This window comes from Bos grunniens, chromosome 3 (genome assembly GCF_055505025.1).
Source record: "Bos grunniens cultivar Pamir isolate PY7600 chromosome 3, Bosgru_T2T1.0, whole genome shotgun sequence".
NCBI classification, from domain to species: Eukaryota; Metazoa; Chordata; class Mammalia; order Artiodactyla; family Bovidae; genus Bos; species Bos grunniens.
Window position 1 is genome coordinate 15,545,790 of NC_141167.1, and position 105,716 is coordinate 15,651,505.

The window sequence follows — 105,716 nt, forward strand, 5'->3', positions numbered from 1 at the left end:
ACCGGTACAAAGTGGCAAAAGAAAACAAATTTCTTACTACGGCCCACTCTCTAACATGCCTAAATTCAGAACAGCTCAATAAAGTAAAAATATTACACTTACAATGTCTACTCCCACTCTTAACTATTGCTTTAGTCTTAAAGTTTCCCCGGGATGCACACCATGGTCTGCGAAGCACCAGTTTAGAGGAATGATTTCTAGAGCCTGGGAAGCCGGCTCGTCTTCCGTTTTTCCTCAGGGCTGGAACAGCGGTCCACTCTGTTCGTTCCCACTTAGCCCCAAATACAATGGACTGGTCCTGGCCGCGGAAAGTACAGCAGAGACTGTAGCCCAACCAGGACAAGACCCGGAACAAGAAGTAATTTCCCCTCTGGAGGCTAGAAAGCGGAGATCCCGCCACATTGCCCCGGATAGACAGGAAACGGGAACCCTTAGCAGGCACCCGGCGTGAAGTGGAGGGGGGAAATGTCGGTGCAACGCAGCAACAGGGACGCTGGGGCTGGCGGAGGCCGGAAATCAGCGTCAGGATCTTCCTCAGGCCGGAAGTGAGAAAGGTGGGGCTTGTCTTGCTCCTGCAGACACTAGGCGGCCCTAGGGGGCGTCAGCATGGGGAAGAGTGTCTGTGTAACACTGCGGGCTGAGAGGAGGGAATTGGATGGGCGGGGTGTCGGTATAGGGGCGTTCGGGAGGGACGCGTATTGCTGTGACACTGCGGGGACTCTCTGAGGGGACGGGTGTCGGTGTGGCACCAGTACACGCTGAAGGAGCCGGCGGAACCGGGTGGCCATGGGGATGTGGGCATTGCTGGACGCGATGTGGGAGATGCCGGCCGAGAAGCGTATCTTCGGGGCCGTGCTGCTCTTCTCCTGGACAGTGTATCTCTGGGAGACCTTCCTAGCACAGCGGCAGGTGAGCCTAGACAGGGCCCACCTGACCCCGACACCCGGCCTGCCTAGGCCAGCCTCGTTCTCCACTCCAAGTCCCTGGATGATTGCTGCGGCCACAGCAGCAACCTTGACGTGATGGGTCCCTGTGAGCCTCCTATCTTGGCCCGATGGCAGGGTAGGCCTTGAGGGAATCTGGTGCTTCAGGATGTTTTCCGCAACGTGGTCATGGGCCCCAGGCTGATTAGGGCCTGGTGAAAGGGGAATCAGGGCTTCCGCCTTGTCAGGCCTGAGCTCTTGTACCTACCCCACAACTTCCTGAAGATTCTCGGACCCAGACTTACCTCCTTTATGTTTGGCAGCAACCCATAAGCCTTCAGAAGGAAGGTGCTAAAAGTTTAGAATCACAGCTTCCCCATGACATTTGTGTCTCGCTTAACCATAGGACGAGGAAGCCGTTTTCTGAAAATAAAGATTTCTCAGTCCTTCCAAGACCCTGAACTCTTTTCCCTTAAAAAAAGAAACACATATGTTGGTTTTTGCCCAAAGAACAGTATTTTCTTAAAAGCATATTTATTGTTTTTGTTCAAACAGTAAAGTAGAAAGTTACCTAGTAACAGTTCCCTGGAGATAATCAGAATTAACAGTTTGATGGATTACAGATCAGAACTTTTTTTTTTTTCTGGCAGCACGGTACTATTTGAGGGATCTTAGATTCTCCACTCGCCCTGGCAGTGGAAGGGCAGAAGTCCCAACCACTTAACCATCAGGGAATTCCTGAAATGTGAACTTTTAAATGAGATAGATTTTTAAGTGTAATTGACCAGTCTTTCACTGCTGGTTTTCTTCTATGTTGGCACTGAATTGTCAACTGTGATGGTTAGGAAAACCTTTCCTTTTTTAATTGCTGGAAACTTTTTCTTGAGCATTACATTTTTTTCTCCTCTGCAAATTTTTCCTCTCAGATTGCATTCTGTATGAATCTTTAAATCGAAAATTTTAATTTTTCTATGTCTGTCAATGTTTGGATTCTATCTAGATTTCTTTTTTTTAGTCCATGAGATCCAAAGAGGTGTTAAGCTGTATAGCAGTAGGTTCTCTGACTAAGCTCTTAGGATACCTTCATTAGTACAAAATCTTTAGGCCTAGAGGAATACCTTTGCAGAAAGTAAGCACACAGAATGTAGTGTCTAAATTGAAGATGGGTTATTGAACATCTACCTATCTTTAATAATAAGCCTAGTTATAGTAACTACTTTTTGGTAGTCTTCTTTATTCAATTATGCTTTAATGTAACACCAACTACCAAGGGTTTGTTAAGGTATCCAATAATAAATAGAAAAGCCATTTGTTATAAAACCATTGTAGAAAATGCTGTCCATTATATTATGTGGAATCTGTTCCCTCTATTATGTACCATGGGCTGAAATTACTTTTTAGAGTTTGGTATAATAAGAGTTTCTCTCTTGAGGACCTGATCTGTTTCTGTCATTTTTCAAATTTCCCTTAATTTGGCTTCTAGAATCAAATTTAATGACTAGTCCCTGTAGCTGTTAATACCCATGGTTAGCATATTTACTTTCTTCTATCCAGGGATTTGTTTTCTGTGTGATAGGATATATATTATTCCTGGAATGATTGGTAGCCTTTGTAATGTTACAATTTTGGTTTACCTGTGCAAACTTAAGTGTGATGACAGCTTTGATTTTATTTTCACCTGGTCACCTAGTTTCAGGTTTTCTCCTTTTACTTTCTTCACCAGTTGTTTTTAACGGTCAGTGTATTTGATCAATGCAGTATTTGTGCACGTATAGAGCAAATTCATCAGGCTTAAGTGGCAAGTTAATGTTATAAGCCAGTCAATGTTTGATTGTAAACAACTATTATAATAAGTAACAAGTTGGCTTGACTGTTTCCTTAAGGTGTTTTCTTCAAAATATTTCAGAGACGGGTATATAAAACTACAACTCATGTACCGCTGGAGTTAGGACAGATCATGGATTCAGAAACATTTGAGAAATCTCGACTGTATCAGCTGGATAAAAGTACTTTCAGCTTCTGGTCAGGACTCTATTCAGAGGTTGAAGGCACTGTGAGTACCTTACTTCTTGGAGAGACAGTCTCTCAAATTATTTAATACCTTGTAACGTTTATTTTCATTTTTGTGTTCTGTGACACAAAAGAGGGTAGGTACCACACCTACAAGTCCCAGAATACTTTCTTAACCTTTACTGTTGATAGTAATGAGTGGGAGCAAAAGAGGCAGAAACATAACTGTCTATAGACAGTTGAAAATTGTGGAATATGGTAACTGTTACCCTGAGGCCACACAGGAAAAAGGAACCTTACATTGTTAAGTTATTTTTGTAGCAGTTTCAGCTTATCTTCTTGCCTCATTCATGACTCTAACCCATCTTCCACATTGCAGCCCAAGGAATCCTGAAGCACAATTCTGATCATGTTATTCTACGTAAAACCTTTTGCTGGCTCACTGGGGCCACTCACTCATATGTTTCCTTCAGAGTAAAGTCTAAATTTCCTGGCATGATTTAAGGGGTCCTTTTGACTGGGGCATTGCTTACTTGAGCCTCATCTTTTTATTCCTTCCCCCAAATTCTTCCCACTTCTTTATTGTCCATCTCACACCCAGATTGGTTTCTTATGACCTTGAGTCTTTTCACATGCTGGTATCTCTGTCTGGGCTGGCCTTCCTGTCCCCCTTCATCTCCACTCTTACACTGGGGCCTGATTCCTACTCTTCCACTAGGATCTGAGACATCATATCTTCTAAGAAACTCTTTGAAATTTCCCCATCCCTCAAGTCTGGGTTAGGCAGCATCCCATCATTATTCCCATCAGAGTACTTACTTAGCACATTGTATTGAATTTGCCTGTTTGGATGACAGACTGGTAGTTCCTTAAAGACAGGGTACTTTAAAGTCTTGTTTATCATTTTATACCAAGTACCTGGCATATAATAAGCATATAATTCATATTTACTGAATGAAGTAATGAGTGACAGATAGTTTTTACTTAGTAAAACAGGGCCGGTCTTTCCCCATGCTAAAAGAAGAGAGGCTGTACAGTACCAAGCTGTTTCTCTGTTTTCTTCTTGTGATTTTTCCTGGCCCCTGACCCTGGTACTTTTTTAGCCAATTTTCCTAACTGCCCCTCCACAGATATCTGTGTCTGTTTCTGTACTGTCTGTGTATATAAAACTGTGCTTTACACATAAAATGAGTAAGATTTCTTCACACCTGCACCCATAAGACTGATTCTTGGTTTTCCACCCCTGAGAACCATGGACCCTGGAGAAGGAAATGGCAGCCCACTCCAGTATTCTTGCCTGGAAAATCCCATGGACAGAGGAGCCTGACAAGCTATGTCCATGGGATCACAAAGAGTTGGACATGACTGAGCAAGTAAACAGCAGGAACAATGGAAAGTGCGTACTGTTGAGGTTTAGAGCTGACTGAACTGCAGTGGCTTGAGTATGAATTTAAGCTCAATCATACTAGCTTTGTGACCTCAAGCAAGTCATTCAACATTTCTGCGCCTAAAATTTTCCATTAAAATTGTGTGGTAATAATAGTTTCTCATTGATGTGTTGTTGAGAGGATTGAAATTAGTTAATATACATAGGATGCTGAGAACAAGGTCAGATCCACTGTAAATGCTCCGTGAGTGTTGTCTATTGTGTTTTTTATCATCATAGTCATGGTTGTCACTAACCCCCAGAAGTCTTTTATTTATTTACATTTTTATTATTTTTATTTATTTATTTTTTAAAGACAGATCTGCTACTCTTTATCCATTTATAAAACTTAGTTTAAAACTCAGCACCATTCTGTTATTCTGAAATGTGACTCATTCTATGTATCTATCATATATCTAACTGAGCCAAAACACCATACTCTACTTATTTCATTAGGCACAAAATTAAGTTATATAAGTTAAATTTTGTTGAAGTTTTTAAGAGCTACTATTGATAAATAGTACAATATAGAGTGATATATACATGAATAGAATCCATAAGTTTATATTAATGAAAAATGGGTATATATTCTTTTTTTAAAAAAGACTAGACTGTTTTTTAGAGCAGTTTTAGGTTGACAGCAAAACTGAGTAAAAAGTGCAGACATCCCCGTACACCCTGAGCCCCCACATATGTGCAGAACTCTCCCACTGTCAACATCCTGAGTCACAGTGACACATTCGTTTCAATGGATTAACCTACACTGACACATCGCTATCACTCAGAGTCCATAATTACATTGCCTTGGTGTTTCCCATTCTGTAGGTTTGGACAAAAGTATAATGACAAATATCCGCCATTACTGTACCATACAGAACAGTCTCACTGGCCTGTGCTCTGCCTGTTCGTCCCTGCCTGCCCGCTCATCCTTGGCAACAGCTGATCTTTTTATTATTCCCACAGTTTTGCCTTTTCCAGAATGTCATGTAATTGGAATCTTATAGCTTATAACCTTTTTAGATTGGCTTCTTTCACTTAGTAATAGGCACTCAAGTCTCCTGTGTCTTTTCATGGCTTGATTTTATACTCTTTTTAAGAGAATATTCTGTCATAATTTCTCCAGAACTCTTAGATCCCTCAATATCACTAAGAGAAAGATTCCTAAATTGAAAATAAGGTTTTAGGTACTTTGACTGTAAGCATCTTTGCTGCAAACATTTTCTTCACATAACCAATTGACTGTAAGGCATTTTTGCCATAAAAGATAAAATAATGAAAAATAAAAGAGGGACATTAAAAAAGACATAATGAAGCATGTAAAATTGATACCAAAATTAAGACATTATTGCAAAATGTAGAACTTTGAATGCATTTAAAATGTGTGTGAATTCATGTCAATACTGTGTAATAACTAATATTATTTTGTAAATTGTACATAAGCATTTTTGTCTTCCAAGTCTTTTGTTCATGGTATTGTATACATTTTTTTCTTGTTGATTTGTCTCATTGTTTAGTATTGCACTTTTTCACTAAAACTTATTCCTTTGTTAAGAGAAGTACTGGTTTACAAATCCTAGGATGCATATTTGTAACTGAGCCCTGTATTGCTTTGTTAAAGCCTCTCTACTGTATTTTTTTCTGGTGTATTGTAATATGTCCACTGATAGATGTTCCAAAATTCTATGGGAAATATGGGTTCAACTGTGCACCTTTGAGACCCTCAGTGCCTCTTTCTCCTGTGAAGTAGTGTGTTTCAAAGTAAGAAGCCAATTCAGTAAAGCCATCAATAACATCACTAACTGAAGGTTATGCTAACTAATTTTAGGCAGTTGAAACCAAATTGTCAACCCCCAAACTGTCAACCAGTTGTTTTATCTTTCACAAGAAATTTCTTTACAGCCAGTTGGTTATGCAGTGAAAATGTTTGCAGCAACATATTTAAGGCAAAGAAGCTTATGGCAAAAATACAGACACGTGAAAGTAATTGAGATTGGCTACCATAACTGTTTCATCAGTAAAAGAAACCAGCTGTTTGTAGCTTTGTTAAATGATTATAGAATTGTCTAGTAAGTCACAAAATTTGCATTGACAAATATGTATTATTAAGACTAGTGTGGTTAGAACCAAGTTGTTAGGAAGCTCTCTAATTTCCTTAAGATTATGGAAAGTGGCAAAGATTCTGGAAGAGGCATTTTAGAAAAATTAATAAATGGTCTGAAAAATAAGATTATATTGCCTTTTGGGGTACACAGTGATTGCTAGTAATTAGTCTTTTCGGAATTGACTTTTTATTATTTTTACTAGTCCAAGCCAAGTTTATTTACTGCGATATTGAAGATTAATATTAAAACTCAGTGCCTTCCAGCCAAACCAGGAAAAATATACATGTGTGATATATGTGAATTGTATCTGGTTTTGGCTAATTTATCTGAAGCATTTCTTCTATTAGAGACATGGTCCAAGAAGGAAATCAGCCTTCAGATGCAAGTAGAGGGGTAGAATTAGACACTGTCCTTTCCCCTCATTGATGTCTGATTCTTTGAAATTCATTCACTTAACCCCTACAAGGCCATTATACAATGACAGGGAAAATATTTTCAGTCTCCTTGGCTGTCACATAAACCATTCTAGGAAAGATGGGTGGTAGCTTGTTTATTGTGCTTAGTGTCCATGGGAATGGCTCAGTTTGTTCTAGGAGATGACAGAGGTTAGGAGAATCCATATATAGAATGAGAGACCTTTGTAATGTGCTATGGCTCAAACTAGAAGCTGTACTGATGGGCTAAAGCTGGAACAGTAACAGTCATCTTCATAATAATTGTGTGAGTTGTGATTTTCACTTCATATATTGCTTTTATATTTATGGTTTTGTTTGATGTTTACAACAATGCTCTGAGGTTTTAGAAGGGCTTCCCAGGTGGCACTAGTAAAGAACTGGCCTGTTATCACAGTAGATGTAAGAGACACGGGTTCAATCCCTTGGTCAGGAAGATCCTCTGGAGGAGGGCATGGAGCAAGAATACTCCAATATTCTTGCCTGGAGAATCCCATGGACAGAGGAGCCTGGGAGTACAGTCCATAGGGTCACACAGAGTTGGACATAACTGAAGCGACTTAGCCACACACACACTGAGGTAGAAAGTATATAGGCATTATTATTCTCTTTTTATGGCTGAGAAAGCAAAGGCTCAGAGAAATTAAACAGCTTGGCCATATAATGGCCAGGTGACCCTCACTGCCAAATGAGAGAACGGAGTTTCAGACTCTGTTCTTCTGAATCTAAAAAAGAAACCATTCTTGAAACTCTCGGACTGGCAACATGGATATAGTAAATTTATCCTTGGGGAATTAGTAAACTATATTTGCCATTAGATAAGAAGTGTTTTGTGTTACTTTGAAATCCTGTTCTGTTTGAAAGCAAGTTCATTAGTTCCCATTGTGTTGATTAAAATTAATTGGTTTGTAAGCTTTGGTCACAAAGAAAAAGTACAAAAACTAAATTAGACTTTCTTGCTGTGCTACTTTCTACCCAAGGGAACATAAGAGGCCCATGTGACCAATTACAGATGCCACTGTTCACACAAATGTGACAAAGCACCTGGATATAAAATGTCCCCCCTCTCTGAGACGAGCTTTCCCACTATCTCATAGTGATAGTGAAGTCGCTTAGTCGTGTCCCACTCTTTGCGACCCCATGGACAGTAGCCAACCAAGCTCCTCCGTCCATGGGATTTTCCAGGCAAGAATACTGGAGTGGGTTGCCATTTCCTTTTCCAGGGGATCTTGCCGACCCAGGGATTGAACCTGGGTCTCCCACATTGTAGGCAGACGCTTTACCATCTGAGCCACCAGGGAGGGCCTGCTATCTCATAGTCGTCACTAAAGAGCCCTCTCAAGAAATGGAATGGTTGGGGAGTAGAGTAGGGCAGAGTGGGAAAATTTCAAACTAGCTTCTCTAATTTCTGATCAGTTCTGAGTGAGCAGTTCATCCTCTTTGAGTCTCATTTTTTCTCCTCTTTTAAGATGAGAAGCAGATAGATTAGTATTGTATTTCATATGATTTGTGACAAGGACTGAGTAAGATAATATAAATGAAGCAATTAGTACGGTACTCAACACAAAGCAATGACTTAGTCATTGGGTTTCTCTGGGCAAGTTACTTTAACATTTCTGAGTGTCAGTCGCCTTATCTATAAGATAGAGATTACTGTGCTCCCTAGCCTGGCTGCTTTTCAAGACTTTAGTGAAATAATATATGTGAAAGCAGGTGACTTGTTTTTCTTGGCATCATTAGTTCTTTTTAAAGGACACCTGTCTATACAGAGAAACTTTACGGTTGGCTGTGTTTTGTTTTTTGTTCCCCAAAGCATGCCAAACAACATTAGCATTAGCTGTTTCCAGATGCATTCAGAGTTCATATTAAAGCTACCCTTGACACTTAAAAGCTGGACTTTTAATCATAGGTGTTCCAGCCTTTTCCCCAAAGCATTATAAATCCTTAATTCTGCATTATTTATTAGTATTGAGAATAGGATGAAGGAAATGCCATTCCAAGTCAATTAGTTCAACAAGTGGAGCATATACCACACAGAGTGGTGCCAAAGCATGTCCTCTGGGAAAATAGTTTATATCCAAGATTGAGTTAGTTAAAATGGAAACGATGGATATAGAGTTAAGGGGGCCTTACTTTTAAAAAGCAGTTTATTAAAATAGTGATTTTCAGACCTTGGTTGTACACCGCATATAACTGGAGACTGACTCTTGGGCCCCTCTCCCAGTTTCTGATTCTGGTTCTAAGGTGGAGCCGGAGACGTATTTCTAGCAGATTCCCAGGCAATGCTGATGCTGTTCCAGAGACCATATTTGAAACCTGTGGTATTATATCAATCCCCTGCATACTGGTAAAACTCCAAAAGATGGGGACTTCTCTCGTGGTCCAGTGGTTAAGAATCTGCCTTGCAGTGCAGGGAATGTGAGTTCGACCCCTGGTTGGGGAACTAAGATCTCACATGCCGCTGGGCAGCTAAGCCCATACAGCATAACTACTGAGCCTGCGTGCCGCAACAAAAGATCCCACGTGCTGCAACTAAGACCTGAGGTAGCCAAATAAATATTTTTAAAAATCTGAAAGATGAATAGATCAAGTATGAGTGAGATAGTGGAAAACAGGAATGCTCTAATGGGAGTATAATTTGGTATAAACACTTTAGAGAACAGGCTGATAATGCCAAATAAAGTTAAAACTCACCACATATGGATCTAAAAAGATGTAGAGTGTAAAAAGCAAGTTGTAGAATGATAAATACAATATGATCTCATTTATATATATTCTTAAAAAGCATAGGTAAACCACTATATTAGGCTTCCCTGGTGGCTCCAGTGGTAAAGAATCCTCCTGCCAGGCAGGAGAGGCAGGTTTGATCTCTGGGTTGAGAAGATCCCCTGGCAAAGGAAATGGCAACCCACCCCAGTATTCTTGCCCAGGAAATCCCATGGACAGAGTAGCCTGGCAGACTACAGTCTATGGGGTCAGACAGAGTCAGACATGACTTAGCAATTAAACAATACCACTAGCACCAAACCACTATGTTATTTATGGATACATATATAAAAATGGAAAGTGGATTGGAAGGACACCTGTGCAATATATGATAATGCCCCAAATTCTCAAAGCCACAAGGAACCATGTCTGAATGGATGGGAATATTGTGCTTCTGACCAAGGAGTGTGATCATTGTGTTTCCAAGGTTTCATGGTGAAAAAACAAGATATTGACTCCTCTTGGACAAAATGCTTCCACAAACTTGGTATCTGTTGTGAGAAGTCATGTTTTGTAAGCATATATTCTTTTCACATTTTTGAAAACTGCTCCCTCATTCATATGTCTTGTTGGTTTGGTGAATGTCTCTGTTCACTTTATCTGCTCAAGACAAAGGGTGGTGCTGAGAAAGGGGCCTACTCCTGTGAAACCCTGATTCCCACCTCAGGATTCTCTTTTTCCTTATCCAGAGATGGCTCTGATAGCCTATTCTGTCCCCCAGTTTGGTAGGTGGACATGTTTAGTTACACCAATACTAACACTTTGTTCTAACTAAGAGAGCTGTTTCCTTTCAAGGAGAAGCCAGTTATGGAGCCATAGAGCCTGGCCTAAATCCCATTTCTGTCACTCGTAGGAGTTTTGATAAGTTGACTCAGTCATTCTAAGCTTAGTTCCTGATTCTTAAGGTCTTTTGTGGTCTTTTGACAAAAGTTTTTTCTCTCTCTCTCTCTCTCTCTCTCTCTCTCTCTAAACAGCTTTATTGAGATAAAATAACATATACAATTCATCCATATAAAATGTATAGGCGAAAAACTTTTGCTTAACAGTCTAACCTTAGTATCTCAGTTGGTTTCTATTTGTCTAAATGTGTGTTTTATCCTAAATAAGATAGGTCTCTCTCTCTCTTTTTTTTTTTAACACACTCTCATATGGTAGTTTCTGCTGCTGCTGCTAAGTCGCTTCAGTCGTGTCTGACTCTGTGCGACCCCATAGACGGCAGCCCACCAGGATCCCCGGTCCCTGGGATTCTCCAGGCAAGAACACTGGAGTGGGTTGCCATTTCCTTCTCCAATGCATGAAAGTGAAAAGTGAAAGTGAAGTCGCTCAGTCGTGTCCGACTCTTCGCGACCTCATGGACTGCAGCCTCTACCAGGCTCCTCCGTCCATGGGATTTTCCAGGCAAGAGTACTGGAGTGGGGTGCCATCGCCTTCTCCAATGGTAGTTTCTAGTACTGCTTAAATGTGACCAACATATGCTTTGTTTTACAGCTTATTCTTCTCTTTGGAGGAATTCCGTACCTTTGGAGAGTCTCTGGGCGCTTCTGTGGTTATGCTGGCTTTGGACCAGAATACGAGGTATGTCATTCATTAGCCTATATTTGTCAGTCTTTTCTTCTTCCTTGGCCAGCTTTCTACTCAAGTTAATTTTTTGGCTTCTACCTAATGAAGGGTTCTCTGTGTAGTTCTCATCCACTTACGTTAAGATAATATACATTACTGTAGTAAACTCCAGAATTTCAATGGCTTATCACAGTAGTTTATTTCTCAATGACATAATAGTCCAGTGTGAGTATTTTGGGAGTCGACAGGTGACATCCTTTTATGTGGTAAGCCAGAGACCCAGTCTCTTCTTATATGGCTCTGCCACTCCCTAAGTGCCCCTATGTTCTCTTCATCCAACAGGCAGAAGGAATGGAGGGTGGAGAAAGTGCATCCCCTTCTTAACCTCCTTGTCTCCGAAGTGATACCTGTCCTTGGCATTCACATTTCTTTGGTGAACCAGTCATTTAGTCTCAGTTGCAAGGGAGCTAGGTAATGTAGCCTCTGGGTAGGCAGCTGATTCTTAGAAACTTCTTTCTGCAATCAGTGAAAAGTAAAGCATGAATTTTGTTGAACTTATGCTAAGCAGATCCCTGTGCTACACATGTATAGCAGATACTTTCAACCGAGACAGAATGTATCTCCTAGTATCTCCACTGAGCTCCTTGAGTTGGCGGCCCACTTCTGGGAATTCTAGGTACAGTGTTGGAATCAAAGCCTTGGACCTGAGACTTTGCCTATAATGGATGCTGGGACACTGTTTTTGACTTTTTCTTGGTAATTGGTCTGTTCTCTCCTTCCTGTTTATATGAAATGATGCGTTTCTTCAACATGGCATGTATAGGTACCTTGGGCTTTAATTCAGCTCATCCTGTGTCCCTTTTTGTATACCATTTTCTAAGGAAGCCGAACTCTTTTAAGACCTCCTCTTCCTGTGATATCTCTGTATTTTTGTAGACATGTCCTGACCTGCCATTGCACTATTGCTGTTTACTTGCTTGTTCTCTGCATTGTTTTGTAAACAGTTTAAGGTGGTTTTCTGTAAACATGGCTGGTTCCTAAGAGGCCTTCTTTGACCACTTTCAGCTACAATGTCATCCTTCTGGCACTCTTCAGTGAAGCACATCGCCTTATTTTATTTTCTTTACAAATGCATTTACCACTGTCTGCATTTATCATTACTGTCTGAGCCACCAGGGAAGCCCTCCATTTATCTTATTGTTTATTTGTTTACTTTTGATCTATCACCCTGACAAAACTTTTAGGTTATAAGGGGACAGAGACCTTACATATTTTCTTCACTGCTGTGACTTGTGCCTAGAACAATGCTAGTCACAGAGTAGGTACTTCATAAATATTTGTTGAATTAATGAACCCAATCTATATACATACATATAAAAATATTCCTTACCTTAACAGGAAGTTTTTTATATAATGTTCTTAGACATTATCTTTGCATTTAACAATGTTTTAGAGCTCTCTTTCTGTGTATATAAATCTTCATTTTCTTTGATGGGTGCCTGGTACTGGCAGCAGTCCTCACTCAGCACCATTCTGATATACACACATTTCCGTTTCCTTGGTTTAGTTAATAACACCAGCCCCTCAGCAGTTTCGAATTTCACTTACCACAATATGTTATGTGTATAACTGCATAAAGTACGAGTTCCCTGCTAGCTCTTCAGTTCACAAATCACTGTGCAAATAACAGATGCTCATACAGTGACTGATCACATCACTCTTCAAATTCTGCCAGTGGCTGGTCACTGCCCAACTGCTGTTCAGTGATTCAGAGTGTGCAGTTGTGTTGTCTCCTGTCTCCCAGCTATAAACCCACATGACATTTCACAAAGATGGATCACTGAAAGAGGGAATTGGCCAACAAAGATGAAAGTATAGGGACTTCCCTGGTGGCCCAGTGGTTAAGAGTCTGCCTTCCAATGCAGGGGACTTGGGTTCCTGCTCTGGGAAGATCTCACATGTCACGAAGCAACTAAGCCTGTGTGTGACACGACTGGAGAGCCCATCTGCTCTGAAGCCCATGTGCTGCAACTGGAGAGAAGCCTGCAGGCTGCAACAAAGAGCCTGTGTACCACAGCTAAGACCTGATGCAGCCAAATGAATAAATACTTAAAAAAAAAAAAGAAAGTAAAGAAAGATTGGTATTGAAATTCACATCTAATGTACATGGTATAGAAGAAAGAGCTGATCAAATTCTTACCTAAAACAGCTCTTCTTGGTTTATGTTTTTTCACAGTGTATGAAGTATTAAAATACCTCTTTCTTGGATCCCAATAGTCCTTATTATATACATGATATTCTTACTTTTGCCAGTTGGACAGGGAGAAAACAATATTGTACTATTATTTCATATAACTTATTGTTGAATGGAAAAGTCAGTAATGAAGCAGCATATGAAAATAAAAGTATGTGAATATCCATACAGATTTTTCATATAACTAGTGTCCTAGTGATGAATATTTAAGTTGGTTCAGTTTTTCTTGATTGCGTATAGAGGTGTCCATTGTTGCAGACAGGTTTCACATCTCTAAGAAACCTGAACTAGTGCATACCAAAATTTGAAAAGTAGTTTCCTCTGGAGAGAATTTTGGCAATTTTTATTTCCTTATTTTTGCTTATCTCTTAAAATTCAGTAGTAAGCATGTACTTCTTATATAATGAAGACCAATTTCTTCACTAAAAAAAGAAGAAGAGGACTAAGTGGACCTCAACATATCCTTAGGCATAGGTAGTGTGTTTTTCGACAGGACTTTCTGCTTTCCGGGATTCCCTGATAGCTCAGTTGGTAAAGAATCTGCCTGCATTGTGGGAGACCTGGGTTCGATCCCTGGGATGGGAAGATCCCCTGGAGAAGGGAAGGGTTATCCGCTCTAGTAAACTGGCCTAGAGAATTCCATGGACTGTATGGTCCAGGGGGTTGCGAAGAGTCAGACACGACTGAGTGACTTGCACTCACTTTTCTGCTTTCAAGAATACCGACAAGTGGTCTCATAATTAGTGTCCTTACTTTTTGACAGTGAGATTTGGCCCAACCTTTTCCAGCAAGTGCTCAACTTAAAGACTCAGAACGCTCTAGAGTTCTGTTGCCACGTTATGAATATGAGCTGGAATGAGTAGGTTCATCTCAGACAAGAGGTGAAGTGTGCCATCAGGCCATTTTGTTCTGGATCACTCTACCCTCATGGCACAGGACTTTATAATATTCTGTGTCCTGGAACCTTAAGTTATTCACTTATGGCGCTAGAGCCCAGATCATGTTGCCTTTGAGAAGCTATAAGTCAAAACCCTTTCCCCTCACTGCCCAGTAGATCTTGTTTCTAAGATATTTTCTCCTTTCTGAGTTAGAATTAGGGTTCTTCTGAGAAAAGTCCTGGGTGTTTCTGTATACTCCAGTTTTCCCAGTGTGACTGTCACACCTCCTTTTTTCAACTAAAGTATTAATATCTTCCTCAACTCAATCATTTTTCTAAATGCTAGCTTACAGTTATCTGTTAGGAGTAGAAGGGTCTTAGAAAAGAGTAGTGAAAAGTAGCATTTTGGGATTGGATTATGAAAATCGTTAAAAGCATAATGAGTTTGCAGTCTTTTAGAGCCCTTACAAATTTTTTAAGTAGAGAAGTGGCATTTTAGATTCATCTGAGGTGTGTGTAGGATGGATTGGAAGGGGAGGGATTGATAATAGGCAGGGAATGGTGCCGGCTGTTTTAGTGTTTAAGGCAAAATCATTTAAAACACCCTTAGAATCTTAGTGTTTAAGGGGGAAATAAGCCCAGTGATTAGGGAATTAGACCTATATTAATTAATTATTTGGCTACATCACATGCAGGATCTTTTTTGTAGCACCCAGACTCTCTAGTTGTGGCACATGGGCTCTGGAGCTTGTGGCCTTCTGAAGTTGCAGCAAGCATATCCTGTACCAAGATTACATTATGCTCTGTTATTTAATATGGTTATATTTTTTGAAGATGGAATTCTGACTCAGTAGTTTTGAAGAAGGTCCTGGAATCTGTTTTGTTTGTTTTTAAAAAATATCTCATTTCCCATTTGGGGACAAATGCTGAAATAAATCACCTGCATGTTGTAGCCAAATCTCCTTTCTTCCTCTTCCCTTCTCCCTTTTTCTATGTTTAGAAACACAGTGGCTGCATCTTTACTAACAAATCACATATGCTTTGGTGGTATACTCCCATTTAAAAGAATTCCGTTTTAAGGGCTACCCTGGTGGCACATTGGATAAGAATCTGCCTGCCAGTGTAGGAGACACAGGTTTGATCCTAGTCCAGGAAGATCTCACATGCCTTGGGGCAACTAAGCCCAAGTACCGCAACTATTGAGCCTGTACTCTCGAGCCAGTGAGCTGCAACTACTGAGCTACCTGCAGCTGCTGAAGCCTGCAAGCCCTATAGCCTGTGCTCCATAAGAGAGGCCACTGCACTGAGAAGCCCACACACTGCAACTGGAGAGTAGCCCCTGGTCATGGCAACTAGAGAAAAACCCACGTGTCAGTGAAGACCCAGCACAGCAAAGAATTAATTAATTTTTTTTAAAAGAAAGAATTCAGTTGTCCACTGGGGAGTAAGAGGGAAAGTGCTAATGTGGTAGGAGGGAAAGAGAGGGTTCTGTTTGCTTCATTGCCCTTTCCCCTTCCCCACAAGTCCCTTTATGCTAATTAGTCCTTGTCCGCCACTATCATAGGAAAACATTTGTGAAGAGAAATGAGGCAGTTCTTAGCTTTTGATTTCCTAAGGATCTGTTGTAAAGGCAATGAAAGGAATCCTTGAGAACAATTGTCTCTCTTGGATTAGGGCTCTGTGAAAATTTCAACACATTCTGCCCCACCTGCCCTGGCCCAGCTTTTCAGATGCTCCATTATGTTTCTCCAGGCCCATCATCTTGTCATCTTTCACTTTCAGGATGCTCTTTTCTTTCTCCTTGCTTTTACAAATTCTGTGGAATTCCTCTTTGTCTCTTCTGTTCCACTAATTTATCTCTTTCTTCAGAGTAGCACTCCCAGTCTCATCAGCTTTGTAGCCTCTTGAATTCATCAGCATATGTGGCTGTCTCTCACTTTTAAGTTCTTTTAACCATTTTGTCTATATGACTTCAAGTTAACTTTCATATGCTGCCTGTGTAATTAAAGAAGTATTTTATTGCCCTCCTATCTTACAAATAAGCCCTGAGGGTGGAGGTGATGTTTTAGACCTTGTGTTACCCATAGAATCAAGCACATTGAGTTATAGTAAGTACTTAGTGTATACTCATTGATTTGTTCCCTAGTAATTTGTTTGAGGAATGAATTAATATTAAAAAACTGCCTTTTTTCCTCTTGTGTTTAGATCACTCAGTCCTTGGTGTTTCTGCTGTTGGCTACACTTTTCAGTGCATTGACTGGTTTGCCTTGGAGTCTTTATAATACTTTTGTGATAGAAGAAAAGCATGGTTTCAATCAACAGGTAAAATAGAGAATACAATGTTCTCTTTTCAGTGTGAAGCTCATTTGTACTTCTGTCCTCTGCTGGTAGTAATTAAAACATAATTTTCTGTTTTGGAGAAGGAAATGGCAACCCACTCCAGTATTCTTGCCTGGACAATCCCATGGACAGAAGAACCCTGCCAGTCCATGGGGTCACAAAGAGTAGGACACAACTGAGTGACTAACAACAACAACAGTTTGCTATTTTACAGCATGAATTAATCTAGAAAAAGGGAACTGCAGATATGGTAAAGATCATAGTTTAAGGTCTTGCCATAAACTCTTCTACTACTAACATCTAGTGTTTTTCAGCTGCTGCTGCTGCTGCTGCTGCTAAGTCGCTTCATTCGTGTCCAACTCTGTGCGACCCTAGAGACGGCAGCCCACCAGGCTCCGCCATCCCTGGAATTCTCCAGGCAAGAACACTGGAGTGGGTTGCCATTTCCTTCTCCAATGCATGAAAGTGAAAAGTGAAAGTGAAGTCGCTCAGTCATGTCCGACTAATAACATTTAAATAAGTTCATTTTAAACTGTAAAATGCAGGGCATTGACTTATTCTCTTAGGCCACCTGTTGTCATATAGTCTTTATATGACTGCCTTTTCATTTTTAAAATTGCTTTAATAATGTATCCGTTTTATTCACTCATTATTTTAAAAGCAGTTTCTCAGTTTCTTGTGATGACTTTTTATTTTTTCAGACTTTGGGGTTCTTCATGAAAGATGCGATCAAGAAATTTGTTGTGACTCAGTGCATTTTATTACCTGTATCTTCACTTCTACTTTACATTATTAAAATTGGGGGAGACTATTTTTTTATTTATGCCTGGCTGTTCACACTAGTTGTGTCTCTGGTGAGTGAAATCTTTGTTTCGATTTTCTTTTACAAAGTGTACCTTGGTGAGATAACTGTGATTTAATCTTTGTTAGCATCTATATGGTTCTTAAGAAGCAGAAGAAATATAAATAGGTGCTCATATAAATTCCCTTTTTGTTTTCTGCTTTTAGCTATGGAAATAGGAGAGCTGACTCTGACCATAGATTTTCCCCTCCTTATACTGACTCTTACAGATTCTAGAAGCTAGTTGTTAGTTACTTTTAATTATCCAGTTGTCAGGCAGTTTGGGGCTGTGCATTTGTGAGTTGCCACCAGAGTGATGACTGACAATTTTGATGACCCTTGACTGAGCTCCAGTGTCTAAAAACCGTGGATATTTTGAAGAGAGAATAGATGTAAGTGGGATAAGAAGAAGAAAGCATAACCGTATTTGCTTTCTTCTGCCCTCCTTCCCCGCATTTCCCTTCCTCCTTCTTCCCTTTTCCCTCTACTTCTCCGTCCCCTGTGCCCCTCCCTTTTCCCTGTCTCCTCCCTTTTCTTTCCCCAGCTCCCTCTTCTTCCTTCTCAGCCTCCTCCCTCTCCTTCTTCCTTTCCTCTCCCCCATTATCCCTGCCTCCCGTGTTCTTTTCCTCTTCTCTTTCCCAAATTCTAAACTGCTTCATGGCGCAAACACTATGTACAACCCAATCAAAATGCTCTAGTAATAGCCCCCAGAAAATACACCTATCAGCTCTTCAGCTGCACTCGTGATGAGGTTACCGTGATGCTCACCATTTCACTTCCAGCCAGTGGGTTATAACTGCAAAACGGGTGCTAGTTGGACTTACAAATATATGTTGTATGGCTAATTGAAACGAGAGGGGAGAGAGCACAAGAAATGCTCCCAAAATGCTTAAAGAAGTGCTGTTTCAGCCAGTGTGTACAATTGTGAACTGCAAGTCATTAGTGTTAGCAGGCAGATTAAGCTCTAGTAGTTCTTTTTTTAGCAAACACTTCAAGTCTATTATGATTACCCTGAAAGAATTCCAGGTTATGATGGGCTTATGAAGTGTCAGAAATACCCAAGATAGTTTTGAACAGACCATTTGGCTTCTTAATTATTATCATCTAGGGACTACTCATTTTGATTTATTTCATCAAACGCATATTAAGTGCTTACTGTCTGGTACCGTTTGGGGCTGGGGATACCAGAACAAATAAGATAAGGTCCCTGTTTTCAGGGCTGGGAATTACATAATTGTTTTTGTATTGAATTTGTATAGTGAGTCGTTTCTCTTTAAGGACATAATCAGGTTGTTCTAACATTTGCTTTTCAGGTGCTTGTCACCATCTATGCTGATTACATTGCCCCTTTATTTGACAAATTCACCCCTCTTCCCGAGGGAAAGCTGAAACAAGAAATCGAAGTCATGGCGAAGAGTATTGACTTCCCTTTGACTAAGGTGTATGTTGTTGAAGGTAAGGCTCCCTGGGGTAAGAAGGTTTTATTTGAGTAATTTGTTTTAGTTGAATACTTTATTCTTAAAACTTTAATAAAAGATCATGTCAGTTGGTTTTGGGCGGGGGTTGTTTGGTTTTGTTATTTAAAGATTAGGATTTTCCATTTTGGCTTTTGAAGATTTATAAGAATTGATAACATAGTCCAGGGATAGAAACTGGTGGCCTGATGCCAAATCCTGCTCTTGCCTCTAGCTGTGTTTGTTTGGCTTTACAGTATTGCTCATTCGGGGCCAAGGCCTTTTTCACTCCTTGTTATGTCATGATACTAGACTGATTTATTCACTTCTGCTGCCTACCTGGCTTCTTTAGGTAATGGAATTGGACTCTGGCTTTGGACTCAGATCCCATTGGCACTGGTTTGGGGGCTTGGAAACAAAACCAGTGTTATTGGCTTTATCTCCCCCAAGACTTCCAGTGTTCACCTGCAAATTACCCAAGGCTGGTACCACTGAGTACTTTATATTAGTTATATTCTGCTTTTCTGATGACTGCTTTTGAGAGTTAAGCCATCTACGTTAGCTTGTGTAAGACTACTAAAGTCTCAAGGAGTCTTTCATCAAGGAAAGATGAATTAACAGTAACCAGAAGAGTAAAGAAATCTTAGACATTTGGTGGCCAACTGAAGGCACAGTTGGAACGTGTCTATGGGGAAATGGTAGAAAAATAAACCAATGCATACTACTTCTTTAGCCTCTGAGATTATTATTCTTTTAATTAATATTAAACTAGTAGCACAATGATGAGTATATTAGAACAATCTCTGAGGCACTTTTACTGAGGGAGCAACCTAAGTTGCCGACCACTTAAGTTATAATCAGAAAATGTGAATGCTAATGCTATGGCAATAGAGGTAATTGAGAAGATATGTGAAATATACTATCAGTACTATATGATTTTAGCTGAAATAGAGAAGGCTTTATGGAGGGTTACATGGGACTTTACGGGAAAATCAAGATTTGAGTAGTGGGGGTAGCATTTCAGAGGTCAGGTTGTGGAGCCAACAGGCTTGGGTTTAAATTCTAGTTCTATGACACAGTCCCTTTTTGACTTTAGGGCACTTACCTCTGCTAAACAGAAGTTACTCATCTGTAATGCATATTTTTGTTGTTGTTAATAATGGTAACAATCCTCAAAAATATTTTGAGTGAATGAATGTTGTCACTAACAGTAGCAACACATATTATGGATTTGTAAACTGAAAGGAAAAACCAAGTGAAAAACCAGTAGTCTTGCTCTCAGAAAACATCAGAGAGCAGGTACTGCACAGAGAATTAAACTGGTGTGAAGTGATGAAGAATGGCTGAGTAGGTGCTTTAGATTAGGTCATTAGACAAGACTTCTCCAAGCAAATGAGTTTAAACTGAGATCTGAAGGAAGGAGCCATCCATGGGGAGACTGTCCAGAGCTTGATATTTTCAAGAAAAAAGTCCAGTGTGGCTGCCGCATGGCAGGAAAGTGTTTTGACATAAAATCTGAGACATAGGCAAGAGTCAGACCACATAGGCCTTTGTAAATCAGGGTAAGAATCTTGAATTTTCAGTCCACAGATAAAGCTATGGAAGGTTTTAGGCAGGAAAGTGACATGGCCTTGGTTTTTACTTTTTAACCTATCTTAGGTTGCTATATAGAGAAGTTGGTAGGGAGGCTAGAGTAGAAGCAGTGTGAGCAGTCAGAAGGCTGGTGCCGTTCAGGAGGAGAGAATGGTTATTAGACTAGAGTAGTCTATCCTGATGGCTCAGTGGTAAAGAATCCACCTGCCAGTGTAGGAGACCTGGGTTCGATTCCTGGATCAGAAAGATTCCCTGGAGGAAGAAATAGCAGCCCACTCCAGTATGCTTGCCTGGGAAATCCCATGGACAGAGGAGCCTGGTGGGCTACAGTCCATGGGGTTGCAAGGAATTGGACACAATTTAGCGACTGAACGTCAACAACAGTAGTACTTGATGGAGAGAAGTAGGTGTATCAGGGATGTGTTTTAGAGGTAGGGTTGATGGAACTTGATAATAGATGACATGTAAAGGAATAAGGGAGCAAGAGATCTCAAAGATAATGACTTAGATTTTTGGCCTAAATGATTGGATAAATGATAGGCTACTGAGATGGGAAAAAACTGGGAGAAGAACAAGTATATGGGAGTTGAAGTTCTGCTAGGTGGGTTATAATTTGAGATACCTATTGAATATTGTACCAGAGTTCTACAAGCAATAATTAGTTGCAAGTCAGCCATAGAAACCAACTATGGTTAATTTAACGTGAAAAATTCCTTATTGAAACAATATTTGATAAGTCACAAGATCACAGGAAAGTTAATTTGCCAAACTTGGGAAATGGGCTCTTCACTGGGAGACTAGGAACTCAGAATCACCCTGAAGAACCAGTCTGGTGAGGACACTGCTGTTGGAGTTTAGCAGTTTGCATCTCTAACACCCTCCCACTAGCACCTGCAGAATTAATTTCTCACTGCCCTGCTTCCTCGTGTAATTAGCTACTATTCAGAGTCCCCAGTGGGTGCATCTGATGGACTGAGCCAGGGCACTGGGCTAGCTGTCAGGAGTGCTGGGGAAGCAGATATCCAGCTTTTTTGGATTTCTTAAATGAGAAGCAATCTCTCACAAGGCTTGCATGATGCCAAATTCCCTAAATTCTGCAAGGGGATTCTAATACTGGTCAGGGAGAAAATGACACATGAGAATATAAACAACAAAGATGCACTATAGACATCCTTGTGGAGATGTAGGCTTGTCAAATAGGCAGCTGGATATGAGTCCAGAGTTCTAGGGAGAGGCCAGGGCTGGACATAATGGTCTGGAAAGTATCTGGCATGTAGATACTTCCATGGATGAGGGCATTCAGAGAAGAGAAGGGGGCTCAGGTCAGGGTCAGCTGAGGGGGAAGAGTGGGCAAAGGAGGCTGAGGAGGAGAGACCACTGAGGTAGGAAGAAAATGAGGAGAAGATGGTGTTTCTATTGGGATAAGAGAAGAAAGTGTTTCAAGGAGGGAATGCTCAACTGTATCAGATGCTGCTGAGAGGTTGATTAAGATAAGACATCATAAACAAAAGATAAAGAGACAGCTGGCAGTGCCGTACAATCACATAGGACATTTTGGTGTTCAGAATTCTCAGATATGTTACTTCATACCTCAAATGGTACGATAAATCTATTCAGTAAACAAGCATTATTGAATAAATGCTACATGCAAGGCACAGTGATACAAGAGCTTATGGTCTTAAACTTCAGTGAGTATAAGAATTCCCTGGAGAATCTGTTAAAAGATTCCTTGGCCCCATTCCCAGACATTTTGACTTATTGGATATTTCTACTGTTTATGTCTAACAAGTACCTGTAGGTGATTTTGGTGTAGGCATTCTTTGGGCCATACTTTGAGATCCTTGGGCCAGTGGGAGATACTAAGACATTAATTTTGTTTTGCTTATCTGCCTATTTCCATAGATAACTTCAGGTAACTTCTAAGAAATATTTTTAAATTAATTAAAAAATTAGGAAAGATAGAAATGAGATAGAAATATAAGATGCAGATACACAACTTTCCAGATGCTAAGATCCTATATCATTGATAAAATTGGACCACATGTTTGGCTCTTAACTTCCAGGCAATCAAACCAAAAAGTCCTAGCCTCATATCATAAACAGGAAAATAAAGCTTAAAGAAATTAAGAAAGTTTCTTGCATTTATACAAATAATACATGGCAGAGCCAAGATTGGAACTTAAAGTTTATTGTTAACCAATAAATTCACTGCACATGACAGAACATAAAATATAATGAAAATAAAGAAAAATATAAAGAAGAAAATAAATATCAACCATAGTTTAGCTACTGTTAGCCACTGCTAAAAATTTAGGGCTTTTTTTCTAGTTGATTTTAAGATAGTTTTAATTTTTTCTGATTAAATAAGTATACTTACTTTAAAAGCTTTGGAAGAGAAGAAAGTGTAAAGGAGGGAACAAAAATCCATGTTTCTATAAGCCAGTGATAAACACTTCAGTATTTTAATATATTTCTTAATAGGCTTGTGTTAGGCTTTTCTATTTACATGTACATTTTTTCACAACAGTAATGGAATTTTGTATACACGAAGTTTTATATCCTTTTCAGTATGTTGGTGAGCTTTTCCTATCTTGTTAAAATATTTTAAAAGTATAGTTTTTTTCTGGCTGCTTAAAATTCCAACTCATAGCTTTATCATAATTGAATCATTCCACGACCATTGGATATTTAGGCTTTATTTATTTATTGTTAGAAAGCTGCAATGAGCATAAATATTTGTTATTATGACTGAAGAGAAACAGACACTCTCCACTGCTGGTAGTGATTTATGTTGATATAATATTCTTCAGGTATTAAACAATTTGAAAATGTTAACGTCCTTTCCAGTAATTCAGTTTCTAGGCATCTCTCCAAAAGACCCCAGACTTTTTAATTATTTTCCATGCTTTGAACTGTCTTTTCCTTAGGATCTAAACGCTCTTCCCACAGCAATGCTTATTTTTATGGCTTCTTCAAGAACAAGCGAATAGTTTTGTTTGACACTCTACTAGAAGAGTATTCTGTACTAAACAAAGACATCCAGGAGGAGTCTGGCATGGAACCCCGCAATGATGGAGAAGGGGACAGTGAAGAAATAAAAGCTAAAGTTAAAGTGAGTTCTTCTTTTCCTAAGAGACCCTGGCTTAGTTTTTATAAACAGTTTCTGTGACAGCTCAAAATAACCTTAATTTCTATGTAGTGAGTGTTGAACTCAGGGAGACTATCAAATAAAAATATAACTGCCCCTTTATAATTGTGGTATTTGGGAAAGAATATCACTGTTGTTACATGTTAACTATCTTTCAAGCTTTCACAGAATGTTCACAAGTATAAGATAGGAAAATTTGTATGATTATAAACTGTTTTTAAAACAGGGACTTTATATATAATTCCTGATATGTTTATGATTGAAGAATTCCCACAGACAAGATAAAGAGGAGATAATAATCATCTCATTTTTAACTTCACTGAGAATGTAGTAATTATAGGCTTTGGTGATGGAGAGACTTAAATCTGAATCCTGTTGTCATTTAGTAGCTGTGCATTTTGGAGTATACTGTGTAACTTGGTCAGTTTTCTTTTGTTTGCTTAAACATTTATGAATTGTAAACTCTGCTGAGATACTTTCTTTGGAATTCAGAAACGAAGAGGGAAACCTTGCTGTCAAGGAGCTTATAGTCTAAAGGGGAGAAAGTCATACAAGCACAGCTCCATATGGTAGCAGCAGCAGCAAAGCTATATATACTGGATGCAGTGATAGCATAAGAGAAGAGATTTCTTTAATCTGATCTTATAGTCTGAGAAAGCTTCTTCTGAATCTTCTAGATGAGGTCAACTGATGGTAATTAGCAAAATCTAATGGCACCCCACTCCAGTACTCTTGCTTGGAAAATCCCATGGACGGAGGAGCCTGGTAGGCTGCAATCCATGGGGTCGCTAAGAGTCGGACACGACTGAGCAACTTCACTTTCATTTTCATGCATTGGAGAAGGAAATGGCAACCCACTCCAGTGTTCTTGCCTGGAGAATCCCAGGGACGGGGGAGCCTGGTGGGCTGCCGTCTATGGGGTCGCACAGAGTCGGACACGACTGAAGTGACTTAGCAAAGTATACCGAGACTAAATGGGGAAGGGGAGACAGTGATAAGAAAACAATATATGTTTAATCAGAAACAGTCTCTAGTAGTTGCATATGTGATGGGACACGTCATCAGCTTTGATGGCATTCAGAGATGATTTGAGATCTGTGTAACTGTGCAAATAAGTTAAGCTGTCTAAATCTTTGATTTCTTAACTGATAGACAATGCCAGCAGGGGCTCTCATCTTGAAACTATTGACATCTTGGACCAGATAGTTTTTCACTGTGGGAGGCTGTCTTGTGCCTCATGAGATGTTTAGCAGCATCCTTGGCCTCTCCCTACCAGGTGCCAGTATCAGTCCCTCCTTTCCCAGCAATTGTGACAATGGAAAATGTCACTAGATATTCCCAGATGTCCCCAGGGTTGGGAGAAAGGAGGCAAGATCACTGCTAGTTGAAAAACACTGAGATAAAGATGCCTACCTTTTAGGGTTGTGAAGATTAAATGAAATAGTACATGAGAAAAACCTGTGTACTCTGAGTACCAGTAGAAAAAACTGTTACCATTGAGCATCTGTTTTGATTTTAAAGAGATGGTCTAATAGAGTGCCTGGACTGTTATAAATATCTAGATGGAACAAAATGTGAAGGGGTTAAATAGCATTGGATGAGGGTTAACTCTTTGGATTGTATTTTTTTTTTAAATAGATTTATTTTATCAGGCTATTGGGATAAAAGTCATTTTGGTCTGACCAAGGATCATAGGATTTTAAGCTAGTAATAGCTCTTAAGGTCATCTTATAGATAGGAAAACTGAAGTCCAGAAAGAGTAACCAGGTAAGAACACTGGGGAATCATGCACGTTCAGCAGGTCAACTTGCTGAAGTGGTATCTACACACAGGGTAGATGACGATAGCCAGACCTGCGTGTTAGATAGTGGTCTGCTGGTTTCAAGCAATCTAATGAAATTACTGACCTTTAGTATCTATGAGGGAGAAGGCAATGGCAACCCACTCCAGTACTCTTGCCTGGAAAATCCCATGGATGGAGGGGCCTGGCGGGCTGCAGTCCGTGGTGTTGCTAGGAGTCGGACGGGACTGAGCAACTTCACTTTCACTTTTCACTTTCATGCATTGGAGAAGGAAATGGCAACCCACTCCAGTGTTCTTGCCTGGAGAATCCCAGGGACGGGGGAGCTTGGTGGGCTGCCATCTATGGGGTCGCACAGAGTCGGACACAACTGAAGCGACTTAGCAGCAGCAGTATCTATGAGACCCTGGAGGAGGAAATGACAGCCCACTTAGTATTCTTGCCTGGAGAATCCCATGGGCAGAGGAGCCTGGTGGGCTACAGTCCATGGGGTCACAAAGAGTCGGACATGACTGAAGTGACTTAACACATCTAACACAGTATCTATGAGAACAGTATTCTTTGGTTTAGCAATCTTAGAAAAGGTTTGGTTTAGATCTTAGAAAAGGTTAGTCTTTTGAACTATGTTGAGTGGAGTTTGAGTTATTTTGCTAGCTTCTTAAAGAGCCTGATTTATTTCATTGATAGCTGCAAAAATTTAATTTTTTAAAATTAAAAAAAATTATTTTGTTTGTGGTTGTGCCAGGTCTTCATTGCTGCATGCAGGCTTTCTCTGGTTGTGGTGAGTGGAGGCTGCTCTTTGTTGTGGCGTGCAGCCTTTCCATTGCTTCTCTTGTTGTGGAGCACAGGCTTCAGTAGATGTGACACGTGGGTTCAGTAGTTATGGCATACAGGCTTAATTGCTCCTCAGTATGTGGAATCTTCCCAGACCAGGGATTGAACCAGTGTCCCCTGCTTTGGCAGGCAGATTCTTATCCACTGTACCACGAGGAAGTCCAGATGCAAATATTTTAGCATGTATGTATAAATTACATAGTCTTGCCCTAGAGAACCTGTAGTAGAGGAGACTAGATGTGGCTCATAGTTTAAGGCAGGGGGTGGTAAATAAGTGGCTGAAATAGTGTGACTTTTAGAAATTAAGAAATGAATGCAGATTCTAATGGTTAGACAGATTTCTTAAAAGAGAGGAAATATTTGAACTAGGCAGAATTTTGACTTGGGGCTGGAGCTTTTCAGGATGAAGATATGTAATGAATAAAGCTATAAAAACAACTGCACAATGGCTATTCTAAGACTAATGAATAAATGGATTCTTGCAGAAGGGGATAGAAAGGTAGGCCGGGACCAGTTTGTAAAGTACTTCTTCCTGAAGACATTCTAGTGGTTGTTTTCAGTGACCTGAAAAGTTTTGATTGATTTGGGTAGAGGCCAAGGGGCTTCCCTGGTGTTTCAGATGATAAAGAATCTGCCTGCAATGCAGGAGACCCAGGTTCAATCCCTGGGTCAGGAAGATCCCTTGGGAGAAAGAGGCCAAAGCTTGTTTTAGGAAGTTTAAGATTTGATGGCAACATATATGATAGAGCAAAGATTAGAGGCAAAGGGGACTACTAGGGACTTACTGCATCAGGATCACCAAGATAGGCATGAAATAAGGGCCTACACTAGAGTGAGAGGTCAGAATAAGTGTGGAGTCATAATAAAAGATGGATTTAAAGGACTTATGGTGATTGCTATTGTGGAGACTGAAGGAGAAAGTCAAAGATTGACCCAAATCTCATGTATTGCTTTTTAGTGCATGTATACAGGTGAGGTGATTTTGGTAGGATATCAATATTTGAAATTTGAATGGCTATATGTGTATTAATGAATATTAGGAAAAAGATCAAACTAGTGTATCATGATTTCATGAAAATTGTCATTTGGGATAAGGCTAAGTTAAAAAGTGAATTTATTTTTAAAAAGATATTAAATAATCACACAGCGGATACACAAGTGTGGCAGAAGTTTAGGATATAGTGGTTTATTCAGCACCTGCTACTGTATACCTACTACACATATTAATACAACACAGTGGGGAATGCAGAAATGATTTTAAGTCTGGAGAGTGTAGAGAGGATGAAGTGTTTCAATTTGAGCAGATGTTTAAAGAAGAAAACTAAATCCCTCTTCTTAGAGATAAATATTATTAACATTTCGATGAGTATCTCTATACTGGCTATTCACATTTTAAAAGAAGTCTAGGAGACTTTCTCCCTGCAGTTTATCCTTCAGAAGACAAATTCAGTAATTAGAACAACCTGTCTCAAAAGCATTTTAAGTGAAAGGAAAAATTTAAATATATAAAAACTGTCCCTTTATAGAAGAAAACAAGTATTTCCCCAGCAAGAGCTAGGGTCATGTGAATGTCTTCCCAGTTGATAAGTATAATAGAAAGAGGACAAGATCCATAGGTGTGAATTCGGGTTTTACCCACTGCTTATTAGCATGATAATCTTAAGACATTTTAACTTTCTGCCGTCTCTAAAATGAAGATAGTACTTCCCATCTTGCCCAGCTTGCTGTTGTGAGGATCCAATGAATCAGCTTGTGAATTTTATTTTATGAAAAGGAAAGTGCTATAGAAAAGAGAAAGATACTTATTTTTTTTCTTATATGTAAAATTAGCATGGGAAGAAAAGAAAATCCAATTTTATCTTAAGAATCTATTACAAATAAACAAGTTTCATTTTTGCAAAAATGACCCTTATTTAAGCTCTTGTCATTCCATATCTTTGAACATGACTCCATGGAGTTCTGAATAGCTTCCTAAACGCAGACATCAAACCAAGATACAAGAGCCTATGTTTTCTAATAGAGACCTGCTTGTTTTATAAAAGGATTAATTCATAGTTCAGATTAAGAAGCAATGAGGCTGATGATAGCTGCCTTGTAGTAGTGGAGATTAACAAACTGTTTGTAAAATATCTAATAATACAATGTCTGGTTCATAGGTCATTTAATGAATGGAAACTGTTATCATTATTATTAAACATAGCAGCCTATTTTGCTTATTACTAAAGTAATAGATAAATTAGAAAACATGAGTAATCCAACTAACCATAAACATCTTACTATATCTATTTCTGTGTTTTTTTTTTATTAAAAATCATTTTTCCTCTTATTGGGTATATGGGTTTCCAGTTTTTTACTGTTAAAAATATTCTTGCAATGAATATTTTTGTATGAAAATCTTCAGTTACATCTCTTAATTTCCCCCTTAGAATAGATGTCTATTAATTAGTGCTTTGTTCTTCCCTCTTGATGGCCATTCCCTGAAGGCACAGGTACAAGTGTTTCTTAGCCATTTAAGAAACTAGGCTAGTTAGCTCTTTCTTTACTTTCTCTACCAAGTGTATTCTGACCTAGATTCTGATCTTTAAAAGGAAAAGAGATAGTAAATGTAAAAGCTGTCTTGCCAATCACTTTTAATCTATCCGTCTTTTTCATGCATCTACCCAGCCTTGTTTTTAAGTGGTCATTTTCCTTAAAGATGAGGAATTGGTGAAGAAATGGAAAACTGGTAGAATAGCTGGATTCCAGTATTTTGCTGCCTGTGTTCCCATTAGGTTGTGTTTTTCTAAGGTGTAGAAAACAAAATCAGTTCCATGTTCATCTGTTTGTACTTCACTCTTTTAAGTAGCTGGAGTTTATTTCAAAACTGTTAGCCTTCACTTTCTAGAATATATATTCTCTCATTGCTTGCTGCAGAACTGATAAGTCTCCCATAGATGAAGCTGTTTTTTTTAAGCTTTTTTATTATTTTGTTTAAATTTGTATATCTTTGTTGACATTTTATTTGCTTGATGTCTTAATTGATATGATGTGTTAACATTCTCTATTATGATACATTTGTCAGATTTTCTTTGTAAGTCTGATAATTTTGAATGAATATATCCTGAGGCGTTAGTATTAGGAACATATACATTTAAAATTATGTGTCCTCCAGGTAAATTGAATCTTTTATCATTCTTTTGTTACTTTCTTTAATAATCCTTTTTGCCTTTAAGTTGATTTCGTCTGGTGTTAATACAGCGACACCATATAACTATTGGTTAATATTTGCTGGATGTCATCCTTTAACTTTTTAAAAATAGTATCGAGATAGAATTTACCATTGTAACCATTTTAAAGTGTACAATTTAGTGTTTTTTAAGTATATTCTTAATGTGCAGCCATCACCATATCACTTTCATCCTTTTACTTTTAACCTTACCATGTATATTTGTCTCACACATAGATATACTTTGTGGTTATGGTTGCTTTTAAATCCAAACTGACACTAGCTTTTTTTTGACTAGCTTTGTTTGTTCACATATATTGTGATTACAGATATATTTTAAATTGTTTCTGCCATATTATTTTATGCCCTTTTTTCCCCTTTATCCTTTTCATATCCCCCCACCCCACCTCCACCCCAAACATACATCTCCTTCTGCTTTATTTTTAGAAATGATGGAAGGTTTTTAAAAAATTACATTTGAGTTTTCATTTAGGTTTGAAGGTTCATATGTGACTGTTCTTTTATGGTTGCTGTTAAAAATAAATCATGCCCACAAAGCCTAAAATCTTAAAATATACAATATCTTCACTGCTTCCTAAACAATCCAGGAACCTTAAATAAACAGTTTGATCTAATGACCCCTTTCATGTTATATTTTAGTTTTATCTTGTTCATTTTTCTTTTTTCTTTTTGGCTGCATGCAGCATGTGTGATCTTAGCTCCCCGACCAGGGATCAAACCCACGTCCCTTGCAGTGGAAGAATGGAGTCTTAACCACTGGATCACCAGGGAAGCCCCTCACACATTCCTTTTAAAAATTACTTTGCTTCTTCCAGAAGTATATGCTTTAGAAATTTCTTTTTTTTTTTTTCATTTTATTTATTTAACTTAACAATAATGTATTGGTTTTGCCATATATCAAAATGAATCCGCCACAGGTATACATGTGTTCCCCATCCTGAACCCTCCTCCCTCCTCCCTCCCCGTACCATCCCTCTGGGTCGTCCCAGTGCACCAGCCCCAAGCATCCAGTATCGTGCATCGAACCTGGACTGGCGACTCGTTTCATATGTGATATTATACATGTTTCAATGCCATTCTCCCAAATCATCTCACCTTCTCTCTCTCCCACAGAGTCCAAAAGACTGTTCTATACATCAGTGTCTCTTTTGCTGTCTCGTATACAGGGTTATTGTTACCATCTTTCTAAATTCCATATATATGCGTTAGTATACTGTATTAGTGTTTTTCTTTCTGGCTTACTTCACTCTGTATAATAGGCTCCAGTTTCATCCACCTCATTAGAACTGGTTCAAATGTATTCTTTTTAATGGCTGAGTAATACTCCATTGTATATATGTAGAAATTTCTTTGGAAAATTCTGGTTTTGTTTTTATTTTGCTCTCATTCTTGATGTCAATCCAAGATTGACAGCTGTTTCTCCTAGCACTTTAAAGATACCGTTCTCTTTTGTTCTGGTTTCCTTTGTTCCTGTTGAAAAAGTCTGCTCTGAGCTTAGTTGTCTTTTACTTATTTATTTTTTAGTTCTTTCTGGTTATTCTTAAGATTTCTCTTTGATTTTTGTGTTGTGCAAGTATGAACTTTATCCCAGTCCTGCTTGGGATGTATTGTAGCTCCTATAAGGACTCATGTCTTTTCCTGAAGTTTAAAAAATTTTTTCCATTATATCTTTTTTTGTTTTGTTTTATTTATTTATTTATTTTTAAATGTATTTATTTTAATTGGAGGCTTACTTTACAGTATTGTATTGGTTTTGCCATACATTGACATGAATCCGCCACGGGTTTTATCTTTGAGTATTGCTTCTTTCCCATTCTCCCCAGTTTATCTTTCTGGAATTCCAGTTAGATGAATGTTATACCATCTCATTCTGTCTCCCACAGATGCTGACACTTTTAAATTTGTCTCTTGGAGCTCCACATTCCAGTTCATAGATTCTTTCTTTAGCTATATTTAGTCTGTTCTTTGACCAGTCCATTGTGTTTTAAAGTTCTGTTTGGTTCTTTTTGAAATCAGTCATTTCTGGTAGCCTCTTTTTCCTTTCTCATGTTTTCAGTTCCCTTGTTTGTATGTTTGCTGTGCTAAGTCGCTTCAGTCATGTCTGACTCTTTGCGACCCCAGGGACTATAGCCTTCCAGGCTTCTCTATCCATGGAGTTCTCCAGGCAAGAATACTGGAGTGGGTAGTCATTCCCTTCTCCAGGGGATCTTCCCGACCCAGGGATTGAACCCGCATCTCTTACATCTCCTGCATTAGCAGGCAAGTTCTTTACCACTAGCGCCACCTGGGAAGCCCACCCTTCTTTGTTTATTTCATATTCTGTATCTGATGGTTCCATTATCTGAAGTCTTAAGGAACTACTGCAACCCTGTATTGTTTCTGCTTACTCTTACTTACTGTGGCTTGTTTTCTGAAGTGTTTGATAATTTTTACTGTAAATTCATAATAGTTCAGTAATCTTAACCTTCAGGAATCTTGAAGGGTCTGGGTTTAGGGTATATTCCTTAATAGAGCATTTGCATTTGCTTCTATCAGTTGCCCCTAGTGCTAGCAAGCCAGCTTGGCCTTTTCTGGTCCGTGCAGATAATGTTTTTGACTTTTTTTTCTTTCTTTTTTGCCACGCATGCCATTGGGCATGCAGAATCTTAGTTCCCCAACCAGGAATCAAATCCACACCCCCTGCATTGGAAGTGTGGAGTCTTAACCACTGGACTACCAGGGAAGTCCCATGATTTTAATTTCAATAAGAGACTTTTGTTTTTCTCCACTTTAGGTGAGCTTGACACAATTGGGTTATTTTGCCAGCATTTTTTCCCTCTAGCTCACTCTTTGACTCAGAGTATAGCCGTTCATAGTTTTATACAAGGAATGTTAATTTCAACTCCTCAGCTTTGGCTTTTCCTTACTTTAAAGTAAACTTAACTGTATGTTTAAAAGGATATTTGTTTTACCTTATTAAGCATTTTTTAGATGTTTTTCAGAGTATGTGTGTATTGGTGAGTGAATGTAGGTATGCACATGTGAGTGTGTGTATAAGAAATTGTTCATTGTGTCTTGGCACTATTTAAATTGAACCTGGAAAGTTTATAAACAATGAGAGTTTTATTTGGCTTTGTAAACATTATATTGTGTCATTCATATGACTACCTATCATTTATGTTTATTTTAAAAGCAGTACTATAACAATATACAAATGATTACATATTTGTTAACTAAAAATTATTTATTTGATAAATGTTGAATAATTTATTTTTCTATCTATACTTGTGTAAAAGTTGAAAGCACAGGTCTCTGGCATCAGACTACTTGGCTTCAAATCCCAGGTTTTCTGTTTATTGGCTTGTGGCCATAGGAAAATTAGCTAACCTCTCTGTACCTAGATTTTCTCATCTGTAAAGTGGTAATAAGTATTCTTAATTCATATCATGATTATGATGTATAAATAATACAGTATATAGCACAGAGGGCCTGGTACATAGTCAGTATTTGGTACATGTTAGCAACATTTGTTGTTATTTTTTTTTTTTTAATCTTTCCTGACCTATTCTTCATGTGTGTTGAAAGAAAAAAAAAAATATGCATGTGTGTATGTATATTTTTGTGTGTGTATATATATGTATTTACATATATGTATTTTTAATGTTGGTTTGAGGAGCTATGATAAAATTAAGGAAGTAGAAGTCCAATAAATTTTAACGTTAAATTTAACTTTATTAAAGTAATACAAACATATTGTTTAAAAGTTAAGAGTACAAAAAAGCATATGATGAAATACAGTAGTTTCCTGTTCCTCCCTTCTCTGTGCCTCTCACCCTGTCAGGCTCCTCTCCCTACGGATTTCAGCTCTGTTAGCTTCTTCTGACATTTATGCACATCATTTATATATACAATGTATGTATACTATTATCTACTGACACTGTCTTGCCTTTTAGTCATGGTAGACGAGGATTTAGCTCTTGGCCTAGTATGTGCTCTGCTCCTACCTTCCCCCAATTCTTCCAGTATAGTCCAGTTACAGTTCTTGTGTGTGTGTGTTTAATTTATTTAGTTTTAATTGAGGGATAATTGCTTTACAATATTGTGTTGGTTTCTGCCATACATCAACGTAAGTCAGCTGTAGGTGTACATATGTCCCCTTCTTTGAACCTCCCTCCCACCTCCCGCCCCATCCTGTCCCTCTAGGTTGTCACGGAGCCCCAGTTTGAGTTCCCTGAGCCATACAGCACGTTCCCACTGTCTGTCTTCTGTATAAGTGTGCTATTTCCATGCTACTCTCCATTCATCCCACTCTTTCCTTCCACCCCCCAACATGCACCCCACCCCCCACCCCATCCATAAGTCTGTTCTCTATGTCCGTCTCTCAGCCAATATCAAAACACTATTGAAAACGTTATTGTTAAACAATATTGTACCTTTTCACTGCTGAGAATATGTTACCTTTTTTTCCCTCTTGCTTAATAATTGCTTAAAAAAAAAAAAAGTGCTTAGTGTTCCTTTTTCTTTTTGCTAATTCTTCTCACAACTTCTGCCATGTCCCAATATAATTTCCTACAAGGTTAATTGCATCATTAACCTTACTAGTTTTAGTCCCCCTCATCCCTCCTACACCCTGGGAGAGAGCTCTGTTCTCTTTCTTTGGGGTATTTCTCTGAAGTCCTGCTCTCAGCTCTCATAGCAGACCTCCCTGTGGTTATTCTTTTATATTTGGCTGTGCCAGGTCTTAGTTGCGGCGTGTGGGGTGGCATGTGGGATCTAGTTCCCTTACCAGGGGTCAAACCCAGGCCGCCTGCTTTGGGAGCACTGAATCTTAGCCACAGGACCACCAGGCCATTCTTGTATTCCTTTTCCTTTTCTTTAGGTTGAAATCCGTGTTGATCTACTGTATTCTCTCAATAGTGTGCATCTTCTACACGTTTCTTCAGCTTAAAAGGATGCTATGGTGACTGAAAGAGTGCGATCATGGCAGTCCTCAACAGATTGTCTTTTGCACATTGTTCAAATCCGAATGGGTTTTCCTCTTTTATCTGGTGTACAGTTGTCATTCTGGGGTTGCCCTTTACCGTTAGAGATTCCCTTCACTTCTGTCCTTCACTGGGTCTCCTGTGTTCTGTATTCCGTGACTTTTTGTTCTTAATTTACTCCTTCATTTTAGTAAAGAACATCCTCCAGCACCTTCCTGAGAAAGGTTGTGTAGTAAAGGAAAGTTTTTGAGTTCTTGCATCAAAATGCCTTCATTTTTCTGTCACATTTTTTTCCTGTCACTTGACTGGGATTTAGATTTCTAGATTGAAAATACTTTTTCCTCAGGATTTTGAAGGCACTGTTCCATCACCATCTTGATTCCAACATTGCTGGCGAGGTGTCTGAAACCATTCAAATTACTGATCCTTAGTATGTTACCTTTGGAGAAGGCAATGGCAGCCCACTCCAGTACTCTTGCCTGGAAAATCCCATGGATGGAGGAGCCTGGTGGGCTATAGTCCATGGGGTCACTAAGAGTCAGACATGTGGAGCGACTTTACTTTCACTTGGAGATACTTTCAATACTTTCATGCATTGGAGAAGGAAATGGCATCCCACTCCAGTGCTCTTGCCTGGAGAATCCCACGGATGGGGGGGGCCTGGTGGGCTGCCATTTCTGGGGTCGCACAGAGTCGGACACGACTGAAGCGACTTAGCAGCAGCAGCAGTATGTTACCTTATTTTATTCTTCTGGAAAATTGTTGAATCCTTTCTCTGTGTTCTGAAATTTCACATACCTTGGTGTGTGTCTTTTGTTTTTTAAAATTGAAGTATAGTTGATATACAATATTACACTAGTTTCCAGTGTACAACCTTGTGAGTCTGTTTTTACCCATTGTATTGGGTATGTATTTGGCCCTTTTAATTTGGAAGTTGAAGTTCATTGGTTCTAGGAGACTTATTGGAATTGTTTTGTTGATGATTTTCTCCTCTCTATTTTTTCTATTCTTTCTTTTCAGAGTTCTATTATTTGAGTGTTGGCTTCCTTATACTGAACTTTCTTACCTTTTCTTCCCTGCTTTTCCATTTGCTTATCTCTTTCTTCTATTTTCTGGGAGATACATCATCTTCCAATCATTCTATTAAGCTTTAATTTCTAAGAATTATTTTCCCTGTCCCTTTTTTTTTTTTTTTTTGCTGCTCTAGGTCGTCGTTGCTGCATACAGGCTTTCTCTAGTTGCGACCAGCGAGGGCGGCTCTCTAGTTGTGGTGCACCGGCTTCTCACTGCAGTGGCTTCTCTCATTGCAGAGCACGAGCTTTAAAGCACAGGCTCGGTAGTTGTGGTGCACAGGCTTAGTTGCCCTGAGATATGTGGCATCTTCCTAGGACCAAACCTATGTCCTCTGCGTTGGCAGTTGGATTCTTAACCACTGGACCACCAGGGAAGTCCTGAATTTCCCATTTTTTAGAGTACCTTCAGTTTTTCCATGAAAGCAGTATCTCTCTAAATTTTCTCCTTAGGTGATTTGTTTCTTCCATATTGCATTTTTTCTGTATCTGGTCTTCCATCTTGACTCTTACCTTGTGTATCTTATAATATATATAATTGCTTGTCTACTCCTTAGTAAGAGAATGGGCTTCCCTAGTGGCTCAGTTGGGAAAGCATCTGCCCGCCATGCAGGAGACCTGGGTTCAGTCCCTGGGTTGGGAAGATTCCCTGGAGAAGGAAGTGGCAACCCACTCCAATACTCTGGCCTGGAAAATTCCATGGACAGGAGAGCCAGGCAGGCTGCGGTCCATGGATCGCAAAGAATCAGACACGACTGTGCAACTTTCACCTTCTTTGAGTTTAGTAAGAGAATGGGACTAAAAGCCTGGTTGGGTTCTCTGCGCCTGTACATAAGGTTTATCAACTTTGAGCTTCACTGTGGTATGTCCTAGGGGTGCTTGCAGTTGGGGAATTCCTGTTAGGATCTCCTGGTCTTTCCTGGTAGAGGGATCAGAGTTCCCAGGGAGTACTCTTCCAGGCTTTTGTCTGGAGGGCAGTGTTTTGAAAGCCAGGTATGAGGAGAGGGCTAGCTTGGGAGAGGGAGTGCTCAGTAGTCAGTGTACCTTACATACCGTTAGGTAAGCAAATCCACGGTCTGTTGCCGGTGTTCTCAGGCCTTCAACTATGCTGAACTTCCAGCTGAAGTGTCCTTTTCTTTGCCCTATCCAAAACGAGCTTTCAGGCTTTTGCCAGGATGAGGGACGAGCAATTGCCTTTTGCTTGAGTGTGGAGTTGGAGAGGAATCTGTACCATTTCTCAAACAGCTCTCACCCAATTCTTATATTTGCCACAACCTCTTCCTGTTCCTCCCAGTTCAGAAGTACCTGGGTCCTTTGAAGACACTGCAGTGTAAATCAGACTGGTTCTATATATTTTCTCCACTGCTGGCTTATGATTCAACTTTCTTGACCTGCCTAGTCCATTTTTATTTATCTGTCTGCTTTCCTGCTTCCAAAATCTTGTTACTATTGCCAGCTCTCCTGTTTTCCCTATCCTGTTTATGTCTTAAAACAAACAAACAAACTCTTGATTGTAGTTTTACTGGGGTTTTTGGAGGGAATAAAATTAGATGTGAATGTTCCTTCTGCCATTTTAACTTGGAGGTCTCAGTTTTTAAAATGGCAATACATGGTGTTTTTGAAGGTCACAAGTGACATGTACTTATTTGTAGATAATTTGGAAAATAGGAATCATCTGAGGTAGTTAAACATCACTGTATTTCTACCATACAGAAAAAACTGTTAACATTTTGATATGCTTTCAGTCTGTTTTCTTTATTTGGGTATTTTTACATACACATTTGTCTTTTTTCATGATTGGAATCATACTATTTATTTTTAGTTTTGTTTCCTGCTTTCTTCACCTAATGAACCATGTTCCCATGTCAGAACATACTCTTTCAAAACGTTTCTAATGGATGCATAATATGAATGTTGTTTGACACTATCATGAGCAGTTTCCCATGTTATAACATAATCTTTGAAAGCAGAATTTCTAGTGGGATTATAATATGGCTGTTACATGACTTTGTCATGATTTATTTAACTCTTGTCCTATTGATAAAGATTTATATTTTTTCTAACCTAAATTAGACTCATGCAGTCAGAATATGTGTGTCTGGTTCATGATTCTATGTTTGAGCTTAACCCAGTATCTAATGTGGAGTGGCTGGAGGAATGTTTTGTTCAGTGAATGAACAGTTTTGCACGAAAGTCTGATTGTTTCCTTAAGTTAGACTCTAAAAAGGACTCTTACTTGGTTAAAAGGGATAAACTTTTTGAAGTTTCTTGATAGTTTATTTTCAATTTGTTCTTTGATTCAGAATAAGAAACAAGGATGTAAAAACGAGGAGGTGCTTGCTGTACTAGGCCATGAGCTGGGGCACTGGAAATTGGGACACACAGTCAAAAATATCATTATTAGCCAGGTAAGTCTGGAGTAATTCTCTCTCTACCCCTTTTTTCTTGGCCACACTGCCAGCTTCTCCAACCAGGGATCAAATCCATGCCCCCTGCAGTAGAAGCACAGAATCTTAACCACCGGACAACTAGGGAAGTCCTGACAATTGTCTTTTTATGGCAGGAGAGTCAAACAATAAGCATAGCAGGCATGAGAGTTCACGTAGTAGAGAAGTGAAGACAGACTCTGTAGCCGGGCTTCACGTTACAGCTTGCTGACTTACTGCCTTTGTGACCTCAGGCGAGCTCCTGAGCCTCGCTCTGCCTCCATTCCCTTGTTGAGTGATGATACCTCATAAGACTGAAAGAATTAAATGAGTTAATACATGTAAAGAGTTTGGAGTAGTACCTGAAATGTGGTAAGTACTACATAAATATTTATTGTTGTTAGCAGTTGCTCAGCTGTAGGAGCTGTGAAGATCAAAAGGAGCGAGCCTAGATAAGTTGGACATTAAAATGCTTTTTAAAAAACATTTTTTCTCTTTTAAAAAAGTCATTGTACAAACATTGAAAAGAAATTGCAAAAAGTAGTAAATACAAAGGAGAAAATACTTTCTGTAACATTCCTCTTTTGGGTATTTATACCACTAAACCAACAGAGTGACCGTAGTTTTCAGGCTCTGAGTGAAATAGCACTCTTGTTTTTTTGACTGGTTCTGAGCATGTATGGTCTCAGATGCGTCTTTAATGGTCTTTGTAGCTTTCTAAAAGGTCAGCTGGTTCTGGGTGATGGATCGCATGGGAAGGCTTGTGTACCTGCTCCTATCGGCACTTTTCTGTTGCCTTACATCTGTAGGTATAAAAATGAGTGCCTTGGCTGGAAGCTATGTTGTATGGATACATGGCAGTGAGTAAGACATTAAGTCCAAATGCACATTTATTTAAGTACTCAGTTTAATAAGGAAAATCATTGCTCCATTCATGAAAGAAGGGGTCCAATAGCCTACTGTGAGGGTAGTGGGCTGATCCCGGAGGTGCCTCATCAGGGCTGGAGTTGATTGCCTCTTCTAATAGATTGGGCACTTCAGCTGGAGCCAGTGGGCAATGTCTGGATTGTTGATTAATGCATTGACTCCATCCCTGTCACCATGGCCACTCTGTTCATGAGCAATTGACCAAATCCTAGAGTGGCTGGGCAGAGAAGCTGGCTAACATCCACAGAGCAGGTATCTTCTCCACCTGAGCATTGACAGAGCCTCCTCTGCTGTGGAATCGTTTCGGTGAAGATTCTCATTAGACCTAAGTATTATCATACTCTGGGCTAGTTTTGGAAGTTTTCCCACATACCTTTTTTGCACATCTCCTTGTTAGCCGTCCTCTAGTTTGCTCCAAGGCCCTAATCACCCAGCTAAACCAATATTTGCTCACTAATAACGAGTTAGTATATATATACCCTCAACTCAGGCCCTCTCTACTTTTAGAATAAAAGTAAAACTATAAAACCACCTAAGTAACTTTTCCTGTGGTCACGGTAACGTCGTTCTTAAAAATCACAGCATGATGTCTTGTTCTACTGATCCCACAATGAAATTAGGTTAGTAATAACTTAGAAATTTTGTATCCTTCTTTCTAGATGAATTCTTTCCTGTGTTTTTTCTTGTTTGCTGTATTAATTGGTCGAAAGGAGCTTTTTGTTGCATTTGGTTTTAATGACAGCCAGCCCACTCTGATTGGACTATTGATCATCTTCCAGTTTATTTTTTCACCTTATAATGAGGTAATGTATAATCTTTAAAATTATCACACATATGCTCTTGTCTATTGCAAATCTAGAACCTTGAGAGTAGTGAAAAAAGAAACAAACAAAACTATAGTTTTACCAAGCAAGTTTAGTCCCTTGATTTATTGGCCAGTATAAGAATGTAGCAGAAAAACCCAGACCCAAATAAAAGGTGCTTCTATATTGTTAGGGGAAAAAAAGTGGAGAATTAGACTTTAGTGGTGAAAACCTCGATGTAGCATGTACCTCAGAGACTTGGTAGATGGAAATTAACTATTGGAACACTATGTCCTAGACCACATTTTGTCAAGTACTGGCAAAAATCTGTATATGAGGGGACAAAACAACTGATAATTGAGTGTGTGTATGACTGGATAAGACAGATTGTATGACAGTGTTCCTCTGGTTGCATTTCCTGACCACCTGCTTCATAATAGACTTAGCATCTGACTCCAGATCCTCTGAAGAAAAGTTGGATGTTTTATGGTAAGCAAAGTTTGAGAACCACTGCTCCATGACTGCTCAGTAGGGGAATGCCATATATGTGATAAGACATGGATTAATGAGACTGTATATGAATAAATCCAGTGATGGCAGCATACTAATTGATTAAGCTTCCAGAGTAAGCCAAGAGATCAGGGATCTTGAGATATCTCCATTCAGAAGAATTCTTTCTTTGGGACAAGTTGTAGAGTTAAGGTTTTAACTTTCTCCTTAAAAGGTGGGGGTAGGGTGAGGTATAAGGCACCAGGAAAGAAAAACAGGGAGGAAGAGATCATGTTTGTATAGCATTGTGCACAGAATGTGCATTTATTTTCCAGAGAAGTAAGATTTATTATCATTAAACTCTAAATGTTTTAATTTTTTAACTTTCGTTGAGAATACTTATAAAGTGCTGTATGCTGATTGTTACTTCTTAAAGAGGTTATAGAACCGCTTGTAATGATACTGTGGAGAAGGAAATGGCAACCCATTCCAGTATTCTTGCTTGGAGAATCCCATGAACAGAGGAACCTGACAGGCTACAGTCCATGGGACATAACTTAGCGACTAAACTACCACCATAATGATATTGTCATTTCTGTCTTCAGTCACAATTCAGGAATGCCTTAAAGACACTGAGCTATGTGTATGAAATGTCCCAGAATCTTCTGCTCTTTATGCAGTCATGCTGTTTATATAACTAATTTTCTTATAATCTCTTCGCTGACTGTCAAGCTGATAATCCTTGCTAATGTCAGTGTACCTTTCTGATATGGTCATTATTTGTTTCTAATTTTCTTCTTCAACCAACTATAGACTGGGAAATCAGATAATCAAACTCATTAGGTAAAAGTTACTGGATTCTGACTGAGTGTATAAGTGTCCTCTGGTAAGTAAGGCACCAGTAATGTTAATCTGCTTTGGGCATCTAATTTGGCCTCTCAGTTTTTGGTTTTATCTCCTTTATTTTGAGTAGTTGAGTTCACATCAAAAAATAGCTAAGTAAATGTGGGATATTAGAGTGATTTGAAATATAATTAATTTAGAGATATTAGCAACTGTTTTAAAAACCTCAATGAGCCCAGGGTATTCATTTCAAAAAGACTAAGTATTTAAACAGAAAAACATACGTTTATGTCCACATTTAAGAGGTCATAAGAAGAAAGTGATATTTTCTTGGGAAATGGGAAACATGCCTTATCAAAAGGATTTGAAAACCTACAGTGGAGCAGGTGGGCGCGGGCTAGTGTCTGCTCAGGGTTTATTTGTGTCACAGTGAGGTTCAAGGGACAGCTGCCCTGGGACCCTTGAAATCAGGAGACACGTAGACAGACAGATTAGTTAATGATTATAACCCAAAAAGTACATTCAAGATCTGGAAAGAAATTTCAGGTAGGAGCCAGGTATTAGCTTTGAACATGTCTAAGAAGATATCAGGAGCTCCCAGACTTTATGCTGAAGCTCTGGATCTGCTGATGGCAATATGAGGTACAGTTGAGAGACTTTAAACTTTCTTTTTGCTTTATTGCCTGATGTATCTTAAGGTAAGAAATAGACATCATGTCATCCAACTTATAATATTAATACTTCAGTATGCAAATAAATAATTTTTCCCTCAGAAATTTCTATTTTCAAATGAAACTTGTCCCCTTCCTAGTAGTCACCCTCAGAGACTGAATATTTATTCTAATGAAGCTACCATAGCTCAGAACACTCTAGAAAATTCTATTTTGAGGCCATCATTAGAGGCTATAGTGTGTGTGTATACATGTATATATATCTATACATGTATACTTGGAATATTCTCAGTGAAGACTGTTGTTAACATCTAAAGATGGATAAGTGAGCAAGAATATTTTTTTTAATGGAAAAAAGAGTCTGAATATAAATCACCACATCTTACCTCTGAGAAAGATGGTGTCATGGGCTTTGGAGTCATCGAGAATGTCAGCACTATCACCTTCTGTTGTGTGACCACAAATAAGTTGTCTCACTGCTGAGACACCCCTTCTTCATCTGTAAACAGGAGTAAGAGTAATCACCTTGTAGGATGCTGGAGAATGTAAAATGCCGACTCAGTGCTTGGCCCATGGCAGGTTCTCAGAAGTCAGTATCTCTTCATTAAGATTGACATGTCTTTGGATATATGTCTGTTTCTGGTCTATCTGCTTAAAGAGGGAAAGGCTCAATTTCTAATAATTCCCCCACCCTAGGGTCTCCAGAACACAAGTGAGGTTTCTTTTGGCTTGCTGTTTCTCTTGTCCTGAGCTGAACTTCCTCTGCAGTATTGGCTCATGAAAGCTTTAGTAACAACAAAGAGGGGAAGTGGTTAAAATGCTTTTATTTCCTTTTTCAGGTTCTTTCTTTTTGCCTAACAGTCCTCAGCCGCAGATTTGAGTTTCAAGCTGATGCATTTGCCAAGAAACTTGGGAAGGCCAAAGACTTATATTCTGCTTTAATCAAACTAAACAAAGACAACTTGGGATTCCCTGTTTCTGACTGGTTGTTTTCCATGTGGCATTATTCTCATCCTCCACTACTAGAGAGACTTCAAGCTCTGAAAAATTCAAAACGAGACTGAGTTGCCCAGGGTCTGCAACTGAAGACATTTCTGATTATTTTCTGTCCTGGCAGCATGTTCTGGCTCTTGATGTTTTTAACTTTTTTTTTTTTTTTTTTAAGGAAAAATGATTAAGTACAGAAAAGCCAAGCTTTAAATACATTTAATATCTCATTTCAAAAATGATTTTAATAATCCATTTCTTAAAGAAAACACTGGATGAAATTTTGAGGCTTAATGTTTTTAAAGGCATAGTTTTATCTTTAAAATCTAGTTTACCATCAACTTGTAAAATTATTTGAGAAAATACAGAACTTGTTTTATTTACATGTTTATATGGAACCTGCATATAAGGTATTTGGGGGCATATGTTTAAAAGGGAACACCACCTCTGAATTCTCTCTGTAAGGCAGAAACAGTGGTCCCGAATCACTGTGCTCATACCTAAGTTGAAACTTATTTCTACTTTTATGCTGTTATGATTTAAGCTGGCCAATCAGTGTTTTAAATAAGGAAGAAAGATAATTCGTAAGGCTGATGTTATACAACTGAAAGTAGTTAGAAATATGCTCTCTACTATTCTACCAAATTTCTCTGTTCCCTCTCTCGTTATACACTGATCAGGAATTTCTGATATTTTAAAATTAGAAATTATGTACAGAGTATTTTAGATCATTGGGTTTTCTTTTTGTTTTTTAGAAAATTTCAGTCTTTATCTTTCTTTCCACCTGGTGGGTATGATCCCATTAGGGATAATATAGTATTATCCCAAACATTCAGCTTTTTTCATTCATACTCTTAAGTATTCAATAAATTGTGCATCCTTTTACTTAGCAGAAATTGCCATATCAAACAGGTTTTGCTGTTAAAAGTGGGAGAATTGTGGAAAGAAGAAATGACATTTTAAGAGACATAAGGGTGAAATACTGATGATTCTCTTATGATGTTACAGGAAAAAATATAATTTTCTATCTCTTTGGACAGAAAAGTTTCTGTTTTTATTTTTCTAATTTTTACCAGTAAGTCATGAGTACTATTTTATTTAATCAAGCCTAATTCCATTTTAGAAAATTATAGTTCTTGATATGCAGGCAATTTTTATTTTCAAGACAAACGTTATGAAAGATTTCCAGTTTCTGAAGCTGCATGTTTGACTCAAATCTCTGTTCACTTTCTGAATGAGACCCAACTTTGTGCCCAGAGTCCCACCCACTGGTGATGTATATACTTTCTGGGCATTTATTCCAAAGTGGGATCAACTGTGTGCACTTGGCCTCTGGCCAGAAAGTCTTTTGCTTAGCTGATATTTGGATGATGTCTCTACATGGAAACAATAAAAATAAGCCTCTAGTTTAGTATCGCATTATTTATTTTCCTAAGGAACAGTCCTATGATTTTATCCAGCATCTTTTACCTATGAATTCATGCTGTGATAACTGCCTTTCCTTCCTTTCTTGCCTTTAAATACAAATTTCAGTTCTACACCAGTGAAACATTAAAAATTGCCAATGCAGATTGATGTACTCTGTCTTTGATTTGACAAAATCTGTCTGTCATTTGTTACCTAGGATGTATGCTTATTACACTAGAGGAGCTGAGTGCTAGTAGTGAAGAGTAGAAGGAACAGCCATAGTGCTGCGTGGTGGCAGGACCATTGCTGTACCTCACTCAGAGCCCTCTTAACTGCCTTCCTCCTGCTCCACTCCAGAGCGTTACCAGTTCTTGCTGACGTCTCCTCGGAAGCGTCATTCAGAACCATCCTTCTCCATTCCCGTAACTTCTCATTGTCTTGGTCTGTTTGGTCTACTCCAGCTGCCTCTTCAGTCTTCCTTTTGTCACATGAGTGTTATGTTCCTCGGTCTTTGTCTCGTCACAACAAAGATTTGGAGCGACGGACATTAAAGCCCTCGGCGCGTCACAGCTCTTAGGTCTTGGACAAACTGTGCTACAGCTCTTAAGCAAATCAGTGTTACAGCTCTATTTTATTTAGAAGATAGCAGGAGAATCCAAGACTTGAAGAGAAGAGAGTGGAGGAGTGTGTGGGGAGGGAGGGAGGGAGAGAGAGAGAGAACGCATGCACGCGGGAGAGAGAGTCCGTGAGAAAACGCTTTGGCTCCTCCTTTTGTATGTTTTTTTCTCCACCTGGGCCTGCCCTATGCAAATTGGGCTTAGCCAGGAGTGCTGTTTGTTCTGCCTGAAGTTTTCACTCTGTTCCTCGGACCTTCCTTTGACCTTCCTTGTCTTAGCCACCGCCATTTTGGACTCCTTTTCCCTATTCTACCTACCTAACATTCCCCCCTCAAGAGATGGGACGCCCAATTCTTTGGGAATAGGGGCGTCAAGGTCTTTCTGGCTACTTCCTGCTGAACTGGGGTGGTGAGGGGTATTGGGCCTCCCCCTCTTGCTAGTCTCAAGCCTCAGAGTCCTTATAGCAGTGTCCAAGGGTGTGTGATATTTTCCGTGGTCAGCTGTAGTTTTATATCTTTGTTGAACTGGCACTGCATGTTGTAGCTGGTTGACAGGTGTATTGAGTGTCCTCTTCTGTTTTCTTCCACGGCTTGACTCGTGAGTAGTGAATCCAGGAGTCATGTCCTGGTACCTTGACTGCTGTGGGGGTAGAAAGTATTACAGGGTAGGGGCCCTTACATATGGGCTGGAGTTGAGCCTTTGGGGACCCATCTTTCCAGACTTTAATTAGGACTTGAGTTCCTGGAGCATATAGTGGTGACTCTTTAGAATCTTTTGGGTTCTGGTTCATACCCCACAAGCGTATATCCTGTTGGAATTGCCCAATGGCTATGGTATAAGACTGGAGGGTCTGAACCTCTGGATCTAGGAAGAAGTCATTGACGTAAACAAAAGGTCTCCCATATAGCATCTCATAAGGACTAAGACCAACCTGTTCCTTAGGGGCAATGCAGGTGCGGAGGAGAGCTATTGGTAAAGCCTCCTTCCATCCCAGGGAGGTCTCCTGGGTTATCTCTTTTATCGCTGATTTTAAGAATTGATTGGCTCTTTCTACTTTTCCTGAAGATTGAGGCCTCCAGGCACAATGGAGATAATAAGTAATGCCCAATTCTTGGACTCCTTGGGAGACCTTAGAAGTAAATGATGTCCCGTTGTCACTTTGTAATGACCTGGGCAGACCAAATCTTGGAATGATTTCATGGAGCAGTTTTTTAACTACCTCCTCAGCCTTCTTGGTCCGGGTGGGAAAGCCTTCAATCCATCCTGTGAATGTATCTATAATAAGTAATAGGTATTTATAACCTTGAGAAACTGGCATCTGGGTGAAGTCCATCTGCCAGTCCTCTCCTGGGTAGGCCCCACGTCATTGGACGGGCTGGGCCAGCTGGGGTCTTCGAGCTCCTTGGAGGTTGTTTAATTGGCAAGTGGGACAAGAGGAGACCACCTGTCTTATTATAGTTGTTTGGAGGCCTGTTCCTCTGAAGGACCTTTCTAGTAATATTTGGAAGGCCTTTTCTCCTAAATGAGTAGTGGCATGTAAGGAGTTAACCAACTTCCATTGGAGGTTTCCAGGCAGAAAAAGGAGTCCCTCCTTTTGGAACCACCCCATATGATCTTCTGGAAAGCCCTCGCTCTTAGCTTTAAGAGTCTCACCTTCAGTATATGAAGGAGTTTCTGGCAAATTAGTCTGTGGAACTAAGGTGGCAATCCCTATTAGGTCATGGTTCTGTAATGCTGCTCTCCTAGCTGCCTGATCAGCTGCTTGGTTCCCTCGTGTCACTTCCCTGCTCCCTTTTTGGTGTCTTTTGCAGTGGGAGACTGAAATCTCAGTGGGCAGATGGACTGCCTCCAAGAGTTGAAGAATCGGATCACCATATTTGATTGGGGACTCTCGGGTGGTCAAGTGGCCCCTTTCTTTCCAAATAGCCGCATGTGCATGTAGCACCAGAAAGGCATACTTGGAGTCAGTGTAAATGGCTATTCTTTTTCCTTTTCCCAGCTCTAAAGCTCGAGTCAGGGCTATGAGCTCAGCTCATTGGGCTGAAGTACCTGGTGGCAGAGGCTTAGCCTCTATGGTCTCAAAATTGGAGACTGCTGCATACCCGGCTCTTCTTTTTCCATCCAAGACAAAGCTGCTTCCATCAGTGTGCCAGATTTCCTCAGGATTGGTCAGAAGATCTGACAATCCCTCTCGGGGTTTTGTCCAGTGGTCCAAGGTTTCTAGACAAGAGTGAAACGGGAGAGAGCCCTTGGGGGTAGGTAGGAGGGTGGCTGGGTTAAGAACCTCACAGGGGGATATAATGAGGCCTGGATTTTCCATCAGCATTACTTGATATCTGAGGATTCTTTGATCAGACATCCATAAATGGCCTCTCCCATTTAGGAGTTGTTTTACTTGGTGGCTGGTAAAAATAGTTAGTTTGCCCCCAAAGGAGATTTTTAAAGCATCTTCTATCATGATTGTAATAGCTACAAGATTTCGAAGGCAGGGGGGCCAACCTTGGGTAGTTGGATCGAGCCTCTTGGATAAGTAAGCTACAGGCTGGGGCTCAGATCCCAACCTTTGAGTTAACACTTCCAAGGCTATTCCCTCTCTTTCATGGACATAAAGTTGGAATGCTTTTTCTGGGTCTGGCAACCTCAAGGCAGCTGCCTGAGTTAAGGCCTGTTTTATTGTAGCCTCTGCCTCCTTTTGAGGAGTTCCCCACATCAGTGGGATTGAATCATCTCATCCCTTTAAGCTTTCATATAAGGGCTGGGCAATTAGACCATAGTTGGATATCCAGATTCTACAATAACCAGTTAGCCCCAGTAAAGCTCACAATTGTTTTCAAGTCGTGGGGGAGGGCAACTGGAGGATTCCTTGTACCCGATCAGAGGACAGCCTCCTGGACCCGTGTGTAATCTGAACTCCCAGATAAGTGACCTTTGTCTCGACCATCTGTGCCTTAGCATGGGAGACTTTATATCCCCTTTCTGCCAAGAAGTTTAGAACCTGAATTGCATGTTGTTGGGCACTTTTCTCATCTGGAGAGCAGATTAGTAGGTCATCTACGTATTGTAATATTTTCCCATTAGGTCCCAGGTCTAGATCTAGGAGATCCTGGCTAAGGGCCTGTCCAAACAGGTGGGGGCTATCTCTGAACCCCTGAGGTAATACTGTCCAAGTCATCTGTTGGTGTTTTTCTCCTGGAGCTTCCCACTCAAAGGCAAAAAGGTATTGGGATTCTTTAGCCAGTGGTATGCAAAAAAATGCATCTTTTGAGATCCAAGACTGTAAACCACTTGGCACTGGGTGGGATGTCTCCCAAGATTACATAGGGATTGGGTACTGTGGGATGGAGGAGGGCTACAGCTTCATTTATGATCTGGAGACCTTGAACCATTCACCAGGTTCCGTCTTTTTTCTTTACTGAGAGGATTGGGGTGTTACATGGCGAACTGGTGGGGACCAATAGCCCACAAGCAAGGAATTTATTTATTAAAGGCTGTAGTCCCTCCCAAGCCTCTCTTTTGCGAGGATATTGTTTCCAGTTAGGAAACCGAGTAGGATCTGGGAGGACAATGATGACCGGTTCAGCTTGGTGGGCTCGTCCAGGAATCCCCTGGTCCCACACCTGGGGGTTAATTTTGTCTTCCCATAGTTTTTGGTCCCTCTCTATTGAAGGTGTAATGGGTTCTTCAGTAGTAACCAGGAGCTGTAGAGCTCTAGGGGCTGAAAAACTTCCCATCACAAGGGTGGTCCCCAGTTTAGTGAGTATATCTCTTCCCAATAAGGGGGTAGGACACTCAGGGACCACCAGAAACTGGTGGGAAAATATTTGTCCATCCCAGCAACAATGAAGTGCTCAGGTGAATCTTTTAGTAGTTGCTTTTCCTGTAGCACCCAAAATGGTACAGGTTTGGGAAGAGAAGGCTCCGGAGTAGGAGATCAAGAAGAGTAGGTAGCCCCTGTGTCAACCAAGAAATTCTCGGACCTACCTGCCACATCCAGTTGCACCCTTGGCTCCAGCCCCGTGATGGTTATCTGTGACAGGCGGCTGGCTGGAGTGGGCTGCTTCAGTCCTCTTGAACCATCGTGAGGGTAGGCTTGGCGCTTGACCTTGAGGCTCTTGGCACTTGACCTTGAGGGTCCCGAGGGCAGAGTGCCGCCCAATGTCCCAGTTGATGGCATTTGTGGCAAGCCGTTCTAGGAGACTTGTCACGGTTTGGACACTCTTTGGCCCAATGCCCTGCCTGTCTACAGATCAGGCATCTGTCTTGTGCCTTGTCCTTCAAGGACTTGGGGTTTGCCATAGGGCTTCTCTGGAGGGCGGCCAGCATCTGGGCATGCCTTGTCTCTTTCTTTCTCTCCTTCTCCTGGGCCTTGGCCTCCTTCTCCTGTTGTCTGTTATAAAAGGTATTGGTGGCTGTCTGGACCATCTCATCTAAAGAGGCAGCAGAGTCCTGCTGTTGTAGCTGCTGTAACTTAATTCTGATATCTGATGCACATTGGGACAGGAATTTGTCCTTTAAAATCACCCATCCCTCTTAAGAGTCTAAGTCCAGGTTGGTAAACTTCTGGAGTGCCTCTTTTAGCCTTTCCAGAAAGGCAATGGGGTTCTCATTGGGCTCCTGAGTTATTGCTGAGACCGGGCACAGTCCCACAAGTAATAGACTTCTTTATGTTTCCATGGGTGGACTTCCTTAGGAGCTTTCTTTCACCTCCTTAGGGGTGAGTCTTTCTGAAGCTTATCCTACCTAGAACTGTTGAAACCTGAGAGCCAGGCGTCCCCGGGTCAGGGTGCAGATCCCCAGGCAGGCTGAGGCGTGACAGCCTCCTAGAGATCGAATCCCCGGGCAGGTCGAGGCGTGACGACCTCCTGGGACCCCTGGGACTAGAGGATCCCCGAATAGATTGAGGCTTGACAACCTTTCGAAGACCGATCCCTAGGCAGGTCAAGGCGTGATGACCTCCTGGGACCCCCCCCGGACTGGAGTTTGGGCATCCCCAAGATCTCCAGTGTGACCAGTATTGGGTAGGATTAGGGGGTTGGATATTACAGAGTATTTCCCTCCCAAGGCCAGCTATTTTCTGGTTGTCTCTCCAGAAGATTGTAGAGGCAACCTTGTGGGTCTGGATGGGGCTCAGGAAAAGAGCATGAAACAGAAGGGAAGGGGGCAGAGCACAAACTTTGAAAGAATGACATAGCACAAGGGTATAATGTAAGCCAATTAAAATCAATTGGGTCCAAGATGACAAGTCAAATTCAAGTAAACCTTAATCCCCAATCTATAAACCAAGAGACACACCCAGAGGTGGCAGGACAGCTCCAAGATACAAGGTCAGAAGAGGGAGGAGTGGGTGGTTCCCCAATGGCTGGGATGATCCTCTCACTCATTAGCATATGAATTCCATCCCCTCACAAAACCTAGCCAGGCCTAATACCAAGGCCTCAGCCCTTGCCTTCGGCAATGGTTCACACCCTAAAGGGTGGATTCTTTCTGGATCCTAACAAATCTACCTCTTATGCTTTGTCTTTCAGTGAATTTTTGCAATGAGACATCAGAGTCTGAGTTTCATTAGTTTTGGCCGGGCTTGAGTCCCGGGAGAGAGCTGAAGGACAGGAGGAAAAAGCAGTGGGAAAAACATGCCAAGGAATACCCTTCATAGCCCGCCGGAAAATTTGCTAAATATCTGACCGGTGCTCACAGTTTCATTGGTCTGATCTTTGGCACAGAGGACAGAAGAACCCCCACCGGCTTGTGTAACAGCTACTGGGGCTCAGCAGATAGCGCCTTTGGGACATGCTGAGGAGTAGCCTCTCCAGAGTCCCTCAATTGTGCCCCTGCGGCCCGCCTGTTCGAGGGAGGTTCGAGGAAACAAGAAACGAGAGACTGTGAAGGTCCCTCCAGCCATAGGAGCGAGGACCTCTTACCTTAACTGGAAGTCTTCTGGAATCTGAGACTGGGCCACGTGAGCTTTCTGCTGAGTTCGGTTTTCGTTGTCCCGGTTTCCAGCACGATGGGCCTTCCCCTGCGCTGGGTTTCTTCACCTTCCGCTTCTAGCGTGGGAGCGTCGCTGAGTTGGGCTCCTGCTGTGCTTGGCCTCTTCCACGTAGAGGTTGTTTCAGCCAGGTTATATCCGAGTCATGGCACCATAGATGTCACGCGAGTGTATGTTCCTCGGTTCTTTGTCTCATCACAGCAAAGATTTGGAGCGACGGACATTAAAGCCCTCGGCGCGTCACAGCTCTTAGGTCTTGGACAAACCGTGCTACAGCTCTTAAGCAAATCAGTGTTACAGCTCTATTTTATTTAGAAGATAGCAGGAGAATCCAAGACTTGAAGAGAAGAGAGTGGAGGAGTGCGTGGGGAGGGAGGGAGAGAGAGTGAGAGAGATAGAGTGCATGCACGCGGGAGAGAGAGTCCGTGAGAAAACGCTTTGGCTCCTCCTTTTGTATGTTTTTTTCCAACCCCCAGGGCCTGCCCTATGCAAATTGGGCTTAGCCAGGAGTGCTGTTTGTTCTGCCTGAAGTTTTCACTCTGTTCCTTGGACATTCCTTTGACCTTCCTTGTCTTAGCCACCGCCATTTTGGACTCCTTTTCCCTATTCTACCTACCTAACACTTTCATGTGGCAGCAATAACTAGCTTTTTAATACGTGATTGTTTTGACCTGGTCCCCTAGAGTTTATGGTGGAGAAGGCAATAGCATCCCAGTCCAGTACTCTTGCCTGGAAAATCCCATGGATGGAGGAGCCTGGTAGGCTGCAGTCCATGGGGTCGCACAGAGTCGGACATGACTGAGCAACTTCATTTTCACTTTTCACTTTCATGCATTGGAGAAGGAAATGGCAACCCACTCCAGTGTTCCTGCCTGGAGAACCCCAGGGACGGCGGAGCCTGGTGGGCTGCCGTCTATGGGGTCGCACAGAGTCGGACACAACTGAAGTGACTTAGCAGCAGCAGCAGCTACAGTTTATGGGAGGCCTACGGATGGCCAGAGGCTACTACTGGTAGGTTCCTGAGGTATTGGCCATTCAAGGGAGGGAGAAAGGCCAGCCAAGGAGGGAAGGAGGTTGTACTCTGTACCCTAATAGTTGGTGGACAGAATGAAGTAGATCAGTGCCTCAGATAAAATGGCATGGCCTCAGCGGGGTTGATTTCTGAATCTAAGGCAGAGTCCTTGCTGTGTGTATATACTGCCTTTGTCTGACTTGGTCCTCTGCTAAAGTCTGTGAGCTACTAGTAAGTGATAACCTCTGTTTAGGAGAGGAGCTGGGATCAAGTCAGTGATTTTAATACCAATGATGGTCCCAGCTTGCCCTTTAACCTGTATATCCTCATGGTCACCCCTAATCCTTTGTGTGGTAACTCCCCTCCCTGAGGTCTCCTTCTTCCACTCGGTCTTTGTCATCCATCTTTTGGTTCCTTTTGTGCATATGTACTTCATGTAGTTTTGATTGTTTTGAGAGTTCTACCATCATTTGCAGAAAAGTTTTCCCATAGGAGAAAGCTTACCTTGAGGGCCTTAAGTTCTGTCTTAGATGCCATACAAAGAAAAAGTACATTGAACCCCTTTCCAAAAACTCTTGATTCAGGATCATGATGATGTGAGCAAGTAACTTCTGTGACAGGCTATGTACAGTCTGGTGGATGAGCAGGAACAATCCACAGTGGGATGGCATAGCCCTGTTCAGATAATATGGATAGGGAGACCTCTGCTCTTCTCTTATTATCCAGGATGGTTTCCAGGGAGGAGGATTTCCCAAACAATTTGAAGGGATAGGAAGATACCTCCATGTGTCCTAAAACCCTGTGAAGCCAGGACTGTTCCCACCCAGCGAGGAGGATGAAGCCTACACCTTCAGGAGAGAGCTCCCCTCTGGCTGTCTGCCTGATGAATGACAAACAGGGAAGCTCCACTTAGGCTGAGGACGCAGGGCAGGGCTCTAGAATGTAACGCACGACTTACTAGGGAGCCCTTGGGTAAGAAGCTGACTGAGCTTTTATGTCTCTCATCTGTTATTTAGTCAGCACATATGGTGCCCCACACGGTACCAAGCTCTGCTCTAGGTGCTGCAGGATGCGTGAGCAAATAAACCATAGAAAGAGCCCCACCTCATGGAGTTTACATTCTAGGGTGGAGAAACAGACAATCAAAATAGAAATTAGATAGTAATACATGTCTTAGAGAAAAAGGAAGGCCTGAGGTGTTTGTGGGGTAGGAGGGAAGTTGTGGAAGTTGTAATTTTAAACAGGATGGTTGTAAAAAGGTATCACTGAAGGTGATGTTTGAACAAGGCCCTGAAGGAAGGGAGTGAGTGATCCCTACAGGTGTTTGGGGGAAGAGCATTCCAGGAAGAGTGAACATGAACAGCAAGTGTAAAAGCCTTGATCTGGGAGTAAGCCTGGTGTTTTAGAGACACCATGAGGCCAGAGAGGCTGGGATGGGGTGTTCTAAGGAGATACGGCAGGAGATAGTCTGAGGGGCAGACATGCAGCAGACTTAGAGGGCCTTGTAGGCCACTGGAGGGACTCAGGCTTTGGTAGACTGCAGAGGGGAAGCCATTGGAGGGCTCCGGGCCAGGGAGTGGCATGATCTAAGTGTTAACAGGATCGCTGGTTACTAGGGTGAGGAGCAAAGGTACAAGCTGAGGACTAGTTGGGAAGCTCTTGCAATACTTCCAGCAAAAAAGTAAAAATGGATACTAGGGTAGTAGGGAAGTGATGAGAAGTGGTTGGATTCTGGAATTTTGAAGGCTGAGCCAACAGGATTTGCTGATGGATCAGACCGAGGTACAAGAAAGAGTGGAGTAGAGAATGTCTCCAGCATATTTAGCTTAAGTCACAGAGAGGATGGCGTTGCCAGTAACCGAGATGGCGAGCAGGGGGATTTGGAGGGGCAGAGCATCTTAACATTTTTCTCATGTTAAAATTGAGATATCTACAGACATCTAACGGGGGATGTTGAGTGAGCAGTCTGATAAATGAATTAAGGGGAGAGATTCAAGCCAGGGAGTTTAGGAGGAATTTAAAGCCACTAAACTGAATGAGACCACAAGAGGAGTGAGAGAAAAAGATGTGTCCCAGTCATGTGGTCCTCTGACTTTCACATGCTGGGGAGATGAGAGACCCAGCAAAGGAATCTGAGTAGGACACGGTGGTGAGCTAGAAGCCAAAGTTTGTTTTAACTTTTTTAAAACAACTTTTATTCCCATAAAAAGGAGGAAAAATATGGGATGGTAGCTGTAAGGAGACATGGGATTGAGAGAGACTCATTTTTTAACATGACAAATGGGGATAATACCTGGTTTTTTGAGCTATCTTAAGGGTTGAACGAGATCACGTTTGCAGGGCGTTTAACACAACAGATAATAAGAGCTCGATAACTGATTAATAACAATGATAATGATATTAATAATTCATCATAATTGCTATGGTGTAAATAAGCACAAAAACAGAAGTGCCTAACGCAGCTGGCAGTTGGGGTGAGGAGAGGGTTACTAGAGGACACAATTAACTTTTCAAAGAGAAGGAATCAGTTAGACAAGGGCAAGGGGGTACAAAACTATGAGAACATGGGGTACTTGGGGGACTATGAGACGTTAGTGTGAGAAGTGAGGCTGGAGAGGAAGAAGCCACGTGTAAAGGTCTGTGTGCCATAATAAAGCAAATGGATATTATCCTGAATAATACAATCAGGCATTTAGCAGATATGTATTAAATCCCTGCTAAATGCCATACATTGTTGTAGGCTCTGAGGGTACAGCAGGGAATAGGACAAGATCCCCTGCTTCATGGAGCTTATATTCTTGTTGAAGAGACAAAGAACAGCACTCAAAGAATGAATGAATAAATATTTGCTAAACAAATGAGTGAAAAGGTGGTCAACAGGTTGGAGATGAATTTGCAAGACAAGGTGAAGGCAGATAGAGTTACAGATGATGCACGTTTCACAGTCCTGGGTACTAGGTGGATGGTAGAACTAGATACTAAGATAAGGGACCCTGAGGAGCAGGTTAGGGGCAGGGGGCAACCAGTTTTGGATGAGTTGAGTTTGAGATGCTTAGTAGAAAGGTATTCAAAGGGGCAGAGGACACATTTCTCCTCATCCACTATAATTGGTTGTAACCTCATGAACAGCATGAGAGTGGCGGCTCCAAAATCACTGCAGATGGTGACTGTAGCCATGAAATTAAAAGACGCTTACTCCTTGGAAGGAAAGTTATGACAACCTAGACAACATATTAAAAAGTAGAGACATTACTTTGCCAACAAAAGTCCGTCTAGTCAAGGCTATGGTTTTTCCTGTAGTCGTGTATGGATGTGAGAGTTGGACTATAAAGAAAGCTGAGTGTTGAAGAATTGATGCTTTGGAACTGTGGTACTGGAGAAGTCTCCTAGGACTGCAAGGAGATCCAACCAGTCCATCCTAAAGATCAGTCCTGGGTGTTCCTTGGAAGGACTGATATTGAAGCTGAAACTCCAATACTTTGGCCACCTGAAGCGAAGAGCTGACTCATTTGAAAAGACCCTGATGCTGGGAAAGATTGAGGGCAGGAGGAGAAGGGGATGACAGAGGATGAGATGGTTGGATGGCATCACTGACTCAATGGACATGGGTTTAGGGAGACTCCAGGAGTTGGTGATGGACAGGGAGGCCTGGCGTGCTGCGGTTCATGGGGTTGCAAAGAGTCAGACACAACTGAGCGACTATAAACACAACCTCATCTCTCACATTACTGCCTGAGCTCTGTCTCCCATCAGATCTGCAGTGGTATTATATTCTCACAGGAGCATGAACCCTTCTGTGAACTGCACATGCAAAGGATCTAGATTGCTCGCTCCTTATGAGAATCATCTCAAAACCATCCCCTTTAATCCCCCGTCTGTGGAAAAATTGTCTTCCAAGAAACCAGTCCCTGGTGCCAGAAAGGCTGGGAACTGCTGCTCTGGACCATCTTAAGAAATGCCTCAGCCACACACAAGCTGAGACCAAATCCCTTCCTGGTTTGATGATTGGTGAGGTCCTCTCTGAGCATCCTGAACATAGTTATACATTCACTGAATCACTATTTTATTGAGTACCTGCTATGTGCCAGGCACTGTTTTGTTTTTGTCTTTGAAAGTCTTTTATTTTTCTCTTTACACATGATTTTTTCCCTACGTATAGAGTATGTATGCATATATGTATCTTTGGTGAAACATTTAAATTCTACTCAGCACATTTTGATTATATAGTCTTATCAACTATATAGTCACTTATGTTTTACATAAGCTCCCTACCAGGCACTGTTCTATGTGGTGGGGAATGGAGTGGCCTATGAGACCAGAGTTTCTGCCCTTATGTGTTATTTGTTGTATATGTTGAATAGGGACAAGTGCTAAGGAAAAATAGTAAAACCCAAGATGAGTATCAATACTGGGGTAGGGATGAGAAGGTCACTTTTGAGTAAAGACCTGACCTGAGATCATGGACTATATTTTGGCAAAGAGCTTTCCAGGTTCAGAGCATAAATAGCATGCATGTGGCACAGCATGTTTGAGGAGCAGCACAGGGGCTCGAGCAGCTGGAAGGAAACAAACCAGGGTCCAAGCATGGACATGAGATCAGAGAGGCTTGTAGATCACAGTAAGGATGTGGGTTTTTCCTGAGTGAATCACCTCCAGAAAGTATCAGAAAGGCTACCTGTCACTAGTCCCTGGGAGTCAGCCCCCTTTTGGCTCCTTCAAATGCCTCTGAGTCATAAGGAATGAAGTGTAACCCTGCTTAAGATCTGTGAATCATGTAATTCAAATCCTCTAGTAGACCTACTCAGAGAAAGTCACAGAAAGGGACAAGAAAGGAGGCCAGGAAACCTCAAGGACTAAGTAGACTGGCTCTTTAAGCCCAAAGACTCAGGCACCAGGACAAGTAAAGAGCCATGGCTTTGGAAAGGAGAATGCTTCCATCAGGTGTGATGACCTGGGAGCCGGCTCGGGCCGGTCTTCACTGCCCTCTGCAGCCCTCATCCGCTTCCCCTGCACTGAACGCTCGATTCTTTCTGCATTCCAAGTGTCCCCCCAGTGGCCTACGGCAGCAGCAGGGCCTTCTGAGGGGCCTGGGATGCTGTGATTCAGGGTTTGCGAAAGCACTGGGGGTGAAGTCAGCTCTGTGGGCCCCAGGGCTACCTAAGAGTAGCCCTCTGTCCCTGGAGGGGTAAAGGAGCTGAGAAGTCACCCATGGTGTGTGTGTGTATGGAGGCAGGGGAGGCTGTTGAGGGGAGTCCCAGCCTCTGCTGGTCAGGGGAAGAGAAGGCTGCTTCAGTACAAATGGGGACATGCAGCCAAGTTTGGGGTGAGGTGTAGGAGGGCCCAGACTTCATCAGATGCTGGGACCTCAGGCTGGAGTTCTTATGTCTCCTGGAGGGAGCCAGCAGAACTCTTCAATAATGGAGCCAAGGGGTTGGTCACTCACTGAATTTCAACAGCTCCCACCATCACATGGGTCGGAGGCACCTGCCACACCCTTTTCTGCTCCTGCTGCTTGGAGTAGCCTTGCTGGCCCACACAGTTAGTGAGGCTGGGAGCCCCCAGCCGGTCACATCCGAGCCAGTCTCCCCTGGATGTCCTCAGTGAGAGTGGCGAGACCGAATGTCACTTCTGCTCTCATCATCCAGGTTCAGGTCTGTTTTTCTCATGGACCTGGTAACCCCTGGAAGAGCCAGGTCCTCCCATCTTTGGCTGCCAGCTCCTGCCCCAAGACCAGCACACACTGAGTGCCAGAACTCACAGAGGACCTCCTGTGGGCCAGGCTCTGGCGAGGCACTGGGTACTCTCTACAGGATAAACGAGGCAACCTGGGTCCTTGCCCAGCTGTACAAAGGCTGGGAAGGGATCTGCCCACAGCGAGATAGCAGGTCACCATCCTGACTCTACCTGCAGTGTTTCCCACAGGTGTTCCTAAAATAGGCCAGGCCACCCTCTCAGTTCAGGATGTGCCCAGAGGAAAGCACCCCACCTTCCACCCTCCCCCTTCTAGAACCCCTGACCATCCTGCTCAGGTCGTGGGGGCCCACCCCTAACCTACGAAAAATTAAGCTCAGCACTCACATCTTGGCTTGTACCCAAGTTGAGGGTTTTTATTTACAGAAAGGCCTGGGTGGATCTAGGGTTTGGTGGGAAGGGGTGATGCCAGGAAGGGAAGGGAGATGGGTGTTTAAATACTCAGATGGGAGGAAGGCAGGTAGGAAGCAGAGGACTGGCTTAGGGATGGTCCCCTCCGGGCAGTCACCCAGTAAGCCTGGGGGCAAAAACGGGATCAGGAACTAGCAAAGGCTTCGGTCCACTTGCCCCAAGGACAAGATGGCCAGTGGAGGATGATGCAGATTAAGGACACATTTGTTTTGATGACATCCGAGCAGTGCTCCAGGAACGAAGGCCACCCCATCCTCTCTGGACCGTGGACTCTCCAGTGCCATGTGCCCTGTTGGCCTCACCTTTTCATCTGATGCCCTCCCTTCCCTTCCCCCATGTTTTAGAATTTCCTTTTCCTCAGGACTCCTGGATCCCAGATGGAAGGTCCTGGAAAAGCTAGTTTCCTGGACTGAGGCATGGGGTGCATGTCCACCCAGAGGGGCCTGAGTCCTTTCCCCCCCAGGATGCCCACTGGGCTCTGTCTTGGCCTGATGCTCATGGCCCCTTGATGGATCCAGGCTCCGTGAGGCGTCCAGAGGCATAGGCTGAGGCTCCAAGGCAGGCCGCAGGTTCACAGAAGCCTTGCAGCCCAATGGGGCCTGGCAGGCCAGGTCGACCTGCCTCTCCTGGGGCCCCTGGAGCCCCTCGATCTCCATCTTTGCCGTTGATTGCCTGACCAGGCCGGCCAGGCAGTCCTATGGAAGGGAAAAGGTCAAGACATCAAGGCCTCCTCCTATCTTGGCCTTCGAATTCCTCAGTCTCTCAGGGAAACTGAAGTCAAGGACACCATAGAAAGAAGGGACTCTGCCTCAGACACGGTTCTAAAAGAGTCATGTCTCATGGTGCATTACTCCCAGTCAGTGAGTCGGGGGAATAAAGGCCCCTTCCCTTCCCTCCGTGAAGCAGATTTTTGTGTAGCCCAGGAAGTCCTCAGAATCCCAGCTGTCCAGTTCCCAGCCAGACCTGACCCAGAGGCTCCCGGCTGCTCCAAAGGGATGCAAAAATGGGATGCGTGGAACTGAGTTGGCCTCATGTTGTGAGAGCATGAGGGAGGCCTCCATGGAAGAGATCCAGTTGTCTCAGGTCATTAATCCCAGGACTGAGGGACAGGACTGCTACTGGGCAGGGCCAGGGTCTTACCTGGGATCCCCGGGGGCCCAGGCATCCCGGGGTGCCCACGGCCAACTTCTCCCTGATCACCCTTCTCTCCACGTTTTCCTGCAGAGAAAGAACCGAGCCTTAATTTTTCAGAATAGGAAAATTTTTTTTTCTTCTTTGCTTGCTATTTAATTTCTATTTCACACACAACAATTATTTCAGACAGTTGGAAATGACTGCAGAACTGATTAAACAAAGGCAAGTCCAATGGATGGAAAACTATAAAGCTGATAAAGTTCATTACAGGAAAGTGTCTGATAATGTCAACAGTCGGCATTTAGTATATACCAACTCCATGTAAATTACCTCTAAATGTAATCCTCCTGGCAACTATGAGATTGTTGCTATAAATATCTCCATTTCACAGATGATAAATCTAAGACCCAGGAATATTAATGGGTAACTTGTCCAAGAGCCACAATGAGAAAGTGAGAGAGTCTGGACTCACACCTGCTCTGACTCGAGCTTGCCTTCTTTACTGTTTTGTTCATCTGCCTCCCCACTTCTAGAGACATGGAGGGATGTTTATGGAGTATCACTAAGTCAATTTAAAATCGAAACAACATCCCCCCCCCCCAAAAAAAACCCAGGCTATAAATTAGTACATTTGTTTCTATCAATTTGCTACTGAGAAAGCAAGCCCAGGAGTGACATGGGAGAGCCATGGGTGAGAACTGTATACCTCATCCTAGAAAGGGGAATGATGAAAGATAGAAAACAGGAGGCTGAGCCATCAGCCGGCATAACTGAGACCCCAGGTGGCTGGTCTTGGCCAAATCGCCATCTCTTGGCCACCATAGAATAGCACTTACCCTTGGGCCCAGTGTTGCCAATCTGACCCACGGCTCCCACGATGCCAGGAACACCCCGAGGGCCAGGGTGCCCATGGGGTCCCTGTTTGCCTGGGTACCCAGGAGGCCCAGGGGGTCCTGGGGGACCCATCATCCCAGTCGCACCCAGGGCCTCCCGCTTGGCACTCACAGCCATTTCTGCCAATTGCTCTGGAGAGAGGGATGAGACAGAGAAGTCTGTAAGATGGGTGTGGCTCAGAAAAACTGGGAAGGCAGAGCATCCTGGCCTCTGGCCATGAGGTGTGCAGACAGAACAGCCAGGGGTCAACCTCCCCCTTCCTCAGGCTGTTCTGCAGACATCAAAGGTCCTGAGTGGGTGAGGACATAGGTAGGGTCCCCAACCCCTTGGAGGCAGAGCTGGAATGGCCACCCACGGCTCGTGACTCTCCCACAAGGCCACATGGAGAGTCTTCTGAAGGGTGGCGATGCCCTGGAGGTGAGAAGGAGGAGTTGGTGCCCCCTCACCTTGCAGCATCTTCAGCACCACATCCTCGATGTGCTGGTCACTAGCATCTCGGCCCTGAAAGCAGAGGAGGTCTTTCAGGAAGAAGCCCCCGGCTGCCAGGTCTGACTGCTCTGGTGCTATGACCCCTTCCTGTTCCCATTTTCTTACCCGAGGTATTTTCAGCATCTGACTGAAATCCCTCCAGCACCCACTCCCATCCTCTCTGATCTCGGGGCTTGGTACCAGCCTCAGGGAAGGAACTCCCAGCCTTTGAGGGGATAAGCAGCAAGCAACCCAAAGAGGCTCGTTCCCTAAGAGACTCCTCCTCCCCTGGAGGCCAACTCACCGCCACGCCCTGCCTCCCGGGCTGTCCCGGCAAGCCTCGGTCTCCAACCAGTCCTCGAGGGCCCGGAGGCCCCGGGTAGCCCTGCACCCCCGGGGCGCCCGCATCTCCGCTGGGGCCGGGGTAGCCAGGTTCTCCGCGGACTCCTTGCTGCGGGGCAGGTTGGGTTCCCAGCGGGAATCAGGAGACAAACGCGCAGGGGTGGGGGTTGGGGGTTATGCAGGAGTAGGGGAAGGATGGGGTTGGGGGCAGGGAAGCTGGGGGAGTCACGGTCCTAGTCCCCAGCGGCGCTGAGGCAATGGGGGTGGGGGTGGGGGGGCGGCAGAAGCGGGGAAAGGTGGCGTCACAGCTACAGGACTCACCTGTCCCTTGGGGCCTGGCTCGCCTGACTCGCCCTGTAGGCACAAGGAGGTGCTGTCCCGAGGAGGTGGGGTACCCGGGCCCGCCCGCTGCTCCCCTCCTCCACCCCGCGCAGCCCGCTCACCTTCTCGCCTTTCTCTCCTGGGAGGCCAGCCACGCCCGGGTCGCCCTGCAGATTGAGACAGGGTCAGATCGCGGTGGCCCCGCATGGCGTAGGTGCGGGGGCTGCACTGGCCTGTGACACTCCCGCTCCCCCATCCCGATGCGATGCGAGGGATGCCCTGATTGGTGGGGGTGAGGGGGTTTGGGGGGGAAGGCGGGTTTCTGGCACTCACCACTCCACCGCGGGGCCCGGTCTTCCCTGGGGAACCCTGTTGAAATTGGGGAGTCCAGAGCCTGGTGAGCTCCGATCTAGGGCAGGCTGGGCCCACAGGTCCCCCCAATCCAGGCTCCCAGCCACAGCCCCCTCTGAAGCTCCACCTCGCTCCCCAGGGCTCCTGGGGACCGGCAGGGGGTCATTTTTTCAGGTGGATTTGACCCCTCCCTCAGCATCTGAAGGCCTCTTTCCCTTGTATTTTTCAGTCCCAGTTAGTACCTTGTCTCCCTTGATGCCTGGCAAGCCTTGGGGCCCTGGAATTCCGGGAGGACCCTGTTCCCCTTTGGGGCCCTGAGGAGAAAAGAAACCAGAGGAATAAGTCAGACAAGGTGCCCAGACATACTCCCAGAGCCCATCTCAGCTGCTCTGTACTTACCTGCCGACCTTGAGGGCCTGGCTGCCCCACTGGCCCCCTCTCACCGTGGTCACCCTGAAATGGAAAGTGAAGGTCACATCCCAGCCATCAGCGGGGCAGCCTCTCCCTGCCAGATCCCAGACCCTGCATGGTCAGAGCGCCCTCTATTCCTGCTGTCACCACCATGGAGGTCCTTGGCTCCACTTCACAGACCAGCAAACTGAGGTCCTGGCTGGGAGGCCTCACGATGGAGCCTTGAGCGGACCAAGATCCTGCGTCCAGCAGTGCCAGCTGCTGCAGAGGCCCCCAGGGAGGGACCACTGTGCCAGGCACTTACCTTCTGCCCCATGATGCCCTGGGGACCGATTTCTCCTCGAGGCCCTGGCTCTCCCTGGGGGACAGAGAAATTCGGAGGTGAGCAGTAGCCTGGAGGATCCCTTCTTTCCACACCTGACCAACCCCTACCCACTCCTGGGGCTCAGCTAATTTGCTTCATCAGGGAAGACTTCCTTCACCTTCTTTCTTTGGGTCCCTGTCCTTTTCCTTCATAAGACCCAATACATTCGGAGTCTTTATTTAATTCAATGTCTTTCTCACAAATCCGTAAGCTCTATGTAAATAGGAGACTGTCTATCTCAGTGTCTAGTGGGTTGCAGATATTTGGTGAATGTTTGTGCAATGAGTGATGGAGAAGGAAATGGCAACCCACTCCAGTACTCTTGCCTGGAAAATCCCATGGACGGAGAGCGTGGTAGGCTACAGTCCATGGGGTCGCAAAGAGTTGGACATGACTGAGTGACTTCACTTTCTTTCTTTTCTTTCCTTTATGCAATGAGTAAATGACTCTGCCTGCTGGATTGTCAGCCCCAGTCATCTGGAGAGGTCATACCCCAGGACAGAAGCACCCCATCCTCTCTGCACTGTAGGGAAACAGGGGCGGAGAGAGAGGAGAGCTTTCCTGGGTCAGCGGCAGAGTCCTGACTGGGCCCGAGGGCACTCTGAAGCTAGGGCTCCACCGCAGAGTCTCACTCTGGCCCCACATGCTAAAAGCAGAGTCCTCAGGCCTGGAGGGAGGGATGGGGAGGAAGCAAAGCAAGAAGAGCCCTTGAGTCAGAGGAGGGGGCACTTACCTCCTTCCCGGGGGGACCAGAGACTCCAGGGAAGCCCTGCCGGCCCGGCTCACCCTGTAGGGAAAGAGTTCTAAGGTCAGTCTGTGTAGCCTAGTCAGGCCCTTGGCCTTGGAGAAGCCGGGTGAACCCTAAACAGACTCTGGAACCAAATGAGTTGGAAGCGGAGCGGGTTCTTAGGTCCTCTGGACTCCACTGACTTGCAGCCATGCCATCCTGTTCTCTAGCCAGGATGAGAGGTGGGAGGGAGGCAACAGGAGGGAGGTGATTAGCCCCAGTGAACCTGTGTTTAGGCCCGGTCTCAGCCTGAGAAGGCCTGGGCCTTGCAGTCTTTAAGCCATGGCCCTGGCCCCTGCCCTCAGGCTCCCTTGCTCAGATGAAGCCTACTCTCTGCCCCCAGGCTAGGGTCTCCTTACCTTGTCTCCAGGGCCTCCTTTTGTCCCAGGCATACCAGGCACACCCTGTAGAAGGAAGCTGATGTCAGTTTCTCCCCTGGCAGCAGGGAGCCCTGAGCATCTGCTATTTTGTCTCCCAGATTCCTCTCTCGCCTTGTGGGAGCTGAAGAGCAGAAGGCCCAGCCGTGAACTTGACTGCTAGCCCCGAATCCCCGGTGAGACAGGAGATAGGGACAGAAGGACCTGCTTTCCAAGGCCTGTGGTCCACGGGGAGAAGAGGAGCACACGCGAGTGCACACAGGAACAGTCTGCACGTGGATGTGTTAGCAGTCCTCAACTTAAGTATCCCTGGCAGGGAAGGATAGGGGTTCCCAGAAGGTGGGGGCGGAGGTGGGCCTGAATTGTGAGAAGACTCAGAGATGGGAAGGGCATTCCAGTAAGAGGGACCGGTAAAGGCCTGAAGGTGTGGCGGTAGAAAAGCTAAAGCTCTGTTGAGAAGGCAGAGGGTGAAGAGGGGCAGTGGCTGACGGGTCAGATTATGGTGGTCCTAGGATGCTAAGATGAGCTGTGAGGATGAGGAGTGTAGCTATCCTGGTCATAAATGTTCCCCTGCCACTTCCTGCACCTCAGTGACTCTGCTGAATAACTGGACAGAATGACATTTTCCTGGAGGCAGTGGTGGGGGCGGGTTGGGGGAGTTGGGGAACAGGGAGGGTGGAGCACCATGGAAGGTATTTAGCAGGGAAACGGTCAGATTCCACTTAGCCAACATGGAGGGTTGGTATAATCTAAGAGAAGGCTAGGGCAGCTGTCCAAATGATGAGGCCTAACCCAGGCCAGCGTTGGTGAGGAGGCCTGAGCTGAGCAGGGACAAGGTCCAGAGCACAAGTCCTGGGTATGTGACTTCCACCTCATCAGCCACTCATGCCACTTTGGGGAAGTGGGCCACAGAGTGCCTGGCCTCTTGGTGGAGGAGAAGCGACTTGCCCTGTGGCGGCCCCCACGGCTCCACCCTGTACTCACCGCTAGGCCCTGGTGGCCTGGGTTTCCCGGCCGCCCTGCCTGTCCTGCACTGCCCTGCAAGAGACAGAACCAGAGGCATAAATGAGAGCTCCAGCCTGGGGGGGTCCATGGCCCCCACCCAAGTGCAGGCTGGTAAGCTGAGGCCCCGAAGCGAGAAGGAATGTGTTGGTGACACATCTGAGGCTCCCAGGCTCCGAGGCCTCCAGCCTCAGTGCAGTGGAGCTCAGAGCCTCAGCTGGGAGGACCCCAGACCCTCACCCCCATCCCAGGGGCCGTCCCCACTCGTACCTTCACTCCAGGCGTGCCTGGGGTCCCATCCTTGCCGTCGATGCCTGGGGGTCCCTGCTCAGCAGGAAAGTTGAAGGGAGAGTCACAATGGGGGGATGCCTGGGGTCAGGGCCCCCATCCATGTCCCTCTGTGGGGGGCAGTGTGCAGGTGGGAAGTGGGCCTGGTTGGCTTGGGAAGCCCCAGCAGCTAACTGGGGGAGTGGAATGGAAGTGGGAAGGGATTTCAGGGGATGGGTGACAGTCCTTCGCTTGTGTGGGTGATGAGTGTCTCAAGACCCCTCCTACATCACCACTCTATTTACAGGTGAAAAAAATTGAGGCGCAGAAAGAGGGCATTTCCCGAGGTGACAGAGCCAGCCCATTGGCAACAGAGTTCAGTCTAGAACCCCAGGCTCCTCCTCCTCTGGGGGCTTGGAGACCCACCTGGACCCTGCCCTCTGTCTACTTACGGTTGCTCCCTTTGGGCCTGTTATTCCCTGGGGTCCTCGAACTCCTTGGCTCCCCTGCAAAGTAGACAGAGAGCAGACCACCTTCAGGACCACCTTCAGATTCAGCCTTCAGGAGGCTGAATCCCAGTCTGGCTATTCAGAGAACTGCTGAGAACAGTGACCTCCGAGTCCCAGGGCCCCTATGGCACAGGCCATGCTGGGTAGGGGCTGGTGGAGAGGGTCCTAGTTGTGTGACTTTGCCCTGGACCCAGATGGAGGGAGCAGAGGTGGGCATCAAGCAGGCTGCGCAGGAGTAGCAGCAGGACAGGGGAGGAGCCAGGGTGACCCACCAAGGCCCTGAGTGACACCGATGTGAAGAAACCCAGCAACCAAAGACAATGTGTGGACTTGGTTTGGGTCTTGATTTGAACAAGAACCCTGAAAAGACATTGTTGAAATCATTGTGAAAAATTGAGCACAAGCTGATGATTAGATGCTGTTCAGGAATAACTGGATAATTTTGCTTGTGTGATTGATAGCGATATTGTGGTTATGTGCGGAACCTTATTTTTAAGAGATACATTGAGAAGTGAAATGGGTAATATGACATAATGTTAAGAATTTGCTTGAAAATATCAGAGCAAAGGAAAGAAAGAGAGAAGGGAATGGATAAAGTGAGTGTGGCAAAAGATTAGTTTGGGGAGGGGACATAAGGGCTCACTATATTATTCTCCCTACTTTTGCATATGTTTAAAGACTTGCATAAATAAAAAAAATACAACTAACAATAACAAAAAAACCCCTAACTTTACGTTCTGCTCAATTTTTCTGTAAACTCAAAATTGCTCAGAAGAAATACTCTTATTAATTTTAAAAAGGAGAGCGTTAAGAGAACTGGGATCTGGGCCAAATCTCATTAGCCCCATGACTGATTTGGTGGAATTTCATTGTCTGGCCTGGTAACTATGGGACTGGATCCTACAGCTTCTCCCTGAGCCTGAAGTTGACCAGCAGTAGGTGGGGCTTGGAGGAAGGAGCTGCTGGGCTAGCTGGGCTACGGGCACAGATGTTCCCCCCTCACATCAGCCACCCACATATACAGACAGACAGAATAACACATGGGCACGGGCGTCTACATGTGCACACACGCAGACACACATGTGCACCTCAGTGTATCCACTTGAGCCTTGGGTGGAGCTGAGTCCACCCAGTTCTCCCCCGCAGGGCCCTGACTGCAACAGGGATGACTGAGGACTCACCACATCACCCTTCTCTCCAGCTCGGCCCGGTGGTCCCCGTGGACCTTCCTCACCCTGGTAGGAAGGACAGAGAGAAATCCAAGTTACATGGGCTCAGGGAACTCACATCCTTTGCAGCCCCAGAAGCTGCGTCCAGGGGAGGAAAGTAGGGGCAGGGAGTAGGAGCAGACTCACAGGTGACCCGGCTGCGCCGATGGAGCCCACCATGCCTTTGTACCCCTGAGGGCCCTGGGGAGAGGAGATTGTGGGTCAGTCTTGGCTGGACCCCAGAGGCCAGAGGGCTAGTCCCGGCAGCTCTTTCTTGCAGGACACCCCCCTCTCCCAGACCCACTCACCGTCTCTCCTTTGGGTCCTGCCATGCCTGGGTAGCCCCTGACACCCTGGGGACCCTGTCAAGACAGAAGAATAACAGTGATGGCAACTAGAAGGCCCACGTTGTGACACCTTCCCTAAACCCCAGCCCAGTCTTCGAGACGTCTCCCTAAGGCAGGCACAGAGTCCCTGTCACAGATGGTCAGTGAGACTCAGAGATGCTAGGGACTCGCCAGGAACAGTGGCAGAACCAGGGCCTCAGCTGAGCCTTTTGGCTGACAGCAGCCTTGGTTCCAGTCCCCCAGTGTCTCACAGCCAGCCTCATCCAGAGCCTCACCAGCTGGACACAGGCATCTCTTCTGCCAGTTAGAGGCCAGAACAAGGGAATGACTCCACTAAGGTCTCCTGGGGGGATGAGGTGGGGCGGGGAAAGTGTTCCTTACCGGTGGTCCAGGGATGCCTTGCTCTCCAGAGGCACCCACATCTCCCTTGGGACCCTAAGGGCCAGGAAAGAGAGATCAGATAGGCAGGCAGATCGACAGACAAATATTCAGACAACCAAAGACAACATCCTCTTCTCAGCAAGAGCAGACAGGAAGGCGTCCTGGAAAGCATAGGGTCCCAGGGATGACAGATAGGGAAATGGGGGCACAGCAAGGGAAGGAGCTTGCCCAGGGACATACTGACTTAGCGCCTTGGCCTCCTGCCTCCCAGTTCAAGGCTTCATCCCCGAAGCCCCACATTTGAAGGGAAGGGAGAAGGATGCGCGAGGAGGCTCCAATAGGGCCCTCTCCAAACACACTCTCCCACGGCCCTCTGCCCTCGCACTCACCGGCTTCCCCTGGCGGCCGGAATCTCCCAGAAGCCCGCGTCTGCCTGGATGCCCCTGTGGGGAAGGAGAGAGCTTAGAGTAACGTCCCGTCCCCCCCTCCCCTGCTCCACCCTCCGAGACTTGGGCCAGAAGCTCACCTTCACGCCCTGCAGCCCTGGGGGCCCTTTCACGCCCGCTGGACAGTTGGTTGGACACTGGAAGAGAAATTCCGCAGGGTTCTGTGTCACTGGCCTGCCCCAGGCCAACAGGGCAGTGCTTCCCAAGACCTCTCCTCCGCCCGCACCTGGCTGCACCTCTCCGGCGCAGTCTCTCCGGGTCTCCAGGGACCCTACCGTCTGAAGGAACCTGTCTCCTTGCCCGCCCCTCTCAAGATGACCCGCCCCTTCCCCGGACTAGCCCCGCCCCAGGCCCTGCCTCTCACCAGGAAATCCGCGCTGCCTTCCAGACCCTGAATGGTTCCAGGGCGGCCCTGAGAAAAGATGTGTGGAGATGGAACCTGACTCGAACCCTCCTCTCCCCAGTCTTGTGCCGAAGACCTTTGTCCTTCCCCAGCCCCACCCTGCCATGTGGGAGGCCTGAGGACACTTACCGGTTTCCCAGGGGGTCCCGGAGGCCCTGATGGTCCCTCTGGTCCAGGATCCCCCTGGAAGCAAGAAAGGCCCAAATCATACCCTTGTCCAGCCTTGGCTAGGTCACCTCTGCCCCCTGCTCCAGTTCCCGCTACTGCCCTGTCCATCCTGCCCTCCAGGTCCCCTCCTGAGATCTGGGGAGATCAAAGCCTGATCTGCAGAGGACGCCCCGCCATTGGCTGCCCCAGACCTGGAGGAGATTCCTGGTGGCCAGAAGCAGGCCCAGGAACTCCTGGAGAGGTTCTCAGCTTGCGCTTGAACGCAGAGGGCAAGACAGAGTGAGCAGAGGAGTGGCTGGGGCTCACCTTGGGGCCTGTGAGTCCAATCTCACCAGGGAGGCCAACAGGTCCAGGTGGTCCCTACGAACAGAGACATCAGTGGCTAGAATGCCTCAGAGGGTTAGCCCAGCCCTGCCACAAAGATAGAAACAGGTGCCCAGAGCCCCTTTCCCCACTTTCACTTTGTAACCAGCCCCAAAGAAGCAGACAAATTAGGACAAATTAGGGCTTTAAGGACCAGAGAATTTCAGAGTCAGTGGATAGGCCCAGGGTTCTCTGACAAGTTGGCCCATTTCTGACACCATCACAGTATGCTGGCCCCTCCCCATGCTGGCCAGTCCCCTGGAAGCCCTTCTCAACTCTCCCCCTCTGAAAGTCCCAGGGACCCTGCCCCATCCCTGAGGACTTACAGGAGGTCCGGCGAAGCCAGGGCCCTGAAACAGAAGGAAAGATTAGGTTCATGGCTCCTTTTACAAATCCCCCTACCTACAAAGGGTCCCTTAAAGCCACTGCAGGTTATACTCACCGGCAGGCCGGGGGGACCTGGGAGCCCAGGCTGGCCCTGCAAAAGCAATAGGAGAGGCTCAGAGGCTGGGGTCTCCTGCATTTCTGCTCCTCTCTGCCACAGCCCCTCCTAAACTCTGGTACCTAGATTGCCCATGCTGAACCCCTAACAGGCCACTTGCCTTGACTCCAGGGATCCCTGCAGGACCGGGCTCCCCCTTGGCTCCAGTTAGACCCTGGAGAAGAAAAAGAAGATACATCTGTGAGGGGCAAACCTGCTCCCTGACCAATGGGAGGACAGGGTGGGTCCAGAGGTCTCTCCTGGTTGGGCCCAGGCTGCCTTTCGTCACACTGCATGAAGGCCTATGGGCATCAACACCTCACTTTCCTTTCTTCCAGTTCCCACACTAGCCCTTGATGATTATCCTCTTTTGAAAGGTAAGAACCCAACGCCCAAAGATTTGTTAGCCCAGACCTCACATCTCCAGTCTAGGAATCTAGAAAACCTAGATAGATATGGGTCTGGATTAGCCATTTTCTTAATGTCTGCCCTTGACAGCTTATTCTGAGCCTCAGTATTCTCATCTGCAAAATGGGTTAATAATCAATGCTTGCTTCTCTGGGTGGTTATGAAAATCGATGTGTAAGGCAATATGCTTTGTAATCTTTGCAGGGTATGGATGAGTTGGAGCGACCCTGTGGCTGCTCACAGCCCTAATGGGCACTTCTTGAGCCAGCAGGCCATTCATGGGGGGCCACTTTTTCCTCCCATCTTTTAGTGACTGACTCAAGTGTCTCCCCAACCAGATGACTTCCCAATAACCGTGTCCAGGAGACAGTGACCTTGGAGCCTGTGTCCAGGAGCCTGTGACCTTGAGCCCATGAACCCCTGGAACTGCATGCTCTCAACCAAATGATGTTCTTCTCTTGAGTAGTGCCTGGGGCTGTAAGGGGGTGGGGTGGGGAAGGGTAAAGGGGAGGAAAGGAGAGGATGCAAAAGGGCAGCTCTGCCCAGAGAATTAAGTGTAATACTTGGAGGCCAGAAATGTGAGGCTAAATTCTGACTGCTGCTAAGTCCTCTGGATGCCCATCTGCCCTTGATTCAGTGCTCCTGGTGTGGGTGTGAGGTCAGAAGCCACATGAGGGTAAGGGGAACTCACAGCTGTAGAGTCTCCATTATGCTCTGCACAGCAGATCAGGGAAGATGCCAGAACTGGGTTTTGGAAGTCAGGGGGTGGAGCCCTAGCCTACTCTACCTGACGCTCAGGTAGGTACTCACATCTATCCCGGGCTTCCCGTCTGGCCCATCTGTTCCTGCTTTGCCAGGCTCTCCCTTAGGTCCCTTGAAAACAGAGGTGGAGCAAATATTAGCCACAGGCAGGAAAGACCTGGAAGCATCAAAGGTCAAAGGGAAAAAGCACTCACCGGAGGGCCAGCTTTCCCAGGGGGCCCTTTGTCACCCTGCAAGATATAAGTTGTTGAGAAAGCTTACCGTGGCTTGTGCAACCCCAGATGGGCACACACAAGCCCTGGTTGACCTGCCCACATGCTCCTCTCCTTTTCTGTCCTGGGTCCTCTCAAACCTCGTGCTTTTTAGGAAAATAGCTCCCTTTCTTTCAAGAAAACCATAGGTGGATTGAGACCAACCCCATGCAGGCTGGAGAGAGTGACATCAACATGCAAGTGAGTTCTGGACATGCCAGTGTTGGGACGGTGCCAGTCATGAGATCTGTGAATGGGTTGCCTCGGAGAGCGGTGCCTCTTGGATTTGAGCAAGTGTGAGAAGAAACTTTGGGGCTTTTAGGAAAACACGAAGAGAAGGTGAGCGAAGGGGGCAGTGGTAGACTGGGGTCAGGAGAATGAGATGCGGCAGGGGCAGGGACCAAGGGGGCAGCTTCAATCTGTCCCCAAGGCAGGAAGGACCTCCTTCCCCTGTGACAAAGGATCCTCGATGGAGAACAGACGTGGCCTGTGGAATCACATTCAGCCCCAGAGAGACCTCCAGGCATTTCAGGGCCTCTGGCGGCCAGAGAGCCTGGCAGGGGCCCAGCGCCCGTGTTTGGAGGGTGGGGGCACCAAGTTGAATAGAAAGCTGTGGAGATGGGTAAATATGGGGCTGACCTCGTGGGGGAGCATCCAGAATGAGGTATTTAACTCTCACCACGGTGGGGAGAGCAGGGAAGGAGCCCAGCTGCTTCTAAATCGGGAAGAAAAATGTAAAGGGAAGAGACTGGAGTCTGGCCCCCGCTGGACAGCGGTCTGGCCAAGCCTCCCAAGCTACCCTGAAGAGGCACCCAGACGTGCCAGGGGGCAGCGCGCGGAGTTAAGGCGTCTCCCACCCCCAAACGGGAGGAGGGGGCGGGGGATGAGGAATCGCTGTGAGCTGTGGCAGGTAGACCGAACAGCAGCTCCTTGTCCACCAGCAGCTATAACGGGCTCTGCCGCTCCAGGCTGGTTTGAGGTTTTTGTAGAACAAACGGGCTCCTTGTGGGGCAGGCCGGCGCTGCCTACTGGCAACTGGGGGCACTGCACCTCCAGGCACCGACCTCACCGCCGCCACCCCCTGCCTCCACTCCCAGAGCACACAAAATTCCCCTTTGTCCGCAGCCTCTCGCCCCCCGCCCCCCCTCTCCCGGTCCCGGTCCCGGGTTAGAGACTCACGTCGATTCCGTCGGATCCAGGCACTCCCGGTGGCCCTGGGGGCCCCGGAGGCCCCGGCTCTCCTGGCAGACCTCTCTGAAAACACAAAGCGGGCAGCCCTCAGACACTGCAGGGAACTGGGCGTCCAGGGGCGCACCTCCCCCCTGAGGAGCCGTGAACTCCCCTTCACTGAGAACACACTGTGGACCTTTACATATATTATCTTATTGACTGGTTCAGAACTCTGAGCCGAGACTAACGAGCCCCAGTTTGCAGGTGAGGAACCAGGCTCCGAAAGATCACAGGAGGTAAACTGTGGAGCTAGAATTCCGCCCTAGGTTTGCCCAGCTCCTTCCACTGTACCGCGCTGCCCCTGCGCCGTCGTGGGTGGAAAATAGAAGGAGCTGCTGATGACTCAAATAACGGATGGTTAAGGAAGACGGTACCTAGAGATGCTTGATCCTCAATGAACGGTTGCTTGGATTATTTTTAGATGGACGACAGATATTGAAGATGGATAGGTACCCCTCTACCTCTCCCCCTGGTGAGGATAAAGCCCGACAGGAAAGTTGGGGAGGTGCAGAAAGATGGGGCCGTTGAGGGTGTCTAGGGAGGGCAAGCCTGTTCTCTCCTCCTTCCGAGAGCATCCGTCTCCCAGCACCGCTCCTCCGTCCTCAGTTGGATGGCGCTCTTAACGCGATCCATCCTAGACCCAGGCAGGGGTCCGGCGTTTGCCAGGTGCCCGCGCTCCCATCCCCACCCCCAGACCGAGAAGTGCCAGGTTGGCGCCCCACGGTCGAGCTGCGAACCGCCCAAGGCCCCAGACGGCGCCCCGGCCCGGCCCCTCCGCGCCCGCGTCGCGTGAGGCCCCCCTGCCCCGAGCCGGCCCTCGGAAGTGAGGCGCGGGAGCGCTAGCCGGGCGGATAGCATCAGCCGAGCGGGAGCGGCGTCTGGCTGGAGCCGGCGCCCCCTGGGAGGCGGCGGGGGCGGAGGATCCCGAGCTCCGTGAATGGGCACCATTGTCTCCCCCGCCACCTGGGCTCTCCAGGCTGCCAGGACGCGGCGCCAGCTCCTGCTCCACGCCGCCGGGCCCGGGCAGGGCCGAGCATCTCCGGACAGGGTCCCTCTGGCTCCCCGGCTCGTCCACCTCTTTTCACGGTGCCGAGATCTCCACCCCCGACCCCATTTGTGCCCCTACTGAAGGAACGTGAGCGGCTGCCCCTCAGGCGAGGGGGTGTCAATAGAGGGTGGGGGTCAAGCCGAACACTCCACCAGACCCCAGGACCCGGAACCCCGGACCCAGATCCCGCATTCCGGAGCCCGGAGCGGGAGTGGCTGCAGGACTTACGATCTGCGCCAGGGCGAGCCCCAGCACCTGCAGGAGAACCAGGAGGCTACGGGGGTCGGCCGCGGGGGCCATGGCGGGCGTCGGGCTCGAGGTGGACTGATGCGGGCACCACGCACGCACCGACGGCTGAAGCTCCTGGCGCGACGGCTCCGGCTGCTCTCGGACCCGGCGGGCCGGGCCTCCTGAATATGCGGCTGGGCGGGGCGGGGGGCCCGCGGGGTCTGTCACCTGAGAGGACCCGGGGAGGGAGGCTGGCGTTCCCGGCCCAGCTCCGCCCCGCTCTGTCCAGCCGCCAGCGCCCACCCTCCATCCTCTCGCCCGGCTTCCCGGAGGCCTCGGCCGGGTGATCCGAAGAGCGGCCAGGGTGCGGGACCGGGACCATGGCTCCGTTCCTCTATAAAGAGGAAGAGGGCCGTCCGAGTTGCCTGTCCAGCCCGATCTCCGGGACCCAGCCCGTTTCCCCGACCCGCAGTCTGCCTCCCATCACTTTGCGCCTTGTCCTCAGCCACTTCAGCCTGCGAGCCCGGGCCTGGGTGCCCTGGTCCAGGGCCCAGGCCGAGGACACCGCAGGTTCTGCCGACCTTGTAGCAGGCTTTGCCCAGCTCTCCATCCACCTCGTTCCTCTCCACCTACGATCAATCAGGCCTCGTCCCTGTTAAAACATACCGCAGAGGATGAGATGTTTGGATGGCATCATCCACTTGATGGCCGTGAGTCTGGGCAAACTCTGGGAAGTAGTGAAGGACAGGGAAGCCGGGTGTGCTGTAGTCCCTGGGGTCGGTCAGCAAAGAGCTGGACAAGACTGAGCGACTGAGCAGCAACAACAATGGCCCTTCCTGGGTCAGCCATGCTATGAACACCCCTTCACCTTCTCCCCCTGGCTTCACTGCTAATACTAGCCAAGCTGTCTGCACCCCATTTCTAAACTTCCTCATCTCCCTCTCGTCTCTGTGTTTCCACCCCAGCTGGGAGACCAGTGAGGCTCTTTATTCCTCCAGTCATGAAGCTGTTGGCACCTGGGTCTGCCTTGGCCATTCTATCCTTGAAGTCTTCACTGCCCAGGTGTCCACCATTCAACCCTCCTCCTTCTCCTTCCACTTACTCATCCTTCTTAAAAAAAATTTTTTTTGTTTGTTTGTTTGGCTGCTCTGGGTCTTAGTTGCAATACTCCAGATCTTTGATCTTTGCTGGAGCATGTGGAATCTTTAATTGAATCATGTGGAATCTAGTTCCCTGAACAGGTATTGAACCAAGGTCCCCTGAATTGGGAGTGCTGAGTCTTAGCCACTGGAACACCAGGCAAATCCCAAGCACTTCTCCTTCTATTGCTTTTTCTTCTCTGCAGCTCCCTTAAGCACCAGGGTCTGTAGGATTGACCATTTCTCTACCTCCAGGTGATCTCCTTCATGTTCACAGAAACAACCCGCACCTTATTTACCAGAGTTTCCAAAACCTACTTGTCAAGAGTAGCCTCTCTCCAGTCTCTGCCTTCTCTTTCATTCACTTAAGCAATGTCGGTTTAGCGCTTTGGTGTCTGACTCTGTCACTAAGTATGACCACAGGCCCTAAAATATGAAGTCTTTGCTGTCATTGTTGTTTAGTTGCTAAGTTGTGTCTGACTCTTTCGCAGCCGCATAGACTGTAGCCTGCCAGACCCCTCAGTTCATGGGATTCTCTAGGCAAGAATACTGGAGTGGGTTGCCATTTCCTTCTCCAGGGGATCTTTCTGACCCAGGGATCAAACTTGCGTCTCCTGCATTAGCAGGCATATTCTTTACCACTGAGCCACTTGGTAAGTCTCAGATTGCTCTTCTTTAAAAGGAGATAATAGTAGTCCCTATCTTATGGGGTTTTGTGAAGATTGAATGAGATGATGCATATGAAGTATTTAACCTAACAAGCAGCACATAGTAGGTGCTTGCTACATTTCTGCTTTCATTATGATTTATTGAGGACTCTCTGTATCAGTCCTGTTGTGTGGGGAAGACAACCACAAGCAGGTCAGCTAAAATAGTGAAGGAGAGTACTCTCTGGAACCTGGGAAAGTTCAACTCCATTAGGCATGTTGGCAAAGGGCCCTGCGCTTTGAAAACTGTCCCTGAGTTTGGGAGAAAGGGTTTGAGAGAACTGAATTGCTCTACCCTACAGAGTGAAGGAGAATTAGGAGTTTGCAGGAAGTAAGATGAGAGGAGGAGAGAGAGAGCTGGTGGGCACTGCCTGGGTGCGTGGAATTATATGTAAAGGATTTCTAAGTAACAAGATGTCCAAAGTTGTTGGTTTCATGTTGTTCATTTCTTCCTCTCTTTGTGGGCTGAACACACGAAAGTCTCTGGGGAGTAAGTATGGTTTTTTTTCCTGTATGTGGAAAGATGGAAAGGGGATGAGCTTCATCTTTGAACAGGACACATGAGTGTATTCATTGTCTATTGCAGCATAGCAAACCATCTGAAAACTGAGTGGCTTAAAACAACCACTGCTCAGCTTGGAAATTCAGGAATGGCTCTGTTGGTTGGTTTTTCACTTGAGGTCTGTTATGAGGTTGCAGTCAGATGGTGGCTGGAGCTGAAGTCACCAGAAGGCTTTTTCACTCACGTGTCTGGTGTCTGTACTGGGAATCCTTCAATAACGGGCTGGAATAAGTGGAATTTCTTGGGTGTCTCTCTCCTTGATCCCTTTGTGGGCTTGCCACAAGGTCTCTCCCACGTGGCAGCTTCAGTGTATCTGAACTTCTTACACAGCAGCTCAGAGATAGTGGGACCAGACTATAGCAGAACTGCCACCCAGGAGCTAGTTTTGGAAGTCACACTGAGTTAACTTCACTGAATTCTTTTGGTCCAGGCAATTACAAAGATTTGCCCAGTTTCAAGGAGAAAGAACAGGGATTCCCACACTTGATGGAGTGTCACTGACACATTTCAAGAGCATGGGGGCCCAAGCAAGATCTTATGGTGAGTACTCCTGGGTATGCTTGCCACCAGCTTTTATGTCTCAAGAGAGAGCCGCAGCCTCCCCAGGAGACCCTCCAAGACCAGCAGGAAGAAGCAGAGACATGAGGAATGCACATGCGCAAAAGACCACGTGAAGACACAGTGACGAGGCAGCCATTGCAACACGAGAAGGGAGAGGTCTCAAGAGAAACCAATCCTGCCAGCACCTTGACCTTGAATTACCAACCTCCAGAACTGTGAGAAAATAAACTTCTGTTGTTTAAGCAAAAAAACCAACAAAACAAAAAACAGCATGGGAGATGGAACATATATTGGTGCAGCTATTTTTGGAAAATGCAATCTACCATACTTGGGCTTATAAAATGAACCAATTCAGCGGAAGGCTAAGCTCCAAGTAGGAGCTGATCAAGAGAAATCTTAGACACAAGTCATGAACCAGAGGTTCCGGCCAGTCTCATATAGCTATTAAGGAGCAGGGAATAAATGGAGAGTCGTATATTGACATTCCTGAATAGGAAGACTCAACATTGCAAAGATGTCAGCTTAGTGTATGAATTCCACACAAACCCAATCAAAATTGGAATGCAGTTTTTAAACACTAATTTTATTCACTTATTTTTGGCTGTGTGGGCTCTTCTCCAGTTGCAGCGAGCTGCAGCTTCTCTTCGTTGTGGTGCAGGGGCTTCTCATTGCTGTGGCTCCTCCTGTTGCAGAGCACAGGCTCTACAGCGCGCAGGCCTCGGGAGCGGCAGCACATGGCCTCAGTAGCTGTGGTTTCCAGGCTTAGTTGCTCTGTGGCATGTGGCATCTTCCCAGATCAGGGTGCAAATCCGTGCCTCCTGCATTGGCAGGTGGATTCTTTACCACTGAATCACCAGGGAAATCACATTTAATCTATGATAAAGACATATATATTTAGTTTATGATAAATGTTAAATTTAAGGTCACAGAGGAAAGGGTAGATTAGTCAAAAATTTTTGAAGTAATTGGATAGTCAGAAAAAAAAGTCAGTTTTATAGTAAGGAAAACTTTTCTGAGCAATAAACAAAACCATGAAAAGATGTCTTAATTTGACTTCGTAACACTTTTAAAATGTCTTTATATTAAACATGTTTAGATAAAATTAAAAACAAAAAAGGAAATATTCATCATGTACATTATCAAAGACTTAATCTGAATAACATACAAAAGATTCTTACAAGTCAATAAAACAAGCTCTGACAAACACTTCAAAGGATTATCTAATTCGAATCTTCTACAAGCTTTTTAGAGAATGGAAAAATAAGTAACACTCTCAAGCTCATTTTATGTGGCTAATAAAACCCTGATATCCAAAGCAGTGATGGAGCATAACAGAAAGGAATATTGGAGGCCGATCTGTCCTATGAACACAGATGGAAAAATCCTATTTAAAATATTAGCACATTGAGTATAGCAATCTATTAAAGGAAACATCATGACCAAGTTGATTTTATACTGGGTTTAAAATTAGAAAACCTATTAATGTGATTCACCACATTATTAAAGAAGCTTAAGATCATTTCAAAATGCCAAAAAAAGAAACTCAAATGTCTGCTCTTGTCTTTCCACCTGCCATAGACATTACCTTTATTCTCTTCAAGAATAACCTGGAAATGGGGGCCCAAGAAGCCAGATAGTAGACCAGAAGGAAATGTTGACATCACACCCTTTCACCCTCATCTCTCCCAATGGATTCACAAAGCCTGGACACAACATCATTAGTCATTCAGATCAGATCAGATCAGTCACTCAGTCGTGTCCGACTCTTTGCGACCCCATGAATCGCAGCACGCCAGGTCTCCCTGTCCATCACCAACTCCCGGAGTTCACTCAGACTCACGTCCATCGAGTCAGTGATGCCAACCAGCCATCTCATCCTCTGGCGTCCCCTTCTCCTCCTGCCCCCAATCCCTCCCAGCATCAGAGTCTTTTCCAATGAGTCAACTCTTCACATGAGGTGGCCAAAGTACTGGAGTTTCAGCTTTAGCATCATTCCTTCCAAAGAAATCCCAGGGCTGATCTCCTTTAGAATGGACCAGTTGGATCTCCTTGCAGTCCAAGGGACTCTCAAGAGTCTTCTCCAGCACCACAGTTCAAAAGCATCAATTCTTCAGCACTCAGCTTTCTTTATAGTTCAACTCTCACATCCATACATGACCACTGGAAAAACCATAGCCTTGACTAGACGGACCTTTGTTGGCAAAGTAATATCTCTGCTTTTGAATATGCTATCTAGGTTGGTCATAACTTTCCTTCCAAGGAGTAAGCGTCTTTTAATTTCATGGCTGCAGTCACCATCTGCAGTGATTTTGGAGCCCAGAAAAATAAAGTCTGACACTGTTTCTACTGTTTCCCCATCTATTTCCCATGAAGTGATGGGACTGGATGCCATGATCTTCGTTTTCTGAATATTGAGCTTTAAGCCAACTTTTTCACTCTCCACTTTCACTTTCATCAAGAGGCTTTTTAGTTCCTCTTCACTTTCTGCCATAATGGTGGTATCATCTGCATATCTGAGGTTATTGATATTTCTCCTGGCAATCTTGATTCCAGCTTGTGTTTCTTCCAGTCCAGCGTTTCTCATGATGTACTCTGCATAGAAGTTAAATAAACAGGGTGACAATATACAGCCTTGACGAACTCCTTTTCCTATTTGGAATCAGTCTGTTGTTCCATGTCCAGTTCTAACTGTTGCTTCCTGACCTGCATACAGATTTCTCAAGAGGCAGATCAGGTGGTCTGGTATTCCCATCTCTTTCAGAATTTTCCACAGTTTATTGTGATCCACACAGTCAAAGGCTTTGGCATAGTCAATAAAGCAGAAATAGATGTTTTTTTGGAACTCTCTTGCTTTTTTGATGATCCAGCGGATGTTGGCAATTTGATCTCTGGTTCCTCTGCCTTTTCTAAAACCAGCTTGAACATCAGGAAGTTCACGGTTCACATATTGCTGAAGCCTGGCTTGGAGAATTTTGAGCATTACTTTACTAGCGTGTGAGATGAGTGCAATTGTGTGGTAGTTTGAGCATTCTTTGGCATTGCCTTTCTTTGGGATTGGAATGAAAACCGACCTTTTCCAGTCCTGTGGCCACTGCTGAGTTTTCCAAATTTGCTGGCATCTTGAGTGCAGCACTTTCACAGCATCATCTTTCAGGATTTGGAATAGCTTAACTGGAATTCCATCACCTCCACTAGCTTTGTTCATAGTGATGCTTTCTAAGGCCCACTTGACTTCACATTCCAGGATGTCTGGCTCTAGGTCAGTGATCACACCATCGTGATTATCTGAGTTGTGAAGATCTTTTTTGTACAGTTCTTCTGTGTATTCTTGCCATCTCTTCTTAATATCTTCTGCTTCTTTTAGGTCCATACCATTTTTGTCCTTTATCGAGCTCATCTTTGCATGAAATGTTCCTTTGGTATCTCTGACTTTCTTGAAGAGATCTCTAGTCTTTCCCATTCTGTTGTTTCCCTCTATTTCTTTGCATTGATCGCTGAAGAAGGCTTTCTTATCTCTTCTTGCTATTCTTTGGAACTCTGCATTCAGATGTTTATACCTTTCCTTTTCTCCTTTGCTTTTCGCTTCTCTTCTTTTCACAGCTATTTGTAAAGCCTCCCCAGACAGCTATTTTGCTTTTTTGCATTTCTTTTCTGTGGGAATGGTCTTGATCCCTGTCTCCTGTACAATGTCACGAACCTCATTCCGTAGTTCATCAGGCACTCTATCTATCAGATCTAGTCCCTTAAATCTATTTCTCACTTCCACTGTATAATCATAAGGGACTTGATTTAGGTCATACCTGAAGGGTCTAGTGGTTTTCCCTACTTTCTTCAATTTAAGTCTGAATTTGGCAATAAGGAGTTCATGGTCTGAGCCACATCTGTCTCTAATCTTTCTGAAACTCCAATTATACACATATTAGAGCTTTTAATAGTGTCCCATAGGTCACGAAGTTTGTGATTACTTTTCCGCAATCTTTTATTTTCCTTTGTGATTCAGGTTGCTTGATTCCTGTTATTGTGTCTTATAGTTATGGATTATTTCTTTGTGTCAAATCTGCTATTAATATAGCCAATACATTTTTAAATTTTAGATGTTATATTTTTCATTTCTAGGCTTTCCACGTCATTCTTTTTTATTGTTTCCAAGTCTCCCCTGAGCTTCCTCATTTTTTAACCTAATGTAAGTAATCATCCTTTCTTGTGGACTCTTAAACATATTTTTCATGGTTATTTTAAAGTCCTTGGCTGCTAATTCCAGTATATGAGTTGCCTATGGCTCTGTTCCTATTGATTTATTTTTCTATTTGACTATGAGTCACATTTCTTGATTCTGTTGTATATGTACATATAGTGAACATGAGTGATGTGTTATAGAGACTCTGAATTTCATAACATTCCTCCAAAGAATGTCAAATATTCTTAAGCCAACAATTAAATTACTGGAGGATCATCTTTAATTTGTGGATTTTTAGTTTTACTCTTTGTTAAAATAAGTCTACTTTTGCTTTTGGTCCTGGTTCTAGGGTCTAACTCTTAGTTATAGGATATATAGCTTTTTCCTAAGGTGTGGTCCTTTTGAGACCTTAATAGAATGTCCTGGCTATTTACTGAGAATTTCCAACCTGGAATAATTTAACTCCAAACTGTCTTCTTACAGTGGGAAGTAGCTAAAATCTTTGCTCAGTTCTCTCATCCTTCATTACTGACTTCCCTGTGGGGTACTTGTAGTCTTGTTCATGCATGTGCTGTTCAAGGTTAGCCAAGGATTAGAACTCAACATTCAAAAGGCTAAGATCATGGCATCTGGTTCTAATCACTTCATGGAAAGTAGATGGAGAAACAATGAAAACAGTGACACTTTTATTTTCTTGGGCTCTAAAATCACTGCAGATGGTGACTGCAGCCATGAAATTAAAAGATGCTTGCTCCTTGGAAGAAAAGCTATGATAAACCTACACAGTATATTAAAAAACAGAGACATCACTTTGCTGACAAAAGTCTGTATAGTCAAAGCTATGGTTTTTCTAGTAGTCACGTACGGATATGAGAGTTTGATCTTAATGCTGAACGCCAAAGAATTGATGCTTTTGAACTGTGGTGTTGGAGAAGACTCTTGAGAGTTCCTTGGACTGCAAGGAGATCAAACCAGTCAATCCTAAAGGAAATCAACCCTGAATATTCATTGGAAGGACTGATGCTGAAGCTGAAGCTCCAATACTTTGGCCACATGATGTGATGAGCCAACTCATTGGAAAAGACCCTGATGCTGGGAAAGATTGAGGGCAGAAGGAGAAGGGGATGACAGAGGATGAGATGGTTGGATGGCCTCATCAACTTAATGGACATGAGTTTGCGCGAGCTCTGGGAGATGGTGAAAGACATGGAGACCTGGTGTGCTGCGGTCCATGGGGTTGGAAAGAGTCGGACAAGACTGACAGACTGAGCAACAGCAAAGGATTAGAGGGCAGCTTATGCATAGAGTTTTGGCCGTCTCTCCTTTTGGCTCTTTCGTTTCTGGAGCTTTCCCCTCAATTTTAGACACTGTGATAATCCTGAACCTTGCCCTCTGATTTATCAAACAATAGGGTTCTGGATTTCTGCCTGAGTTTTAGCTTCCCTGTGCTGTGAAGATTGGGGAATACCCTCAGCAGAAAATCCACATTCAGTGTAGCTCCTTTATTTTAAAATTTATTTATTTGTTTTACTTTTGCTTGTGTTGGGTCTTCATTGCTGCTCCTGGGCTTTCTCTAGTCGCCAAGAGCAGGAAGTACTCTGTAGCTGCGGCGCATGGCTTCTCACTGCAGTGGTCTCTCCTGTGAAGCGCAGGCTCCAGGTGCGCGAGCTTCAGTAGTTGAGACATGTGGGCTCAGTAGTTGAGATTTGCAGGCTTAGTTACTCCTCAGCAAGTAGGATCTTCCTGAACCAGGGCTCGAACCCACGTCCCCTGCATTGGCAGGCAGACTCTTATCCACTGTACCACCCGGAAGTCCCTCCCTTGTTTTAAATGCTGAACTCTTCCTTCAGTTTATGCCTGCTTCTGGTCACTTTCCTGTTCCATAGTTCAGTTTTTATGTTAAATATTTTGACATCCACTGTTACCAGAACTGGAACTCAGCCCAGTTTAGGAATTTAACAACTATTTAGTGAACACCTGCTTTATACTGGGTAGGTATAACTTTCAGACAAGGCAATGGCACCCTACTCCAGTACTCTTGCCTGGAAAATCCCATGGACAGAGGAGCCTGGAAGGCTGTAGTCCATGGGGTTGCTGAGGGTCGGGCACGACTGAGCGACTTCACTTTCACTTTTCACTTTGCTGCATTGGAGAAGGAAATGGCAACCCGCTCCAGTGTTCTTGCCTGGAGAATCCCAGGGATTGGGGGAGCCTGATGGGCTGCCATCTCTGGGGTCGCACAGAGTCGGACACGACTGAAGCGACTTAGCAGCAGCAGGTATAACTTTGAACAAGGTAGACACTTCACAGAGCTCACACCTGGGGCTGGGAGTTCAGATAAAAAGGAAGCCTACTGTGTGAGGGAAACTTGGAGGAGAAACAAAATGTTGTCTCTGTACACAGACACTGTTCTGTACACTACAGAGGATGTGCTTATCTTTAGCTGGTCCTTAAAGACTCCACCCCCAGAAACTAAGCCTCTACAACCTGGATTAGCCCAGAGAATATGAACATTGTTTTAAAAAATGTTCATTTCACTAATATTTCCCAAGGACCTACTTACTATGTGTTGGGCCTGAAGCGTGAAGAATTAATTAAATGACAAAAATCATAAAAATGGTAGCTAGAAATGACTACTAAGAAAAGCATTCATCATGATATATTTGTATTGTAATAATATAATTATGTATTTATAAGAATATACAAAGCACTTGCTATCAGACAGACATTGCACTCCTGTGTTATGTGCATTTGATTAAGTCTCAGAACCCCTCAATGAGATAGGTCCCTTGATTACTCCCATTTCATGAAAAGAAGACTGAGGCTTGGAGAAATGATTTGCCCAAGAATGCTCAGCCGGGTTTCCACAGTTTCTGCCTTATGGTAGGTACCAGGAATGTGCATTTTCTCCCTTTTCCACTGAGATCACAGAGTATGGCTGTGCAATTTGAGCTCCGCACAAAAGTGGACGACAGAGCGAGGTGTGGAATGAAATCCGTCCCTGCCACAAGCCCGCCATTGCGTCCACTGATGCTCCTGGTCCTTGTGGCGCTGGTGGTAAAGAACCCGCCTGCCAACGCAGGAGACGCAAGAGACGTGGGTTCAATTCCTGGGTTGGGGAGATCCCCGGGAGAAGGGAATGGCAACCCACTCCAGTGTTCTTGTCTGGAGAATCCCACGGACAGAGGAGCCTGGCGGGCTACAGTCCTTGGGGGTCCCAAAGAGTCGGACATGACTGAGCAACTGAGTGTGAGCACAGCTCTCCTTACAGGCAAATTCTTAAGTCTTCTTTTTGACTTAAGGCCTGGAGCACTCAAGTTTACAATCCTCAGGCCTCTTATCTCTAAACTTCCAATCTCCTGATCCTTTCTCTGCATTTTTATGGGAAGGAAGTCAGGAAGAAAAGGCAGGCTCCCTTCCCCACCCATTCCTCCCTCCCTGGGAGAGCCCAACTCCTTTGCTGTTGTTCAGTCGCTCAGTCTTGTCTGACTCTTTGCGACCCCATGGACTGGAGCAGGCCAGGCTTCCCTGTCCTTCACCATCTCCCGAAGCTTGCTCAAACTCATGTCCATTCACTCAGTGATGCCATCCAACCATCTCATCCTCTGTCATCCCTTTCTCCTCTCGCCCTCAATCTTTCCCAGCATCAGGGTATTTTCCTGAGTCAGCTCTTCGCATCAGGTGGCCAAAGTATTGGAGCTTCAGCCTCAGCATCAGTCCTTCCAATGAATATTCAGGATTGATTTCCTTTAGGGTTGACTGGTTTGATCTCCTTGCAGTCCAAGAACTGTCAAGAGAAGCATCACTTCTTCAGCGCTCCTGGCCTGCCGGAATCAGGCTTCTGGTACTCTGCCGCCACCTAGTGGTTATTGGCCGCATCACACCATGCTGAAATCAAGGTGAATGGAAAGCCCCCTTTTCTCAGGCAGAAGAATCTTAGAGAGATGGAAAGGAGAGAGAAGATAAAACACGGTGGGAACTCAGTGAGCGAAAAGACCACGACTTCTGGGGAACTGCGACTTAGAATTTGTATTCAGCTAGACTTGGGTCGTGATTCTACCACAAACTGTGTGACCTCGGGCAAGTCATGTCACCTCTTTGAGCCTGTTTCCTCATTTGTAAATGGAGCGAACACTCATGCCTCTTGATGGCCATAAAGTGCTTAGCATAGTGCCCAGCAAGCTTTGGATAGTTATTTTAGGTAGAAGGAACTTTGTAAGCAAAGGCAGGGAACAGGATGAACGTTCAGAACACCAGGTAGATGACATGATCCCTCTTCCCCGCTGGAGTGGGGTGAGGGTGGGAGGCACAGGTCTCTTAGCCATAGCAAAGTGGGGGGAGCTGGAAGCCCTTCCTGGAATCAGCTGCGTGTTCTAAGCTGAGCCTCCGTCTTAAGCAGGTTTGCTCCCCTGAACTCCGGCAGTCCTCATATAAACCTGGACAGAAAATGCCAACTGTCATACTTCCTTCTCAAGCGTCAACGAAGCTCCTCCAAATTCCTGTGACCTGCCAGATCCTGGTTCTGGTTCCATTTCTCCCCGTATTTTTTTCCATCTGAGTCCTTCTCAGTTCTGGTATGACGCTGGTAAACCACAGTGCTGGATTTCCCTGAGCTATGAAGTGAAGTGAAAGTCGCTCAGTCGTGTCCGACTCTTTGCGACCCCATGGACTACATGTTTACCAGTCCATCCCCGCTGCAACCCTGGACTCCATTCTCTTTTGCTTGAATTTGAGTTTTTTGTTTGAATTTGTCTGAATTGGACTCTTTGCCTAGGTTTGGCCCCTTGTTTGTTTCCTGTGTTCTCTTCTGGGAGGTCCAGGGCACCTTCTTGAGGCTTTCCCGATTCTTTGGTTCATAACCCCTTTCCTCCATCTTCAAGACCAGAAGAATTACATCTCTCAGACCATTCTTTCATAGATTTCTCTCTTCTGTTTTCTTCTTCCACTTTTTTTTCTTTAAAAAAATCACATTTTCTTGTGATTGCATTGGACCCACTGGTGTAATCTAGGGTAATCTCTCCATCTCAAGATCCTTAACTTCATGCTATCTACAAAGACTCTCTTGCCATGTAGTTTAACAGATACACAGACTCTGGGGATTAGGATGTGGACATCTTTCAGTTCAGTTCAGTCGCTCAGTCATGTCTGACTTTTTGCGACCCCATGAAATGCAGCACGCCAGGCCTCCCTGTCCATCACCAACTCCCGGAGTCTACCCAAACCCATGTCCATTGAGTCGTTGATGCCATGCAACCATCTCATCCTCTGTCGTCCCCTTCTCCTCCTGCCCTCAACCTTTCCCAGCATCAGGGTCTTTTCAAATGAGTCAGCTCTTCGCATCAGGTGGCCAAAGTATTGGAGTTTCAGCTTCAACATCAGTCCTTCCAATGGACATCTCTGGAGGGCTATTATTCTACCTACCATAGTCTTCTCTCTGCTCTCGAAACATTTGTGTCTGTCCTACATGAAAAATACATTCACCTATTCAAAGTTCCCTCAAAGTCTCAGCCTTTCACATTATCAACTCAAAGTCCAAAAATTTCATCCAAATCTCTCAAGCTCAAAAGTCCCAAATCTCATCATTGAAATTATCTGTGTTAGAAATTGGATGACACTCAGTATAATCTATCCTGAGGCGAAGTTTCTCTCCATCTGTGGACTTGTGAAACTAGAAAACAAGTTTTCTGCTCCCAAAATAGAATGGTGGTGCTGGCATAAGGCACAGTTATAGACATTTGCATGCAAAAAGAGAGAAAAAGAAAAGATAAAGTAATCGCCAGTCCCAAGCAATTTCAAAATTAAGTTGAACAAACTCCCAAACTCCATTAGATTTCAAGGCTTAGGAATAATACTCTGAAGCTCAAGGTTCAGCCCTCTGGGCCTACAGCTTTGCCTTCTGAGCCATTTTTCCTTTTTCTTTAAAGATAGCACCTGTTTCAGATTTCCCTGGTGGCTCAGATAGTAAAAGCATCTGCCTACAACTCAGGAGACCCGGGTTTGATCCCTGGGTTGGAAGATCCCTTGGAGAAGGAAATGGCAACCCACTTCAGTACTCTTCCCTTGAAAATCCCATGGACAGAGGAGCCTGGTAGGCTACAGTCCATGGGGTCGCAAAGAGTTGGACACGACTTCACTTTCACTTTCACTTTTCAGGCTAGATTTTTTTAAAGATTTTATTATACATAGATACATTTTAATATTTATTTTTGTATTTTCATTCTGTTCATGGGGTTCTCAAGGCAAGAATGCTGAAGTGGTTTGCCATTCCCTTCTCCAGTGGACCACGTTTTGTCAAGAAAGGAGTACGATAAGGCTGTATATGGTCACCCTGCTTATTTAACTTATATGCAGAGTACATCATGCAAAATGCTGGGTTGGATGAAGCACAAGCTGGAATCAAGATTGCTGGGAGAAATATCAATAACCTCAGATACACAGATGACACCACCATTATGACAGAAAGCAAAGAAGAACTAAAGAGCGTCTTGATGAAAGTGAAAGAGGAGAGTGAAAAAATAGGCTTAAAACTCAGCATTCAGAAAATTAAGATCATGGCATCCGGTCCCATCACTTCACAGCAAATAGATGGGGAAACAATGGAAACAGTGAGATATTTTATCTTTTTTTGGCTCCAAAATCTCTGCAGATGGTGACTGCAGCCATGAAATTAAAAGGCGCTTGCTCCTTGGAAGAAAAGCTATGACCAGCATATTAAAGCTAGACAGCATATTAAAAAGCTAGACAGCATATTAAAAAGCAGAGACATTACTTTGCCAACAAAGGTCCGTCTAGTCAAAGCTATGGCTTTTCCAGTAGTCATGTATGGATGTGAGAGTTGGATCATGAACAAAGCTGAGCGCTGAAGAATTGATGCTTTTGAACTGTGGTGTTGGAGGAGACTCTTGAGAGTCCCTTGGACTGCAAGGAGATCCAACCAGTCCATCCTAAAGAAAATCAGTCCTGAATATTCACTGGAATGACTGATGCTGAAGCTGAAACTCCAATACTTTGGCCACCTGATGCAAAGAGCTGACTCGGTTGAAAAGATCCTGATGCTGGGAAAGACTGAAGGCGGGAGGAGAAGGGGACAACAGAGTATGAGATGGTTGGATGGCATCACCAACTCGATGGACATGAGTTTGAGTAAGCTCTGGGAGTTGGTGATGGACAGGGAAGCTTGGCGTGCGGCAGCCAATGGGGTCTCAGAGTCGGACACGACCGAGCAACTGAACTGAACTGAATATTTATTTATTTATTATGTTTGGTTGCTGTGTGTAGGCTTTCTCGAGTTGCAGTGAGCAGAGACTACTCTTCATTGGGGTGCATAGGCTTCTGATTGCGGTTGTGTCTCTTGCGGAGCACAGCCTCGAGGTGCACGGGCTCCAGTAGTTGCAGCACCAAGGTTCAGTGGTTGTGGCACATGGCCTTAGCTGTTCCACAGCATGCGAAATCTTCCCAGACCAGAGATTGAAGCCAGGTACCTTGTATTGGCAGATAGATTCTTATCCAGTGGACCACCAGGGAAGTCCCTCAAGGCTAGTTTTATCAGCCTGTTTCTTGTCTATAGAATTTTGGGAGTTGTGTAGGCCTTTATTTTATTCTCTCTGTCCCTTTCAGCCCAAGTTCCACTGTTTCTCCTGGTGTAAAGTTCTCAAGAACTTTGTAGGTCTCTCATGTATGTCCCAAGAATGCCCTCCATTAGACAAGAAGATCCGTAGATCTTCTCTAGATAATTTCATTTCTATTTTTGGCTTCTGTTGAGATACTTGAGGGGAATCTGTGGGTTACATACTTCATCTCTCCAAAAAACTTTGTGTGACTGAATACTCCAGTCTTTTGATCTTTCAGAGAAATTAATAAAGATTGTCGAACACATATTCAGCTTTTCCCCTCCAGGAGCTTTCCTGGCAGTGAATCTTTTCATGTTAATATCATATGCAATTTAGATAGGCTGCTGCTGCTGCTGCTGCTGCTAAGTCGCTTCAGTCGTGTCCGACTCTGTGCGACCCCATAGATGGCAGCCCACCAGGCTCCCCCATCCCTGGGATTCTCCAGGCAAGAACACTGGAGTGGGTTGCCATTTCCTTCTCCAATGCAGGGAAGTGAAAAGCGAAAGTGAAGTCGCTCAGTCGTGTCTGACTCTTAGCGACCCCATGGACTGCAGCCTACCAGGCTCCTCCGTCCACAGGATTTTCTAGGCAACAGTACTAGAGTGGGTTGCCATTGCCTTAGGCTGAGAACTCCCCAAATCAAGTCCTGGTTCTAATTTGTTGGTGGGTTCTTCCCTCAGTTTATCTGTTTTCCCTCTCATTTTACCAAAAGTAACAAGAAACCAGGCCACACCCTTCAACTCTTTGCTTGGAAATCTCCTCAGCTAAATATCTGAGTTCACTGTTGATTAAGTTCTGCTTTCCACAGAACTGCAGGGCACACAGTTCTAATTTGGGCGGGGGTGGGGAGTTTCTGAGTATCGCCCTTTCCTCCAGTTTCCAATGACACGTCCCTCGTCTCCTCCGAGCGGAGCTCTCACAGGCAGCGTCTCTAGGACCCATACTGCTACAGGTTTATTCATGTGCTTCAGGTATTCTTCAAGTTGTGTTGTTTTCTTGGCCGTGCTTTTTTCTGAGTCCCCGCCGGCAGTCCACTCATATTTCTCTTAAGGTCTGTCCAAGGTGATCCGGGGTGTTTTGGTTCATATCCCTGAGTTTTTCTTGCCTCTTCCCACTGTCCAACTCCAAAGTCACTTCAACTTGTTTAGGCATCTGCTAGAGCAGATGTTATTAGTTCTTATGGCTGTTGTAAAACATTACCACAAACTTAGTGACCGAGAACAGCAGAAGTTTGTTATGTCAAAATTCTCTGGGTCAGAAGTCCAACGCTGGGCTAAGATCAAGAGGTGAGCACAGCTGCTTTCCTTTCTGGAGACCCTAGTGGAGAGTCTATTTCCTTTCCTTTTCTGCCTTCTTTTTCTCTCCCTCTCTTTTTTTAATTTTGGCCACACCATGTGGCATGTGAGATCCTAGTTCCCTGACCAGGGATCAAACCTGTGCTCCCTGCATTGGGTGCAGAATCTTAACCACTGGACTGCCAGAGAAGTCTCCTTTTTCTACCGTCTAAGGGCTTCCACATTCCTTGGCTCACAGTCTCTCCCTTCCATTTCTCACAGTCAGTGGTGTAACATCTTTCTTACCATTCTTCCATAGCAAAAGCTCCTCTGCCTCTCTCTTCTGTTCCTCACCCCACACTTTCACTTTTAAGAATGTTTGTGATTAAACTGAACTCATCTGCTTAATCTAGGATCGTCTCCTCATCTCAGGAGCATTAATTTAATCATGCCTGCAAAATCCCTTTGGTCACAGAATGTAACATATTCATAAATTCCAGAGATTAGGATGTAAACATCTTTGGGAGGTCATTATTCTGTCTACCACCATACCCATGCAAATTTTCGCCAGCATGGCCTCCCCAAACAAATTCAATCATGTTAGTCTCCTGCTTAAAATTCTTAAAATGAGTTTTGCCTTGGGGGCATGATGCTGAGTGAAAGAAGCCAGACTGAGAAAGAAAACAACCATATGATCTCACTTATATGTGGAACCAAAAAAAGAAAAACAAAAAACTTCATGGATACAGACAACAGATTGGTGGTGGCCAGAGGCAGGGACTGGTGATGGTGGGGTGGGTGAAATAGGCGAAGGGGGTCAAAGGTATAAACTTCCAGTTGTAAAATAAGTAATCCTTGGAAACGTAGTGCCCAGCATGATGGCGATAGTTAATAATACTGTATTACACAAGTGAAAGTTGCTAAGAGACTAAATCTTACATGTTGTTTATCACACACACACAAAATTGAAACTATGTGTGGTGATGGATGCTAAGTAGACTTATTTCGGTGATCATTCCATGATATATATAAATATCAAAATATGCTGTACACCTGAAACTAATATGTTATATGTCAATTATACCTCAGTTAAAAAACCCAAAACCAACAATAGAAAAAAACCTCCTAAGTGGCTCCCTGTAGACCTTGGGATGGACTTCCCAAGTGGTGCTAGTGGTAAAGAACCTGCCTGCAAGGCAGGAGACGTGGGTTCGATCCGTGGATCAGGAAGATGCTCTGGAGGAGGCAGTGGCAACTCACTCCAGTATTCTTGGCTGGAGAATCTCATGGACAGAGGAGCCTGGCAGGCTATTGTCCAGAGGGTCACAAGGAGTCAGACACGAATGAGTGACTGAGCACAGACTTCGGGTTACCGATCAGATTCCTACTGTAGCTGTTATAAAGCAACTTTTGTGATCTGTTCATCCCTGTCTACTGGACACTCTCACCTTCCCCGTCTGTCCAGCCTCAAGCACCCTACTATACAGCTACACTGAACTGCTGCAGCTGTAGAGTTCCATGACCAAGGTCACTGTTCATCGAGTTCAGTAGCAGGTCTAGTCGAGCATCATCCTCTTCTGGACCTTCCCTGGGTTAGTTGTCCCCCTGCAACACCCTCCACTTTCCCCAAGGCAGGGTGTGACCCGTGGACTTTTCAGTCCCTCCCGCTAGATTGTAAGTCTGTGAGGCCAGGGACTGTGCCTGCCCAGCTGCTGTGTCCTATCTATGTGTGGTCCTGCCAGGGTCCACTATGAAGTAGGCTCTTCCTGAGTTTGCTTTGAGAAGTAATGGACACGATTCCTTCCAGCTCACACATTCTGTTCTGTGAACTCTCACTGCAGGGTATGCTGGAGGATTTTGGCAGAGGTGTCCAAGGCAGTCATCGTGCTTGTGGGAGTGATGCGAGCTTTGAATGACAGAGGCAGAAGTGGGAGTGTTGGGTGGCCAGACTCTTGCCTCTTTAATGATTGTGCTGCTGATTCCCAGCTCAGAAGGCAACGCTTCCAGCCCCAACTGTCACACCCTGGGATATTCAAGGAGTTTCCTTTCTGCTGATGGAAAGGAGACTTCTCAACTCTAAAGGTTCACATTTATTTGTTTTAATTTTTTGTGTGTGAAAAACAAAATAATAAGTAACATCCAGATTCCCACCTCTTAAAAATGCTTTATTTCTCAAGCTCTGTCTCTCTACCCACACAGACACACACACACACACATGTAATCTGCTTTTCTTCAACATATCATGGATTTCATTGATCAGTACATACTCTTTTTTTAATGCCTGCATCTATTGTATACAATCACGTAGTGTTAAAACCATATCCCACAAACGAAGGACTTTGTTGTGGCTTCCAATTATTGGTTTTTGCAGTTACCAATGTTCTCCAATCTGAACCTTAGGAACAATCCATCCCCAATCAAATTCAAATCTGTTTTTGCTCAGCTTCTCCTCTTACCCTGCCTCTATCTTGCCTTCTACACAAATTTCTGTCCTTTCCAGGTTCTTTATTCCAAACCAGGTACAGGTAGCGAGAGGAAGCGGAAGAGGCCAGAGGAAAAGATTGAAGCCTCGAGCCTCTGGAGGTTTGGCCAGGGAGAGGCCTGGAGAATAGGGGGTGAAGTGTGGCTGCGGCTTCCCTTCAACGCCCTTTGGGAAATAAAGCATTGGAATTTCTTTCTACTGGCACTTGATTATTTTTATTTTTTTAATTACAAACCCTTTTTATTTTGTATTGGGGTATAGTCGTTTAACAATGTTGTGGTAGTTTCTGGTGTACAGCGAAGTACCTGGTGTGCATATGCATGTCTGCATTGTCCCCCAATCTCCCCTCCCACTCAGGCTGCCACGTAACATTGAGCAGAGTTCCATGTGCTATGGAGTAGGACCTAGTCAGTTATCCATTTTAAATATAGCAGCATGTACATGTTCATCCCAAACTCCTAATTATCCCTTACCCCCATTCTTCTCCCTGGCAACCATAAGTTTGTTTTCTAAGTCTGTGAGCCTGTTTCTGTTTTAAAAGTAGGTTCGTTTGTATCGTTTCTTTTCAGATTCCACATATAAGAAATGTCATATGATATTCCTCCTTCTCTGTATGATTTACTTTACTCAGTATGACAATCTCTAGGTCTATCCATGGCTGCAAATGGCATTATTTCATTTTCTTCAACAGCTGAGTAATGTTCCATTGTATCTAAGTACCAAATCTTCTTTATCCATTCCTCTGTTGATGGACATTTAGGTTAGGTTACTTCCAGATCTTGGCTGTTGTAAACAGTGTTGCGATGAACACTGAGGTGCATGTATCTTTTCAGATCATGTTTTTCTCTGGATATATGCCCAGGAGTGGGATTGCAGGGTCATATGGTAGCTCTGTTTTTAGTTTTTTTAGGAACTTCCATACTGTTCTGCATAGTGGCTGCACAATCTACATTCCCACCAACAGTGTAGGAGGGTTCCCTTCTCTCCACACCCTCTCCAGCATTTATTGTTCATGGATTGTTTGATAATAGCCATTTTGGCTGGTACAATGGATGAGATCTCATTGTAGTTTTGATTTGCATAACTAGTGATGTTGAACGTCTTTTCATGAACTGGCACTTGATTTTGACCGCTGAACATTTTTTCTGAAATATAGTTGATTTACAATATTGTGTTAGCTTCAGGTGCACGGCAAAGTGATTCTGTTATACACGAGTATTAATAGGTATATATCTGTATTCTTTTTCCTAGATTCTTTTCCATTAGAGTTTGTTACAAGATATTGGATATAGTGCTATACAGTAAATCCTTGTTTATCTATTTTATATATAGTAGTGTGCATCTGTTAATCCCATAGTCCTAATTTGTCCCCCACTCCCCTTTCCCTTTAGTAACCATAAATTTGTTTTCTCTGTCTGTGAGTCTGTTTCTATTTTGTATATAGATTCATTTGCATCATATTTAGAGTCTGCCTATAAGTGATATCATATAATATTTGTCTTTGTCTGACTTCATACGTATGATGATCTTTAGGTCCACCCATGATTGCTGAGCATCTTTGAATGTGACTCCATGTAAAGACTGGGCTGCTTGGGTGTTAGGATTACCAAACAATACTGCAGTGGATCCCACTGACTGTGCTTCTTAATGTGTTTTTGCTATTATTTCTGTAGGATCCATCACCAGAGGAGGACTCCCTTGTTTAGTAGTATGTGCATTTAAATATCACTCCAAAAAAGGTATCGAACCACTTTCCAAAAAGCCTGTAGCCCCTTTTATGCTCCCACCATGGTTTGTGAACCTGGACATTTTTCTACACCCTCACCAACACCAGACCTTATCTATCTTTCATGTGTTTGCTACTGTGATAGGAAAAACACGCACTAGCCAAGTAATTGCTTTTCTTTTTATTAGTAGGGAGGTTGTGCCAGACATTTCAATGACACAGTTTTGATGAAGTTGACATTTTCACTCTATGTTTATGAATATGAATGTTTTACTCAGAATTGTACCCAGGAAGTTACAGACCTAATACTTTCAATTCCTCCAGAGTTCCAATGAGTTATCCAGAATTGTACCATAAATGGCAACACTAGGCTTAGCAATCAGCTCTCGTAAACTTTAATTCAAAAAAGATACATACACCTCAACGTTCATAGCAGCACTGTTTACAATAACCAAGACATGGAAGCAACCTAAATGTCCGCTAACAGATGAATGGATGAAGTAGGTGTGGTACATATATACAGTGGAATACCGTGTTGTTCAGTCACTCAGACATGTCCAACTCTTTGCAACCCCATGGATGGCAGCACGCCAGGCTCCCCTCTCCTTCACAGTATCCTGGAGTTTGCTCAAACTCATGTCCCATTGATGCCATCCAACCATCTCATCCTCTGCCATCCCCTTCTCCTCCTGCTTTCAGTCTTTCCCAGCATCAGGGTGTTTTCCAATGAGTTCGCCCTTGGCATCAGGCGGCCAAAGTATTGGAGCTTCAGCTTCAGCATCAGTCCTTCCAGTGAATAGTCAGGACTGATTTCCTTTAGGATTGACTAGTTTGATCTCCTTGCTGTCCAAGTGACTCTCAAGAATCTTCTCCAGCACCACAGTTTGAAGGCATCAATTCTTTGGTAGTCAGACTATTTTATAGTCCAGTTCTCACATCTGTACATGATTACTGGAAAAACCATAACTTTGAATATATGGATCTTTGTAGACAAAGTAATGTCTCTGCTTTTTAATATGCTGTCTAAGTTTGTCATTGCTCCTCTTCCAAGGAGCAAGTGTTTTTTAATTCCACAGCTACAGTCACTGTCCACAGTGATTTTGGAGCCCCTTGTTTCCCCATCTATTCCCATGAAGTGATGGGACCAGATGCCATGATCTTAGTTTTCTGAATGTTGAGCTTTAAGCCAACTTTTTCACTTTCCTCTTTCATTTTCATCAGGAGGATATTTAGTTCTTCTTCACTTTCTGCCATAAGGGTGGTGTCATCTGCATATCTGAGGTTATTGATATTTCTCACAGCAATCTTGATTCCAGCTTGTGCTTCATCCAGCCCAGCATTTCTCATAATGTCCTCTGCATATAAGTTAAATAAGCAGGGTGACAATATACAGCCTTGACATACTCCTTTTCCTATTTGGAACCAGTCTGTTGTTCCATGTCCAGTTCTAACTGTTGCTTCCTGACCTGCATACAGGTTTCTCAAGAGGCAGGTCAGGTTGTCTGGTATTCCAATCTCTTTCAGAATTTTCCACAGTTTATTGTGATCCACACAGTCAAAGGCTTTGGCGTAGTTAATAAAGCAAAAATAGATGTTTTTCTGGAACTCTCTTGCTTTTTCCATGATCCAGCAGATGTTGGCAATTTGATCTCTGGTTCCTCTGCCTTTCCTAAAACCAGCTTGAACATCTGGAATTTCATGGTTCACATATTGCTGAAGACTGTTGAAGCCTTGGAAAATTTTGAGGATTACTTTGCTAGTGTGTGAGATGAGTGCAATTTTGTGGTAGTTTGAGCATTTTTTGGCATTGCCTTTCTTTGGGATTGGAATGAAAACTGACCTTTTCTAGTCCTGTGGCCACTGCTGAGTTTTCCAAATGTGCTGACATATTGAGTGCAGCACTTTCACAGCATCATCTTTCAGGATTTGAAATAGCTCAACTGGAATTCCATCACCTCCACTAGCTTTGTTCATAGTGATGCTTCCTAAGGCCCACTTGACTTCACATTCCAGGATGTCTGATGCTAGGTGAGTGATCACACCATCGTGATTATCTGGGTTGTGAAGATCTTGTTTGTACAGTTCTTCTGTGTATTCTTGCCACCTCTTCTTAATATCTTCTGCTTCTGTTAGGTCCATACCATTTCTGTCCTTTATTGAGCCCATCTTTGCATGAAATGTTCCCTTGGTATCTCTAATTTGGAAACTCCCAGAATCATCCTTTAATCCCATATTAAAGATGAGGATGCCAAGGCACACAGAAGTTAAGTAGGTTGCCTGCAGTCACGCAGAGAGTAAGTGGAAAGCTCTTCATTATTTCTCATCCTCATGACAACACGTACAGTGTTATTTTCTCTGCAATTCAAACACCCATTTTCCATCCTTTCTAAGGTCACTCACAGGAGCACCTTTCCCAGTATGGCATCTCACAGGCACTTGTTGGAAATAGCAGAGGGCTGGTGAGTCAGATAGACAGCAAGGATTTTCTCCAACCTTTCCAGAGAGTCCAGGTTTGAGGGGTGGACAGTACTCCTACAGGTCTTCTCAGAGGAAGTGTGGGTAAATTCCCCACCAGTAAGGGGGAGCAGGTGTCTGTTCATGAGATTCCTGTCTCAAGAAGTCAGGTGTCAGTGAGTACTTCAAGAGCAGACCAAAGCTCAACAAAGGGTGATACATCTGTTTACTGGTAAGAGACAAAACCAAGGCGAAGATTGTTTTACTGGCGCAAAACTGAACTTGTGTGGCAATTTGCAAATCTGGGCTACTTCCTGTTTAGGCACTGGCTGTGTAATATACTTGGTAATAGGGCCCCATCTTGCTAGATCAAGGGAAATTCCCACCCAGCTCAAGGGTGCTGACAGTTACCTGGAGGTCTGTTGAGTTTACTGGATGAATAATTTAAGGATGTGGTACTTGAAGGGCTGAGAACCTAAAAGCTGTCTTAAACTCAGGAATTGATTGAAAAGAACCAAAAGAACACCATTGTCAAACAGCTTAGTTCTGTGAAGAACGTTTCTGTATAATCTTCTAAAACATTTTTTAAAAAGTAATTTCTCTGAGTTAAGAAAAATAAGTAATAATATTCTGTCCTACTATGCTGGTTCATACATACAAAAAAGATCTTCACGACCCAGATAGTCACGATGGTGTGATCACTCACCTAGCGTCAGACATCCTGGAATGTGAAGTCAAATGGGCCTTAGGAAGCATCACTATGAACAAAGCTAGTGGAGGTGATGGAATTCCAGTTGAGCTATTTCAAATCCTAAAAGATGATGCTGTGAAAGTGCTGCACTCAAGATGCCAGCAAATTTGGAAAACTCAGCAGTGGCCACAGGACTGGAAAAGGTCAGTTTTGATTCCAATCCCAAAGAAAGGCAATGCCAAAGAATGCTCAAACTACCACACAATTGCACTCACCTCACACTCTAGTAAAGTAATGCTCAAAATTCTCCAAGCCAGGCTTCAGCAATACATGAACCGTGAACTTCCAGATGTTCAAGCTGGTTTTAGAAAAGGCAGAGGAACCAGAGATCAAATTGCCAACATCTGCTGGATCATGGAAAAAGCAAGAGAGTTCCAGAAAAACATCTATTTCTGCTTAACTATGCCAAAGCCTTTGACTGTGTGGATCACAATAAACTGTGGAAAATTCTGAAAGAGATGGGAATACCAGACCACCTGATCTGCCTCTTGAGAAACCTGTATGCAGGTCAGGAAGCAACAGTTAGAACTGGACATGGACAACAGACCGGTTCCAAATAGGAAAAGGAGTATGTCAAGGCTGTATATTGTCACCCCGCTTATTTAACTTATATGAAGAGTACATCATGAGAAACAGTGGGCTGGAGGAAGCACAAGCTGGAATCAAGATTGCCAGGAAAAATATCAATAACGTCAGACATGCAGATGACATCACCCTTACGGCAGAAAGTGAAGAAGAACTAAAGATCCTCTTGATGAAAATGAAAGAGGAAAGTGAAAAAGTTGGCTTGAAGCTCAACATTCGGAAAACTAAGATCATGGCATCTGGTCCCATCACTTCATGGCAAATAGATGGGGAAACAGTGGCTGACTTTATTTTTCTGGGCTCTAAAATCACTGCAGATGGTGATTGCAGCCATGAAATTGAAAGATGCTTACTCCTCGGAAGGAAAGCTATGACCAACCTTTTCAATATACTGAAAAGCAGAGACATTACTTTGCCAACAAAGGTCCGTCTAGTCAAGGCTATGGTTTTTCCAGTGGTCATGTATGGATGTGAGAGTTGAACTATAAAGAAAGCTGAGCGCTGAAGAATTGATGCTTTTGAACTGTGGTGTTGGAGAAGACTCTTGAGAGTCCCTTGGACTGCAAGGAAATCCAACCAGTCCAACCTAAAGGAATCAGTCCTGAATATTCATTGGAAGGACTGATGCTAAAGCTGAAGCTTCAATACTTTGGTCACCTGATGCGAAGAGCTGACTCATTTGAAAAGACCTTGATGCTGGGAAAGATTGAGGGCAGGAGGAGGAGGGGATGACAGAGGATGAGATGTTGGATGGCATCAACGACTCAATGGACATGGGTTTGGGTAGACTCCAGCAGTTGGTGATGAACCGTGTGCTGTGGTTCATGGGATTGCAAAGAGTCGGACATGACTGAGTGACTGAACTGAACTGATGCTGGTTCATTCATCATAAGTAGTGGTTGTAAGCTGCCAGAGTTAAAAGACTTCTGAAGACACAAGGGAGGGAAGATCTCACTGATCCTACTCTTAAAAAAAAAAAAATATATATATATATATAAATATTTATAAATATAAATTAATATAAACATAATATATATTATATAGTAATATATATATATATATATTTTTTAAGAGTAGGATCAGTGAAATCTCTTCCCTCCCTTGTGTCTTCAGATATTTATTTGGCCACACCAGGTCTTAGTTGCGCACACAGGACCTTCAATCTTCATTGTAGCATGTGGGAATCTTAGTTCCCTGACCAGGGATGGAACCCGGCACCACATGCATTAGGAGTGTGGAGTCTCAGCACACTGCACCACCACAGAAGTCCCCAGTTAATCCTACTCTTTATGGGGAATCATAGAGACAAGTCACAGGTGACAAGTTCTTTTGCACTTATTCCACTTGCCTTGGAAACATTCACTCCTGTTCCATTTTTCTGGTGACTTCTTGGTGCAAAGTGTGCCATTCTGGAGTGTCCCAGCCTTGATGGATAGCAGTGGTTCTTACATTGTAGATGTTCCATCTCCTCCTTTCTCATCATGTGAAAGAGGCGATAGAGGCCAGGACTGAGAGGTTTGTGGAAAGAAGAGGAACTGTAGGGCCTAGCAGGTGTTTCTCACACACTGGAGGAATACCCACCTCTCTGGGCATCTGTTGGAGAGTGCCCACTTCAGAGATTTCACAGGAAAGGACTCTGGACAGGAAAATGGAACTCTGGTGCTAGTCTGAGCTCTGTCCTTCTCTAGTTAACCTGGACCTAGAATCTGGTTGGAGTCTGAATTTATTCTGGTGATAAATACAAAGTCTAATGACTAATTCTTTGACTCCTCAAAGAAGTGATTCTTAACCTCATTTGGGTTGTATATATCTTAGCAAAATTTAGGGCCCACTCCTCAGAAAAGGTAACACATCTGCACAGCCATGAAGTCCGTGTTCTAATTTCAGAGGATTGACAAGGTTTAAAGTCTACTCTTGCCTGAAAAATCCCATGGACGGAGGAGCCTGGTGGGCTGCAGTTCATGGGGTCGCTAAGAGTCGGACACGACTTAGCGACTTCACTTTCACTTCTCACCTTCATGCATTGGAGGAGGAAATGGCAACCCACTCCAGTGTTCTTGCCTGGAGAATCCCAGGGACGGGGGAGCCTGGTGGGCTGCCGTCTGTGGGGTCGCACAGAGTCAGACACGACTGAAGCGACTTAGCAGCAGCAGCAGCAAAGTCCATCTGCGGGCCCAGGTTAAGACATCCTCCAAGCTTTAATGATATCAGAAACAGTGTAGAGCTCAGCTGCCGGGAGCCGGCGAGAGACATTCCATTCGTGACAAAGGTCATGAGGAAGGAGGCTCGTCATACGCAAAGGCGGGATCGATCCTCAGGAGTCCCCCCAGATGTTCTCGAGCATCTACCCCCAAAAAATCAGAGTCTGCCTACTTTATTGCTTTGTGCTCTCACCTCTGACTTTACTGGGGGCTGTCCCCCACCACCATCTCGCTCTCTCTGTCAAAGAGTTAACTTACAGCTCCAATTAATAAAGTTCCTGGGCAATTAGGAGTGTTTAAATCCAAACCCCTCAGATAGCTCTCTAATTCGCCTGACAAGTTTACCCGGACTCCTACAGCTATGCATACGATTGTTTACAGTCTCCCAGCCTCGAGAGGCACAGGAAGCTTAAGATATTCAAATAGCTTAGAACCTCTCAGAGAGTTAGAAACTGTCAGAATAAACTAGCTTGTTGCCAAGTTTTCACATCCCCTGAATTGTATCCTTGAATGTGTATTAATTAATATAGTTGGTATCTAGAAAAAATAAGTAGTGGCCTTGGTGTTAGTAACTTTAGACCCTTAAGGTAATAAATTCTTTCCTTTGTTGTAAACCCATTACACATCCACCCTATAGGAATGCAATTTTATCTTCGGAAGATGGCGCCAAACCTTAAAATAATTACTCTTAGAGAAAATAAGTCTTTGTTGATAAGTCCTTGTCAAGAGTCATAAAATGTTAATAGGCCTTCTGGTCAGAAGATGATGTAAATCACCTAAACCATTTGTATACGATAAATTTGCAGGAAAGAAACCCTGGTTTTTGATAAGGATCAAAAACTGCTGACTTTGCATCCCCTATTATCCTCTATGTGTAACTTAGGGTATAAAAGTCCCTGTTGAAAATAAAGCTACGGGCCTTGCTCACCAGAGCTTGGTCTCCCCATGTCATTCTTTTCACATTCTGGCTGAAGTCTCCATCTGGAGTGTGGATATCCTCTGCGACCATTTATTTGCCTGGGCTTCTAAGACCCACTCAAGAAGGTGTCTAAGGTGGGGCACCTTCCGCTATTCGAGAGGGCGCCTGCGGCCTCCATGGTCAGAGCTAACCTGGTGTCACGGGTTATATTGATTTTCCGCGTAAACCAAGCTACTCAGCCTCTTTTCTCCACTGAATTTTCCTACTGAGCTATCCTCATTCTACTACTTTTTATATCTCTAATTACCATTTGAATAGGTCGCCGACGCTGTCTCCCCTTCAAATACCCTGGATCAGCCGGGGCTGGACCTCGGCACTCAACCTCCTCAGCAAAGCACACAAGGCCCTTTATAATATGGCCCTTTGCTCTTTCTCCAGCTTCTCGTAATGCTCATCACCTGGACCCTTTCTAACAATTCACTGTTCTCCTTTCCCACCCCTGCTCTTTCAGGAATACTCAGTTGTTGTTGTTTTTTTTCTGCCTCGACTGTCCTGCTTGATTGCCTAGAAACTAACTCTATTAAGATAGAGTTAAGCACTCCTTTTTGTATGTTAGGTGTACCAAAACAGGGCATCTTGATGGGCTGTTTGATCAACGGTATCAAAGCAGTCACTATGTCAAATCTCCATGTTAACATGTAAAACAGTGTTTCTTTCAGCCAGTGTGGCAGGACAGGATTTTCTGTCCCCTCTTTCCCCTGGGCAGGGATTCTTTCTGCATAATGAAGTATGGTAAGAAACACCATGCCATAAGAAACAGATAATATTAATAAGAATTCAATTTCTATGTCTTGTAGATTTTCCTATCTGAAGAATTTGCCAAGTTCTAAGGCTATTTTGAGGACTTAGGTGGCGCTAGTGGTAAACAATTCTCCTGCCAATGTAGGAGATGCAAGAGATGCGGGTTCCATCTCTGGATGGGGAAGATCCCCTGGAGAAGGAAAAGGCACCCCACTCCAGTATTCCTGCCTTGAAAATTCCATGGGCTGAGGAGCCTGGTGGGCAACAGTCCAGGGGACTGCAAAGAGTGGGACGTGAAAGAGTGAGCACGCACACACAAAGCTATTTTTGCAGAAGAGTGACAAGATCTGCTGCTTTTCCATGATGGGGTCAGGAATGATGCTGTCTATGGCCCTGAGCATCATAAACCCTGTGGCAGATGCTGTCTGCTTACTGAACGCAGCCATTCCCAGCCCTCTTCTCTACTGCTGCCTTCAAGTCTAGGGCCTAGAAAGCTATACATGCCTTCCACGTCATCTTTGTAGTTAGGGGTTGAGTCATGTAGCCTGATTCTGGCTAAGGAGTCTTAGGGAAAGTATGCTGGAAAGTTCTGGGAAATTTTTTGCTTTCCTGATAAAAGGAATTTAAAGCATTCTTTCCCCCTCTTTCCATCTTCAAAGATAATGTGATGTTTGAAGCTGTGACAACCGTTTTGTGACCATGAGGTGATGAACATGAGCAGTAGTTCTCAAACTTGAGTGTGCACCAGAATCACCCAGAGGGCTTCTTTTGTTTTAATTTTAAATTAATTAATTTTTGGTTGTGCTGCGTCTCTGTTGCTGCACGTGGGCTTTCTCTAGTTGTGGTGGCCAGGGGCTAATCTTTACCTGAGGTGCACCGGCTTCTCACTGCAGTGACCTCTTGTTGTGGAGCACAGGCTCTAGAGCCCATGGGCGTGAGTAGTTGTGGCTCACAGGTGCTATAGCACAGGTCTAGTAGCTGTGGTTTACAGGCTCAGTTTCCCCGGGGCATGTAGACTCTTCCTGGACCAGGGATTGAACCTGTGTCCCTTGCATTGGCAGGCGGATTCTTAACCACTGGACCACCAGGGAAGTCCCAGAGGACTTCTTAAAACACAGACTGCTGGAACCTCTCCCAGACCTATTTCTAGGTCTGGAATGAGCCTGGGAATTTGCATTGTTAGTAAGTAAGTTTTCACGTGATGCTGATGCTACTGAGCTGGGGACCACCCTTGAGAACCACTGAACATGAAGGTGAAAATTCAATAGCCTGATGAGGGCAAAGCAGAATGATAGAGTGTGGGTGCTGATGGCCTTGTCAGGCAGCTGAATCAATGTAAATAATTGCTCTGCCTCTGGATTTCTTGTTCTGTGAGAAAATAAACCACTATTTGTTTAAGCCATGGTTATTTGGATTTCTTGTGACTCACATTCAAAAGTATTCTGAATTTACAGAGAGCGGAACTCTGTGCGGAGGGCAGATGGAGAGAAAAATCCAGGCAGATGCTTATCTGAGGCTAATTTAGCATGGAGTAAAAACCGCTTCAACAGGAAATGTTTTGAAACATCTCTCAGGGTTCATGGGTATTGATCGTAGAAAGACTGTGGGTTTTAAAAAATATTATGTTAACTAAAAATGTTCTTATCAAAATAAAACATGTATAAAATTTTAAAAATCTGATTATATGAAGCTTATAATGACAAAGGAGAATGCCCTGCTCCACGCCTACCCATCCTGTCCCTACTCCTCTGAGGCAACCATTTTCAATTCTTCTTGTTTCTTCTGGAATTTACAAGTTTACCTAAATGACATGCTTATACTACCATTATATACTGTCTGGGCTTTGTTTATTCATGTCCTGCTGTGGAAGATGAGCACTTAGATTTCTTTCTTTATATCCTTCCCTACTCCACGCCACATACTTCCTGTCCAACATTTTCCCAGTGTAGTTAAATAACAATATTTTGTTCAATTAATACTCAATCTTTCTCATATTATGACTAAATATTATTGACAGTTGAGTCTTGTATTCATTGATTACACTTTTCTGGCTAATTTTTCCCCTCTGGAGTCAATAATTGCTCCATTTTTATTTGTTTAATTCTCTGTGAATCTATAATAAATTCATACCCTTATCCTCTGACAGAGAGAATTTCCTCTTGGTTCCAACACTTCAGCTAATCTATGAATTTCATTTTTCTTGGCCCTGGCCATTCAGTGCTGCAATCTAGGGTAGCCATTCTGTTGTATCACTGTCACATTGGAATTTCCCTTCACCATCACCCTGGGAATAGCCTCTGTCCTCATCCTCCTAAATTTTCTCTTTTTTGGACTTGGTGTTTTCATTTTTCTTGATTAACTCTGTCATTTTGGACAAAGTATGCGTCAGTAAGCATTCTGGGAGATGAATTAGTTAGGGTTCCAACAGGAAGCATATGGCCAACACAAAGAGGGCAATTGAAGAGAATTTAAAGAAGGAATCGTTTTACAAAATGTGGGCAGGGTTAAAAGAAAAAATCAAGAGGCATGATGTACCCTGGGGTTAGCAACAACCGGAAGCTCTTACCCTTAAAGCTGGAAGGGGCAAGAGAAGTGGGTGTTCCTAGAACATGGTGAGACCCACAGCCACAGGAGAGGGCTATCTCAGAGGGACTCTGGCTGTCACTTAGAAATGTGGTAGTTCTGTCAGCAGGGAGGGAGCAGAGAAAATAAATAACTCATCATCTTCTTCTTTTTCCAATTTTCTGGTCGTGTTGCAATGTCATGTGGGATCTTAGTTTGCTGACCAGGGATCTAACCCATGCACCCGGCGTTGACAATGTGGGGTCTGAACCACTGGCCCACCAGGGAATTCCCTGAATGACTCAGCTTCTACTTGCTCCTGCCCTCTGATGTTCCACTCATGCCTCCAGTTGGCTGAATCCAACCAGAAGTCAGTGTGCGGAGGAGCTGATACCAGGCACAGAGCCTCTTGGGGCACAACGCAGGGTGAAGGGTGAGAGTGGATGGGGGCAGGAGGAGGCAATGGAGCATAGCCAGCATAGGAAGCAAAAGTTTTAAATTTAGTGTATCTGAAAGTCTTTACTCGGTGCTGCCTCTAGAGCAATAGTTTTGCTAGTATAGAATTCTGAGCTGGCAATTCTTTTTCCTTCGGGGTTTTGGAGGCAATTTCCATTGTCCCCAGGCCTCCAGAGCTGTTCTTGAGAACTCTGTGCCGTTCTGATTCTTGCATTCTTTTTATGTGACTTGTTTTTCCTTTTTGGAAACTTAGGATCCTCTCTTTCCCCCAGTGTCCTGCTATTTGATGAGGGTTAAATTTCTGTTATTATACAACAGGGTCCCCAGAGTAGGCCAAGCAAGGTTAGGCATACTTGCTCAATTCCTCCTAGGCCCTGAAAATGCAAGAAATAGGAATATCGGTGCCCACTCTCCGGCATCATTCCATAGCTACAATCCAACTGCTCACATGTGATGTCTGGTCACCATTATGCACCTGTGAGCAACATAGCAAGAAGGCTGTGATGGTGAATTAGGCAGGGATTCAGATACTGCTGGTACAGAGGGCTCTGCCTCCTCTCCCAGATTAGTCGTGGTTGATGATAGTCATGGGAAGTTTTATTTTGAAACTAAGAAAGAGAAGAGGCTTCCCTTGTGGCTCAGTAAAGAATCCGCCTGTCAATACAGGAGACGCAAGAGATGCGAGTTTGATCCCTGAGTTGGGAATATCCCCTGGAGAAGGAAATGGCAACCCTTTCCAGTATTCTTGCCAGGGAAATCCCATGGATAGAGGAGCCCTATAGTCCATGGGGTCACAAGTGTTGGACACGACTTAGCAACTAAACCACCACCATCACCAAGAGAGAAAAGAGAGGTCGAGATGTTTAGTAGAGGTCAGAAGCTCAAGTTGTCTTGAGAAAAATGGTGGGTTGATGCGGCATTGAAGTCTGTGCCCCTCAGACTCCTTGAGTCTCTGGACAATGGGCCTGAGCCCCTAGGTGAGAGAGAGAGGTTCAAACACCAGCTAAGCGGCCTTTAAGCAAGACCTTGTAGGACTACGCACCAGGTATTTGGGCCCAGATGACAGCGTGTGATGGAGTTGGAGAGGAGCCATCTCTCTGTCCTTGAGGGGACTACAACTGATCACCTGGAATCCCCAAAATTGCTGTGAACAGCAAGAAATAGTGCTGCTGACAGAGACATGGCTTTCTCACAGAGCACTCCATCAACAACAGAAAATTGAGGCTCTTCCTAGAGTCTCAGGCTGTGGAAATAGACAAATGGGAACTGGAGCAACAGAAGAGGGGCACATAGCTCAGCCTCAGAGCTCAGAGAGTTGGCCTCCAGAGCAGACATATGTTTGCAAGGCAGTGGAAGCTTTTAAATAATCACAAGTTCTCTATACTGAGAAAAAAATTGAGAGTTGACTGAAGAGAGATATTGACTAGATTATGAGTTCACTTGAGATACTAAAAAAGTTCATTTACATGTGACAAAGAGTAAGAGCTGGTAATAAAATGGAAAACCTAATTAGCCAGCTTTATTTTCAATTTTTATTTTATATTGGAGGGCTTCCCTTGTAGCTCAGTTGGTAAAGAATCTGCCTGCAATGTAGAGACCTGGGTTTGAAGGAAATGGCAACCGACTCCAGTATTCTTGCCTGGAGAATCCCATGGACAGAGGAGCCTGGCAGACTACAGTCCATGGGGCCGCAAGTGTCAGACACGACTTAGAGACTAAACCACCATTTTAAAATGGAGTATAATTGATTTATACTGTTGTGTCAGTTCAGGTGTATAGCAAAGTGATTTAGTTTTACATATACATATTTCTATCCTCTTTCAGATTCTT

At 44.3% G+C, this 105,716-nt stretch overlaps 3 protein-coding genes across 9 annotated transcripts; 1 reads left to right on the forward strand and 2 right to left on the reverse strand.

The window, feature by feature from the left end:
* The first annotated feature begins 398 nt into the window (after window positions 1-398).
* ZMPSTE24 (zinc metallopeptidase STE24) lies at window positions 399-44,353 on the forward strand. 3 transcript variants are annotated; one of them, XM_086381070.1, is made up of 11 exons: window positions 399-554; window positions 2,830-2,976; window positions 10,835-11,077; window positions 11,168-11,254; window positions 16,576-16,692; window positions 17,412-17,564; window positions 18,865-19,006; window positions 23,526-23,710; window positions 37,942-38,046; window positions 39,651-39,794; window positions 42,637-44,353. In XM_086381070.1, exons 6-11 carry the CDS (start codon window positions 17,427-17,429, stop codon window positions 42,859-42,861), a joined length of 939 nt encoding a protein of 312 aa, XP_086237196.1. In that variant the 5' UTR covers window positions 399-554; window positions 2,830-2,976; window positions 10,835-11,077; window positions 11,168-11,254; window positions 16,576-16,692; window positions 17,412-17,426; the 3' UTR covers window positions 42,862-44,353. The 3 variants fall into 3 exon arrangements, 2 of the variants coding, with proteins under 2 accessions (XP_086237196.1, XP_086237191.1); XM_086381065.1 differs by lacking the exons at window positions 399-554; window positions 10,835-11,077 and adding an exon at window positions 751-909; XR_015156527.1 differs by lacking the exons at window positions 399-554; window positions 10,835-11,077; window positions 23,526-23,710 and adding an exon at window positions 751-909.
* LOC147375081 (uncharacterized) lies at window positions 38,242-50,865 on the reverse strand. 5 transcript variants are annotated; one of them, XR_015156538.1, is made up of 4 exons: window positions 48,790-49,115; window positions 46,858-47,028; window positions 42,184-42,296; window positions 38,242-38,378 (listed from the first exon to the last, which is right to left on the reverse strand). XR_015156538.1 is itself a non-coding variant. In XM_086381071.1 (3 exons), exons 1-3 carry the CDS (start codon window positions 48,980-48,982, stop codon window positions 42,271-42,273), a joined length of 390 nt encoding a protein of 129 aa, XP_086237197.1. In that variant the 5' UTR covers window positions 48,983-49,115; the 3' UTR covers window positions 42,129-42,270. The 5 variants fall into 5 exon arrangements, 1 of the variants encoding a protein (XP_086237197.1); XR_015156545.1 differs by lacking the exons at window positions 46,858-47,028; window positions 48,790-49,115 and adding an exon at window positions 50,727-50,864; XM_086381071.1 differs by lacking the exon at window positions 38,242-38,378 and having other exon boundaries at window positions 42,129-42,296.
* A 7,025-nt stretch (window positions 50,866-57,890) lies between these two features.
* COL9A2 (collagen type IX alpha 2 chain) lies at window positions 57,891-73,132 on the reverse strand. The gene is made up of 32 exons (XM_086381073.1): window positions 72,920-73,132; window positions 71,593-71,667; window positions 70,357-70,392; window positions 70,211-70,273; window positions 69,114-69,167; window positions 68,954-68,989; window positions 68,838-68,861; window positions 68,455-68,508; window positions 68,110-68,163; window positions 67,942-67,989; window positions 67,658-67,714; window positions 67,521-67,574; window positions 67,132-67,185; window positions 66,712-66,765; window positions 66,551-66,604; window positions 66,377-66,430; window positions 65,139-65,192; window positions 64,690-64,743; window positions 64,402-64,455; window positions 63,400-63,444; window positions 62,987-63,040; window positions 62,194-62,247; window positions 61,878-61,931; window positions 61,721-61,792; window positions 61,461-61,496; window positions 61,250-61,294; window positions 61,128-61,160; window positions 60,769-60,915; window positions 60,443-60,497; window positions 59,939-60,127; window positions 59,109-59,186; window positions 57,891-58,663 (listed from the first exon to the last, which is right to left on the reverse strand). The coding sequence occupies exons 1-32, from the start codon at window positions 72,989-72,991 to the stop codon at window positions 58,464-58,466; spliced, it is 2,067 nt and encodes a 688-aa protein (XP_086237199.1). The 5' UTR covers window positions 72,992-73,132; the 3' UTR covers window positions 57,891-58,463.
* Window positions 73,133-105,716: the final 32,584 nt, after the last annotated feature.

Bases quoted from the DNA above. Each gene is read 5' to 3' on its own strand.
- ZMPSTE24 (XM_086381065.1), top strand. From the start codon at position 787: ATGGGGATGTGGGCATTGCTGGACGCGATGTGGGAGATGCCGGCCGAG. The intron at 910-2,829 runs GTGAGCCTAGAC...AAAATATTTCAG, and splicing joins CCTTCCTAGCACAGCGGCAG to AGACGGGTATATAAAACTAC. The intron at 38,047-39,650 runs GTAAGTCTGGAG...CCTTCTTTCTAG, and splicing joins AAAATATCATTATTAGCCAG to ATGAATTCTTTCCTGTGTTT.
- LOC147375081 (XM_086381071.1), bottom strand. From the start codon at position 48,982: ATGCCATCAACTGGGACATTGGGCGGCACTCTGCCCTCGGGACCCTCA. The intron at 47,029-48,789 runs GTAGGTCCGAGA...ACTCTTGTCTAG, and splicing joins GGTGCAACTGGATGTGGCAG to AAACCTTGGACCACTGGACA. The intron at 42,297-46,857 runs GTACTTCAGCCC...TCCTGTTTACAG, and splicing joins GGCTAAGCCTCTGCCACCAG to ATGAAGAAGGGGTGTCTCAG.
- COL9A2 (XM_086381073.1), bottom strand. From the start codon at position 72,991: ATGGCCCCCGCGGCCGACCCCCGTAGCCTCCTGGTTCTCCTGCAGGTG. The intron at 71,668-72,919 runs GTAAGTCCTGCA...TTGTGTTTTCAG, and splicing joins GGCTCGCCCTGGCGCAGATC to AGAGGTCTGCCAGGAGAGCC. The intron at 61,161-61,249 runs GTGAGCGGGCTG...TTGTGCCTACAG, and splicing joins CAGGAGAGAAAGGCGAGAAG to GGCGAGTCAGGCGAGCCAGG.